General features: G+C 42.5%; 2 protein-coding genes across 3 annotated transcripts; one reads left to right on the plus strand and one right to left on the minus strand.

Moving 5' to 3' along the window:
- Positions 1–8,169: 8,169 nt before the first annotated feature.
- On the minus strand, positions 8,170–8,709 carry LOC126231261 (uncharacterized). The gene has a single exon (XM_049942411.1). It carries the CDS (start codon positions 8,707–8,709, stop codon positions 8,170–8,172), a length of 540 nt encoding a protein of 179 aa, XP_049798368.1.
- A 16,216-nt stretch (positions 8,710–24,925) lies between these two features.
- On the plus strand, positions 24,926–116,110 carry LOC126199125 (inversin-like). Of its 2 annotated transcripts, none has more exons than XM_049935883.1 (3): positions 24,926–25,207; positions 84,587–84,826; positions 114,012–116,110. In XM_049935883.1, exons 2-3 carry the CDS (start codon positions 84,603–84,605, stop codon positions 115,687–115,689), a joined length of 1,902 nt encoding a protein of 633 aa, XP_049791840.1. In that variant the 5' UTR covers positions 24,926–25,207; positions 84,587–84,602; the 3' UTR covers positions 115,690–116,110. The 2 variants fall into 2 exon arrangements, with proteins under 2 accessions (XP_049791840.1, XP_049791847.1); XM_049935890.1 differs by lacking the exon at positions 24,926–25,207 and adding an exon at positions 37,902–37,991.
- The last annotated feature ends 28,069 nt before the right edge of the window (positions 116,111–144,179 follow it).

Raw genomic sequence — 144,179 nt, forward strand, 5'->3', positions numbered from 1 at the left:
GAAGTCGTCTAAACCTAGGTAATTCGATTCGCATCTCTTACTGCGGGTGGATCTCCTTTGAGTCTCTTGATACCAAGTTCGCCGACAGAGACGGTGAAAGTATATGACAACATTAGCAAAAATGTTCCATTAAACATGGGCTCCAATACGAACAGTTCGGGAGATAATCCGGAACATGTGGTTAAGAGTCACCACTAATATCTGTATAACACATTGTCCTACTTAGTACAAATCTATTTGAAATTTAAATGAGGTGTACGAATTTCACATATATTTCATCTCATTTATTTCGTTGACATTGAAAACTAGGGCACACAGCTGTCAAGACTTATTAAAATTGTGATTAAATTAACACCAGAGAAGAAAAAAACAACATAAACTACTCTCTTTGTCTCCCTCACACATCTCCTTAGTTTTAAATGAAACTGTATATAGAAACACATAGACAAAAGATGTCTTAATAGTATACAGTGATGGAAAAAATCGCAACACCAAAAAATAACTAATGTAGAGTTATGAAATTTCTGAATACATTTGTTTAGGTAACATGTTTAAGTGATTAACATTGCAGGTTCACAGATTTATGTTGAAACGTCCAATTTGAAAACTTACGAATGACAGTGCTGGAAAAACTCTTACGTCATTTTATTTTCAAACAGCTGAGCAAAACTGAACGTACTCAGACAGTTCTCTCTTTACTTATTCTGATCATCACTAAACTGACACACACCATTTTTTGCGCAACGCAATCTGACTTTCAATAATCCCTAGAAAAGAATGGCCCTGACTAACAATAACCTATACCTTACTCTAACTAGTGCAATACAGCGAGCACCAATACTGCCAGCTAAATAAAAGATTCTAACTATTGAAGGCACTAACTACTGGTAGGCATAGTTAGCAAATGAAAGATTTTGATAGAGAACAAACAATGTATTTACCTTAATAGCGTTCATATATAATTTTGTGACATACAATTAAACAAATTTCCTTTTTCTGATGGATATACGTCCAGATCGTCCGCTCGAAACTCTCTCTCTCTCTCTCTCAACGTTCAGCACTGCTGGCGGCTCACCTCCAACTGCGCAATGCTACGCGCTGTTCACATCCAACTGTCCAACACTACACAAGCGAATATTCCAACAATGAGTCCAACCTGCCACAGACTGCACACAGCACAGTCAGTGATTTTCATACAGAGCACTACGTGGCGTTACCAACACAAAAACCTGAACAACCTACTTACAATGTAAGCACGAGAAAAGCCATTGCAAATGTGAAACGCTGGTACATTAATAACCGCTGCAACCACCAAATGTTAAATGCAAGCATGCTAATGTCCATGAAAAGTATTATACAGGTACCGGATGGCAGTTTGTGGGATGAAGTTCAATTCCCGTTGCAGTTGATCGGTTAAGGTTGGTTGTGGATGTCACAGGAGATGTCGTCCAGTGATGACCCAAACCTGCTTCATTGGAGACAGATGTGGTGATACAGCAGGCCAAGGCAACATTTCGACACTCGGTAGAGCATGTTAGGTTGCAACAGCGTTATGTGGGCGAGCGTTGTATTATTACAAAATACTCTCTGGAATGCTGTTCATGAATAGCACAACGGGTCGAATCACCGGACCGACGCAAAAATTTGCAGTCAGGATGGGTTTGATAACCACGATAGTGCTCCTGGTGTCATATGAAAGCTCACCCCAGACTATAACTCCGGATGCAGGTCCAGTATGTCTAGCACACAGATAGGTTAGTGGCAGGCCCTCGACTGGCCTCCTTCTAACCAACACACGCCGATCACTGGCACCGAGGAGAACCAGTTTTCATCAACAAACATAACAGACCTCCACCCTGCCCGCCAATGAGCTCTCGCTTGACGCCACTGCAGTCGCAAATGGCGGTGGTTTGGGGTCAGTGGAATGCACGCTACATGGCGTCTGGCTCGGGGCTGTCCTCGAAGTAACCGGTGTGTAATTGGTTGTGTCATTGTGGTGCCAAGTGCTGCTCAAACTGCTGCTGTAGATGCAGTACGATGCGCCAGAGTCGTACACCGAACACGGTGGTCTACTCTCTCGGTGGTGCCACGTGACCGTCCGGAGCCTGCCGACAATCATTTACAGTGGCTGATAAGTCTTTTCAAATATCGCGGTAGGAAACATCAAACATCTCCCACCGCTTTTACAGCCGGTGTGGCCGAGCGGTTCTAGGCGCTACAGTCTGGAGCCGTGAGACCGCTACGGTCCCAGGTTCGAATCCTGCCTCGGGCATGGATGTGTGTGATGTCCTTTGGTTAGTTAGGTTTAAGTAGTTCTAAGTTCTACGGAACTGGTGACCTCAGACGTAAGTCTCATAGTGCTCAGAGCCATTTGTACCATTTTTGAACCCTATTACAAGACCTTGTTGGTTGGTTTGTTTGGAATGAAAGAGACTAAACTGCCAAGTCATCAGTTCCTAAAGACCTCTTTCAGTCTCAATGAGGTGTTGATAATGATGTCTTTGTCGACTTAAAGCCGTCCTTGACTACCATCAACTGAGTACGTCCAATCCCAAAGGTAACTAACCCACACGACCGTTACAGCGTCTGTTTAAAGCTAATCTGATTTACATTGTCATAGCGGCGCTACTAGCATCACTGTTATGCGACTGGCTCGAAATTTGAATAGACATCATTTCTCAGATGTAGAAACACGCCCAACAGGTATCCGTTTGCGTGCACAACTCCTCCTTACAGGGGAACCCTCCATACTGAAAATCACCGATTTTGATGCTCTTCAAATATGTTGAAGAGCTATCCAGTTTTTTAGTGACGGGCCTTGGTTTTAGAGAAAATCAATTTTGAAGTCATTGCTCGCTATGTATACCCGTAAAACTACACTCATTCCGAGGAAGTCAGCGTAGCGCAGCGGTAAAAGTTCACGGCTACCGTGCTGGAAATACCGTGTTCGAATACAAATCGTGTACTTTTGTTTTGTCTTTTTTTTTAAATCGACCGAATTTTTCAATTTTATGTCAAAGAATATATCAGTAAACAGTGTAAGGTGTGCGAAATTATAAAGATATTCTTTTGATTCTTCGTTTGACTCCTGTACTATTGGATCTTCTTCCGGCTGCACTACTGTAGAATCACTTGGTACTTCCAGTTCACAGAATTCTTCTAACACACCGCACTCGAGACGCTTTGCGAGCAACTGACGCTGTAGTTAGATGCGAACGTAAAGGAATGCAACTCGCATCCTCATTGGCCGCAACTAGGAGCCGGGGTTCCCATTACGACTAACGGTATTCACGGGAGAGGGGACGATAATGGGTGGAAATCGATTTCAGATAATACAAGAAGCGGCCGTTTACGAACATTTGTAACTCCATCTACGAACCACAAACGGAAGGAATATTTGAAAAAATTAATAACTAAATATATCTTTATAGCCGTCCACCGTGACCGAGCGGTTCAAGGAACTTCAGTCCTGAACCGCGCTGCTGCTACGGTCGCAGGTTCGAATCCTGCCTCGGACATGGATGTGTGTGATGTCCCTATGGTAGTTAGGTGTAAGTACACTACTGGCCATTAAAATTGCTACACCAAGAAGAAATGCAGATGATAAACGGGTATTCATTGGACAAATATATTATACTAGAACTGAGATGTGATTACATTTTCACGCAATTTGAGTGCATAGATCCTGAGAAAAAAGCACCCAGAACAACCACCTCTGACCGTAATAACGGTCTTGATACGCCTGGGCATTGAGTCAAATAGAGCTTGGATGGAGTGTACAGGTACAGCTGTAGTAATTCCATGCTGCTGCAAACGTCGCCGAACTGTTCGTGCAGATGGTTGTTGTCTTGCAAACGTCCCTATCTGTTGACTCAGAGATCGAGACGTGGCTGCACGATCCGTTACAGCCATGCGGATAAGATGCCTGTCATCTCGACTGCTAGTGATACGAGGCCGTTGGGATCCAGCACGGCGTTCCGTATTACCCTCCTGAACCCACCGATTGCATGTTCTGCTAACACTCATTGGATCTCGACCAACGCGAGCAGCAATGTCACGATACGATAAACCGCAATCGCGATAGTCTACAACCCGATCTTTATCAACGTCGGAAACGTGATGGTACGCATTTCTCCTCCTTACATGAGGCATCACAACAACGTTTCACCAGGCAACGGCGGTCAACTGCTGTTTGTGTATGAGAAATCGGTTGGAAACTTTCCTCATGTCAGCACGTTGTAGGTGTCGCTACCGGCGCCAACCTTGTGTGAATGCTCTGAAAAGCTAATCATTTGCATATCTCAGCATCTTCTTCCTGTCGGTTAAATTTCGCGTCTGTAGCACGTCATCTTCGTGGTGTAGCAATTTTAATGGCCAGTAGTGTATCAATACAGTTGCTGATTCTCAGAAGATGAATACGTCGGCTATAGTGAAACTCCGGGAGTGGGTTTGGTACATGTGGCCGTGGTGCAGCAGGTATCCTAACTCATCTCACACGAGCTGCGTGGGATTTAAGTCTAGGGAAAAGACAGGCCAGTCATTCCCTGAATGTCCTCGGATTCCAAGAGTTGCTCCATCTGGGCAGTTCGATGCGGTCACGCACAGTCATACATCAAAATGAATTCAGGGACGAATACATCCCTGAAAAGATGTACATTGGCGAGAAGTACAGTATTACAGTAACATTGCCCGTTGAGTCTACCGAGTTCGAAGACTTGGAGGTTAGTAGACATACGCAAAATTACGCCCCTCCACACCTAGACCACCAAAACGATCACGCTTGACAAGGCAGGACGTATCCTCATATGGCACCCAGGAACATTGTCGAGCCGGCCGAAGTGGCCGTGCGGTTAAAGGCGCTGCAGTCTGGAACCGCAAGACCCCTACGGTCGCAGGTTCGAATCCTGCCTCGGGCATGGATGTTTGTGATGTCCTTAGGTTAGTTAGGTTTAACTAATTCTAAGTTCTAGGGGACTAATAACCTCAGCAGTTCAGTCCCATAGTGCTCAGAGCCATTTGAACCATTTGTTTTTAACATTGTCGAGCGTTCATTGAAGATAGTATTGGAACATAATACTGAAAACTGAGTTTAATAGCGACCAAAAACAACTACTACGTCATACAAGTTCTCTGGTGTTCCATCTAAACAGTTACTTCCGTCACTCACTCTTGTGTCATATCAGGCTGTAGACGCGGCTAAGTCATGTACAAATAATACTTCCTGTTACACATTAGTTGTCACCGAAATGAAACACAGCATTAAACAGTGACAACTATAGTGTCAGACAAACTGCGGTCGTTGCCACTCGATCGCCAAAGTTGGCATCGAGAAGAATGAACAAATTAAGCTCTAACTCCAGCGACCACTATCGGTTCAGTACTATGGAGGCGAAAACCCAAGGAAATGTGATAGCGATGTTCCCGCATTCGTGATACGAAATACACTGGCACAAAGCCGTAAGCAGAAATAACAATTTCAAATCGCATTTCGCTCCCTTTGTAATACATCTATGACTTAAAAAGTAATTTAGCTTTCAAATAAAATTACAGCTTAATATTTGTAATGCGTCTGCAGACGTTAGAAATTCCTGAAAAATATCTTATTGCTTATGGCATATGAATGGAAAGCTTGTGTTTCAAACCAGTACGGTGACACACGCGACCTTTCGATCAATACGAGCGAATACAGAGATCACTTGGCACGGAAACTTCGAAGGGGGGTAAACAACAACAAAAAAAAGTGTATGAAATATTATGGGACTTACCTGCTAAGGTCATCAGCCCCTAAGCTTACACACTACTTAACCTAAATTATCCTAAGGACAAACACACACACCCATGCCTGAGGGAGGGTCCGGCCATCCTGATTTAGGTTTTCCGTGATTTCCCTAAATCACTCCAGGCAAATGCTGGGATGGTTCCTCTGAAAGGGCACGGCCGACTTCCTTCCCCATCCTTCCCTAATCCGATGAGACCGATGACCACGCTGTCTGGTCTCCTTCCCCAAACCAACCAACCAACCTGAGGGAGGACTCAAACCTCCGTCGGTACCAGCCGCACAGTCCACGAACTGCAGCGCCTTTAGACCGCACGGCTAATCCCGCGCGGCGGGGCTAACAACTTGCAGTATTCCTATTTTCTTGCAGTTATAAGATTTTATAGAATTCATGTTTTCCCAACAGAGAAATCCTTCACAAGCAGCCTGGATGACTGGTTTGCAAAATCGAAATACGCTGAATATAGCTTTAGTGCCGAACATCTCGGGATTACTGAAGAATGAGGTACAACCAGTCGGCGACGTCAGATGTTACCAGAGATGATGTATTGCACAGTTGTAACAACAAAGACGAATGTAGAGAAACAAGTCAATGCAAAACGGAGAAAACAGTTGGTAGACATATATCACATACATTCTTATTTCGAAAGTAATGTTATGTATACTGCTTCTTTGAGTCCTAGTATCCTGTTCTTCAGTTGACATATATAACTCAATTGAAGAATGGGATACTAGTGCGAAAAAAAAAAAAAAACGGACAGAAGTAACATTATCGTGGACCTATGCAGGTCAACCGAAGTAGGGATACAAATTTTGCAGTTGCTGCTTTTTTCGCCTCCGCTGCTACTAGCATCCTAATCTTCAGTTGATACTAGTACTACCGAAGGCGAAAAGACTGACATACGTAAAACTTGTATCCTATACTTAAGTTGACCTATAATAAGATAATAATGTTCCGAAGAAGAAAAGCCGGCCGGTGTGGCCGAGCGGTTCTAGGCGCTTCAGTCTGGAACCGCGCGACCGCTACGGTCGCAGGTTCGAATCCTGCCTCGGGCATGGATGTGTGTGATGTCCTTAGGTTAGTTAGGTTTAAGTAGTTCTGAGTTCTAGGGGACTGATGACCTCAGATGTTAAGTCCCATAATGCTCAGAGCCATTAGATTAGAAGACGAAAAGAAATCGACGTACTTCACTGAACTACGCTAAGGCCGAAAAAAAGCGACTATGCATAAAATTTTTATCCTATACTTCAGTTTACCTATATAGGTCGACTGAAGAATGGGATACAATTTTTTTCACCTTCGATAGTATTGACTGAAAAGTGTCATAGTAGACGGCGAAAAAGCCGACAACAGTAAAATTTGTATCCCGTAGACAGCTAGCGAAGACGAAAAAACGAACATACGCAACATTGGCAACCCGTACCACAGTTGAACTGCGAAGGTTCCTGTTTTCAGACTGATGACCTCAGCAGTTAAGTCCCGTAGTGCTCAGAGCCATTTTTGAGCCTGTTATCAGTTGAGCTATGAAAGTAAACTGAAGAATAGGATGCTGGTGCTAACGAAGTCTAAAAAGAGCGACATACGAAAAATGTGTATCCTATTCTTCAGCTGACCATTATACGAGGGTTGACTGAAAAGTAATGCCTCCACCCTAGTAACTCTTCAATAGCTAGCAGCATTGGTATGCGGCAGGTACTGACTTGTTCCGTAGCCTCTTCTCTACAGCTCCGTTTGGCAGTAAGCCTTTAACGGCGAATACAGACTACTATGACGTAACGTGGAAACACGTGGGCATACGTCATTACGCGCGTGATATAAAAATCCAACACAGAGTTCTCTGCGCTTATGTTTATAATGAACTGACGTGACGTGGGAATGCGTTAGAAGGTTAGATGATGCAATCTGACGCTACACGCCTTATGACGCGTGGGAAGAATATCTAAAGTTGTAGATTTTCGTCAGTCGTGGGAAGGCGTCAGAAGTGTGGTTTCTCCTCTACCGTTTGCAGTTATTATTTGAAGATGGAGGAGATGTTGATTGAATACGTTCGGTCAGATCCGGTGCCGTATGACCCTACAAACCGGGAATATCGTAACCAGCATTCAAGGAAAGAGACTTGGGACGAAATAGGAGAAAAACTCGGCATTACAGGTTAGTGAAAACAGTTACTTTTTCCATTTTTTATTAGTTTTTCTTTTTTACAATTTATAATAGTTCAATAGGCGTTATATTTTATATTGATAGGAAAAAAGTATCAATCCATAACAAGTAAAACCAGATTTGAATATAACAGATAGCTATTATATAAATTGTAATTAAAAATAACACCCAATTGAACTGAAAACGGTCGGTTATAACGAATGCGCGTATTAGGTAAATAATACTGGACGTGTCATGGAGCAACTCTACCCTTTCTAATGGAGTGCCATTGCCAAGGACAACTTGCTGAACCATAATCAGAAACGAAGTACTTTTTGAACTTATCTCTGGTGATGGCCGCTTCTCTCACGAAATTTCTACGAATGGGTTCGAGGTTGGCTACACCATGAATGTGTTCACTTTCCATTCTGATTTGTTCCTCGAAAGGGGAAATATTTGTTGATGTATTCCGAAGCATGTTGTGTAGACAGGTGGAAGCTAGAACTATTAGATCGGCAGTTTCTGGTTTGGTTTCAATAGGCTTCAGAAATATTCTCCAGCGCCCGGCTAGAATTCCGAACGCATTTTCTACAGTCCGTCGAGCTCTTGCATGACGGTAGTTGTATACCTTCTCTTCGTCACTTGTAATGGCTGCTTTGCTGTATGGACGCATCAAATAGGTTTTAAGAGGGAAGGTTTCATCTGCAATAATTACATAAGGAATCTCCATTGCTGGTAGTAGCTCTTTGTCTTTTGGAACGGCGTATTTGTTGCTTTCAAATCTTTTCCCCATCTCAGATCGCTCAAAAGTTCCTCCATCGCTACTTTTGCCGTAAGCTCCAACGTCAACAAGCGTGAATTTGTAATTTGCATCTACCACAGCCAATAAAACAATGGAATATATTCCTTTGTAGTTATAGTACAATGAGCCAGCACCAGCTGGACATCGGATTTGAACGTGCTTGCCGTCCAAAGCTCCTATGCAGTGTGGATAATTCCACTTCTTATCATAATCCTTGGCTATCTGTTCCCATTCAGCCGGCCGAAGTGGCCGTGCGGTTACAGGCGCTGCAGTCTGGAACCGCAAGACCGCTACAGTCGCAGGTTCGAATCCTGCCTCGGGCATGGATGTTTGTGATGTCCTTAGGTTAGTTAGGTTTAACTAGTTCTAAGTTCTAGGGGACTAATGACCTCAGCAGTTGAGTCCCATAGTGCTCAGAGCCATTTGTTCCCATTCATCTTTGTTTGGTTCTGGCATGTAAATCGGTCGTAGAGTTTTCCAAACTACCTCACAACACTCTTTAACTATTTCTCCAATAGTTGAAAATCCAATCCGAAAAGAGAAACCCAATGTTCTGTAAGAATTGCCAGTTGCCAAGTACCTGTGAACAGTGAAAAAAAGGCCAGTTATTGAATTATTAATCTTCACGTTGTCCTTTGGCAACTGAGCGACCTTTGTCTTTGAGCGCCAAAGGAGAATAAATGAATAACTAATAGACAACTATGGTGCGTTTAAAATTCCTTGCGACTTTTGACAGTTCGGTACGGAGCGAGTGGAGGGGAGTGTTGTTGCCAACGCGTGCCAGCAAGCGGCGATAATGTCACGCCTAAAAGGAGCCGGCCGCCAGGTAAACATCCTTTAGCGGTAGAGAAACGACAATAATGAACAGAGACCTTTGACGGCAAAGAAACAATTGTGGTAGTGTTTACCTACGGCCTGGCGACAGGAATGCCTTACAGGCCGACACCGGTGGCGGCTCAGGGGGAAAGCCTGGCTCGCCATTGGTGTTGCCTGGGTAACGAAGTCACGTCACCTCCGGCAAGCCTAACGTCAAAATTCGCAATTAATTTTAAACGTACTATAAAGACTAGCCTAGAATTCTAAACTAATTTCTCTGTTATAGGTAATGAATGTAAAGACAACTGGAATAAACTGCGGAATGCGTACATTCAGGCTAAACACCGTAGAGCCACAAAATCAGGTCAGGAAGCAAAGAGTTTGAGCAAATGGAAATTTGAAGATGAAATGGCTATTTTGAATCCAACTCTCGTAACAAGGAAAACTCGAGGAAATGCGGAAGACAGCCCCAATAATGAAGATTATGATGGAACGCGAGAAGAAACTGGCTTATGTCCGATTGATGAAACAGACTCACAAGTGGCCTCGTCAGAAAGTTCCCAATCCAATCCACCAAGAAACGATCTACTGAAAAGTGCAGCCCCTACAATGGCGGAGGCCATCGACAATCCCACTGCTAATGTATCAGATTCTGCAACAACTTTTACTCAACCTTCAGCGAAGCCCGTAAGGCCTTATGTTGAAAAAAAAAAAAAAAAAAAAAAAACGTATCTATATCTACATCTACATCCATACTCCGCAAGCCACCTGACGGTGTGTGGCGGAGGGTACCTTGAGTACCTCTATCGGTTCTCCCTTCTATTCCAGTCTCTTATTGTTCGTGGAAAGAAGGATTGTCGGTATGCTTCTGTGTGGGCTCTAATCTCTCTGATTTTATCCTCATGGTCTCTTCGCGAGATATATGTAGGAGGGAGCAATATACTGCTTGACTCTTCGGTGAAGGTATGTTCTCGAAACTTTAACAAAAGCCCGTACCGAGCTACTGAGCGTCTCTCCTGCAGAGTCTTCCGCTGGGGTTTATCTATCATCTCCGTAACGCTTTAGCGATTACTAAATGTTCCTGTAACGAAGCGCGCTGCTCTCCGTTGGATCTTCTCTATCTCTTCTATCAACCCTATCTGGTACGGATCCCACACTGCTGAGCAGTATTCAAGCAGCGGGTGAACAAGCGTACTGTAACCTACTTCCTTTGTTTTCGGATTGCATTTCCTTAGGATTCTTCCAATGAATTTCAGTCTGGCATCTGCTTTACCAACGATCAACTTTATATGATCATTCCATTTTAAATCACTCCTAATGCGTATTCCCAGATAATTTATGAATTAACTGCTTCCAGTTGCTGACCAGCTATTTTGAAGCTAAATAATAAGGGATCTATCTTTCTATGTATTCGCAGCACATTACACTTGTCTACATTGGGATTCAATTGCCATTCCCTGCACCATGCGTCAATTCGCTGCAGATCCTCCTGCATTTCAGTACAATTTTCCATTGTTACCACCTCTCGATACACCACAGCATCATATGAAAAAAGCCTCAGTGAACTTCCGATGTCATCCACAAGATCATTTATGTATATTGTGAATAGCAACGGTCCTATGACACTCCCCTGCGGCACACCTGAAATCGCTCTTACTTCGGAAGACTTCTCTCCGTTGAGAATGACATGCTGCATTCTGTTATCTAGGAACTCTTCAATCCAATCAAACAATTGGTCTGATAGTCCATATGCTCTTACTTTGTTCATTAAACGACTGTGGGGAACTGTATCGAACGCCTTGCGGAAGTAAAGAAACACGGCATCTACCTGTGAACCCGTGTCTATGGCCCTTTGAGTCTCGTGGACGAATAGCGCGAGCTGGGTTTCTTTCACACGACCGTCTTTTTTCGAAACCCATGCTGATTCCTACAGAGTAGATTTCTAGTTTCCAGAAAAGTCATTATACTCGAACATCCGTCATCCGTACAACAAATGGTTAAAATAATGAAAGACAACCAAAGTTTGCGCTCCCAAGTACGTCTTCAAAGTGCACACGCTACATCAAGTGACAACGTGGACGATGAATGCGAACTTTTTTTCCTCAGCATGGCGAAAACTGTGAAAAAATTGCGTCCTGATGAGCAAATTAGTGTGAAGATGGAAGTGAGCAACATTGTTTTGGGGGCAGCGTTGCAAGCAGCACGTGGGAGCTCATTTCAGGTGAACCCTGGTTACCACAATACTCTTAATACAAATCCATCATCATTCTATCAATCCTCCTCAACACCATCTCCTCAACGATCTGAACACAGCTTGGACTGCTCAACGGACTCAACGTTGTCCTACACTTGGCAAGAGAAACAGCAAGAAAACTTTTCTAATTTGTAATTATCTTTCTGATGTAAAATAAAACGCACTTTGTGAAAAGAAAATCAATAAAAATTCCAAAATGTCTCTGTGATAATTTTTTCCCCTCCCAGATATATAATACAATAAAGTATTAGCACTTACCTCAAGCAAACTGCAAGTCGTATCTCCGCCGGAATGCTTTCCCTGAGTTGAGTGGAGCGTTTTTCTATTATCGGATCAACCAAGCTCAGGAGATGGTAGAATTCAGTTTTTGTCATTCTGTAATACCACTTAAACCGCTCTTCGCCTTCGATTAGTTGAGGCATTAAATTTTGGAACTCCCCGAATTCGTCTCGCCCCATATTGATAGGATACACCCATTCTCTAGACGAGCAAATGGATGCAATACACAGAGCAGCCATTTCTTCTTCTTCTTCCAGCATGTCAAAAACACACAGTACATTCATGGTTGCAGGTTCAAAACAAACTGTCGGAAAATACAATGCAGACGAAGTAGTTGTTTCATGCTGCTATACGTCTGGCCAATGTGAACACAGCTTCATGTCTGGCGTGGTCCCACGCTGCCTGACGTGACGTGGGAACACGTCACGTCAAAGTAGTCTGTGTTCACCTTAAGTTTAAAGATGTTGAGGCGGGAACATCTGACCTGCGTGACAAACAAAGAGTTGGACGTCCTGTGACAGCAACCACCGAGTTTCACAAGCAAAATGTTGGCAGACTGATTCAGGACGTTAGTCGTATTACTTAGAGAGAAATTGCAAGCACAATCGGCATTTCACGAGAATGTGTGGGTTGCATTATTGCTTTGCTTGGCTATCGGAAGGTCTGTGCACGATGGGTACCCCGGAACTTCAGAGACTGAATCTCACCACCGTACAGCATCCTCCATACAGTCCAGATTTAGCACTGTCTGACTTTCATCTTTTCCCGATAAAGAAAGACGATCTGCGGGGACATCATTATGCTTCTGATGAAGACGTTGAGGGAACTGTGAGACTGTGCTTGTGGAAACAATGTGTCGCCTTCTTCCGTGATGGCTTCAGAAAACGTGTTCATCGTTGGCAGAAATGTATCCAATTGGCTGGTGATTCGGCGGAAAAGAGAATATTGGTAATTAAAGATCACATTCTAAGGATTATTTCTGCGTTTGATGTACTAAAATATTCCCATCCAAGCCCAATAAACGAAGGTGGAGGCAATATTTTTCATTCAACCCTCGTAGGTCAGCTGAAGTACGGGATACAAGTGTTATGTACGTCGCTATTTTTTCCTTCAATAGTGTTAGTACCGACTGAAAGTGCAAGCGAAGACACGAAAAGCGCAACTGTAAAATTTGTTTCCCGTACTGTAGATAAGATAGATAAATCCATACCTACAAACGAAAATCAAAAAGTAAAAACTGTCCAGAATGAAAAACAATTCATCAAAATATCTCAAACCTTCTAAGAATGAAAATAAGTACCGAATGAATTGGAACGAGCAAATGATTAAAATGAATATAAGCGACAAAAATCGTGCACAATGTCTAGCCTTATCTTTTGGTTCAAATGGCTCTGAGCACTATGGGACTTAACATCTATGGTCATCAGTCCCCTAGAACTTAGAACTACTTAAACCTAACTAACCTAAGGACAGCACACAACACCCAGCCATCACGAGGCAGAGAAAATCCCTGACCCCGCCGGGAATCGAACCCGGGAACCCGGGCGTGGGAAGCGAGAACGCTACCGCACGACCACGAGATGCGGGCCCTTATCTTTTAAAAACGCATTCATTTATTTCATTTTACAACGATGACGCCTCGCTACAGAAGATAACTGATTTATTATGTATGGCTCGAAAATAAAGATATCAATATCTATGCGTAAACTATGACGTCATTGGTCAATGCCGACGGGTTGCATCCCGTTCTTAAGTTGACCCAAAATCTCCATACTCGTTAAACATGCAAGCCTCTGAGAATTTGTGTTATGCGTCCGCAGAAAGGTGCTACCGATTTGACGCCTGTGGCTTATGTACCACAGACTGGCGGAACTTAGATGCTTTTTGGTGGCTTACCTTCTGTCTGCTATCTTTGCTCCATGTTCTTCCTGCGTTCAAGGTCTTCTTAAGATTTTGCTCGCTCGGGATGGACGCATTCATGCCGCTCGGCAGCCGTCTCGTCTCAGACTGTTGCTAAGTAACGGCGCGGGCCTCTGCAGAGATCCCTTTATTGTTGAGAACTGCGTCACTCACGTTTACTCTAAAAGAGTATAAGGAAAATAATAACTGCGCTATTAAGGAAGTCATACAACGATAATAGCTGGGGTAACTGGGGCGAAGCTCCTAAAGATAAGGTGCTCTGGAAAGGAAACTTTAAAATGGTAAGGTAAAGTGGAAAAAATATAATAAAATTGGGGAGTCTTAGAAAAGTCTTTCGCTATGTTAAAATTATGAACCATTCTGACGTACAAATGTGCGAAATATCTACGCCCTTTATCCAGATCAAGGACCAGTTCTCGTTAGATATGAACATCATTTAATGGAATGACTAGATCAAAAGAGAATGGCTATGAGTTAGTGTTCCGGCTAAGGCATTGATGTAGCGTCCGTGAGGAGTGGCGCATACAATGGCCTTACAAAAGTCGAGTAATAATTTGAATTTACTCTTTCAAGCTGGTGTGGAGGTTAAGAGACTAACCCAGAAAGGACTCTGTACTTCGAAAAAGTTGATATCATCTACACGTTGTTCGGTCACAGAATGTTACGGTGGTGGCGTTTAAAAACTTATTCGTGGGCACTTTTCAAGGCTCAGAAAACCATAATTCGTAGAAGTAAGAAATATGACGAACGAAGTATAGCAATATGTCTTAAAACCATAACCTTCCTCTTTTCAGCCTCAGTATAAACCGCGCAAAATGATTAATACAATCCCCTGAGGCTTGTGAGTGCAAAGGTCGCAGAGCATATGACTTGTCAGAAACAAAGGTGAAATACCAGAGGGTTCAATGAACCGTTGACGATGAGGTCATTAGAGGCGGTGAACAAACTTGGGTGAAGGAATGATGACTAGAGGAATCGGCGGTATCCTTTTCGAGGTAACTATCCCGACATTTTCCTCAGCCGATCTCGGGAAGGAAGAGGAAGGGGGGCGGAGGTGCATAACGGAAAATGTCAATCTGGATGGGCGGACGAGGATATGAAACCGCTGTCTTCCCGAAAGCAAGTCCTATGTCTTACTGCTGCGACATATCAATCGATTGCTCTCAAAAACAGCGGTCATCGTCAAAGCATCATATGACAAACTAGTTGGCGAAACTTTATAAACATCTACAAACGATGGGTCATTACTGCAAATGGCCTAACAAAAAAAATTAAAGCAGCACAGAATCACTTTGAGGAGCTTGGCGAGGAGAGGGGCTGACAGAACCCCTAACTTAAAGTAACATTTTTAATGTAATGACTGACGACATTTATTGGCATTTAAATATTTGGATTTAAGGAATTACATACGTTGAAGACCGACACGTATGGATACAACGCTTTTTCGTATCTATCGCTCGTGATGTAGGCATTAAAGATAAGGCACTGAAATTCTTCAGTGACATTTTCTCATGGTATTACTTTTCTGTTTCCAATACAGCTAATGTAGACGTGACCTGAACAGATGTCGAGTTACCCTGACGTATTCACCGCCGACCTGATGTATGAAACAAAAGCTAAGCCTGTTGCAAAAACTGAGCGGTCTTTTTCCAAGCTAAAAATATTTTTTTTAAATATTTACGTTTTACAGTGAGTTAGGCATGATTTTTCGGTTTGGCAGTGCTATCCGTAGGAGACGGTTTCCGCTAAAGGTCACACGCTTGTTTGAGTCGTGAGAGAGTGAAATATATACAGTGAAAAATATTGAGGCAGAACTCGAAGCAGGAAGCAGTATATCTCTCAAGGACGTGTTCAAAAAACTGCAAGACCCATTTCCACTGCAGAAACCACGAATGTTCAGCCTCCTACATAACAGTCCCGTAGAAATCATGCAGATAGAATTAGATTCGCACAGAGACGTAGAACAGGGTTGCCTTAAATCCATATTAGAAACTGAATATAGCACAGTGTCGATGAAATAAGTTATAGAGATACGTGGGGAAAGTTTTAATGTGAAATGCTTTAGAATATATTACAGTTTATCTTTTATTAAGCCGATTCTACTTTTATGATGACTACAAACTCAAGATAGCCCAACATTTTGTCACTGGAGAGTAATGTATAGACTTCAGATAACATTTATCGTATTACATTTGATGTCACGAATGCTCCCCCCCCCCCCCCCCCCACGAGCAATCAAAAGATAGCAACAGTTAAGAAAAATGTATCTAAAATTACTGTGACTTCGGGGAAAGGAAACCCTCCCTATTATTTCACCAATTAGCCTATTTGTTACATTTCTTATTTTAAAAAAATAAAAAGAACCTTACTTGCAGCGTTTACAGCCCGCTTCATGATTACTTCGACCTCGTTTCATGTTAAATACCTCACACTCGATAACATTGATCACTTGTCAGAACATCGGGCTGATCTTAATGGATTCCAGCTGATTTTTCTTGTTAAAACAAGATTCTTTCCAGTATTCCAGTTGAAAAGGAAGCGGTAACACCGGAAGTGCACAGAAAGTGGCGATAATTCGATAGTTTACTTACTTCATCGATGAGGTAAAATGCAGTCGATAATGTCTGATTTCAAAAAAACATATTCGTACCATCAGTTGTACAATTGTATGTTTATATGAATAAATTAATAAGTTATCTAACAGCCGTAGACAATCACCGACGAAAACATGTTTCAGTCTCGACCATTCATATTAATCAGTTTGAAGAGATTGGGCTTTGATATATATGTAGATGGATTATTTTTTAAAAATCCAGAACTTTTACTCAGTCGGACGGGACATTACAACAATCAAATACGGGAAAATCCCGGTTTTCCGGGACGTATGGTAACCCTCGATGTAACTGATGAAGTTAATGCATTTCTGAAAATAATTGACTCTGGCAATATTATGAAATCGTGAACTGTACAAATACGTATATATTCGTACAACATTAGAAACTTTTGTTGGTAACTGTCAAAATTCTTACATCCTGAGTGAATTCGCCACGATAGATGAAATGCTGCACCCTTTCATGCGCCGGTTTGGATGGATTCAGTACATGTCCAGTAAACCAACTAAATATGGGAATGGAATGTTTGCACTATGTGATGAAAAAACGTATTACTGCAGTAATCTGACAGTTTGCGGCATGCAATATTCAGTGTCTAATGCTTCCGAGGACATTGTTGTGGTGACTTTAGAAAATTCTAATAGGTTCTAACGACCAGCAATTGTAGCACAAAAGAAACTGTAAGACCTGTGTTTTAATTTCAGAAGGATAATATCTTACTTCCTTGTAAAAACTGTGCTTCCATACTTTTGTCTGTTATGCATGACGAGGCAATAGTTGATGAAACACACAAACCTGAAATAATGATAGACTTCAGCCTGGAGTTGACGTTATGGATGAAATCTGTGCCTGTTACTCCGTTTCAAGAATTACATCAAGGTTTCACTTTTTTTGAACACTGTTGGAACTGATTCAAAAATATTGTTTTCCTTTAGAAACCCAGAGATAACTTCACGAAGACGTATTTATCTCTACGGGCTAAAAGAAGCTCTTATGAAGGACCAACTCGTATCAAGAGCTCAGCTCCAATCGTTGCCAGCCTATCTTACCGTATTTCTTATACACTTTTGTACTGAAGCACCGACTTCTAAAGATCAGAACCTTGAACTTCTGGCGAAGAAATGCGGCCGTGTGTCTTTCGTGGACGTCAAAAAAATGCATTCACTTCAATTAAACGTAATAGATGAAGTAACTTCGCTTCTAACCAGCACACTAAGAAACAAACTTTCTGTGAAAGATGTTTGGAAAGTGAACGTATGTCAGAATAACTGGCTAAACTTTTTTTACCTATAGAAATAAAATACCTAAGTTTTGTTATAATAGCTGATGTTAGTGAATGTGAACTGTTTTCTTCAGTATATTTAATAGTTTATTGAACACAGGGTTGCTCGTCATTAAAAATGTAACACTGTATATTTTACAACACGCTTGCTCATGTGACAACATAAGGCGTGTCTGACGGAAGATTAAGAAACGCTTATACATAAACATGGGCCAAAAAGTAGGCTAAACGCTACTTATTGGCATCCAATAAAAAGCAAATATTGGTACGCCATTAACAGTGACTGTATGGGATAACAGTCTACAGTCAACAATAATGAATTAAGAGCGGCAATAAGATCGAATGTTTCCGCTCAGAAGTAACTGTACAGCGTCGACTGTTACATTCGGTCGCTCCCACACAAGAGGCGCCCGTTGTAGGTAACGAGAAGGAAAAATAGTTTTATTTTATGGCCGAGTTCGGCTAATGACAGGTTTTTAACGTTCAATAGGTACTAAAAGCACACTGTAGCAACTAATAAGAGAAAATGATAAGTAAACGACAATTACCTCAAAATTTGTGAATCATATGTGTGGGAAAATGATTGCCCTTACTGACACGAAGACTTTCGGGCACCCCTGCTCCCACAGACTGATTTCATTCGAAAGATATGAATTAATGATATTCCTGGAGATAGGAAAAACTACAACCGACAGAATCGACTGTTTTCACTGGGTTGCTCCCACAGACAAGTTTCACTCAAAACAACGAATGAGTAACTGAAACGATACGCAAAACTACAATCAGTGATCGACTGTTTTCCAACAACTGGCTGAATCGATTCGGTTGGCCCCGCTCCTTACTAAAACGTTATGTTGACATTCTCTGTCTCCTGCATCAACGTATGGAGACATTAATGCAAGAGTCTTGGAGAAAGGGACTGCGTAGTTGGGGGAAGTGTTTCCCTGTCAAGCTCCTAACGCGCATTCCCTGCCAGCATTGGAATGTTTGAACGGCCGTTAGCAGGAAAGATAACGTAGACCGTCAGCATAGCGGGACCGGTGCGTTTCACCCTCAATATCCGTTCTACACTCCAAGCCTTTCGTCGCAACTGACAGTGCGTAATACTCTGTCAAACAGCAGCAACAGATCTGAGGATTTCCAGACCAGTTGTGCGGTGCATTTTTATTAAACAGAGACTTGCATTTGTAACCATATAAAATGTAAACTTCGTGGGTAACATCCGCAATGGGCTCGCTTGGAATTGCTTCATCGAACAAAAAAATGGTTCAAATGGCTCTGAGCACTATGGGACTCAACTGCTGAGGTCGTAAGTCCCCTAGAACTTAGAACTACTTAAACCTAACTAACCTAAGGACATCACACACATCCATGCCCGAGGCAGGATTCGAACCTGCGACCGTAGCGGTCACGCGGTTCCAGACTGAAGCGCTTAGAACCGCACGGCCACACCGGCCGGCCCCAGACTGTAGCGCCTAGAACCGCTCGGCCACCCCGGCCGGCTTCATCGAACATTCTGAAATGAAAAAGCTCTACAGCGCTACACTGCATTCACAACCTAATGATTGGAGTTAACTTGATCGTTATTGCTTTTCGGCCTCTAGAACCATTTTCCGCGTACACATTAAACAGAAAATATACACTGAGATTAAAAAGGTTTATTAAGGAACTTAAAACGTCACGTAATAGCAATGAGCATTTAAGTCCAAGCTTTGTGATAGCAAGAGAATAGTTATTACAAATATATAAATCATAAACAATAATAGTTTTTGATTAAGTTAGCTGCACTAAATGTACTCGTTGTACGATAAATAACAGCTAAAACAGACATGAGCTACAGTGTCCTGCAGTAGAAACAACTTTCTAGTAAGCTCGGGTCGCCAAATGAGACATTTGCGAGGTAATCGCTAATGTGTGGTAGTACTTTTTTGGAGCTATATGAAGCTATGTCGTCTCATTTGCTGTCTTCGTTTTTCGACCCTCTGAGGACCACGCGTCAATTTAAATTCTTCTTATCCTCTGTGTAGTGGACTGTTAAGGCAGCCAGTCCACAGAGACGGATAGCCGAAAAGGCACGCGTACACACACGCCGACTGGCGCGAAGTCTGGAACAGGATTCGTAATGAATGTGATAAAGAAAAGAACGTAGCTACTAGAACACTTAACTTCTATATTGTCCTTTGGTATACAGCATTCTGGATGATACAAGTGAGACTATCTTGAGATACATGCAATGGTACAAATGGCGCCTTGCTAGGTCGTAGCCATTAACTTAGCTGAAGTCTATTCTAACGGTCTCTCGGCAAATGAGAGAAAGGCTTCGTACGTGTAGTCGCTAGCAATGTCGTCCGTACAACTGGGGCGAGTGCTAGTACGTCTCTCGAGACCTGCCTTGTGGTGGCGCTCGGTCTGCGATCCTGACAGTGGCGACACGCGAGTCCGACATGTACTAATGGACCGCGGCCGATTTAAACTACCACCTAGCAAGTGTGGCGTCTGGCGGTGACACCACACTCTGGTTTTCCTTTTCCCCAATATCCATCAATTCACTGCTTTTCTTTTCTCCCACCTCGGCCCACTTTGAAGCTATTTTTATTTCGTTCCTGTCTTGCAAACCATCCATCTGTTTTATTCAAAAGCTTTCCTTGTTTTCTTTTGTTTCTTGTAATTTTGTGACACCATCGCACAAGCATTTAACAGTGCCGTAATCGGTTTCAATCAGTCAGAGGTTATTTTCAGACTAGACACGTGCAGCAAGCAGTTTCCTTTTTTTTTTTTCTTCAATTTGGTGTGAAGGTGCCTTTGTTTTTTCGCATTCCGGGCTAGATTTAGCGACGACTCAATGCTTTCATAAATAGTGGAATTGTAGAGTTAACTCTCTTTGAACAGGCAGAAAACAGCGAGTGAGCTCCAGAAAATTTTTGGTACTAATTAATGTCCATGGTTCTTGTTAAATGGATGCGGTTTTAAAATGAGTAATTTGTATAAAACGGTGTCAGACTGGATACTTCTGGTGATGTTTATAAATTTTGACATGAAACGCCTAATGCATAATATACATTAAGATATGTCCATCCATAAAATAATCAGGAAAACGGTTTCAAATACATTATAACCGATTCCTTGAATAACTTTAAGGATATGCAGTCCTGTGTTGAGGCCTTCGTGAATTTGTTTTTATTTCGGTATTTCTGAATGAAAATGCTTCCCTTACAAAACCACGTACAGTTATGGAACGGTCAACGCTAATCGTTTTGATCTCCAGTAAGATAACAGACGATTTGCGTCGTTAAATCATAAATACCATTGGTAATCATGGAAGTCATTTCTGGAGAAGTGGTTGTCGCATCGAACTTGTGACTCGCTGGAGATAATCCTTCAGCTAACTAGCAAACGTACTTTACCTTTCTGTAATCTATTGAAATAAATCGCCTCGAACGCAACAAGTTAAAAAAATAAATTAATTAAAACGATTGAAACACCTTGGATGGAGTGATGCCACCCAAATCTCGCATCTCCCCATCTAAACGCCTTTATGAGGCTTGTGTTAATGTTAGAGGGTTGTGAACGACTGTATAACTTCCTGGCAGTTGAATGAAACCGCTTTTTCTGTTTCCTTCAGAGAATCCTCCATTTCATTGCATATTCGGATTCGAAGCCAAACAAATGTTCTGTTTACTCGAACCATTGTTTACCATTCGTGGCAGACGACGCAGTAATCGACAAATACCAAGTGTGTCTAGAATGAGATTTTAACTCTGCAGCGGAGTGTGCGCTGATATGAAACTTCCTGGCAGATTAAAAAAAAAATTGTTCTGTTTACTCGAACCATTGTTTACCATTCGTGGCAGACGACGCAGTAATCGACAAATACCAAGTGTGTCTAGAATGAGATTTTAACTCTGCAACGGAGTGTGCGCTGATATGAAACTTCCTGGCAGATTAAAACTGTGTGCCGGACCGAGTGTCGAACTCGGGACCTTTGCCTTTCGCGAGCAAGTGCTCTACTATCTGAGTTACCGAAGTACGACTCACGCCCCGTCCTCACAGCTTTACTTCTGCCAGTACCTCGTATCCTACCTTCCAAACTTTACAGAAGCTCTCCTGCGAACCTTGCAGAACTAGTACTCCTGAAAGAAAGGATATTGCGGAGACATGGCTTAGCCACATCCTGGGGGATGTTACCAGAATGAGATTTTCACTCTGCAGCGGAGTGTGCGCTGATATGAAACTTCCTGGCAGATTAAAACTGTGTGCCGGACCGAGACTCGAACTCGGGACCTTTGCGTTTCGCGGGCAAGTGCTCTACCATCTGAGCCACCCAAGTACGACTCACGCACTCCGTTGCAGAGTGAAAATCTCATTCTGGAAACATCCCCCAGGCTGTGGCTAAGCCATGTCTCTGCAATATCCTTTCTTTCAAGAGTGCTAGTTCTGCAAGGTTCGCAGGAGAGCTTCTGTAAAGATTGGGAGGTAGGAGACGAGGTACTGGCAGAAGTAAAGCTTTGATTACGGGGCGTGAGTCGTACTTGGGTAACTCAAACGGCAGGGTCACAATGAAATTTTCATACCGGTGTTGACACAAATTTGCCGGCACGGTAGCTCAGCGTGTTCGGTCAGAGGGCTGCGTGCTCTCTGTAATAAATAAAACTGAGTCAAGGAATCATCGATCAACTTGAACGGATGTCTTGTGACGTCCGCCCAGACCAAACGCAACGAACTATACCGAAAAAAAAAAAAAAAGATAGTAGAGCACTTGCCCGCGAAAGGCAAAGGTCCCGAGTTCGAGTCTCGGTCCGACACACAGTTTTAATCTGCGAGGAAGTTTCACCAAGCGTGTCTGTTTTTGCAATTAAGAAGCGATGCATTTCATTTACGATGTATATGTAAACCTTTGTGTTCTAATGATTGATATTTATGTCCAAAATTTACTTTAGTGTTTCACATTTGATTGTACAATACAATACGTTAGCCATTTCAGTGTCTGAATAGAAATTACGTTAAGCGTGATCTATGACAACGACGCGGTGAAATTAGTTTCCTTTTCCCATCGGGATGCGTGATATCGGTGAGTTCCTTGACTCTCACTATTGGGGTAGTACTTGATTTTGGTGAGTATAGCAGCTGCACCTGTGATTATCATTTCATAGATATTTTACCTTGTTACAATAGCTGCGATTCGTGGTCCACCTGTAGCCACGTAGCGGCCAGCGGAGAGACGCAGCGGATGAATGAAAACACACACCGAAATCAGTCACCCTCATGGCGGGGTTCCATGGCAGCCACCAAAATCAGACATGCTGATTGTTTGAGGACTCATCACAATCCACCCAATAATGAACAGAAAACTGCGTTACCATATTAATGTCAGTGTCTAGCCATATTATTTGTACTTTACAATCACATTTCCGACACTCAAGTATCATGTCAACATCAGTGTCAACCATGAGAACACAAAGACTTATATTTACGTATCAAACGTGTCGGTTCTCAACTGCAAAAACGGGCACACTTGATATTTGTCGACTTGAGCGCCATAAACCACGAATAGGAAACAATGGTTTGCGTAAACGCTACGTATTTTTTAGCATAAAATCCGAATATGAAAAAAAAAAATCCCGTTTGAAAATTCAAAGTTGACACCACACACGCGTGATGGGTTCTTAAGAAGTGGCCAGCTGTAGCACAGGTGGATGTCCCTTTATTAACTTTACATCTAGAACATCTTTTTCGTACGATTAGTCGTTTTAGAGACATTTAGTTCTCTCAAGTTAAAACACACACTCTGCATGTGTTTGCTTTTGATTAACTGTGTTAGAGTCTTAGCAGTATTTCACAAATTGCGAAAATCATTTGTGAAATGATATTAAGAAAGGTAATCATCATCCATATTGAATAATAGGACAGAGTAAGCAGGTCGAATGCAGTGTGATTAAGCATGAATCACAGCACAGATAAGCTCTTTCTATACAGAAAATTAAAATCAGCATCTAGTTTCAGGGCATGGTAGGGGCGTGGCTGTAGTTCTGTACCTTCACTTTTAGAGGTAAAACAGTTTTTGCGAAGTAACAATTTGTGGCAGAGAAAGGAGCTTTCTTTGGCAATACCAATATTGTGCACCTTTCTTCGTGCCAAAAACAATATGATCTTATAAGAAAACCTCTTTAAGATATTATCATCCATTCATTTCATACAGACGTATCAACAAGGTTATGAAACTGATATCACATTCGGAAAGAAGCCCATCTCTGCTACAGTAACTGTTTTTAAAATCTACATGATTAAATAACCCGCATCATCAGAAAAGATTAAAAACTGCATCACATTTTTATTCATGCTTCCAGTATAATGTTGTAATTTAATTTTCGTACTGTGGTCTTCAGATGTTTAACATCTGCAACGCATAGATAAACCTCAAGTAGTATATTGAAAAAATGAATTTTCTGGATTGACGTTTCATCTCATTCACCCCAGTATGCGATAAAAACAATCCGAATACGATAATTAAAGCTCCAAGTGAGCATAATTGGCGGCAGAAAATGTAAGATTTTTTAGCACAACGTTGGTATGTGATGAATACAATAATTATAGGTGGACTAAACAGTCTCACGCTCACGCGGAGTGTGAAGCTTAACTGTGAACTAGAAATTAATAAATCGTTTTTCTTTATTTATTTTGACTGAATTACAAAAACGTGTTATACTCACATCGTACAGGCGACTTCGTAGAAGCTGTTGCGTCATAATGGTATTAATTCCTAATAAGAATTAGGCAATAATAACGAGGCAATAAACGGGCAAAAGATATTAAAATATTCATCAGTATATATAGTACGAATAAAACATCACTTTTTGAGTTATTTCTTCGTCAACCAAAAGGACTGAAATATTTTTCTTACGTAATAATGCGTGTGCTTTTCATGGCTACCAACTTTAGAATTGAAGAATCAGTGGCTGTGCCTTCGCGTGGCACGGTACTTGCCTGCGTGCGTTTCAGCGCGACGTAGTTGGTAGCCCTGCTAGCGAGTTGACTGCTGCACGAGGAACTGCCTTATCTGCGCGGAGTGAAGTGAGCAGTAGCCTGAAATTAGTTTGCATTGCTGTGTGATTATTTCGTATCTCTGTTTCACGTTTGGGCGAGTTTATTGTGATGGTTTCACCTGTGTTAATGACGTGTTCAAGAAGAAGTGTGCACAGTTGCGTTTACGTTTAATGTTCGGACATTAGTTAATACATCTGTTGTATATTTTGTGATTCATGACTTCGTTCCGCTGACTGCTTTGCTTTGAGATTACGCCGTGTTGCCAAGAATTGAGACCTAAAGAAGGTAAGCTGTGGAATCTGATTTCTGTAGCTATGTTTTGGACATCGGAGCAAATGATATAAACATCGTAGCTGTTTGTATTTGGTTAAGAAAATGTGCCCGGAAAAGAAGATATGCTGATGTGATGTTTTTATATCTACTGAATTGTTTCCAAGATGATATTTGAAGAAGATTTTACTTTGGTAACTTTATTTATGATGGAAGGACATGCTTAACTAAACCGCCTTGATATGCGGAATTCATCGAGTTTGACGTATTATTTACGACGTGATATCACCAGTTTTTCATACTTTTTGTTGTGTTACGACTGTGCAAATCAAAGCACGACTGAAAACGTATTCAGTATACTACTTCAGTACTTGATTTGTGCTTCATTAAGATGTATGTAGGCCTAGTAATATTTAGGTAAATGGGCAGTTGTTTAGTCACTTTCTAGCTTTGGATGTCCGTACTGGTCTTAGCACAAATAAAACTATACAGGCATGCACAACACTGTAGGGAATGTCATATTTAATGTGCAAACAGCCTTTCGGATCTTTGTCTGCAGGTTTCGTGTAGTTATTGAAATGTCGGATGGGGTCGGAGAGGCATATTTATTAACTGGTGAACTCTGTATCGAACTGCTAGGAAAGTACACTTAAAATAAAGTAGTAATTAGTTACTTCTGATTCGTTTTAAATGTTAGATCAGGATGCTGTTGATATAGTGCAACGTGTATAGCACTCAAAACAGGGCGATTTTACTTTATTTCTGTAGAATTTCTTTTTAAATAATGTTGACGATACAGTGATGATGGGGCGTGTTAAAAGCAATGTGACATGCAGTAGACCTTTTAAATAACCTTGCAGTAGACTGTCATTAGCAGAATGGTAGTTTCCCTTCTGAAACTCCCCAACGATATTAACAAAACAGTCTTTAATGAAGGGAGTATTGTGAAGGCTACGTTATGTATTCTGTTGAAGCATGCAGCAGTAGAAACAAAAAACTGCGATATAACTGGCGATATATTTCTACCTCGATTAAGTTAAGTTTTCCTTTTAATCATTAACTAACATCTGGTACGATATGATGCCGAGGCGGTCTTTTTTCGGACATTTGGTACGCTTACGTTGTTTTGAGGCTGAAATTTAAAGAACTGTGCTACTCATCCTATTACGACAGTTGTCTACAATTACAAATTTTCATGTTTCGCAAACCTAAGATAGATTTATTATGTTGTTTACCAGTTCCAATGCTAGAGCTAAATTTTAACAACTTCAGATAGTAATTACGAGTGAACTATTGTTTGGAAAAGAAAGGGCACGCCATTATTGCAAAGCAGCTGAGTAACATATTTTACGCAATTGTTGTTACATTTTAATATTTTCAAATAAATATTTTGTGTAAATCAGTATTTTTTAAGGTGGTTTGATTTTGTACGGTCACAGAAATCCTCTGGTGAGAAGTTGTTGTTATCTGCAGAATTTGTTAACCGCGACAATAGGAGTTAATAAGTTCGAATGAAATAAAATTAGTTTTCGACAACAGTACTGAAGAGGAGCTTTAAGAGGTAATTCGTATGGAAAGTGATGCAGAAATGGACCAAAAGATAGATACTTTAGCAACAACAGGATGTTTGTAATAGTGTTGCAGCTAGGTTTGACCCAACTATCAGAACTTACTAGTTTCTAATTTTAGAATCTACTGTTTGTTATTTAACACTTATTTATTGGCCGTTTTGATAAGTTTTTGGTATTTTGTGATATATCGGCGCACAAGGGCAACCGAATGAAATGCCATGTAATCAGTCGCAATTAATCATACTTGCAGTGATTGCTTATAGTAGGATAACAGATGTTACACAAAGCTAGGAGAGATTTCCTGGAGCATTCCGTTTCTGGATGGCGCTGTTTTGGGCTGAGGCAGTGACGCCTCAAGACAAGAGAAAAGCTGGGAGGTGCACTGCTTGCGAAGCCGACTGTCTTTTGTTTGCGATGTGGATGGGAGGGGGAGAGGGGAAGTCTGCACTGATGACGCTGTCGCCCGCTGACGAAGTGGGACGCGTGACCTTCAATGCAGCTGCTTACGTTGAAGGTCTGCACCACAGCTTCCCGTCTCTTCTTCGTGCATTGATACTCGCTCGTAATGTGTCGCTCTAAAGGTACGTTTACACTGGGATACATGTATCGCGACATGTATGAGCGACATGTCAATTTGACATGTCGCGATACATCACCTCATACAAAAATTCACGGAACTTGTATGCGGACCCTCGAGCTCATACATGTCGCGTATACATTTTGTATATCGCTTTTTGGCCATATACGCGACATGTATGAGCGACATTTGAAGAACTCGCGCATGCGCAGTACTATCATTTCCTGTCGTCTTGTCGACTGCCGCTTATTTCGACGATTAGCGCATGCGTAGTACCAGGCTCTTTGGCGGCTGTTTGAGTTTTGAAGGTGCCGACTGTCGTTTCGACGTTAATGTAACTGCATAGAATATCAAAAAGTGCCACATGCAACATTATTCTTCGTGTTTGCGAGGCCATTGTGCAAGTTTTATCCCAAGAAGTGAAGGTAAAAGTTTTATATATATATATCAGAGTATGTAATACATTATATAATTTTTAATGCATCTGGCACGTATATCAATGTTTTACTAGTTTTACTATTATTCCGGCGGCCTCGCGTGATAATGTTGACAACGGATGCCGACAATCGTGTGTGAGACGTTGGCATTAGCAATCGCGCGACAATGCAAATGTTTTGTCATGAAATCTTCGTTTTACGAGGAATCCCCAGTGGCTAAAAAACGGAGTGTTACTGCCAACTGATCCTCTGGTGGAATCGCTGCCCGAAAGTTTATGTTGGTTTTGGACACAAGAGGAGCCACAAGTGATAACAAACCGCGGAAATCCTCCATACTCATCCTAACATAATTTCTAAAATATGCGCCTTCCTCTAGCGTTAATTCGCGAGAAACTCTCTGTGCCACCATCTACGCTTCCTCCGCCTTTTCTTCCTATCATCTTCCAAAAGAGCAAGTGTATCAGCACATAAAAATGTGAAATCTTCCAAATCGTCGGAAGCTATCGCACAGTGATACACATCAACCAGTGTAAACGCACGCTCATACATGTATCAGGTTGATACTTGTCAACTCACACAAGTCGCGATACATGTCGCAAAGTCGCATATACATGTATCTCATACATGTGCCGATACAAATCGCAGTGTAAACGCACCTTTAGAGCTGGTGTCCACCACAGCTGGCAACAGCATTTAGTCAACCACAATATCATTGCACATGGGAGAGAATGCGCTCATTTTGAGTCAGCGCGTAATCGATGTCGATAGTATGTGCATAGCTGACTTGAAAGCATTGACAGTACAATGCGTTTTCCTTGGTCACCGCTTTACTTGATGACTGTAACATCACCATGTGTTTTCTGTACCGGCCAAGTGCAATAATGCCGTCGCAGAGCAGTATTACAGTATGAAGAACCCTCGTCTCTAGAACTGCAGAAGCTATTACTTAACGGCTAACCCGAGACGGTATCCAGGTCCCAATTGCAGGCTGCCTATTTAATGGCTTCCAGGGGTAACAGTCATTTGATTTTCAGTACTTGGTATAATTTTTGACTGAAATTATAAATCTTATGTTTAAGGTGTAACAGCAAGAGCAATATTACCGTTAGAAATTTTGTATACGGGGCGTTTCACATTTCATGTTAACACACTTCTCGAGGTTGTAGAGGAGACTTAATAGATAAAATTTTACGGGGGAACCGATGTCCAAAAATATCATTCAAAGACGCTACAGAGCGCCAAAGTTACAGGCGCCGGCGCCTGTAAATAACTATACAGTTTGATTTCGTGGTGATGATAAAAACTTTCTAGGATGACGGAGAAGGTTAAATGTATCAATTTCAGGGAAGAGTCCCCGTAAAGGAAACAGACGAGTCGAAAGTTAAAAGCGAGAACCGTTCTGACACCTTTGGCAGAAGAATAAATGCACTGATACTGTTGTTGCTAAGATTGTAGAGTAGACAGCTTTCAGGGGTGATAATATGGACCGAAACAAGGAAGAAATGTCTGGTAAACATGGGCTCTAAAATGCGTCCCTGAGGAGCTGTGAGCACGTGTTCATCCTTGCTACTGTGAAACACATTTCCTCCCTTGAGTGCTCACAGCTCTGCATTTTAATGCCAATATTTACCAGACTTTGTTTGTTTTGATCTGTATTGTCACTTCTGAAAGTGACCTACCTAACAGTCTTAGGAACACGAGTACCAGTACATGGAATTCCACAGTGAAAGGTATCAGAACTGTTTTTGCTCATAACTTGCGACACGTTTCTGGTACAGGAACACTTACCGCAAATTGATACATTTATTCTTCTCCTTCATCTTAGAAAGTCTGTAACATCACGGAGTCAACGTGCACATACAGACATTTACATACGCCGGCGCCTGGAGCCATAACGCTTTGTAGCATCGCTGGACGTTTCCGGACATGGATTTTTGTGTGTGTGTTGTAAAACACCCTGCATATTTGAGTTAGCGTAATTCACTGTGCGCAAATACCCACATTACAGTCATCCAGTAGTTAAACTTTACGAAGCTCTATTTCGCTCGCTATCCCCCTGCCACCACACACACACACACACACACACACACACACACACACACACACACACACATTAAAGTTCATCGCGTAATTAATTTTCGCAGTTCTTGCAGTAGAACTTATCACGCATGACGTTTTAATTTATTATATCTTTACAACTAACTCAATTCGCATCGTATTTTGCAGGCAGTATCCACACACACTGTATCTGAAAAATTATATCATTGTACGCAAATAATTCAGGGGATACGCCATTGTCATTGAGATGAGTGAAAAACAAGTTTTTGCTTAAAACCGAGCGCGAATGACTCTGACTATCCCCATCCAGTATTTGAGAAACGAGAGCACTTAGGAACTTCCAGTAAGCTGTAAAGGCAATTGCCAACCTTTTGTAAAGTTTTAAGCGTACATGCTTGATGTCAAATACTTAACACACGAACTCACGTGGCCTTAGTGCATATTTCTATGAACTGTAATACATATGTGACGATTAATAGGCTTCACTGTGATTGACGTATTCAAGCCGAAACTACTTCCACAAATCAGTAATACAATGAGCTCATTTCAGACAGTGAAAACTGTAATTGTTAATTTGATAGAAGTGTACCGTCGTGTCGCTTCTGAGTAAGACGTCCTTTGTCAACTGACGCTGTAATTTATATTACACGAAAGTTTTAAGAGTGGCAGCATCCCCCAGTTCAATTTGTAGTCAGGTAAAGCCGTTTATATCTTTATCTGTCATACCTGGAATGTTGGGTCGTTTTTGTAGTCTACAACAAAAGTTTTCACGGCGGTATTGGCGATTCATAGTCTGAGCAGAATTCCTAAAGATCGACTGTCACTGAGGAAGATTCAGATCTCAACAGTCCTATCACTATAAGTAATGGGAATTAATCAGTGATTCCCACAATAATGCAGAGGACTACAGGTGCATGATTAGGCTTTTATTTCATTACTGAATTAAGTACGGCTTTCAGCATAGTTATGAATATCAATGCATATGTTTAAGAAGTATCGTTGACTAGGCTAGATTACTCTTTTAGTGTCCTCGACATTTTATTCAAGTACTTGACACTTGGTTCAAATGGTTCTGAGCACTATGGGACTCAACTGCTGAGGTCATAAGTCCCCTAGAACTTAGAACTACTTAAACCTAACTAACCTAAGGACAATACAAACATCCATGCCCGAGGCAGGATTCGAACCTGCGACCGTAGCGGTCGCGCGGTTCCAGACTAGCGCCAGAACCGCTCGGCCACCAGCGGCCGGCTACTTGACACTAATTTCATCTCAGGTAATATGAAAAATTCCAGGTTGTGTAGAGACATCAACATATTTTTACCAGCCACCCGAATTTGCACCAGAAAATCTGAACCGGTCGGGGCTCAAACATTTTGAAAAGCGTCAAAGTTTTCGTACTGCGGCACTTCCCATTTCTCCGATTTGGAAATCACGTCTGATACCAATTTAAGTCAAATGTACGTCGATCAACGTATTTTCTATTCAAGTGACGTAGATTACGATAGTGATTGTATAGGTCAAGCCCTAGTTATTCATTCTATTTTTTATGGTAACTGCGAATCGATGCAATGTTGTATTCTCGGTTACAAACTGATGCCGATAACAGCCAGAGATAACAGGAAGCGAGTAACAGTGATCGGAACTTTAACGTACTGCACCCTCAGTCCCCTTGGGGCAGCTTAAAAGCCAGGGCGCCGACCGGATGTTGCTGGACGCCCAATGCAGGTATTCGGACGAGCATTGTCCCTGTGGCGCTGCATTGGCGGACGCAGCAGTCTTCTTCGGAGAAATTTGGAAAACCAAGAACAACGCGTGGACCGAAGTGAATACGCAAAAAGGTAGCAGTGGGGACGCGCCTTCCGCTATAAGGGACGTTTTACAATGTGTCCAGTCCGGCACTGCACTTTCTGCAAAAGGCGTTGTGCGTTGACCGGAAATTTTGCGGAAGGAACGAGGGGATAACTTTTGTAGCCCACGGTCGTCAAAGGTACGTGTTTGTTGTTCTGCAAAGACAGCTAAGAAATGACCAGTGACTGCTGTCAAAATTTTTTATGTAGATAAGACAGCGGATTTGCAGGTAAGACATGAGCCTCTGACGTAGGCCCGCTTTCTCGGAATAGCGCGAGCGGGAGAATGAATGATCAGAGGATAATTTTTACGCATTCCATAGTGGGAGAATTGGACACTGGTGGTAGCAGTAGTAGATTTCAGCAAGGCAGGAGAATTCATTGAAGGCACTCTAGTTGCAGACGGCTTTCTGCAGACACCTCTAGTTGTAGATTAGGACGTGGACAGACGGCGTTCACGTGCAAGGCAGAGTGGGGTGCCACATCACTCACTTGTCAGCCTACTTGTCCAAATGCACATAATGATGAGAATAACACTAGTGGCATCGGCTGGCTGGGGCGGAACAGTTAAGTGTTTTGTTACTAATTCAGTAAAATTCGCTTTGGTTTTTCGTGACTAGGTGGAGAGCCACACTTGCATGTAATGTCATGTTCTCTTTCCGGCACAACCACTGGTTTCATTTCGAGGGCTTGTTGTGCTTTAGTAGTATGTCAGGAAATTGATTTGCATGAAACCCTGTTAAATTATCTTCGCCAATTTCACCATTGCCTATTAAACTTAGTTTCATATCTCACTTCAATGTTTTGTTGTGTGCTGCTTTAAAAATCTAGTACAGTCTTTTATCAAAATCGCGCAATAAGGATTTGTAATAAATGTTGGGGGTTTACTTGGGTCAAGCTTTTGATTTGTAATTCGTTAGTCCCTTTGAAGTTACGTAACAGTAAATTATGACAATACTGGTACCTGGTATTCAATGCTAGTGCAACCCTTCCCTCATTAATCGTGTTTATTAGATCCGTTGTGGATCTTTTAATAAGCATTTGAGTTTCGAGGAGTAATGTGCCGCTCAGCGGACTCACTGTAGAGGGTACACACACAAGCATTTCGCAGTTACTTTTGTCTAGTATTGTTCATCATAGGTCTCTTAACTGACATGTTGAAGTTGACAAGGTCTGCTTTCCATGTGAAAATAACACTCTTGTCTTTTCAGCTTCTTGACATCGAAGAAGTACAATTGAGAACAATTGCGCCATCTGACTCAAAATTGTTTTTATCCCCGAATATCAAAAGGAGCTGTATCTCCGACAAGAAACTTAATAAGAATCAGTTACTTCACCGGCTCACATATAACCTTAAAATTATTCATTGGAAAATGTTTGATTTGATGATTAATTGACGGTGGAAATAATCACAAAAGTTATTAAAGGAATTGCGGACCTCCAGCAGTGTGTTTGAAATACACGGGTTGAAGAAAAATTCGCGCACTCGGACTTCGCAGGGCGGTTCCTCACATTTGTACTACTAATACAAAAATGTTTTACAAAATTTCGGCCTGTGCATATATCGGGCAGTAAATTAATGTTAAAGATCCCCTCGACTATACCTCAGCTTCATCTTAGAAGCAATTACCATTTTTGCGCACGTGGATGAGACTACATAATTATATCCTCAGCGAGATCTGTCACCCTTCTATTTTATAATGGTTATATGCACGCATGTTGAGGAACCTAGCCACCACGTGTTTCGTGGAGTGTCTTAAAGCATGGCTACTATGCCCGCTGAAGGCGGTGCAGGCACTTCACTACCGCTGCAGGGTAGTTCTCACTAGGAAGTTCTCCACGATGTGTACTCCGTTGACTGATTTGCGACGTGTGTGAGAGTCACTGCGTCATGATATACCTCTACACTCCATTTAAATTACATGGGAAAGGAAAAGTTTTGTGACTTTATATGTAAGTTTCTTTATGTTTGGTTCAGCGAAATGATGATGTGGTGGTAAAATTGATTGTAAGCTGTGCGAACGGTTGTAAATTTAGTTATGTCATTCGGTGGCCACTAGATACATTCGTTGGAAACTTCGTTTATGCAGTCCTGCTGTTTCAATTTCCTACGCGGTTTTTTACAATATAAACAGTATCCACTGTCGATTAACCCATCTACTGCAGTGATACCCATTTTGGGGATTTGTCTTTGCAACGGACATTTTGTGTTTGTAATTCTGTTGGCAGCAGTTACTACTATATTGCGTCGTTGTCTAGACCTTTTGTCAACCTCTCTTCTTCGCCTTCCACGTGTTTGTGTTGAGTATTCGCATTTGCACACTGCTGTTTCACTTGTGTGTTTGTTTTGTGACACTTATGTGTTTTGTTTTGCTATTGCAGGGTACGTTAGTCTTTTGTTTGTTTTTATAGTGGTGAACGCGTCTGCTACCGCTATGTTAGTATTTATATTTTCCGACGAGGAAGAGAGAGTAAGAATGTTTTTCCTACAAAGCATTTTCGTTTATGTAAATGTTTTGATTTTTTATTTCATTTTTATTCATATATTTTTCCTTCTGTAAAATACTCCTTTTTATTTTCTTTACTTCCTGTTTTATTTCCTTTTTTGTTATAATTCTAGTTTCTCTCTCTCTCTCTCTCTCTCTCTCTCTCTCTCTCTGTGTGTGTGTGTGTGTGTGTGTGTGTGTGTGTGTGTGTGTGTGTGTGTGTGTGTGTGTTAGAGTGGTGGGTGATCCAGAGTTGGGGATATTGCCTAGTTTGATATTATTTAGTGTTATCTATGGGTGTTCTCTTTTTCAACAGTGTGTTTTATTAGTTTAAATAGCGTCAGGTTGCTGTGTGTGTATGCTCATTTAAAGTGTATTTCTTCGCTATTATTGCTTTTTGAACTTTGAAGTTTTCTTGTAGGTGTAAGAGATACTTCTTGTTAATGAAACTATTTTCATGTTCTTTTCTGTTGTGATTGGGTGGTGGTTTTCTCGACACAGGTGTTATGTAAATGTTGAATGGCTGGTGCCAGATTTCCATGCTCTTTTGTATTCCTTATACCTGTCCGCCCTAGGTACAGAGCATCACAGCTGTTACACTGGACTTGGTAAATGGCAGATTTTTTGGTACATGTCCATGTGATCTTGCTTTTTTAGTCATTTCTATGTAGAGTTATTGCTTTGCTATGCTATTTTTATTTCTTGGTTCTTGGGGATGTTCCCACTTCCGTGTGTTAGTTTATATTCATATGACTGTGTGTACCTGTTTGCCTGTTGAGTTTCTATGGTGTTCTCTTGTTGGGGGGGGGGGGGTTGTGGTGGCGATGGCGGTGTGTGTGTTTGTTTTGGGCGATGTGGATCTCTGGATTTGTGTGGTGGTATGTTTCTTATTTTTATGTTTTTCTGTATTTCTTGTTCAGTTTTGTTACTGGGGATTCTTGGTATCTATAATTTTTTGCCATCTTAATAATTGTGTGTAACTCAGGAACAGAGGAATTACATAAACACCATGAACTTAGGCCTAATGAGAAAACTGATACGAAAAGAAATTAAAAACATCACAGATACAAGACATGAACACAATAAGACAAGGCAAATGACCACAGAAACTAAAACTCTGAAAACTCTTAGAGAAATGCTACACAGAGACCACATAATCATAACAAAGACAGACAAGGAATACAGCTGTCCTTACAGATAAACAAGAATCCATTTCACAAAATAAAATCAAAAAACCAAAGTCAGATCCAACAAACAGGTTCCAAAATAAATAAATTAATAAATAAAAAAGTGCTGTAGACAACTGAACTCACTACAAGATAAAAAGCTCATATGAGACACATTAAACCTAATGCCCCAGAACCCGAGAGCAAACCAAAGCTTCATAAGGAAAATACCCCTGTGAGACCCATAGTAAACAACAGAAAAGCACCATCACTACCCTCGCCAGGCATATGCTAAATATACTAGCATAACAGTATAAATTACAAAATTACAGAAAAGTAAAAATCACAGAAGAAATAACAAATCAAATAAAACACAAATCCCAGACACAGCTATGTTGATCTCATTTACAATCAGTTACCACAAGAATGTGTAACAGAGATAAACTCACGCCTGCACCTCATTAGTGGCCAAAATTACTTTGAATTCAACAAAGAATTCTACCTAAAAGGAGCAGGATTGCCAATGGGGTCATAATTTCAGGAAAGTTTGCAAATATATTCCTGAACAAAATAAAAGAATTTTTCAGAATATAGTACCAGGAAAATGTATTGGTGGAGATACATGGCTGGCATACACTGCTTGGTATATGAACCAGAAAATACAACTACTGTATGCAGAGATAAACACATTACACAAAAACATAAAGTTCGCAATAGAGATAGAACAAGGAATCCAAATAAATTTCCTACTTATCACAAAGAAAAAGAAAAAACACTCATTCATCATTTACAGAACTTGTATGTAATGCTGACCAGAAGTCAGGAACACTGTCTTCAGGTTTCAGCAAATACTTGACAACTTAATCAGAGAGCAGTTGAGGTACATCCAACACAAGTAGTCTCTTCATAGTGATTTATATTGCATAATAAGGATTGCACAGATTCACCACATTTGAATGCTTAGTTACTTCTCAGACACACATTTACTTTCTCCCATTACTCTATCTGCAGGTGGAATAGTGAAATAGCAGTGATATCTTGATAAACTCCACACTATCTACCTCTCATTTCGGATGAACTGTAAGGAAGATTGTACAGTGCAGCAGCAGTAGTAGTAGTAGATGATGATTCAATAGATTTAAAGACTAGGCTTCGTGGCGAATTCAGATTGTAATAGGTTCCCAGCTAACTGGAGGTTTCTTAACCAGTTGTACCACAGCGACCCAGACATTCTTTTGATGGGTGTCAGTATAACATTTTAACTGACACCAATTTTCACTATAGGCACACCTTGGTGTGATGGAAAATTGATGTCGATGTAGACAAAACATAGAACTCTAACCCTTCTTCCTACAAACAGAATTTGATCAAATGTGCTAGTCACTTTCTTGGGGTGGTGGTGGTGGTGGTGGTGGTGGTGGTGGTGGTGGTCAACCTCACACTTTGGAGTATGGAGCACAACTGCTGGTTTCACTTCATGACTAGTTGGCCTACGTTGATGATGATTTGGGGGGGGGGGATAATCACAGTTCCACAATATTGGAACAAACATTTTGGATGTCAGATTATGACATCATCAAAGATGTCATGGCTAGTACTTGTATGGTGATGGGATGTTAAACACCAACCTCCTCCTCCTCAAGCACCACTACCGTATTATATGAAAAGCAATACTGCCAACCATCAAGAGAATGTGTGCGTTGCTTTTGTACAACTGACTGAGAATCCTACAGTTAGCTGGGTACCTATTGTAATCTTGAGTTTGCCATGGGGCCTACAGTTTAAATCTATTGAATCATCATTATCTTCTACTACAAATGCTGGAGTGGTACTACACGAACTGAATCAAAGCGACCTCATATGTGTAGGGATTACTGTAGCAGATTTTTTTGCACTAACTCACATCGGAAGTGAGAGATGTGTGTTATGTGTGATGCTAAATACTTCGATGCTGCCTTGCTTCAGTATATTCTAGATGGGCAGTAAGACTGCATACAAAACATTGTGGAGGTTAACTTACTTAACTGCTAGTAGATCTATATCGCTATTCCACATTCAGATGGAGCAATGGGAGAAAGAATATGCGTATCTGAGAAGTAACTTTAAGTGTTCGAGTTTTGTGAACCTGTGCGATCTGTGCTCTGCAATATGCATCACTGCAGAGACTACCTTTGGTGAACATATCTTAACTGCTCTTTGAATTAGTTGTGAAGTATTTGTTGGTACAAAAAGGTCATGTTCCTGACTTCTGATTGGTGCTAAATACATTGTGTGCTGTGGTCTGGTGTCTGACACTTATGACTGTTTTTCATATTGAAATGCCATTGATAACAAGGAAACAGACAATTACTCTCATTCGCTATTCTGTCACGTTTACCATTGCTGACCTATCGCGTAATACCCCATGTAGGTAACGTGCAGTTGTATGATGGCAAATGGCAAACTTGGCTGAACATGTTTGCGATTTTGTTTTTAATCTTTCATTACAATGGAATCTACCTCGTTATGTAATTTCTTAATATCAAATTTTATGCTATTTTCAGATGACTGCTTTCACAGGCCATCCCGGTTAGCCTCTGCTGCTCTCTTGAGACATAACACTCATATTCCTTACCAGATGGATGTAGCGATCTCTGCTGTGTCGTCAGATGATGGTACAGTCATCTGAAAAAGTATATGTCTTAGTCTGTAGTCTCAATTTTTACACAAGAAGTTAGATTCCACTGTAATGAAACATTAAAAACAAAATCGCAGACATGTTCAATCAAGAGTGCAGTTTGCTGTTATACAACTGCAGGTTACGTACATGGGGTATTGCGCGATGTATACATGTGCCAGGAAATTTAATTGGTTGACAATAAGTTCCGTGAATTTTTCATCTCGATGCGTCAGCGTTTATTTATTGCTGATGTGATGTTGATGTGTGCTGACCACAAAATCCAGATTGAAGTGCGGAATTATAGCAGATGTTTGATATTGAAACGTCTCTGCTGTTTGCCATAATTCTTCGACATATTTGGTAAAATGTCACTACAGAGTCCTATGCTTTCCCTTGAAGGTGTCACACCAGGTCTGTGAAGCTTTATAGTCACTATCTTCAGATTGCAATGAAACTGCTGCTACCATCGCTCATTGGTTTAACTTCTCAGATATAACTAGCCAGATTTGTGCTATTTCTGGTTTCTTTGAAGCGATTAAACCCATGAATCGACATTGTGACATCAAATGCATTCCTGTACCCCGTCTGATGGGTTCTGGAGGCTTAGCAGCAGCTCACCCCTTTAGCCAGAAATGTCCATTCGTTTCAGCTACCCCCGCCACGCACCCACAAAGCAGGCAGAATCGTTCTAGGAAACGAACCACATACTTATCTGTGTAATTACAATTAAATATTATGATCGTAATGCCAATCTGGTGACCTTCGCCAGTGAGCAAAGTATCAGAAATACTTTTTCTGATGACTGTGGCTCTGGAAACATCAGTTTTCCATGTAGATCTGTATAATTCTTATGACTGCACATAATTTTCCAGATAAAATCTTTCTTTCTCCTTACCAGGTATCGATATGTTGAAGTTAGAGTTTCCCATGTCAGATCCATACCTCCCTTACGACTGGACATAGTCATTTTCTTTGCACATGTCGGAATGCTGACATTCCTTTGCACATGTCGGAACTCTGTCACTTTGCACTCCAACACATACACATTTCCGTTTATTGTTTATATGTGTATAGTGTCCGAAGAAATTGTGGGAAAACACACACACACACACACACACACACACACACACACACACACACACACACAAGACACACCAGGTGTCTGGGTTCTCCTCACTTCTCGGAAATTACTTGACATTTAATTCTTCCAGCTAATCAGATTTCAGAATAGAGTGCAGGCATTTTCAAGCACTTCTGGAAGCTGCATCCCTCCAAGACTCTCTCAGGTAAAGGACAGGCATCCGGCACTATGCGATGATCAACAGTGCTCCAACGGATGGAAAGGTTGGAAAGACATTACTGATGTGGATTGGTGTTCTGTAATAAACATTTCTGTCGATAGTGCGACAAATAACATGTGTGAGGACCTGTTTACAGGAGCTGATGAGAGGACATTCTTGGTATCTTCTGGATACAGCCGTATTGCCCGTCCCGTGTGTCCAGTTGAACCCTTGCATTGGTGTAGTGTGCAGGTGTTTATGAAATGAATCTAGCGCCCCTTACGGTCGAATGTATTTCTCAGTGTGTTGAAATCACTATTCCCCACATCAGACCTATGCTCCCGTGATGACTAAACATACGTAATTTTTTACATGAATACTAATCTCATCACTTCCTACATGCGTCTGGTGAGACGTCAGAGCAGTAACCACTGTAACTTTACATTCCAACAATATAACATTCCTGACAAGTAGTGTGATCATCATTTATAGAAGTATAGTATATGAAAAATTGTGGTATGTCTATACTCACACCAGCTGGGTGTTGTTTCACATGACTGATCATAGCTTCCCATCAGCGAAGCCCTCCCACCACTTAGTCGTTATCACATGTGCCAAAAACTAAAGGGCGTAATTATAATTAAAAAGCCCTTGCATCTGTTACTTATGTTACGTGCGATCTTGCATGTTAGCCTACGTTTGCTAGAGTAAGAAGATGCCAGCTAAGTTCCAAGTCACAGACACCTGCTAATTCCCATGAAATCCCTTCACATTCCATAGTTAGAAGACTATCTAGTTGTCCGTCCGTCACTAACCAGGAAGAGATCTATAACAAGGAGAAACATAGCACATGAACTTACATTGCACAACGAAATTCAGAAGCACAACACCTACAATGCATTGATACCGAATGACAGTTTATAAATATCTCCTTTATTGTATTTCTGTAATTAGCATTCTAGAACTAAGATAGTGTAATGGGGTAAGAGGCTTCGTTGACAGCAGTCTCCCTCCCTCCCTCCCTCCCTCCCTCCCTCCCTCCCTCCCTCCCTCCCCCCCTCCCTTCCCTCCCTCCCTCTCCCCCTCCCTTCCCTCCCTCCCTCCCTCACTCCCTTCCTCCCTCCCCCCCTCATTATTTTTGTAACATCTAATGGAGTAAAAGTATGACCTATAAAAACTTTGCTAATGTCACCTTGGGTAAGAATAGTGTTTGGAAACTAGGCAGTTGCGGGATCGAATCTCGGAATTCCCCGCTGCAGCATTTACCGGTCCTAGAATCCACCAATAGTATGCTAGGAAAAACTGTCTCAAACAGAGAGTATTGAGTTAATTACCCAATTTGATAGAGTGGGGGACGTATTTCGAATAGATGCTGGAGGTTTCCCAGGTATTTGCTATTTTGTTCACAACAAGGGAGTTTTCAAGGTGGTTTCTGGAATGCTTTCCTTCCATCCGCTATTGGTTTCCAAAGCAACGGAAGTGTGGGAACAGAGGGATATACCTACTACCAGCACCTGGTCTGCATGATGGGTTGTGAGTGTGGGAGGAACATTGTGGTCTTTGTGATTGCACACACAATTCACAGACAGGAAGTAGCCACTTGAGAGAGAGAGCGGTGGTGGTTTCTTAGGCCTCAAAGATAAAATGGTTGCCACCACCTGTTGCTTTGTTCGACAGGAAGTAGCCACTTCAGAGGGGTTCATGCATGTGCAGACTTCCAGTCCTGTTCCAGCTAGAGGTGATAGCACATGGTACTGTAACAGTGAAGCAACTGTTACATGGACGCACAAAGACGTGATCCTCGTGGCCTCCGTCACGTATACTCTGCGGTCGGTGCGAAGATGCGATCGGAAACGTTTTATCAATGTAATTATGTACCGTTAGTTATGTTGACGACGATTTCATGATGGTATTTCTTTCATGATCGATGTATTTCCCAATACCTGCATCTTTGAAAATTCAAGAAACTGCAGAGAATGATGAGCTTTTTCCATCAGATCAAAGCCCTGCAACTTGAATTTTAGAAATAAACCGTATATCTTTTGCTATGTCATTGGCATTGATTTCAATTTCATGTTGTGAGATCCTTCCTCTCAGCACAGACTGAGTCTTTTTCCTTCCACTTTCCAAGTGGGGGAGAGGAGGAGCCTAGAGGATTTCCCAGAAGGGGAGGGTTAGTTAATTTATTGATTTAATTAATTACTCAATTCGTCGATATTAAATATTTTCTTGTATTGGTGTGGGAGTCAGGGAGAGGTTGGGGATTTCACAGAGGGGTGGGGGAGTGGTGATGGGTTTCTCAGAGTAGTGGATTATCTCCAGGGGGGTCGTAAATAAATCATGTTTGCCCATTAATCTATGCAACCTACACAAACAAAGTGGCAAAGAACCCTCTTTGCCATACTATTCATGGGACACGAGCCATTCACACTGATTTCTCTAATCTGAAAATGAAAATTACCTTTAATGCAATATTAACTTGGGTGTGATTGTAACTGACTTCATAAATCACATACTAAATAGAAACACCAGCTACAGTCCTGCAGAGTGCGCAGCTATAACATATAGTGTTAACGCGCCATACCTCGTCGCAGGCAAACACCAAAGTTCTCACTAACTGGGGACTGGAAGAGGTATTGGTCTCCTTCCACCGTTAGAAATAAGTTTGGTGTGTCAGCTATACCTCGTACACAGCAAACTATTTCTTAAAACCTATCAAATGTAAACTGGTCAACGATTATATACTTCACTGCAAGTTCTTCAGAATGTGCCTGATGGGTTACTTATTTGGGAAGCATCACAATAACTGTGGGGAACAACGAAAATAAAACCAGTTTATCATAAAGCTGTGATATCGGTCTATGCGATAATGAAAGATCGATTTTTTTCCACATGATTTCCTCAAATACAGATCAGAAAGATTGCTTAGTGCAGAACATGCGCAAATCCCAAAACAGTGATTTTTAATTAATTCTTTACGTGAAAAATAAGTTTATATATGAAGATAGTATCTGTCCGAAAGAACAGATACCATCTTCATATATATTAAGGGTCACTGGCCATTTGACCATATTCTTCTGTGCGGATGCACAAACAGTGCCCGAACTCTTACGGGAATCGGCAATAAGCCGAGAGTAATGAGTATGATGGGCAGGGGCACTATGAATGTAGTGCGGGACAATAAGTTGGGAATTTGGGTCTCACGGGAGGCGTGCCAGAGATAAGTGCCTGCAGTCGCTCTATCCTTTGTGCCCTCGGTGGCTCAGATGGATAGAGCGTCTGCCATGTAAGCAAGAGAACCCGGGTTCGAGTCCCGGTCGTGGCACACATTTTCAACTGTCCCCGTTGACTTCTGTATGCAGCTAAGGGTATTCATTTCATTGTAAATAAAAGTTTCGCTGAGAAACTGCCTACTGAGACGTAAGTAGCTTTGCTTCATCTACATAAGTTTTTTCAGGCACATCGGATGACTTCAAATTAATGAAAACGGCAGCGCGCCACTTGGACTTCTTCGCCACGTATCCCTCTAGTGCATCACTCGTGGCAACAAAGAGACGTGACGCAGACAACAAAGTGACACGTCCCCACCACGCCATTTCTGTGTGGACTGCTCAATTTGTTAAGACGGAGACGCTGCGAAACAGAGCCACGTCCGCGACGTGTGGTGAAGGGCTGGAACAAACACTGCCTCCTCTCGCAGGGCTGGGAGCCAACGTCCGTATCTGTGCTCCTGTGGAAGCTCTTACGGATCGCAAATTCCATCTGGTGTTCTGAAGATCGTACTGGAACCCTGTCATGAACCAAGTTTAGTCTCTTAACTCACTTGCAAATAAAAAAACAACGAGCAACGCACGAACAAAGCAAAGCACAGTATACAAAGAATTAGATGATATCTGCAGCGCAGTTATTTCCTGAGGTTGGCAATGTAGTAAACGTGATGGGTGAGACTCGACCTCTACCGTTATCTAGGCAAGCGTGGTTCAAAACATCCCCCACCTCAAAGTGTCACATTATTTGTTTGAATATTAGCATTGGTGTCTGGAGAAATATATCCCAGAAGGGCAAGACTCTAAAATTGCCATTTTCTTTTTTAAATATGTATCAGAGTTCGTGAGTTTTAATGTGTAGGGGACACGGAAAGTAGTGAGAGAGGCAAAAAAACTCAACCCTGTGGGGTTACAGGTTTCGTTCTTTGGTTACCGCGCTGCAGTAGCGCCCAACAAACAGCGGAAAACTGTTCTTTTGTGCTATGCCGTCGTACATTATTGCTCCTTTGACATACTCTTCTCAAATTGTTTGAGTCGTAGCCCGACTGTTTGAGTAATCAAATTCCTCATACTGTACATCACCAATTCATGTTATGGAATATAATGTATGCCCCATTGTCTAAATGCTTTCCTGAAGTGTTGTTTCGTGTGCAAGTTTTATAGGCACCCAAAATGGAAACTCAGGACAAGGTGGTTGGCAGAACTGCTCGAATCTGTGGCATCGACCGATATTTGCCGATTTCTGCCTGCTGCTAACATGAACTAGTAGGCACCATCAAATAGAGCAGAAGTGCGGAGTTAACGATTACTGAAATATTATGAGAAACTTATTTTGGAATCACTTGTAGTGTCCGCTATCTCAAGTTGGTAGCAATATTGACAACTGTAGGGTGTTTACTGCGGAATTGATGGCCATCTATCGGGCTCTCTGCTTTATTGAACGGTCTTCCATCGCCCAAATTTAGTTATGTACGTTCTCAGTGAGTGGCCTTCAGGCTACCACTCGGTGTTTACCCGCCACGCTTGATCTCTGCCATCCACGACTTTCTAGCTGATCTTGGCGCCGCTGCTTATTAGGTAAATTTTTTTTGCCGATCGTTTGGATGGGAGGGGGGGAGCGCCCCCCCCCCCCTTACAGTGACCCCCTCTGGGAGCAGATTTGCAGCTTTACATCCGATCCCTTTCTGCGTATTCGTGGGCCGACTCTATGGGGAGGCTACACTCCTTTCTAATAAACATCGTGCAATCACGGAGACTCCCACCACACACTTTCCCCTCTGCCTCTCGTGGTGTGAATCTGAGGGTCGTTCAATTAGTAATGTCCCATATTTTTTTTCTCAAAACATATCTATTCTTAGGAGTCAGAATTTGGTGACAATACAGATCAACATGTCTTGTCCATGTCCTATTTTTCTATGTAGTCTCCATTACGTTCTATAGCCGTACGCCAACGTTGTGGAAGAGCATGTATTCCCTGATGGTAAAACATCTTGTCCTGTAGGCGTAGGCATGTTTTGATTGCATGACTGACACTCTTGTTATCTTCAAAGTGTTTTGCCTGCAGAGAATCTCTAAGCGGCCTAAAGAGACGAAAGTCCGTGGGTGCCAGGTCTGGACTGTAGGGCGGATGAGGAAAAGATACCCAACCCAATTTGGCGATGCATTCCCGGGTTCTCAGACTTGGGTGTGGGCGTGTTTTATCGTGTTGGAGCAAGTTTTCCGCTGGGTTCTTGTCCGATGGAACACGTCGGAAACGGTTCTCGAGTTCATTCAGAGTCGTCACGTATGCCTCTGAGTTGATGGTTGACTCTGTTGGCATCACATCCATGAGAATGACACAATCCTAGAAGACTGTTGCTTTTGTGTTAGCAGAAGAGCCAACATCGTGTTACGAGTGGGGACCGAAATGCACGCGTTTTAGCTCACGCAGGCTGGCGTGAGGAGGGAAGAACTATACTGACGTGAGGTCTGGAACATGACAAGGAATGAGAATTCAGAAAGCGGACATAATTAGTTTGATAGTTAACTTTAATCCATTAATGATGAACTTCGCTCTTGACGGTACATGAATCACATTATTATCTGTTCAGAATACATTCTTGAAGATATTGCTTATAGTAACTGAATATGGCGCCTTGCTAGGTCGTAGCAAATGACGTAGCTGAAGGCTATGCTAAACTGTCGTCTCTGCAAATGAGAGCGTATGTAGACAGTGAACCATCGCTAGCGAAGTCGGCTGTACAACTGGGGCGAGTGCTAAGGAGTCTCTCTAGACAAGACCTGCCGTGTGGCTGCGCTCGGTCTGCAATCACTGATAGTGGCGACACGCGGGTCCGACGTATACTAACGTACCGCGGCCGATTTAAAGGCTACCACGTAGCAAGTGTGGTGTCTGGCGGTGACACCACAGTTGCCATGACTATTTCGGCAGAAGGGGTTGTCTTGAATTTCTTCTTTGATGGTGGATGAGGATGACGTCACTCCATGGACAGCCGTTTTGTTTCCGGCGCAAAGCGGTGCACCCAGCTTTCGTCCCCCGTAACGATCCGCGAGAGATACGCCTACTCGTCGGTCTCACAACACTCCAACAATTCAGGTGAATTGGCCTTTTTTTGAATCTTGTGATCCATTGTGAGCATTCTTGGAACCCATCGTCAGCATCTCTTTGAATATCCGAGAGTATCGATCATTGTAGACGTACTGAAATAACTGCTGCGACTTTTCTTTCTATTCGAGTATATTCCTCTTGGGGTAACATTTCATAAGTGTCCTGAAAATTCCTGAATTGGACAAAAGATTGAGCCAGGAGCAACGCAGTACGTCTGTCAGCTCAAGCTAGAGGTAATGAGGAGGTACATCAGCAGCAAAAATCGAGAACGGTGTGACAAATGAATCGAAATCATTCTTCACTGTGCAAAGTCTTAAATATATTTGAGAAGTGTTTCAATTATTCAAACATGTTCCGTCATGTTTAGTCCACAAATGACTTCGTTGATTCCCGGGAAACGTTCTGTATGTTAAGCATCCAGCCCGTTTTTTCCATAGGATTAATTTTTGTGTGATAGCATCAATGTTGTCCGCCACATCTGTTAGCAAATGATTCTCCCCGTGCACTGAAATACTTGGTGAAATGAAATAGTTTGCGATTTTGTCTTTGCTACATTTATCCTTCCCTCAGTTTGTTCCCTAATGCCACCATTATTTCAGCCACCATTCACTCTCGTTCGTTAGAAGACAAACGTGGCTATTGCTGTAATTGTGTTCCAGTGAACATTTTTCGAGGTAGTAATAGGGCAGTCATGTATGACATTCAATTTGAAAAGGAAAGCAATTTTAATTGAGCATTGGATGATTTGGGTTCTCCACTTCTATCTATTTTGGGTCAAGTGCGTACACTGATTGGTATTCCAAATGCAGAACGTAAATCTGATTTAATACAATTAGTACTGTTAGCAAACTGTGACAAGTCGGAATTATTATTCGAAGCCCACTAACAGGCTACCTGTAAAGATTAACGAAGGTGCGTACCTGGCTACCACTGAAACTTAACAAGTGACGGAATAAAGCACAAAAAACTGATTACGCTACACGCGAAAAAATGTAGGTAATATTGTAGTACACTATTTATAGCAAGTTTTAGACTTCGAGTTTTTCTGACCGTCTGTAAAAATTAAAGCTTTCTTTAAAAAGAGCCAAATGACCCGCATACTGTGGACTAAGAAATACACACATCAAAAAAAGTTTTGCATCACCCCAGTTCCCAGAACTCCTGACGATAGACGTTGACTGTGGATATTGTGTTCCCTTTCTGTTCAGAGATATCACTAAACCCGCACAAAGATGTAAACAACCATGCATGAGCAGAGCCTATTAGACGGATGGGGTCAGACAGCTGATCAGTTCGTCATTCCACCAGGAAGGAGGTACACGGCTCGTGTCTGTACTCGTAGTTCACCATGCCTATACGGGCAATACCGCGGTTCGATCGCGTCGGCATTGTTACTTTGTGAGGGAAAGGGCTCTCAACAAGGGAAGTGTCCAGGCGTGTCAAAGTGAACGAAAGCGATGTTCGGACATGGAGGAGATACAGAGAGACAGGAACTGTCGATGTCATGCCTCGCTCAAGCCGCCCAAGGGCTACTACTGCAGTGGATGACCGCTACCAACGGATTATGGCTTCGAGGAGATCTGACAGCAACGCCACCATGTTGAATAATGCTTTTCGTGCAGTCACAGGACGTCGTGTTTCGACTGTGCGCAACTTCACTCCCGACGTCCATGGCGAGTACAGCAATCTGGACCACCACCTCTGAAATCCTAGCTGTATAGTGGTACAATATGCAATGTGTGTTTCCATGAGCAATAAAAAGGTCGGAAATGATGTTTATGTAGATCTCTATTCCAATTTTCTGTACAGGTTCCGGAACTCTCGGAACCGAGGTGGTACAAAACTTGTGTTGATGTGTGTAGATAAGATATGCCTTACTTTTCAGGCGGTGACGATTTTGCACGGAGGCTTTGCCGAGAGTGAAACAAGAAAATCTATTGTAAAGAGCATGTTAAACATGACTTTATACAAGTTTTTAATGATACTGAAATTTATGAAGATAACTTAAACAATCGGTTGTTGTGCCATTTTGTTGCGACAACCTCAAAAAAATTTGATTCACATAGTGCATCAGTACCGCATTTCGCCACGAACATTGCAACGGTGTTCGGCCACCAGCAAGACCTTGCACTACCTCATTTTTCCACGGAAGTTCGAGGTTTCCTCGATAATCGCTTCCGAGGTCGGTGGACTAGCTGTGAAGAGCCATGGCCACCTCGTTCTCCGGACTTAACGCATCTGGACCTCTTTCTCTGGGGTTTTATTAAAGACCGTGTGTATCCCCTACAAAACAATTTAACCGACCTGAAAAATCGAACCTACTCTGTCTTTGCAAAAGTTATGTCGAATTTGCTGTAATGAGTGTGGGATGTTTGTCGCTTCACGTATGGTATTCGCACCGAACCAATATGACACTTGACACTTATGTGTAATTTTAGGTTGTTTGCTACAAAATGATAGAGCTACCAATCCTGTGTTTCTTCATTAAATTTCTGTATGATTCGAAAGTTGTAAAGTCCTCTTTGACTCATCCTGTGGAACACGACCGGATTTTTCGGGTAACATACCTTTACGTCTGCCACGAGTTAAGCTGAGGGCAAAAAGGCAGCTGCGCTGAAGGAAACGGTTAAGTGTGACGCGCAAAGAAAAATCGTTCATGAAGCGATTGCTGAAGACATAGTTCGAAAATCGTGGCCGTCCACACTACACTAAAATTAACTAAGATGCGGCTTAGCGGCATAATCGACAGTAATTTCTTCACTTCTAGTTGTGTATTAATTTTTTTTTGCAGTGATTAAGACGCCTGTTCTCGAGGCTCATGGAAATGTGGGGAGGGGAGGGAGGGAGGGTTGTATCAGCGAGTAGCCCTCTTGCGGGCGCCCATAGGTACATAAGTAGTGTAAAGGATATATAGGTCTTTTAAATTATCATCGCAATCACATCTGGAGATAATGGCGCCATAAAACATTTTAAATGCAGGATGTCCTGTCTGTGCTGTTGAAATAGCAGCTTGGCAAGTTTCTTTTTAACTAGTGATCGTGCTACCTGGAGAGCGGTGCTGAGATGCTGGACTCATATCATGGAGGACGGTGGTTCATGTGGCCATCCACATTGAGGTAGTCCATCGTATCCTTAAAACGATTAAGGATATACCTGCTTTCCTTTCTCTCCTCAATCCATCTGATGCTGAGCTGAATCTCCAATGACCACGTCGTCTCCGGGACGTTAAAGTCTCCTCTTCTCTCTTTCGTAAATGTAAACACCAGTCACGGATTACGCCTTAAGACTGTACCGACTGACCGACTGCCGACCGGAGTGGCCGTGCGGTTCTAGGCGCTACAGTCTAGAGCCGAGCGACCGCTACGGTCGCAGGTTCGAATCGTGCCTCGGACATGGATGTGTGTGATGTCGTTAGGTTTAATTAGTTCTAAGTTCTAGGCGACTGATGACCTCAGAAGTTAAGTCGCATAGTGCTCAGAGCCATTTGAACCAAGCCATTTGACTGACTGACTGCTGCCCGAAAGGCAGTACGACGAGCGAACTGTTATAATGGGACATTCGATCAACATGTCGCCAGTTCCTCCAGTCTTTATTGCCACTCGATGAATCCCCTTGATGCCGTTGCTGTTTTATTCAAGCTCCTCATTTAGCCTCACAGCATCTGAGTGGACCCCGCACCAAACCTCTCTGTCTCACAAAAAGTCCGAGGACATACCGGGAATACAACCCGGGTGGTTCCACACCGAAGGCAGAGACGCCAACCATTTCTTTTTAGTGTCCCGTACCTCAGGGACCACTTAGTTGTTCGTTTGTCTCCCTGTCTGCTATCCGACGATTAAAAATTATTTTTCTCAGGATCGGATGGACGTATAAAGTTGACGTCTTTTATGTGCTAAGGTCTAAAGTCCCTTGGCGGTGTAATAAATGTAAGCTTCCAAGCAAATGCAAACATAACGGCCATTTATGTCTGACACAGACTGCTCAGACATTCCCGTTCCAAACTTCTAGGACTTCTTCATTTCCGGTATAGATGAACTCTCCGTATATATAATAAAATTTGTTCGGAACCCACGGTGTGCGAGTCGTACTCGCACTTGTCCTGATTTTTTTGTCATGTTTCGTTTGATCTGTTTCTTCGTCATTTTTCGTCAGTGGCTCGATGCTTCAAATCCCATCCATGAGAACATCAGTCAGTTTTTGTTTGTTATCCTTACAAGGGACGGTCACTCCCCTGGCAGTACACTCTGAGCTACCGTGCTGGCTACCGTTAGGGTATGGCTGCGGTCTCTTCTCACCTTCCTTTTGTGATAATGCTACGCCAACGTTGAACAAAATAACAGACAAGCGCTGGCCGTATCTTATACATTTTGTCGGCGCGTTCTCATCGGCTGAAAGGGAATATCGTGCAGCTATCTACGTATCACTCGCATGGATATCTCGAAGGTAAGATTAGATTGCATGATACACACTTAAAATCGGCCAATTCCGAATGGTGCTGGAAGGAAACTTAAATGTACCGATACTACAAGACCTGTATAATTGCAGGATTAGTATTGACATAAGTTCTGACAAGCGTCTGCAGTGCGATGTGACCGGATTTGAACTGCAGTCTCTCCGCCGTTGTTCGGTGCTATACAGAAGTGACGTTATTTGTACACAGTGGTAAAAAAAAAAACAGTTGTCACGTGTGAGACTCGCAGCGAACAATTCGTCAAACGTTACTGCAGCAGGAGTCTGTCGAAATCAGATTTGAACGATAGAGCCAATCATTTTGAAGAACCGTAGTAACTCTTGAAATCAAAGCTGATTAGTATTAAAACTATTATGTTTATATAGTTTTCGTATTACCATGATTAAATTGTTTCTTCTTGACACATTTTAGTGTGTCTTTAACATAGTTTAGTAGTTAATGTTTTATGGAAAATCATACTTCGCAAGATTCAGAACTACGTACGTAGTTGTTGCTTCTGCGAGATGCTTTCAATTAATTAACGAGAAAACTTAGGATACTAGAATACTTCGATGCAATGAAACTATTTCGCATTGCATTCCAAGTGCCCGTGATCGGAAATCTATGTAGATACGTTTGTTGCCGATTTCGGTGTTTACATGGATGCAAATCAATTATCATGACATACATTTCCAACTGCCCCCAATTGTGATAATGAATGCACCAATTTCGAAATGTTATTTGAAGTAAAACATACTAAGCATGGCTACAGCTTTTGCTAGGTAATATTGTTTTCACTGGTAGTCCAAGCGAGAAATTAAGCAAAACAAAGAATGCTGCAAAGGAAAACGAGACTAGCGGCGGAAGACTATATAAAGAAAACGAGCAGATAAGTTACGTGGGATGAAGAAAAGACAGTATCAAAGGACGAAGATAAAGCAGTTGGACGAAATGAATGATAATAATGACAGATCTAGAAATGACAGATCTAGAGAAGTTAAGAGAGGATTCGTATGAATAAATACGGAAACCTAAATGGCGATAAAAGCAAAAGTTTCGGGAAGATAGAGTATTTTGGCGAGTTACTTGGTGGAAATTGGGGAGGGAATAGAGAGAAAATCTTCAGTGAGGAAGAGAAGGAACTGAATTTGGAAGTGGAATTAGATAAAGAAGTGAACGAGTCGGAATTGGAACCATCAGACTTGGAGGAATTGAAGAACTCAATTGAAAACATAGAGAATGATAAAGCAGTAGGAGAGGATGACATAGAGGCCGAATTCATGAAATTATTGAATTACTAAAATTTGGGGGAAGAAGATGCAGATCACTGTTAATGAATTAACAGAGGAAATACGGATAAAGAACAAACGCCTAAGCATCGGAACATGGAATAATCTGTCCATTCCATAAGAAAGGTGATAGGATAGAATGCAGCAATTACTGCGGGATCGCTCTCTTAGAGGAAACATACGTGTAAGGGGTTTATTAAGTCTTAGGCTCTCAGATAGAATAGCGACTGCAAACAATACTGTGGTATTAACAGACTAGGTTTAGGAGAAATAGATCCACAGTGGACCAGATAGTTTTATTGTGACAAGTGCTAGAGAAATTTTACGAATACGACAAGCAATTGTATCAGTTGTAAGTTGATTTTGTACAAGCACACGAATGTCTAGAGAAGAATAAGATGTCCGAAGTATGAAAGATTTTAGATTTCCGCTAAAATTACAGCGGTTGACCGAAATGACAATGAAAGCGCTTGTTTGTCAGGTCAGAATAGAGTTGTTAGGCAGGGTGGTATGGTATCTGCACTTCTCGTGAGGATAGAGGGGAGATCTCAAAAATAAATGGGAAAGAGTACCAAATAGTGGAAAAGCTTTAACTATCTAGGTTCGATAATAACATAAGGCAACAGGAAAGCAGCAGAAATTCAGGAAAGGATGGCTAGTGGAAACCGAAGCTATTAATTCCTTGCAGGTGTTTGTCTATATTAAGACCTATAGTAATACATTGATCGGAAGGCCAGGTGAGGATTACAGAGGTAGAGGGTTTCTTATTGAGATGGGAAAGGAAGATTTTGAGAAAGATATTTGGGACAATGGGAGAGGAAGAAAGCTGGAGAATAAGGACAAACGCAGAACTACAGACACTTTTTGTATAGATGAATGTTGTAGTGAAAGTAAAGCCAAAAAGAATGTGGACTGGCCATGTACAGAGAATACCAGAAACTCGGAAGTGTTGAGAATATGTTTATAGTGTGTACTTCAATGGTACTTAGCTTTTTTTATTACTAAAATAAAAGGACAGTGATATGTCTCTGTGCCATCATCATGGTCGTCTTAATGTCCTTCGTAAGCCATAGGACTAATACATTCTTTATCCAAACATATGATGGTATTTGATCTTCTCCGACCGGCTCCAGTACAGATTTTTTTCGTTCTGTCGCTGAAGTTTTGTAACCTCACGCTTGTGGCATGGTTAGTGGCGATCTGCATGACGGGATTTCAGATGCAGTTTGTTGTGTAAGCTACCATCTTCTTTCTTTGTAACTGACACAGCTAGCAAGAGATCAGAGTTCGTTCGCGGTGCGCGAGATGGGAGGGTGTCGCACGTATGTCCTCTTCCCTCACACCTCCCTCCTCCAAGTATAATTTGTTGACACTTCCACCTTTAACGTACCCCAGTTGCCCAGGTTTTAATGATAATAAACACAACGGTGATAAAATGTTTTAATATGATGATAACGGCATATGTTAATGATTGGTAACTCTGCTGAGCATACCCTGTTCCACTCGCGAATAGTGCGTGGGAAGAATGATTGTGGGTAAGCCTCTGTATTGGCTCTAAATTTCTAGAATTTTCTCCTCGTGGTCAATACGCGAGATGTATGTGGGGGAAAGCAATATGTTTACTGACTCCTGAAACGTTCTGCCCCGAAATTCCAATAGTAAATCTCACCTTGATGCACAACGTCTCTCTTGTAACGTCTGCCAGTGGAGTTTAGCACCTCCGTAACGCTCTCTCGCCAGCTAAACGATCCCGTGACGAAACGCGCCGCTCTTCGTTGGATCTTCCCTATCTCCTCTTACCAGCCCGACCTGATAGGGATCCCAGATAGATGAAAAATACTCATGAATCGGGCGAACAAGTGGATGAGTTACATTTCCTTAAGATTCTTCCGATTAATCTGAGTCTGGTGTCTGCTTTTCCCACTATCTGTTTTATGTGGTCATTCCATTTAAGGTCGCTCTGGGCAGTTACGCCTAGATATTTTACAGCAGACTCTGTCTCGAGCTGTTTGTCGTCAATAGTGCAGCTGTACAGTAGTGGATTTCTTTTCCTATGTAGGCGCAGTGTATTACATTTATTTACGATCATTGTCACCTGCCAGAGTCTGCACCGTTCATCAAGTCTCTGCAGGTCGTTCTACAAATTCTCACTATCTTCTGGCGTTGATACTTGGATGTAGACAAATGCATCATCTGCGGATAGCCTTAAAGAGCATCCGGCGCATTCTACTAGACATTTGTATGTACTGTAAACAGCAACGGTCCTATCACACTTCCCTGTGTTACTCCGGATGTTACCTTTACATCTGTCGATTTAGTTTCGTTAAGAGCGCCTGTTTAGTTCTATCTGCAAGAAACTCTTAAATCCAATCGCAAGTCTTCTCCGATACTCCTAAGCTCGTATCTTTTTCATTAAATGGCATTGCGGGACGGTGTCAAATACCTTACTGAAATCAAGGAACACGGCATCAAACTGAACGCGCCGTTGTCCACTGCGCTGTGGATCTCATGGAGGAACGGATCGAGCTGAGTTTCGCAGGATCTCTGTTTGCGGAATCCATGTTGGTTTTTATAGAGGAGATGTTCATTTTCCAAAAACGTGATAATTCTTGAGCATAAAACATGTTCCAGAATTCTACAACAGATTGACGTCAACAATATAGGTCTATAATTATGTGGATCTTCCTTACGGAGTTTCTTAAAAACGGGAATGACCTGTGCTTTTTTCCAGTTTTAGGTACCTTTCGTTGCTGAAGCGATCTACGATAAATTACTGCTACAAGGGAAACAAGTTCATACGCATAATCTTTATAGAATCTTATTTCATCTGGCCCTGACGCCTTTCCACTACTAAGCGATTGTAGCTGTCTTTCAATTCCGCGTTCGGTTATCTCAACATCTACCATTTCGACGTACGTACGACGATTGAAAGAACGGACAGTGTTACGATCTTTCGCGGTGAAACAACTTCGGAAGACCGAATTCATGAATTCAGTAATTTGACCTCTTCTGTTATCTTCCGTTTCGGTTCCGGTGTGGTGGCTGAGAGAATGAATAGATGATTTTGAGCCACTTACTGATTCTGCATATGATCAAAATCTCTTAAGGTTTTTACTCAGGTGGGTTGACAACGTCTTACTTTCAAAATCATTGAACGCTTGTCTCATTGCTCACTATCAATATATCAATTACCAGTACGATTGTGAACACACATCTACCACGCTCTGTGCTAACGTATAAATAAGGAGGATTCTGTTTCTTTCAGTCACTCCCAACTATTCTGGTTAGGAAAATCAGTGTTCTTTATACATTTTCCTTTGTGGTGAGCGTTTCATTTTCTGTCCTGCCGTACTCAGCTTCTTGTGCTTCGCCAGTTCCACCCTGTATTCTCGGATTGCGTCCGATGTGTGGACGGCTGCAGGAGTAACCAGCCTATGAATGTCCATGTGCGCCAGCATGTATCAGAAACGGAGAAAGCGTGAGTCATGTGTTCGGATTGTATACTACACACATCGTGGTGCCGCTTTTACATCAGTGCTAACGGGCTTCCTGTAGGAGTATGACGAGTCTGAGAACCTTGGCACTGCGGTCGCTTCATACTCGTCGACGCGTACCCTCGTACTGAAGCATGCGGGAGTGAGAGACTAGTCGTGACTTATTATGTGTACGGAAGATGAGTACATGGTCTTGGTGTTTTTTTTTTTTTTTTTTTTTTTTTTTTTTTTACTGTGGAACGTGAAAGAAGAAAATTACTTCGATGTAAAGTATAGAAAATGTATTCCTTTAGAGGGGGAATGCTATTGTCCACACTTTAGACCCAAAACATACCAATTTCGTCCTGTGCAAACAAAATGGTTGTAATCCTGTTTACCTCCACCACATCAAAACATCTGCGTCAAACGAAACCTGGGCACAGACAAACGTCACTTCTATAGCATTATAACTAAAAAGTCGGGGTTTCTGTATTAATTTGGTGACGACAACTTGCGTTTGTGGACTAACAGCGAGTTGTATAGCTTATGATTCATTTCTGTAATTTATTTGAATAAGTAACACATCCTTGTGTTATTTTTTGGTATTGTCCTTACAGACTAGGCAACATCTCCAAAGTGTATATATGTCAGCGTAATATTTTTGGACAATCTCTGAGTAGTTATTAAAGATTAAAATAAATTTACAGCAGTCTCCGAAAAAGTTTCATGTATATAAATGTATGCATAAACAGAATGATATTCACTGCTAACCAGTCAGTTATTATATTCGTGTATAATAGTCGTCATACCTAATGGCGTTTGTCATTTAGGCAGGTCGGACGTTTTGTGAAATTTCAACTTGCACTTGAGAATGGCTATAAAGCCGAAATCATGATTGTATGTAATAAATGAACAGTAATTTCCTGTTTAATGACGGAAATTTCCCTTAAAACTGTTGCGAGTCAGCGGTTATATTTGCGAACTCGTGTACTCGCACACCTTTCTGAATGAGTTACCAGACTCTGGTGACGGGTAGGCTGCGGCGAAGACTCAAAAGGGTCTCAAGGAGACGGCTACATCGGAGATACAACACAGGACTCGCTGGCGAGTTTAAAGCGAGTAGACGCAATTGTTTTATGATATCAATAGGCCAGTCGTCAAAAGTGGTAACTGAAATGTGTCCGGTGCCGAACATAGTTTGTAATGTTGTATAATTTGTTGCCATATTAGACCGTTTTCGCGCTGCCTTTTTTCCGAAAATTCAGAATTTTCTCACTCAGATGTTTGCGAAACACCTGTAATTTACCTTTTCTCGTCGCGTGTGTGCAGTGCGAATGAATAGTGTAGGTAACGGAATTAGATACGTGATGTTGTAGTGGCTGTTACGAGCGTGTCCCCAAATTTTTCTATAAAGTAGTTGGCAACCACGAGGTTTTCCGGGCTTTACATTGCCAATCCATCCTTTTTGTAAAATGCATCTTTCAGTTTGAAATGCCTGATTTTGGGTCAGTATTGATACAATTCTGCAATATAGGAACGGATATTTGGAATCAGCTGTTCCATAGAGGAGATAGTACTTTGAACATTAGAACATTCACTAAACTAGCATGAATAATGTTTAATATTTTAGACTTAATACAACTCTCTTCCAAATAAAACGCTAGCGACAATTTCCAATGTTGGTCCCACATCCGTATCTTACACTGAAGAGCCAAAGAAACTGGTACACATGCTTTTTTTGTTTTGGTTTGTGGGGCGCTCAACTGCGTGGTCATCAGCGGGTATACCTGTCTAATATCGTGTAGCGCCCCCGCAAGCACGCAGAAGTGCCACAACACGATGTGGCATGAACTCGACAAATATCTGAAGAAGTGCTGGAGGGAATTAACAGCATGAATCCTGCGGAGGGAATTGACACCATGAATCCTGCAGAGCTGGCCATAAATCCGTAAGAGTATGAGAGGGTGGAGATCTCTTCTGAACAGGACGTTGCAAGGCATTAATGCTCATGTCTGGGGAGTCACGTGGTCAGCGGAAGTGTTTAAACTCAGAAGTGTGTTCCTGGAGCCACTCAGTAGCGATTATGGACGTCTGGGGTGTCGCATTGTCCCATGAATGGATGCAGGTGATCATACAGGATGCTTACATACATGTCACCTGTCAGTCTTACCTAGAAGCATCAGGGGTCCCATATCACTCCAGCTGCACACACCGTACACCATTACAGAGCCTCCACCAACTTGAACAGTCACCTGCTGACATGCAGCGTCCATGGATTCGTGAGGTTGTCTCCATACCAGTTCACGTCCATCCACTCGGTACAACTTGAAACGAGACTCGTCCGACCAGGCAACATGTTTTCAGTGATCAATAGTCCAATGTCGGTGTTGACGGGCCCTGGCGAGGCGTAAAGTTGTGTGTCGTGCAGTCATCAAGGGTACACCCGAGCGGTCTAAGGCGCTGCAGTCATGTACTGTGTGGCTGGTCCTGGCGGAGGTTCGAGTCCTCCCTTGGGCGTGGGTGTGTGTTTTGTCCTTAGGATAATTTAGGTTAAGTAGTGTGTAAGCTTAGGGACTGATGACCTTAGCAGTTAAGTCCCATAAGATTTCACACACATTTGAACATCAAGGGTACACGAGTGGGCCTTCGGCACCGAAAGCCCATATCGATTATGTATCGTTGAATGGTAGCACGCTGAAAATGGTTGCTGGCCAGTATTGAAATCTGCAGTAATTTGCGGAAGGGTTGCACTTCTGTCACGTTGAACGATTCTCTTCACTCGTCGTTGGTTCCGTTCTTACAGGATCTTTCTCCGGCAGCAGCGATGTCGGTGATTTGATGTTTTACTGGATTCCTGGTATCCATGGTACACACATGAAATGGTCGTACGGGAAAATCCCCACTTCATCGCTACTTCGGATATGCTGTTTGTCATCGTTCGTGCCCCGACTAAAACACCAGGATCAAACTCACTTAAATCTTGCTAACCTGCCATTGTAGCAGCAGTAACCGATCTAACAACTGCGCCAGACCGTTTCTGTCATGTGTTCCAGAGCGCAGCGCCGTATTCTGCGTGTTTAGATATTTCTGTACTTCAATACGCATGCCTGTGTAGTTTCTTTGGCGCTTCAGTGTACATTGGAACTGCTGGGTCACGCCTGTGTTAATGAGGTCGATTATTTCGTGCTGTTGCATTCTTTTCATTTATATTTTTTATCAAAAGATGTGAAATGTAAATCTAAATTACGGCGGCAGCAGCGGTAGTTCGAAGGAGAGATTGAGGGAGATGGTATAATTGGCTGTTCGCATGAAATTGAAGCAAACCTTGCACAGTAAGTAACCTGGTAAAGTTATTGCGCTTTCGAACACCATCAATATCGCATAAGAGAGAAAAATTCTCAGAAGATGCACCTGTTCAGATATCTTACGTGAATTCACTAAATGTATATGAGACGTCCTTGTTGCAAAGTGACTGAAGTCTTTTGACAGATCCGCAGCAACGGTGAGCGTCAATTAATTGCTAACGAGGAATACACAGGCCACTTACAGTATTATTCTTGGCAGCCAAAGAAGGTAAGACGCGAACGGTTGCGATGTTGCCATTCTGCGTGCGTGTCAGCGCACTCTCATGTTGCGGTGTTTGTCAGCGCCTCATCGACACGCGTCACTTGCCGAAGGCAGGAAGCGCGGCGTGATGGACTCGGATTGCCGAGTTGTTCACTGGCCGCGGTTCGTTTGCAGCTGCAGGAATGTTGTGCCTACCCGACTACGGTCCTGTACACAAGTGTCGCGCAAATGTGATACACTATTGGAAAGTGAAGTACAGAAATGTCAAAAAGTGTGGACGTTCGCTGTGTATTAAGTTAACGGCACCTCACGATGAATTTTTTGTCGAGTAATACACTTTGTTTTACATGTGATAGCTAAGATTACATTTCACACAATAAGTTTTAGGCCGGCCGCGGTGGCCGAGCGGTTGTAGGCGCTTCAGTCCGGAACCGCGCGATTGCTATGGTCGCAGGTTCGAATCCTGCCTCGGGCATGGAAGTGTGTGATGTCCTTAGGTTAGTTAGGTTTACGTAGTTCTAAGTCTAGGGGACTAATGACCTTAGAAGTGCCATAGCGCTTAGGGCCATTTGAACCATTTTTCGTTTGCAACGTGAGTTGAAAATACACGGATGCTGACCTGCAAGAACCTCATTATCTATCGAGATCTCTGTGGAAGATTTTCGTTGTAACACTGTTGGCGCGCGCGCGCGCGGGTGTGTGTGTGTGTGTGTGTGTGTGTGTGTGTGTGTGTGTGTGTGTGCACGCGCAATCCATTTAGTTTCTAGTCCTCGTCGACCGTGGCGCAACGCTGATCGTGGCGGCGAGTTGGTCTAAAAATGCAAGTGTTCGTCCAAAAATACAACCAGCAGCTTATTATGATGGTAAGTATGAGTGTATTATAAACTGAAGAGCGAGCGGCTTTTGTGGTGGGGCATGCAGGAAGTGGTCTTTTCCGGAAGAACGGTACTAAAGCCGCACTGGATGGCTAAAAATGAATTTCCTGCATTGCACAACAGCACGCGATATTTTTAGTGTTTTTTTTATCAGTTAAGTACACTAGCTACTGATTTATGTTTTCCGTACAGTGGTAACGTATTTAATTCAAAATCCACTCTCAACGTCGCGTCTGCACACTATGTCCAGACGGATTCAAAAGGCGTGCTGCTAAAGGATCGGTTTAAGTTTGTGGAATGCCCTGCAAGAGGTCCTCTGACGTCGCCGGGTAGGTAGTGGCCAGTTAACTTGCGCGCTTTATGTGCCCGATGCAATGGGGGTAGTGTGCGGCCGTTGGCAAAGTTGTGCTCGCTCAGCGTCGAAAATCTGCAAGAGCGGCTCACGATCTCTTCTGAACCACTTGGCACGAGCCACTTACTGTATGTTTTTCTCGCTCACGTGTAGGGGCACTCAGGCTAAAAAGGGAAACGTACAAGCAACGGGTAACGAATTTTTCACCCCTTTCACGTGGTTGTAGCAAATATTTAGACGTAACGAATGCTACACTAGTACAGTACGTTACTATAGCGTTTGCAAGAACTCTAGTTGCAAATTTTAGTAAAAATATTTTCTTCTTTTGGCCTACTCCTCGTGGCATACATTCTTAATAAACACTAACTTTCGGGGACGGCGAGCAAGGATGAAATGCACAAGTTGAAGGAACAGCCGTCGAATTAAGCTGATGCAGTCTGAAGAGTTGAATACCACACACCCCGACTGCCGAGCAGTGTCGTCGGCGTAACCGGCCATGCTGACAGGCCGTACTGCGTACGAGTCACATTACTTTTTTCCTTATCTTACGCCAAAAACTTCTATTGTAGAAATCACTATTTCTCATCAGTGCGCTGGTGTGCGTTTCACATTGAACAACGTACGCTGCTTTTGCCCGAGTGCCGATAGATAAATGATCATTACATCGCGATTCTTTGTTATACTTTGCCACATATGAGTTACAACTATTATTATTATAGTTTGGCGAACTCGTGACAAAGTAAAATAGCTGCAATTAGAAGGAAGGTCAGCGTTGGCCGTAATATTGATGGTTTATTGACAGCAAAATCGATTTTCCATCACATAGTGATAATCTTCAGTGCTGTAGTGTACAATGGTCCCAGCGGAGGTTACAATGGTCCCGGCGGAAGTTTGAGTCCTCCCTTGGGCATGGGTGTGTGTGTTTGTCGTTAAGATAATTTAGGTTAAGTAGTGAGTAAGCTTAGGGACTGATGACCTTCGCAGTTCAGTCCCATACGATTTCACACACACTTTTTTTGTTGTGTACGAATTAAACTCGTAGGCACTGGTGCCAAGTTATTATCAGTAACCGAAGCTATGAAACGATCACAATAACTGAAGCCCAGGCACCAGTGCCTATAAGTTTAATTTGTACACTACAGCACTGAAGATTATCACTATGCGATGGAAAATCGATTTTGCTGTCAATAAACCATCAATATTACGGCCAACGCTGACCTTCCTTCTAATTTCACGTATATGGTCGTTGTGCATACAGCACTCTATGGAGTAGCCAATCAATAAAGTAGCTGCTTTATTGAAACTTCCTGGCAGATTAAAACTGTGTGCCCGACCGAGACTCTAACTCGGGACCTTTGCCTTTCGCGGGCAAGTGCTCTACCATCTGAGCTACCGAAGCACGACTCACGCCCGGTCCTCACAGCTTTAATTCTGCCAGTATCTCGTCTCCTACCTTCCAAACTTTACAGAAGCTCTCCTGCGAACCTTGCAGAAATAGCACTCCTGAAAGAAAGGATACAGCGGAGACATGGCTTAGCCACAGCCTGGGGGATGTTTGGAAGGTAGGAGACGAGATACTGGCAGACTTAAAGCTGTGAGGACCGGGCGTGAGTCGTGCTTTGGTAGCTCAGATGGTAGAGCACTTGCCCGCGAAAGGCAAAGGTCCCGAGTTCGAGTCTCGGTCGGGCACACAGTTTTAATCTGCCAGGAAGTTTCATCTCAGCGCACACTCCGCTGCAGAGTGAAAATCTCATTCTAGCTGCTTTATTACATTATATATTCCTTTTTCTTGGCTTCCGAATGCTCATTCATTCTTGTTCTGTTTTCCTCTTCTTTGTGTTGTCGGTTTCCCCTTCTCTCTTGTTTCCTTCTGGAAAATATTTTTTTTTTGTGCACTTTGCCTTGAATAATTCACGTCTGTTTTCTGCGTCTTTTTTGTCTGTTATCCCAGTTCCGGTAGATCTTCCTTAATTTCTTCAAACTCTGAAATTTGTTTTTCGTGAGAAGCGGAATGTTTTTGTCCGCCTCTTGTTATCCATTATGTTGAATGGCCATAAACTTTAGACCTGCTCTTTCTTATTAGCCAAGTGAACGAAGGAAAATTATGGGGGAAAATCATATAGCCGCTAATTTCTGTACAGTGGTGGCAGGGACTGTCATGAACACGACACAAAAAAATCCCAACAATTAATGTTTTTCCTGAATAACTGGGAAACTATGCCTTTTGACGAAAACGTTTCCTAGTATAAAATTAAACTACATTAAATTTCCTACAGAAAGGTCCTATTCATGTTTCTTTGGAACTTGTACTTCCCGCGTTTTAACGTACTATAAAATAGTATTATCGCTACCATTTTCTGAAAAATTCTTACCTTCTGTGTTGTGTACCAGCTTGGCATTTATTAGATCAGTAGATGTTTGTAGAATCCTGTACCCCGCGGCTTAGGGGTAGCGTCTTTGCTTAGTAATAAACACACCCTCAGTCTCAGGTTCGAAATCCGCCATGTCTTAAATTTTGAGTAAGAGTCAGTATTGGCAGCCGAAAATTTCCGACATAAGTTGTCACCCTCATTCTGCCAACGGCTTTGTCAAAAAGGGCGGAGGAGCGGATGCAGGTTCAGGGCACTCTCTTGTCCTTGTGGAGGAAAACTGCTCCTGAAGGCGGAATAAACAGCAGTGACCAATGGAATGAGGATGGAGAAAGCAATGGAAACCTCTGCATTAAAGAGACGTAACGTGGATCCACAGGGCATGTGGCCTGTAACTGAAAATGTGTCGTGATGATCTCTCAATTGGTAAAAGATTCCGGGATGACCCCCCCCCCCCCCATTCGGATCTCCGTAAGGAGACTGCCAATGGGGAGGTGACGATGAGAAAAAGATTGAATAACCAAAGCAAGGACAATGTTCTAAGAGTCGAGGCTGGAATGTCTGAAGTTGCAACGTGGTAGAAAAGCGAGAAAATCTGAAAATGGAAATGCAAATTCTCAATCTAGACGTGGTAGAGTTCAGTGAAATAAAATGAAAAGAAGACAAGGATTTCGGGTTAGATGAGTATAGGGTAATATCATCATCAGCAGCAGATAATAATGGTATAACGGGAGTGGGATTCGTTACGAATAGGAAGGCAGGCACAGAGTTGGTGGCGGTGAACAGTTGAATGATAAGGTTGTTCTTACCAGAATGGACGACAAACCAATACCGACAACAGTAGTTCAGGTATACATGCCGACGTGGCAAGACGAAGATAAAGAGATAGAGAAAATACGTGGGATGTTGGAAGGGTAATGCAGTACGTAAAAGTAGATGATAGGGGAGGGAGCAGAAGAAGAGGTTGCAGGAGTATATCGGTTTGGGACAATGAATGAGAGAGTAGAAAGACTAATCGAGTTCTGTAATAAATTTCGGCTGGTAATAGCGAATAATCCGATCAAAAACCACAAAAGGAAGAGGTATACTTGAAAAAGGCCGGGTAATACGGGAAGATTTCAGTTAGACTACATCGCGATCATGCAGAGATTCCGAAGTTAGACACTGGACTGCGAGGCCTACCCAGGAGCAGGTATAGACCCTGATCACAATTTAGTAGTGATGAATAGTAGGCTGAAGTTTAATAGATTAGTCAGGAAGAATCAATACGCAAAGAAATGGGATACGGAAGTACCAAGGAATGACGAGATACGCTTGAAGTTCTCTAAGGCTACAAGTCGCTGAAGAATGAAATAAATAGAAAGTGCTGGGAAACTAAGACGAAATGGATGTATGAAAAATGTGAAGAAATCGAAAAAGAAACGATTGTGGGAAGACTGAGTCAGCATATGGGAAAGTCAAAACAACCTCCGATGAAATTAAAAGCAAGGGTGGTAACATTGACTGCAACGGGAATTCCACTGTTCAATGCAGAGGAAAAAGCGGATAGGTGGAAAGAGTACATTGAAGGCCTCTATGAGGGGAAGATTTGTCTGATGTGATAGAAGAAGAAACAGGAGTTGATTTAGAAAAGATGAGTGATCTTGTATTAGAATCAGAATTTAAGAGAGCTTTGGAGGACTTAAGATCAAATAGGGCAGAAGGGATAGGTAACATTCCATCAGAATTACTAAAATCGTTGGGGGAAGCGGCAGCGAAACGCTTATTCGCGTTAGTGTGTAGAATGTGTGAGTCTGGCGACGTACTACCTGACTTTCGGAAAAATATGATCCACGCAATTCTGAAGATTGCAAGAGCTGAAAAGTGCGAGAATTATCGCACAATCAGCTTAACAGCTCGTGCATTGAAGTTGCTTACAAGGATAATGTAGAAGAATGGAAAAGAAAAATGAGAATGTGTTAGATGACGATCAGTTGGGCTTTAGGAAAGGTGAAGGCACGAGAGAATTCTGACATTGCGGTTGATAAGGGAAGCAAGACTAAAGAGAAATCAAGAAATAGATTTTTCGACCTGGAAAAGCCTCCGACAATGTAAAGTGGTGCAAGATGGTCGAAATTCTGAGATAAACAGGGTAAGTTATAGGAAGAGACGGGTAATACACAATATGTATAAGAGCCAAGAGGGAATAATAAGAGAGGACGGCCAAGAACGAAGTGTTTGGATTAATAAGGGTGTAATATAGCGATGTAATCTTTGATTTCGTACTGTTCGAGCAATGATGTAAATAAAAGAAAGGTTCAGGAGTGGAATCAAAATTCAATGTGAAAGGATATCAATGATAACGATTCGCTGATGACATTGCTATCCTAAGCGAAAGTGAAGAAGAATTACGGTACATGATCTGGTGAATGGAATGAATAGTCCAATGAGTACAGGATATGGGATGAGGGTGCATCGAAGAAAGATGAAAGTAATGAGAGTAGCATAAACGACAACAGCGATAAACTCAACAGGATTGGTGATCACGAAGTAGATGTTCAGGAATTCTGCTACCTAGTCGGCAAAATAACCAGTGACGGACGGAGCAAGGGGGACATCAAAACCAGACTCACACTGGGAAAAAGGGCATTCCTGTCCAAGAGAAGTCTACTAGTATCAAACATAGGCCGTGACTTGAGGAAGAAATTTCTGAGAATGTACGTCTGGAGTACAGCATTGCATGGTAATGAAACATGGTCTGTTGGAAAAGCAGAAGAGAATTGTAGCATTTGAGATGTGGTGCTACAGACGAATGTTGAAAATTAGTTGGATTGATGAGGTAAGGAATGAGGTGACTCTGTGCAGAATCGGAGAGGAAAGGAATATGTGGAAAACACTGACAAGGAGAAGGGACAGGATGGTGGGACGTCTGTTAAGACATGGGAATAACTTCAGTGGTACTAGAGGGAGCTGCAGATGGCAAGAACGATAGAGGAAGACAGAAATTGGAATACATTCAGCAAATAATTCAGACGTATTTTGCGATTGCTGCTCTGATATGAAGAGGTTGCCACAGGAGAAGAAAACGTGGCAGGCCGCATCAAACCAGTCAGAAGACTGATGACTCAAAAAATGTTTGTGAACCAAAGCAAGAAAACAATACATCGAGTGAACAGAACACATTGAAATTTGAAGTTCGACCGCTAATGATTCATTGCACAGGCAGCTTTACAAAATGGTTCAAATGACTCTGAGTACTATGGGACTTAACATCTGAGGTCATAAGTCCCCTAGACTTAAAACTACTTAAACCTAACTAATCTAAGGACAGCACCCACATCCATGCCCGAGGCAGGATTCGAACCTGCGACCGTAGCAGCAGCGCGGTCCGGACTGAAGCTCCTAGAACCGCTCGGCCGCAACGGCCGGCGGCAGCTTTACAGGACATCAGAATGATCATAAGTCTTGACTGTCCAGAGAGTAACCAGGTTATACATTATGCGTGCCATGGATGTGTATGTGACACCAGACGTCTACACACAAGCCAAGCAACTTTCATAAATTAGATTTGTGGGTGCAGAGCCAGTGTCCGGTAGCATCCTAGAAATGTTCATATCAGACGAATTTAGTGACACAGACACTCCGTCTTCAGGCCACGAGTGGCCTGCCGGGACTATCCGACCGCCGTGTCATCCTCGGTGGAGGATGCGGATAGGAGGGGCGTGGGGTCAGCACACCGCTCTCCCGCTCGTAAGATGGTATTGTTGACCGAAGCCGCTACTACTCGGTCGACTAGCTCCTCAGTTGGCATCACTAGACTGAGTGCACCCCGAAAAATGGCAACAGCGCATGGCGGCCTGGAAGGTAACCCATCCAAGTGCCGACCACGCCCGACGGCGCTTAACTTCGGTGAACTCACGGGAACCGGTGTAGCCACTGTGGCAAGGCCGTTGACTAAGGACTCAGACAGCAACGTAAATTTCATTATCATGACTCAGACATCGATATGAGTTCGTTATCATGCTCATCAGGAGCCGTATAATTGTTCGCCTGCCTGCGTTATCCCTTCGAGTGGACTCTCCCAACATACCACTGTTTTGTTGATCTCAGTAAAAATGAATAGTCAGTAAATTAATGATTTGTATTTCACTGAGTTTCATTTCGGTATATTCACTGCGACATACGGCACGCGCGGCTAACAATCATACGCCACTGCGGAGAGACTTTTTGAACACTCCGTATTATGAAGGATATAGAAGAAAGGATGAGTGATAGCAACATCTCGCAGGACATGTTGCATGAGTTTTGTTTCTGTCTATGGCGAGAGTGTCAATATATTAAAACCCTTGGAAAATAATGAAAGGCTTCCTTGTGCTGCTCATTATGTAAACAAAGCATTTCGACACACTTTCGATGAAGACAGCGCCTCGTTCAATCATGCCCCTATTATCAGAGCAACAATAAATACTGCAGAATGCCTTGTAAGTTACATTACGAAAACTGGCCTCTGCTTATCTTTGAAGTCGTCTTTGAAATGAAGTGAGCCAGCTTGTACAGTATGCTTAAATCCTTAGCTACTTAGTACAACGAAGTTGCTGCTTTGCTGAAGGAAAAGAAGTGCTTTTACAGATAACAGTGCAGAGTGATGAGCTTGCAGGAAGAATTGTGGATTTCGTGAAATCATTTAAAAGCGGCCACAGGTGAATTAGACGACGAAAACCAACGTACAAACCAATTCGTTAGTTCATTGGTTTCAGGAACGTGAACATATTTGTAGTTTCATTGAAAACGATTGTGAGGCGAATTTAGTGCAGTTTTTTGTTTCTTTATGATACGAGCAAAGAATTGATTTGTAATGAAACAGTGTTACATATGTATAGTAACGTGTGTGTTTTTAAAATGAGTTACAAGGGATTAAAGATAGAGCTCTGACTCTCATGTTTGAGAATATTGTAATTACTTCCAAGCGTAAAATTGCTATGTTCCCTTAGCCATGTATATGTGATCCGAATATGCTTAATATAAAAGACATAAATTAAAAGAAGAACATTCTTGACAGTGTGCGGTAAATGTGTACATGTTACGGAGGTAGAACATGCAATGATTAATGTAATCGTTTTTGCATAGTTGATGTACTGTATCTTATAGCGAAGCGGAAGTATTATAATTCGTATAATATTTCATCAAAGTAAAACACGTATTTTTCAGGTATGTCTTCATGAATTCCACATCAGTCATCAGTTCTCTCTCTCTCTCTCTCTCTCTCTCTCTCTCTCTCTCTCTCACCACACACACACACACACACACACACACACACATTAACAGAGAGCCGAGAGCCTGCAAGTGTTGTTTTTATCGCCACATAGAAACGGAGATTATTTCAAGGACTGCACGGACAAATCCTCCGCAGCAGATGAAGTTGACGAGTGCAGTCGCAAGACGCATTTCATGCATCCCAGAAAGAGAACATAAAGTGAACTATGCTTTAGTAAACCTGGCATATTATTAACAAACGTCCGCAGCCAGTTAAATCCAGAACACGTCAGTAACCTAATGCTCAAATGGTTCAAATGGCTCTGAGCACTATGGGACTTAACATCTCAGGTCATCAGTCCCCTAGAACTTAGAACACCTTAAACCTAAGGACGTCACACACATTCATGCCCGAGGCAGGATTCGAACCTGCGACCGTAGCGGTCGCGCAGTTCCAGACTGAAGCGCCTAGAACCGCTCGGCCACCAGCGACCGGCACCTACTGCTGATCAACAGAACTGTAAATTTTCTTGTCTTGCAAACAAGTGAAAATTATGAAGCGTTACAACTGTAAATATATATATGTTCTTCGCATGTGTTCTCTACGGAGACAGTCGATGCCTAGATTTCAGGAAAGGTATTTATTTAATGTGTACATAGTTTTCTATTAACGACAGACAGAATAAAATCTTGTGTTTGGAAATGAGACGTATCATTTGTCTATGACCATCAGGAGGCTGGAAACCTGGGCCAAGACTGGTTTTCGGTTATCACCAGAGAAGAATACATGTGTCCATTTTAACCGCACTCTTCGAAGTTTTAACCAACCAGTGCTCGCAGTGGGGAACAATATTTTACGTTTTAAAGAATCTGTGTGCTTTTTGCATTCTTTATTTGACTCGAAATTAACTTTGATCCCACACCTAAATACCTATGAACAAAGGACTTCATTGAAAATTTTGAAATCCCTTAGCGGAAAAGCATGGGGTGCTGACAGATCCTGCCTCCTGCTGTTTTATAGGGCGTTTGTTCGATCACGTTTAGATTATAGGAACGTGGCCTGTGGATCTGTCCGGATTTCCTACTTAAAGACGCTGTCCACCATGAGGGCGGTCAGATATCGACTGCAGCCTTTCGGACCAGCCAAGTTCAGTCTCTGTCTGCAGCAGCAGGCGAACCATCACTCTGGATTCTGCAATGCATCCTTTCGGCATGACAGGCACTAAAAATCTCAGCGTCACCTCACTCATTGGCATTTAGTGTAGTATTGCAACCTAACTTTGAGCAACTGTTGAGGAATCGGCCCCATGTGACCAAACCATTCGGGATACGTGCTACTGACTGTCTCAAGGATCTGGATCTATAAGAGCTTCGAATACACAGCCAGGGATGGAACGCGTTAGTACCTTCGTGTCTTCAGAGGTCCGAGGTGATTTTAAAGCTTGGCACACAAGAAAACTTGTACTCCAGATTACGATTTTACAACTTTGTTTTCTTCCATTTTATGTACGTGCCACAGTTTTATCGCTATTTATACGGATGGGTGCCAGCAAGAGAAAGACCTCAATTGTTCCGCTGTTTCATATAATAGGGTTTTCTGCGTCTTGTGGAACAATTTACAAATTAAAAGTATAATGCGGTGTTATCTGTCAATATGATGGCGCTCGAGAGGATTAAGGTTACTGGTCCCGACTCGTTTAGTGCACTACAAACACTGTATCAAATGTGTTCAGTAGACTAATTGATTCATTTCATCCATGACTCCTAATAGCGGCTCCAACATTATGGCAAGGTGGTGATCTTTTGCTGGGTACCTGGGCACGTCGGGATAGAGGGAAACGACATGACAAAGTGGCCAAGGAAGCATGTCGGGATGGTGGTTTTTGTCAGTGACCCACGCCGTCATTTCGTTTTCTGACAGATGCATCACGCGGTAGTGGGAGACTGAATGGTTGAAAATGACAGAGAAAAAAGACTGCAGTCAATGAAATTGACTACACAGGCATGGCGGACTTAATGTTGGCCTGACTGCTTGAAGGAGGTTCTGCTTTACAGGTTGCGCATCCGAATAGCCGTTAAACATGTGGTTTCTTTCTGTGGTGGGAAGATCCACCACTCTGTGAGGTTTGTGTGTGCCACTTACAGTTCAGCATATTTTGCCACCGCGTGTTTTGTATATTGGTATCAGGGCAGCTCTCCGTCTCGTTGGAGATCTGCTCTCCAACCTCGGTGATACTGATTGCAGTGTTAGAAAAGCGGTGAAATTTTTTGAACTTTCAGGCCTCATCCCTAAATCGATGGGGAAGGGAGGCAGACTTTAATGCATTATAAACTGTTTCACATGTGGGGTACATCCTTTCTCCCCACTCAATAGAATGTCATGCTGAGTTTTCGTCACAGCCCCTGATGACCATGATGTTGAGCGCCTCTCACCTAAATTCATGGTGGTGGTGGTGGTGGTGGTGGTGGTGATTACGATCATCATCATTATTATCGTCAATGAAAAGTACTCAAGAACAGGTCGAACAAGCGCCTTTTAAGCCACTTCCTTCGGGGTTGAGTTAGATTTCCTTAAAGTTCTTCCTATGAATCTGTCTGTCACCTATTTGTTTTATGTTGTCATTCGACTTACGGGCGCTGTGGGTAGTTAGTCCTAGGGATGCTTTATGGTAGATACTGTTTCCAGCAATTAGTAATTAATAGGGTAGTTGTATAGTAGTGGATTTCCTTTCCTGTGTACGGGCATCTATTAAATTCATTTACGTTTAGGGTCGACTACCAGACCCTGCACCATTCATCAGTCCTCTGCAGATCGTTCTTCAAATCGATTTTGTCTTCTTGCGTCAGTGCTTTCTTATAGACAACCAAATCGTCTGCGAATAGTCTTTGAAGCTTCCGACGCTTTCTACTAGATCATTTGTAGATACTGTAAACAGTAACGTCGCTACCACACTTTTATCCAAAGGCCCCCTATTTTCCTAGTTTACTCTATTTAGCAAGTGCTTCAAATGTAGCGTTGTGGATGCGACTGCCGCTGCTTTCCCATTATTTTTCAATATTTTCACTAGTAATTTGACTTAATAGTATTTTAATATTTGACTTACTAGTGTTATGGTGTAGCGGCCCGGGGGTGAGAGGTCACTGAAATGCACAGGCCGAGATGCGGTCAGGGCTGGAGACGGTAGTTGTAAGGAAAACATAGCTTGGAAGGTAAACACTTTCATTCAACTTGTGCCACAACATTCGTAGTGCGGTGACGCCGCGGTTATGCCCCTATGGCCGTGCGGCGTGGAGGCCCCGTTGACTCCTGTGGAAGCCAGCTGCCGTCCGCGTTTCTAGCTGTGACATCTGCACCCATTTTTGCTGGCACTAGTTCAATGGTTCAAATGGCTCTGAGCACTATGGGACTTAACATCTGACGTCATCAGTCCCCTAGACTTAGAACTACTTAAACCTAACTAATCTAATGACTCGACGCACATCCATGCCCGAGGCAGGATTGGAACCTGCGACCGTAGCAGCCGCGTGGTTCCGGACTGAAGCGCCTAGAACCGCTCGATCACAGCGGCCGGCGCTGACACTAGTTTTGCCCGCTCAGCGACGTCTGTCCCAGTCTGCACAGTGTGGCATGTGGCAAGTTACACCGTCTACCAGAATTCTCATGGAGAAGTCAGAACGCGGAAGAAGAGATCACCCGCAGGGGCGACGATGGCCGGTACTGAACGCTCGGCCAGATGGCGGAGATTGAAGGGCTGCACCGCCCTGGACATGAGTCGCTGCCCCCCCCCCCCCCAAGGCATAAGTTAGGCTGCTGCTGTGGAGAGCCTAGGAGCAGCGCATCCGTTGCGCTGCAATAAATCCACAGGTGGCGGCGGACTTAGCATACGGAGTGGGTCTGGCGGAGTTGGGAGGGGGAGGGGGGTTGGTTTGGGGAAAGGAACCAAGCAGCGAGGTCGTCGGTCACATCGGGTTAGAGAAGGATGGGGAAGGAAATCGGCTGGGCCATTTCAAAGGGACCATCCCGGCATCTGCCTGAAGCGATTTAGAGAAATCACGAAAAACCTAAATCATTATGGCCGGACACGGGTTTGAACCGTCATCCTCCAGAATGCGAGTCCAGTGGCGGAGATGGCGGTGCCGTCTGACGTCCAGTGCTTGTTGGGCCCTAACCTGGTGGTGACTGGTGGCGTGGCATCGCGTCGTGCTGGGCGTTCTCACATTGCACATACATCCTGTTAAACTCAACCAGTATTTACACTGATTAGTGACAGATGCGTTACACCGATGCTGGGCACGTATTCATGTATGACTCAGCACCCCTGTGGCTCACCGATGTGGAAACCACCTGGCCCATCCCGTAGTTGCGCTACACTTAAGCTACGTGGCCAGGATTGTGAGGAGCGGCTCGATCCGCTTCGTGGTGGGTAAACAGGTATGTTGATGAAACTTAACAAGGACTTTAGGACTTCACAGTGCCGTATATTGGACAGTGTTCCATACAAATGCTAGTAACATCGGGTGTGCGCCAAGGAAATGTAGTGGTATATCTAATGTTCTCAAAATACTTAAACGGTTTATTGGATAGATTCAGCAGCACTAGGAGAATAGGAAAATATCGATGGACGAAATGCCGAAAGATTTGGACAAGATTTCCACTAAGGTGGTAAGAATGACTGCGCGCTATAAATTTCGATACATGTCAGTCAATGCCCTTAAGAACCCATTAGGGATAATACAAATCGTGTTCCAAGGAAAACAAGTGCTGACAGGTGTGAATATTTCTGAACCATCAGTTTAATGAGTCATGGTGGCAAGATACAGACACAAATTATTTACAGAAGAATGGAGGGTGTTATAGCCCTTTCAGACCCCCACCCAAACTTGAAATGAAAATTTTGAAATAAATGCATTTTTGTAACAAAAAAATATGGAATCGTGGACCGATTGCTTAGAAAATTTTATTTTTTAATTTTGATACAAATTTTAAACCCACACAATTGTGTGGGTCGGGATTATCTTACATATTTATGTCATTTCTTGCAGTGATATTCACGAAAGCAATTACTGTCTTTAGACAAACGTAAATAAATATTACACTTCAGACATCTTGTTCTCGTCCTCTTCTTGCAATTTTTTTGCCTGCAGCAACGAGGTGAAGGCAAATCATCAACAGTTGGCCAGTGATTATATCCGTCTAGCCACTTCTCATCACATGGTGTGTTTGCTGGTTTGTACATTTTATTTGGTGGCTCTTCATCAGATTCACTTTCATGTTCCTGTCCTGAAGAAGAAGAAATTAGCGCTTCCCCAATAACTGGTCGGAATCCAAGAAGATCTAAAGTGTTTTTTCTTTTGTACTTTATTGGCTTCGCATTCAGCTTTGTATTGTAACCAGGAATTGACGCAAGCCAAATCAAGTAAATGAATCAAAACTTTTAAAGACCACTTTTTTTGTCTTCAAGAAAGTCCTGTAGGTCTCCATCATTAGATCGCAGATGTCCACTCCTCCCATACACAGGTTCTACTTCACTACGACTGCAGGACATTGCACTAAGGTGTATTGGCATCATCACTACTGAAGACTTCCACTTCAGAGTCATCTAATATGGCTAGAATTTCCTCGTCAGTAAGCCCTAAAACGAAACAAACAAACGAACTGTGAAAATAATGCGCAAATACAATAGTAAAATGACTTATCTATTCCGTAGTCCGCAGCTCGTGGTCGTGCGGTAGCGTTCTCGTTTCCCGCGCCCGGGTTCCCGGGTTCGATTCCCGGCGGGGTCAGGGATTTTCTCTGCCTCGTGATGACTGGGTGTTGTGTGCTGTCCTTAGGTTAGTTAGGTTTAAGTAGTTCTAAGTTCTAGGGGACTGATTACCATAGATGTTAAGTCCCATAGTGCTCAGAGCCATTTGAACCATCTATTCCGTAATCTGTCCCGAATCGTAACCACAAACATCGACCGAAAACGGAAATATGCCGGTAAAATAGTCCCCAACACGCACAATTGTGCGTGAGGATGTTAGTCATTATAGCTATGAAAGTATGCAAATAATTGTGGCGGGCATATTTTTATTTACTTCTGTACACCTTTCGGAATCTCAAACACATTTTTCCAAATGTCAAAACGCAATAAATAAAGCACAATAAACATTTACAACGACAGACATGCTTCCGACCCGCCATCTTGAAAATTACCAAAGATTAAGACACAATATCTCGCGTCTGTGACGAGATATCGATATAAATCGAGTTGTATACGAAACAGCGATTCCAGCACACTCGTGTGACTTGAGACTCAACTGCATAGCGAAATAATATGATGCTGCAACGCAAATAAACCGCACCCACACAACTGTGCGTATCGGGTCTGAAAGGGCTAGAAGCCTACCTCGGGAAGATCTGTTAGGCTTCCAGAGAAATGTAGGAACACTTCGACATACCTTAGAAAAAAGATTCAAAAAAAAATGCAAAACTGCTTTATAGCATTTGGAAATACAGACAAAGCTTTCAGTAATGTTACTTGGAATACATTGTCCGAATTCTGAAGGTATAGGGCAAGAGTCGAAGGACGTGAAAGGAAATAAGGCAGGATTGTAGCCTACCAAGCCATGCTATTCAGTCTGTACATTGACCAGTAAAGGAAACCAATGAGGGGTTTGAAAAAAGGATTACAGTTCAGGGAAAAAGTATAAGAACTTCGCGGTTTGCAGAAAATATAAGTTTCTCTGTCAGAGACATTAAAGGATTCGGAAGAGCAGTTGAACAGTAAGGACACTGTCTTGATAGGAGGATATAAGACGAACATGAACAAAACCAAAACATGAGTTGTGGCATTTGGACACCCATTTTTCCCTCGCTTAATAGGTGAATGGAATGATAAAGAAAATCGACGATCTTGGTACGATGTACCCTCCAGCATCCACTGTATAGTTGCATGTGGAGTATATATGTCGATGTTAATGTAATGCCGATACATAACAGCATGACGCACTTCTCGAGTTACACGTAACAGAAAAAAATCTGAGTGGGCTGACGAAGGTGTTGTTGACGTGCAGCATATTATGAAATGAGTCGATGGGGACGTAGTCAAATCAGACTCGTTTATTCTCACATTCAGTTGCCCGAGACTCCCAGAGCATGTTAAAGCGGGTTTCTTAGTTTTGCCAGTACGGCCAATTTCCCCAACATAGCCACTTGTGGTAAATGTGGTCAGCCTGCCCATGAAGGAGCCGATTGTTCATCGCCTGTGAAGTGTGTGAATTGCTTTGAGAGTCACCCTGTCCGGAGCCGGGTCTGCCCCATCTATCTCAAGGAACAGAAGATACAGGAGATCAAAACATCTAAGCGCATCCCCTATGGTGAGGCCAAGAAGCTCTTTAAGGCCATGCAGCCTCCTGTGTTTACAACATCTTTCGCTTCCGCTCTACAGAAACTGGTACAGTTGGCCACTGTTGCTACACAAACGGAGGTTGCTAGTGTCAGCACTAATACCTGCGTTTGCCAGTGCACTTGTGCTGCTGCGGTTGTTTTGCAAACTGCAGCTCTCCCCACAACGTCGGACAAGGCCGTGGTTGCTGACATTAGGGTACTTCCTGCCCCTCCCCATATGGCGCCTTCTGCCCAGGCGAGTAAACTGTTTACAAGGTTCTGCATTCTAAGCCCGCCAAGACAAAGATGTCGAAGGTGAAGATTTTGCCACCTGAGGAGACTAGTCAGCGTCAGTCCGATGACGAGGCCATCGTACTGTCTGACATCTCCCTTGGGTCGCAATTGGATCTGATGGACATTGATGTCGACCGGGGGCGATCTTCTCGCCCCGGGAATAAATCTCCGGCCAGTACGGGCTCTCCTCCAAAGCACAGACGCAGGGTGAAAATTCAGCCACCCTGATCACTGGCTCCCATATTACAGTGGAACCTGAATGGGTTCAGGACGCATGTGGCCGAATTACAACTCCTTGCACGAGAGCGAACCATGTGCTTATGTCTCCAAGAGACACATTTTCGGGCCACTGATGCTCCTTCTTTACAGGGCTATACCGTGTATCGGAAAGATGATCTGATGGGGGAAAGGGCAAAGGTTGGTGTTGCGGTTTTTTCCATAGCATGCACCACTCATCTGAGCTCCCTCTCGTTACGGACTTGCAAGCAGTTGCAGTTGACCTTCTTGTGGGGGCAGAGTCTCACAATCTGTTCCGTAGGCTCAATCCTTTGGATTCGCCTCCTGGATGAGGCTGTGGCATTACCAGTGCCGCCCAGGTGGTACCTCTGCAGAGCTGACTGGACACTTTGCTGAATTGTCGATCCCACGGTCCTCAGGTCATCCCAAGAGGCGTCCTGTCCCTTGGTGAACCACTGAGTGCTGCTCAGCCATCCGAGCCCGCCGTGCAGCTCTGCGCCGCTTCAAGTGCCGTCCCTCAGTTGACAATCTTGCGGCCTTTCGGGTGGCAAGGGCCAAGGCGCGGCGAGTGATTAAAGAGAGCAAACGACGGTCATGACAATCGTTCTTGAACTCCATCTCCCGCTTCACTAGTTCCAAGAAAGTATGGGAAGCCATCAGGATTTCCGGGAAACGCAGCCAAATACCTGTCACGGCATTGCTGCATCAGGGATGTCTCCTCAGGGCGCCGAGAGACATTGCCCAGACATTTTGCGGAATCTACCGCCACTATTAACTGTGATCCAGATTTCTGCCGCTACCACACTGCCATCGAGAGGGGTCATTTGTACTTCCGGTCTCCAAATTCTGAACCCTACAACTGCCCCTTCACAATGTGGGAACTGGATTCGGCGCTGTCTGTGGCTCATGACACTGCGTCCGGTCATGATCAAATCCGGTGCAGCATGCTGCAGCACTTATTGCTGCCATTCAAGGAAGTTCTCCTGAATTGTTTTAACATGATATGGTTATCCGGCACGTTCCCTGACTCGTGGAGGGAGGCGATTTTGATTCCCCTCCTCAAACCGGGGAAGGACCGAACGCATCATAGTAGTTATCGGAGTATTGCTTTGACGAGCTGTGTCGGGAAAACGTTGGAACGCATGGTCAACCGTCGTCTGGTTTGGCTGCTCGAGACCATGCAGCTCCTTAGCCACTCTGTGTGGCTTTCGGAGATGTCGTTCAACTATAGACAACTTGATACTGCTTGAGGCGGCCATCCAGCAGGCCTTCCTACGTAACCAGCATTGTCTAGGTGTATTCTTTGATATTAATAAGGCGTATGACACTACTTGGCGCCGACTTATCCTCAATCAACTCCATCAGTGGGGCTTTCGTGGCCGTCTCCCCATCTTCATTCGGTCCTTTCTTTCCCACCGCCTCTTTCGATATCGGGTTGGTAATGTGCTATATGATTTGTACGTGCAGGAGAATGGTGTTCCTCAGGGAAGCGTTTTAAGTGTCACCCTCTTTGTCGTCGCCATTAACAGTATCACGTCCACTACTATCCGGAGTCCTGCCCAGTGCTCCTTGTTTGTGGATGATTTTGCTGTTTTCTGTTATTCCTCCGGTCTTTTCACTGCTAGTCGGCAATTGCTGCTTACGATAAAGCGATTAGAGGCATGGACTGCGAAGACGTGTTTTACCTTTTCTGCAGACAAATGTGTGTGTGTTCATTTTAATCGTTCTCTACGTCTTTTTACCTCCCCGGAATTGCGTGTGAGTGACACCATTCTTCCTTTTAGCGACACTGTGAGGTTCCTGGGCCTCACTTGATTCAAAGTTGTCGTGGTTGCCGCACCTTAAAGACCTCAAGGTGCGGGCCCTGAAGGCACTGAATATTTTGAAGTGTCTGATCCATCGGTTCTGGGGAGCAGATCGGGCGCGTCTGCTGCAGTTTTATAGGGCTTTCGTCCGGTCGCGTCTTGACTATGGATGCACCGGGTATGGGTCAGCGAGGCCTTCGTATCTGAAGATTCTTGACGCAGTACACCATGAGGGTATCAGGCTGGCGACTGGTGCCTTCCGTAACAGTCCCATCCCCAGCCTGTGTGCTGAGGCAGGGGAACCGCCGCTCTCCATCCGGCGGAAACTCCTCATGGTGCGACGGGTGTGTCAATTCCTTGCCTATCCTACCTCCCCTGCGCACCCTACCGTTGCCCGACCGCCTATGGAATGTCTCTTTTCCAGTCCTCCGAGGGCAACGAGACCATTTGGGATTCGTGCCAAACATTTGCTTGAGTCCCTTGGTGTGGAGCGTGTGGCACCCCAACTCCAGGGTTTTACCCGCTTGCCTCCCTGGTTGCTTCAGAGGCCCAGCGTCCTTTTAGACTTGTGAGAGTACCGGAGGAGCTGCACTCCTGCGTTTGTTTTTACCTCCTTATTTTACGATATTTTAAACCAGCATCCCGACCATGTACCAGTATTTACGGATGGCTCTAAACAGGGGGACTCTGTTGGTTGTGCTGTTGTTTTCCCTGATCGAGTCGTCAAGTTAAGGCTTCGTGCGGCGTTTACCATCTTGGATGCCGAATTGTTTGCGATCTTGCGGGCATTGGAGCAGATGAGATGTGTTCCCAGTCTTAAGTTTCTCATCTGTTCTGACTCCCTGAGTGCCCTTCAGACCATGCAACACTTGTATACCCAGCGGATACGGTCGTCCAGAACATCCATGATGATGACCTACTCCACCTGCAACGGCAGGGGAAGGAGGTTTCTTTCTGCTGCGTGCCGGGGCTCGTGGGTACTAGGGGAAACCAACTGGCGGATGTGGCTGCCAAAGATGCATGTTCCCTCCCGCACGTTGTTGAATGTGCCGTCCCCCTCCATGCTGTTACCTCCCTTTTGCGCTTTCGTGTTATGCGTCAATTGGAAGAGGAGTGGCTGGCAGTCGGTGAAAATAACCTGCGTCTGGTCAAGGCCACCACGCGGCCATGACGTACGTCCTACCAGTCATGCAGGCGGGATGAGGTTCTCCTCACTCGCCTCCGCATCGGGAACAGTCCCTTAACGCATGGTTTTTTTTACTCGGGCGGGAGGACCCCCAATCTGCAGTGCTTGTGGCTTCCAGATTACTGTCCGCCACATTTTACTTGACTGTCTTTTATTCTCTGACCAGAGGGCGGTGGTTTCCTTGCCACCGGATTTGCCCTCTATTTTGCAAGACGCAACGACTGTGGTTAAGGTCTTACGGTTTTGTGTCCTGTCCAATTTGTTGCCTCGGATTTTAGGGAGAGGATTTTAATGTGCTGCTGGGTGACTGGCTCAACCAGGTTTTAGGTAAGAGGTCCACCAGTCACGATTACCTACTTGTTTCACTTCGATTTCTGTTCTCTTTTCCTTGTGTTTGACTTCGATTTCTGTTCTCTTTTCCTTGTGTTTCCTTTCCCTTTTTAGTGCGTTTCTTCTCCTCTTGTTTTGCCTCTGTATGTGAGGATTTGGAACTGCGTCAGGTCTGTGTCTCTTAGCCGTTTTCCTTGTTCGCTGTCCGTCTTCGTCCCTTCACCGCATGTGTTCCTGTTTCTATGCGTTTGGGCGCTGATGACCATGCTGTTTAGCGCCCGAAAACCTCAAACCACGCACACACGTAGCTGTTTTTAGGGGACATTTTCTACCGCTTGAGTAATGCATCAGTGGTCAAATGATCAATACGTGTAGTATAAACTGGAAGCAAGTTTTGGAGGCCAGTGTAAACTCGAGTCCAATTTTGGAGGGTACTCAATCAAAAATTTTATTTATATAGCATTTAGTCAGTGTGCATATGTCAGATATACAGCTTTGCACCTGGAGTTGGAATATTGGTGCGAGATTCATAATCCATTGTGTGCACTCGCGTAAATGTCATATTATTCATTTATTCCTGTTTAGTTCTACAGGGAGGATCGAAAGATACATCATTAGTACGCTAAAAGGTTAGATGGAAAAAAGAATGCAGAAATAAGCGCAAGTACTCATTTACAAGGTGTGGAGGTTATACAAGATATCACACACGTGTATGAGGTAATGCACATGCGAGGGTAAGTCAATTATTATCCTCAATTTAGTTATATTTTTGTTTATTTTTGGTACTGCTGTCGTTTTACGTTGATGGCACATACTTTGTTTATTTGTTGTTACATCTTTGCAATTTTCAAGCTGCTAGGTTAGTTTCGTTATCGCTGTCGTGCTGTTAATCATGGCTGCCCCGCTGTCTATTTGCACCAAAGAAGAGCGACATTCAGTGATCCGTTTTTTGTGGTCGGAAGGCGTATCACGTGCCGAAATTCATCGAAGGCTTTCGTTACAGTACGGGAACAGTGTTTTGCCACAACAGTGTCTACGAATGGATTGAAAAATTCCGAAATGGTCGCACAAGTGTTACCCACAGTGAAGGAGCCAGACGACCGTTTACCGCCACAACTGTAGAAACCATTGAGCGTTCACGTGAAATGATTCTCTTAGATAGACGATTAAATATTGACGTAGTGGCACATAGTCTGCAAATTAGTCACGGTTCTACCTACATAATCATCCACAACAGACTTGGGTTTCATAAAGTTTATGCAAGATGGGTCCCAAAACAACTCACGCAGTTGCATAAACAAACACGCTTGGACATCTGCAAAGAACATTTGGTAACGAAGGGGACAACTTCTTAGACAGGATCATTACTGGCGACGAAACGTGGATCCATCATTACGATCCGGAGAGTAAACGGCAGAGTATGGAATGGAAACGTCTCAATTCGCGTTGCAAGTAGTGGTTCAAGACTCAACCGTCCGCAGGAAAACTGATGCTTACGGTTTTTTGAGCTGCACAAGGTCTAGTAGTGGAACATTATGGGGAAAGGGGCACAACAATAAACAGTGTACGCTACAGTGAGATGCTTACTGCCAGGCTAAAGCGTGCAACTCGGAGCAAATGCCGAGGACTGCTGTCAGAAGATGCTGAAACATTCCAGAAACTCAAATCTGAAGTACTGGATCATCCTCCATATACGAGGGTAGCCCGATCTTGCCTTTCTGACTATCGTTTGTTTGGTCCACGGCAAACAGACATTAAGGAGCCATAGATTTGCCTCGTACGAAGCAGTGAAAGAAGCGATGCATTCCTGGCTCGCAGCTCAACCGAGAACCCTCTTTTATGAGGCCAAGCTTTTACAACGATGGACCAAGTGCGCTGAAACGCAAGGAGACTGTCCAAAAATGTTTCCTATTTGATTACAATAAAATTTTATAACTACTTTTCCGGATAAAAATTAATTTATTCTCATAGTTTGTGTCAGTAGTCAGGACTATAGAGCTAACACTAAAACACGTCTACTCAAACGTGTTAAGTTTTCAGTTATTAATAAATGCCACCATTACGGTTCCATAACCTGTCAGAAAATGTTGAGAAGGGAAATTCGTTCACACAAATCTAACTTTTCGTCATTCCCTTTCTCTCGTGAAACGTACGTACACAACAAAGTAAGTGCTTGTCTTGTTTTTAAACTCCGTCTATCGTTGTATGTGAACAATTGAATGCTGTTCGTTAGTGCCACGACCATGCCTTCTTCTATCCAAAACAATTCTTGCCTGAATACAAGAGCACTGACCACATCATGTTTCATATTCTCTGTAAACCATCCAGTCCTAAATTAAATTACACGAAACAATCAGTACGAAATTTCAGGGGCGTATGTGAGTAAATCCCTTAAAGCTAAAATAATTTATACTTCATTTCCATCATGGAGGAAAGGATTCCTTCATGTTCCTGACTTACAAGTGCCAATAGCAATTTCTTTGTTTCAGTCCAGCAAAAGAACGCACGTTGTTACACTGTATGGGCCAGTTTACAGATCGAAAAAAAAAAAATCGTGCCTGTTTCTTTTCTGCATCTGGGGGTCACTTGCACAATATCATCAGTGAATCCCGAATTCGGTGCTCCGTAGTAAACTTGTAATTTTTCGTTTCTGCTGTTATGGCTTTTCTTATCAAGAATCCATGGACCCGTTAAATACTTTTTCCGTGGCCTCTGGCGAGGCTACTGACCATACCAATCTCATCTGAATAGATGGTTCTTCATCTACCGTTAGTCACACTGAACGAAAATTATGTTGACAAACAGGGTTTTGTAACCAAAAAAGTGGGACTTACATGGTGCTTTAGAAGCCTGACTAAAACTAAACTGCTTCATGAAAAACAGTGTTGGATTACTAATTGTACTACATAACCTCTTTGAGAGAGGTCTAGAAAAGTCGCGCTATACTTAGTACTTAGGAACAGTTCCGAGCAAAGCCGTTCCGCATATTTCTCTCGCTGTGTGCCTATCTAATATAACTTCATGCTTCTTGGTGATAATTTGTTACTATTAATTGTAACGGTGTGAGACTTTAGAATTTAGAGTTCCTATGTACAGCGTGTACATAAAGCTTGGGAACACTTTCAATTATTTATTGCACAAGGACTAAACATTGTACAGATGTCATACATATTGCATTTTGAAGACAAACTCTGAAAGGGTGTTTTTTTTCCAAACATTCGATATGCGAACCACGAGTGATCCGGTAGACGTCAGTACAGTAATCGAATTCTTGCCATACCTGTCCCAGCGTAGCATCGTGGACTGTGGCAGTCACCGTATTCTCTCCCGGAGCTCTGCTACATCACGTTGTAGAGGCGGTTAATACACCAGATGTTTAATGTGTCCCCAGAGAAAAGAGGTACATGGCGTGAGATCTGGTAATCGGGGAGGCCATTTCATGAAACAGCTCGCACCGCAGCTGAACTCGCCATGTTTGCAACTAGCACTGACTATCGGCAAATTACCAAACCACGCTGTGGCGGTATACATGAGGGGGGTAAAAAGATCAGGGTTTCTCTTCTAAATGATAAATGTATATTATCTGTACAATATTTGATTCTTGTGCAATAAATAACTGAAATTGTTCCCGGACTTTATGTATACCCTGTATGTGTTTGTGTAAGCTGTATGAACTCTCTGTGAAGTCTTCCGTTCTGACCTTTCAGGTGGAATTGCTGTACTCGTGTAAGTATGTAAACTTCCGTGTATTCTTTCTCCCAGGACTTCTAATGCAAATCATTTCTGCAATCTTTTAAGTGTTCATCATCATCATCATCTCTCTCTCTCTCTCTCTCTCTCTCTCTGTGTGTGTGTGTGTGTGTGTGTGTGTGTGTGTGTGTGTGTGTGTGTGTGTGTGTTTTTAAACAAGCCAACATTTACATATGTAACCCTATGATTCTTACATTATGTTTGAACAAATCACTGAAAATAGTGTGACTATCCACTGCGATGAATATAGAACAACATAGTATTTCTTAACACGTTGCTCTGAGTACGATAGTGCTCAACAACAGTAATTAATACGCTTACAGAATGAACAAGTACAATAGCTAGAGGTATTCAGAAAGTGAGCAAAATCAATACACACTGACAATCCCTTAAATGCCTTAGGGCAATGTGTGAACCTGGCCTTAGTAATGTTAACGGCTTACCTGTTGAAACGTAGGTTTACTATGCAAAGCACATATAGTGATCTGCAAAAGATTAGCTACAAAAAATCACGTTGCATTTGATATTACTTAAACAAATTTTGTTAAATGCTGTGCCAGGAAGCCAAGCGCCAGCAAATCACATGATCAAACGAGCTGCAATACTTGTCGGAGGTAACCGTATATCACAAAATTTTTGAATGGTCGAGTGGGATCTGAAGGTTTAGTAACGAATAACTTGGGAACTACTGTGGTTTAGTTTTGTATTAATTATCGGAATATGCACCACATTCTTTTTCGCCAACAGTTACATATTGAACACAATGAAACGTAAACGTAAGAAAGAATGATTTTTTTTTTCTGCATCACATATTTTTCCACGTAATCTCATTCCCATTCTATGGCCAACGATACGCAAGGGCGTGTTTGTTCTCCTGGTCACGAATCACGGTTGACTGCATTCACACTTCTTTGCTGACTGACTGCTTTAGCGCCAACTCCAGAGTCGTTATACATTGGTCCCCGCGAATGACCATACCAGCAAGCTCCATCTCGTCGAGTAAGACAGCCGTGGATTGCTTCCCAAAACGCTGAAAATCTTGGAGATATCTCCCGAACCTCCTCCACATAACTGCTTCACCCACTTTGCCCTGCGACTAATTCTGTCGACTACAGATGCTCCATGAACTGCCCACAAACGTTTCGAGAGATTTATAAGGATGCGTGACTTAGAGACGCCATGTTGAAATATTGCTGCAGGTACGCTATCTGTCGAAGGAAACTGAAAATTTGCGCTGACACTCGGGAAAATTGAAGTGATGCGTATCTAACGTTTTACGCTCATACCGTTGTTCGCGGCCCAGGAAAAAAGTGTTGCATTGCTTTCTGTGCGATCCTCGTATACATTGCTGGTCGTAGTTGCTAACAATTATTGTAATTTCGCATATAGAACAGAAAGCTCTTGAAATGAGCTCTGTAGATGTAACTTCGTCTTACCTGCTCCGTACATTGAAAAGAAAAGGGTAAAAAGTGATTTGATCCTTCCCTGTGTTCGTGCGAATTATGAAGTGCTTAAATTCAAAGCTGCAGCAACTGCATCCCGAAATCGAGCCTCCTCATCACCAAGGCCAAAGTCAAAGCATGCGATTCTACCAACGCTCAAGAAAGAAGTGGGCGCCAGTGCTTTCAGTTACTCAAAGACGATAAAAACTTTGGAATCTAATGACACTCTTTCTGTACATGCATTCAGGAAATAAACTTTCTGTGCCAAATATTAAAAACAAAAGTGCCGTCTCTCGCAATATAGAAGCTTTACATTTTAAGTAAGTGCAAATAAAAGTAAAAAAACAAAAGATTCTGACTTTCGTCTTGCTTATTACAATGCTTGTTAGTGTTAGAGTTGAAGTTTTAACAAAAAAATTGAAACGTACATTTATTTTCATTATAATTTCAAAATAGGTGTATCCAGCGGACCACAGCTAAGGAAGCACTTTCGCTGTTCGCAATTGATAGTTTCTGCTGCCACCGTAATTATTGCGCTGACGTCGCTTGTACGCCAGGAATAAAATCAGTCTCGTAACTGTCTGGATGGGTTATTGGACACATTTATTGTAGTGTACATGTATTTCCTGTGCAGCATATTCACGAAGGTATCGAACTTTATAATTTAATGAGTTAAGGACTCCTTGGAGACTATAGGTGGTTCACAATAAATCACTCACGAAATAGTTTCGATATACTTGTAAAGGGTTTTAACCCTATAAAAATACTTAGCTTGAAAATATTCCTCGCCTTTTAATAGTGTAAACAAACTAGACGGTAATTTGCAGAACGTTGTCCTACCAAAACATACGTGAATGTTGACTTGCAAATTTCTTGCCCTACAATTCATTCGAGTTCCGATTTATATTGTTACAGGTTTCACCGTTTACAAATGGCACCATCGAAGGGCGCAGGATATAAAGCAAATGTGATACTAAGCTGGACGACTCTACACTTTGCCGAGGAAACAGAGTCGTGGGAAAGCGTAGAGATATTGCTCAATGGAGGATCTTCAACTCGTGACCTGTTCACAACGAAAAGGAAGCTCAAAGATCCATTGCGGGCGCCTTCCGTTGTGAAAGAGATATGTCGCCGCGGGTGTTTGCAACTGCTCAGGTCAGTGCAATTTTTATTCAATTATTTCTTACAGTAAGCCAATTACTTGACACGATTTAAGCCAAATGACAGTCACGTAAAGTATATATCATTATCAGCCATTTAGCATAGAGTGCTGCCTTGAGACTTCACCATGCATTATGATTTTCAGCCACATGTACCCATTTTACTGCTGCTGCATATTTGTGTTATCTAACCACTTCCAAGTAGGTCGCCATTCTGATCTCTGTTGTTTCTTGGAATCTCCCTGTAATTCATTTTCGTGCTTGTATGTCCCAGACATCTGAATTTTATTTTAGCTATAGTCATAACTACGTTCTTCAATCCAGTTTTGTTCCCCATTTAATTTGTTCGGTTTTCGATGTCTCATGGCAGTTCCTGGTATGGATTGTTTAACTACATGCAGAACGTTATCTTTTCTTCTTCTTCTTCTTCTTCTTCTTTTCAGCACTCACAACCCCTGTAGATGACACGCTGCATCAACAATCTGCTTACATCACCTTCTATCTCTCGCAGTCTCTCTCCACCCTGCGAACATTCCTAATGCTGTGATTTCCGTCTCTGTCATCTTTCCACCTTGTATGAGGTTGGCCCAGTGGTCTTGTTGCCACGTAGAGTTCCTTCAAATGCTTTCTTGGTGATTCTTTTGTTTCCCATTCTAGCCACAGGTCCAGCCCATTGCAGTCTCCTGCTTTTTAATTTCTGGATGATAGTGGGTTGCTTATTAACTGATAAATTTCATTGTTCCTTCGAATGCTCCATACACCATTCTCCAACACAGGTCCCCAGATTTTTGTCATACTTTCCTTTCGAAAACATTCAGTTTTTCTCTTTCATTTTTTGTAAGTGTCCAGCTTTCTGAACTGTACAGTACTGCAGGGTAGATGATAGTGTTGTATATCTTCAGCCTTGTGGGTACTGACAAAGCTTTATTTTTTAATGGGTTGCTTAGTGAGTACAGACATCTTGACCCAGAGGCTATTCTTTCGTTTGTATACACTGTTATGATATTTTTACTGTTGAAACATGATCCAAGGTATTTAAACTGAAGAACGTTCTTTGAATTTATAATGTTGGTCAATTTCAAAATAAGAATTTGGGTTTATGACTTGACCTATTTCCATATATTCTTTCTCTTGGTCAGTCAAAAGCCCCATTTTGCTGGCACTGTGCCTGAGAGATCTGTACATGTCTTTTAGGTGTTTTTCAGTTTCACTCAGCAACACTACATCATCTGCATATGCCAGGATTTTTACTGCACTGTGTTCGAATCTGAGACCATTGTATAGATGTACATTACTCTCCTGAACCACTTCCTCTAATGCAAGGTTGAATGGGGCACATGAGTGTCTCCTTGTCGCAAGCCTGTTTCAATTGGAAAGGTGGCGGGTATGGATCCTCTGAAATTCACTTCTGCCTGGGAGCCAACCACACACAGTTGTATCATCCTAATGATTTTCTGGGTATACTAAATTATTGTAATGTGTTGTGGAGAGTACTTCTGTGGATGCTGTCATACACTCGCTGGAAGTCAATGAAGAGACAGCGGATGTTTTTGTTAAATTCCCGGTATTTCTCAAAGGTCTGCCGTATAGTAACAAATTATCAGTTGTGGAACGGTTTGTTCGAAATCCAGCCTGGTAATCTTGAATAATGTTTTCTGCGTAAGGTTTAAGTTTTTCCAGAATTATCATTGACAGAATTTTGTATGTTATGTTCAGCAAACTGATTCCTCTGTAATTTCCACATTCAATTCTGTTTCCTTTCTTGTGTATGGGACAAATTATTGCAGTTTTCCAATCTTCAGGCAGTGTTTTTGTTTTCCATAGCATTGTGATAAGATTATAAATATCATTGTGTAGTTTGCTTCCGCCCTCTTTTAACATCTCTGCTGATATCTGGTCCTTGCCTGCTGACTTGTTGTTTTTCAGCTTTTGAATCACGTGGATTAGTTCTTATCATGTGATTCTGCATTCGTCATTATTAATGCTGTCACTCTCAGACTTTGCATAATTGAAGGTTATGTGCGGATCAGGGCAATTTAACATTTCTGTGGAATATTTCCATCTTTCTAGGATATCGTCCAGCTGTGTTAGCGTATTTTGATTTTTATCTTTTATGAATAGGTTTCCACTTTGATAACTTCCCTTACTTTTCTTTGTATACTGAAACAACTTCTTTGAGTTTACATTCCTGCTTTCCACTTCTACAGATTCTAGGACTACCGTTAGATATTTCCTTTTCTCTGTTCATAGAACTGTTGCAGTTTCTCTTTTAACCGCCTTGAAGGCTTCTCTCCTGTCCTCAATTTCTGTTTCTTCATTTTCTTTTTCCTGCCCAGTGTTTTTTCTGCTGCATCTGTTACTACAGTCTTTATTCTTTCCCAAGCCTTCTCAACACTATTTTTCTCCTCAGCTTCTTGCAATGCTGTCAATCGGTTATTTATTTCAATCACATAGGTTTAGTTAACAGACAGGTCCTTCAGTCGTTCGATGTCTAAATTAGGTTTTGGTGTGGCTTTTGGTTGTTGATTCCAAATCATCCTGATTTTCATCTTTCGTACCACTAGAAAATGATCTGAGCCAATTTCAGCTTGTCTGTGTGTTCTGATATCTCTTTTAAATGAAGTGCAATGTTGATCGCTCATAACATGGTCAATCTGATTTACTGTTTTGCCATCTGTAGAGTACCATGTACCTTTGTGTATTTCTTTGTGAGGGAACATCGTCGAGCAAATTCTCATAGTCTTTGACAGTGCAAAGTTGATAATTTCTAAACCATTTTCGTTTGTGGTCGAGTGTTTGCTATGTTTAATTTCTATTGTGGGGATGAACATATCCTCTGTACCTTTTTTTCCACGTTAAAGTCCCTTAGGATATTTCTTATATTTCTTGTTGGAATACTTTCGAATGCTCTCTTGTATTCTTCGTAGTACTCGTCTTTCTCATCCTCAGTTGAATTTTCAGTGGGTGCATGGACATTTACGAATGTTACATTGCACCACTTGTGTTTGATTGTTATGCAAGGCATTTTTTTGTTAACACGATGGAATTCCTTAACCGGATTAACAATCCAGTTCGTAACAGCAAAACCAGTACTACATTCATGATGTTTTTCATCTCCCCCATAAAAAAATGACAGTTATCCTCAATGTGTATCCCTTCTTGAAGCCACCAAACTTCCTGTAGAGCTACAATGTCTGTCTTGTATGTTTTTAATGCAGATATCAAAGTTGCTGCTGCAGCTGGTTTATTAAGACTACAAATGTTCACTGTCCCAAATGTGAAACAGTGTTTCTTGTTTCCACCTTGCGAATTCCTGTTCCATAGCCTATGTCCGCTTCCTCTGAATCCATTATACTAGGATAATCGTTGATGTGAGCCAGTAGGTATAGAATCCTCTGGCCGTGTCGAGAGTGCTGTGCAAGTTATGTTGGTGATGGGGCTGCCACCTTACAGCTTCCAAGCTCGCTGAGTAATATTTTGGATTACCGTTTCCTAGGCAGATTGCCTTTCCCAGGCTCTGAGCTCGGCCTGCCCCATAGAGATGCCTTCCGCCTGCTAAACACTCCACAGGTTCTAAATTGTTTTTGCATTAAAAGTCTAATCCTCACTGGTGCAAATTGTAATGCATTTCTCCCCCTTTTTAAATGGAAAGAGTGCTCGGCTAATCGTAGTAGTAGTAGTTTAAGTTCAAGAAATAATAACTGTCTCCTAGTTACTCCTTTTGGAACTTTGGCCCTTCTTGTGATTCTTGCATTTTGAGTAAGGTTATTCTTAATTTAGAAATACGTAAGCGTTACCAGTAACAGTGGTAGTTATTGACTGTATGCAACCCAACGGATATTCAAAAGTATTGGATTTGGTTGCATTACTGAGATGCACACTGACCAGTTGACACTCTTATAGAAATTGTGTGTTAATGGTCAACATTGACAAAACAAGTACAGAATGCTTCTTTCAGAACAATACCTGCAAGGCATTAATATGATCAACAAACATGCAAGTACCCATTTTTTTATACTGGCTTGTCATAGGTCATGTACATTTTGCTGGTTAACAAGCTCCAGTCAGTCATTAAAGCTGAAAATATGGTTCACAACTCTGCCTAATCCTCGGCACATGTAAATGTCGTAGCACACTTAATGTAGCAAAACAACTGTGTGACAATCTGTAAAATGAATATTTGTAGTGTAACTATTATTCAGCAGTGCAGTCGGTAAAGTTCAAGTTAGCGAGAAGCTTTGTGTTTGAATACTGATAGGTTTGCGTCCTCATTTACTTTTAACATTCTTCATACAGTAATTCAAAATGAGTGTCACAGTACCTGTATTTGTGGTGAAGCACATTATGGTCTCTTTTTACCTCGTCAGTTGCCTCAAGGCATAAATGGTAGCCATGTAACATATACAGACAAGCTGAAGATGCTTCTAGTTATTTTGTTGCAGATAAACTATTGGATTCTGGTCCTTGTTTGACAAGTAGTTACTACTTCTGAGTTTATCTAACACAAGAGAGAGATCACAAATGTATAGGCATGTTAATCATAGTAAAAGAAAAACATGTTTAGCAACCTAGTGCACTATAAATTAATTTTGTTTGTATGAATTAATGTACCAAACATACCACTGTATTTTCAAAATTTACTGTGATCTTCAAGTGGTTGTTTCATGGAGTATTGGTGCGATTCTTCTTATATTAAATTATGTCTGTTGTTTCTTTTTACCAAGACATTGACTTTGTTATCTTTTAACCACTTATTTACTTCTCGCGATCACTGATAAATCCATATGATGATCTGTTTCTCCGTGTATCTTTCGTCTGTTCGTAGATTGCAAGCACATCATGGAATCTCTGTGTTCTTTTATAGATATTCATGTTACCAACATTCACTAGTAGAATCACGCACTGGGCAATTACCCTATCCAGTTCTACAGGATGGTTAGAAACAGTCGAAAAGCTTGTAAGGGCATTGTAAGGTAGCTTGTGCTGAGAAATAATTGTTAAGAAAAAATTGACATGTTGTACTATTTCAGAATTAATTAGTATTGAAGTTAGTCAATCAGGCCATTGTGCACCCAAATTAAAGTGCCCTGTCAGAATTAATGTCAGTTTTTCTCATAGCACAGATGGTAGCACATGAGACTGCTCATGTAGCTTGGGTTCGATTCTGACTACTGCCCCAGGGCCAATTTTTGTATCACTCTGTTTTTGGTTTTAGGAAACCGCATGAAGAGCACATTTGGTGACACTGTCTATTGTGGGCTGCTTGAATTTACACTCAGAATGGTCTGATTGGCTAACTTAAGTGGTAATTAACTTGGCAAAGGTAAACAGAATTAAGACATTAACATTTGTAGAGTGACGTTTACAATGTACTATCGAAATTATTTTGACACTGGGTTATATAAAAATCACCTCTGGAAGCCGATAACGAACTATTGGTAACGACTACCCCTGGTTTTGCCTGGCGGATGAAGGAGTTACTTCACTACGTGTTGCTGTAAACTAGGGTGACAAAATGATTTTCAGAGAAAACTAGGACACAACCAGCCAAGCTCCAATGGATCCCCCCCAATCAAAGTACACAGATGTTTTTTGGTTTACATTGTAAGGTCTTCATTGCAGATTTTCAGTACCTCCCACTCACGTGAGAGTTCTCATCCCTCTGTTTTGTCATTCCCATTTATTTTTAAGTGTTTGTGAGGATAGATCATTAGACTGCCTCTTTTTGTGCAAATGTCCTGCATACCATGAACAAATAATGAAGAGTAAAAAGCACTGACACAAGTATTTTGCCAAACAGAAGAAAATGCCCCACTGCTGTATTCAATGAAGTGTCACTTTGTACTAGTACTTCTGAGTGGGATGAAGCAAAGCCAAGTTAAAAGCTGAGTCTTTGGTCTGCCTGTGGTCCGCACATCCTGCAAAAGTGTACTTCGTCATTCTGTGGCCAGCTCTACATTAGAAAAGGGGATAGGATTGAAGTATAGAAACCATTAATTAATTCTCAGGGCATGGACTGAATGATTTGTGTAATGATTTGGTTGAATGTGGATCAAGTACAGGCAAAACAATCATATTCACAAAATAATAGATTGCTGTAATCCTGTATTTTATACGAAGGTTCTATCAAATTCAAGAGTGCACCAAATTGGAACAATGATATGATGGTTGGGATAAGCACCAGAGTAAATATCAGTAGCTGATGATGAGTTGTTTACAGTTTTTATAACTTCTGTTATGTGATCATCATTCTCTCTGTCACCAAAGATTCTAATGCCACCTCCAAAGATTAACTTGGTAGAAAAAGCAAAGAAAATTACCAGAATGGTAAAACGTTGATACTAGTTTCCTCTCCACATAAAAAATATTTGAGAACTGAAGAAAAAGCAGGAAATAGAAAGAGGAAAAGAATAAATTAAAATGAAAAATTTTTATGCGGAAAAACCAAAAATGTGAAGATCCGGAAAATGACATTTGGGAAAACTAGACCCATTTAAAAAGTTAAAGAAAATGGAGAAAAACATGAGTCTTAGACTTCATCAGGCAAAGGGGATGAAGCATGCATGTTGTGCAATAGGCTACATTCAGACCCAGTGTCTATCTTGTTGTGGCTGTGGCATGAAGAACATTCCAGTGCTCAGGAAAAAGACAAATACTTAACCTGCAATATTGGTTCTTAATAACATGTTTTTGTTTTTTGTTACAACCATTTATTGAGAACTTTGCGTATATTAATGTAGTATTTTGAAAATTTAAAATGATTTGTCAAAATCAGTACTTAAAATAATTTATGGTATCCATTGGTAGTACTCTCAAGAATTTCTCAATGTTTTCATATAGCTATTGTACTAGAATAAAACTACTACCTCATTTTTGAGTTTTTTTCCATTCATTTAAATGAGTGCCCCATTTTGTAGAGATGGGGCAAAAATGGGTATTTCGCACCTAACAAGGTTATTGTTTTTTTTTTTTTTTTTTTTTTTTTTTTTTTTTTTTTTTTTTTTTTTTTTTTTTTTTGGGTAGAGGTGGTATATTTTAAGCTGAAACTGGAATAGCTTCATCTTGTGGAATAGTTGAGGCACCTGAATAACCTTAATTTACTAATCTACTGATTGTGAAAGTAATTTATGTGAATTAAAAATTATTGTCCTACTTTTTCCCTATAGTATACAGCTCTGCAGTTCATAGGCATATGGAAAATTTGTTTCTTGTTTTACTTAAGGTGTGTTTACACTGCAGCCTCACTGCTAGCACCTCGTTGCTTGCTGATGGCACATAACATCTTGCAGCTGGTTGGAAGCCTGTTATATTATTTACTCTGCAGGTATATCTTGATCATCTTGCTTTGTGCCAGAAACCTTTACCTTGCAGCTGTTAGATAGCTATTTAAGTGCATTATTTGCAGCTGTGTGAAGCAAAAATGATATTCTCTGCATCAACAGTAATAGGAGTTCGTTCATGCCACAAATGTGGTTAAAGAAAAAGAGATATGGATACAGCCTTTGAATGTGGACTGTCCATACTCTGATAATTTCACCAGTTCTATCAACAGCTCAGAAATTACCCAGAACATTTCCTCCGTTACCAGTGTCACACCAGATTTTCCAATCAGTTGTAAGTATTATTGAGCTGGAAGTACTTCAAGAAGTGAAGTATTGTGCTACAATACTATTAATGGAAGAGAGGAGTGATTAATAGAACTACTCATTCTACTTCATGTACTACATCCGGATTGTAGTGAGCAGCTTGACATGCAGTGATGATTCAGATTAACCCTAGAACACCCATCCTATTTTATGACAGTAGACACGTGACCTGACTCAGTGAGACTTGTATTTTTTTCTTCATAATGTTACATTTTCACTAAGATAAAAATGAAAATTTGAGTTAGCACTACTTTAGCAAGATTTTATTAACATGAATTTAAATATTTAATACAGATAAGCAAACAAATTTTTATTTATTTATTTTTTTTTTTTCTAAAATTCACAGATTGATAAATCCTGGGAAAATACTGTATATCTGTTGTATTTTTATATTATGTTGATGGTATTCTTGAAAAAGTTTTGTTTTTGTGTGTTGTTTTCACAGACAGCCATCATTGCACTTCATTGCAGAGGTTAAATACTCACCACATATGTTTCTTCTGTTGTTGATACAAACAATTTTCTGCATTCTTTGTTTTAAAGATTGCACTTATAACAATACTACTACTTTGCTGGAATTTTTTTCTTCTACAGTTTGACTGGTGTCTTGAGGTTCATGCACTTTCCATACAGTGAAGAACAGGTTTCTGAAGCTCTAGTTCTAGCCTTATTTTTATATGTGTTTGAACCATATCTTCAGTGAGTTCATCAAGAAAGATTTGAAGCTTAGATTTAATTTCTTTACATCATGTGTCAATTTTTTATTCAAAAATACCACATACAGTGCAACCTAACAAACAGCTGAATTTATGAACAATGAACCATCAGATCCAGTGAATACACCCCACTTTTCATCTCACTACGGTACTTTTTTCCATCATACTTGAAAGCATCTCGATATATGGAATGTGTGATGTATTGTGAAAAGTAGCACTACACTTTCCCCCCACTTTTTTAGTGTGTGACAGTAGAGTGTGATCGTGTGTAGAAACAAATTCTTTAGTTCATTCCTCCCAGCTTTTCTTTGGCAAATATTCTCTAGGTACAAATGCTTTATTTTGTTGAGAAGCCCCTACAAGTATCAGCCCATGTTCTAGTAGGAAATCTGAGAGACCCATATATGTGAAGAAATACCTGTTGTCGTATTTCAGCAACTAGTGCAACAGTCTGTTGTAAGATAGGTGACAACATTGAAACCAACATTTTCACCGCTTTCATTTCCTTCTTTTCCAAGGTATGCCCATTGAGTGTGTGGAAATTCTTAGAGTCACATATACAGGGTGTTACAAAAAGGTACGGCCAAACTTTCAGGAAACATTCCTCACACACAAATAAAGAAAAGATGTTATATGGACATGTGTCCGGAAATGCTTAATTTCCATGTTAGAGCTCATTTTAGTTTCTTCCACTTACGCTCAATGGAGCATGTTGTCATGATTTCATACGGGATACTCTACCTGTGCTGCTAGAACATGTGCATTTACAAGTACGACACAACATGTGGTTCATGTACGATGGAGCTCCTGCACACTTGAGTCTAAGTGTTCGTACGCTTCTCAACAACAGATTCGGTGACCGATGGATTGGTTGAGGCGGACCAATTCCATGGCATCCACGCTCTCAGGACCTCAACCCTCTTGACTTTCATTGATGGGGGCATTTGAAAGCTCTTGTCTACGCAGCTCCAGTACCAAATGTAGAGACCCTTTGTGCTCGTATTGTGGACGGCTGTGATGCAGCCCTGGAGAATGGCGTACTGTATCAGAGCATCAGGGATTCCATGCGACGGAGGGTGGATGCATGTGTCCTCGCTAACGAAGGACATTTTGAACATTTCCTGTAACAAAGTGTTTGAAGTCAAACTGGTACATTCTGTTGCTGTGTTTTTCCATTCCATGATTAATGTGATTTGAAGAGAAGTAATAAAATGAGCTCTAACATGGAAAGTAAGCGTTTTCGGACACATGTCCACATAACATATTTTCTTTCTTTGTGTGTGAGGAATGTTTCCTGAAAGTTTGGCCGTACCTTTTTGTAACACCCTGTATACAAAATTTTTATTCTGTACTTACAAAGTTTTGAACTCGTATACTACCTAAATGCACACTGTCCACAGAATGGAACTAACTTTTCATGTATCATAAAATTTTTGTTTGGTATGTAATATTTCCCAAGACTATGATTTATGGTTTGCCAAAAGTTCCTGATTGCAGCAAATTCATCCTGCTCTCTTTGAACACTTATTGTAGCTTTATCATCAAGCTACAAAAACAGTAAAAATGCTTCAAATCTCTGACATCCGTTGTAGCTCTAAAAATTGATGGACCATACTTCTTGCTAATGGTTCTCTTACATTGGACAAATTGCCTTTTAGATGATCAGCAATTGACAAAGGACCAAACAGAGCCGTTATTTCTGTACTAGTAAATTTTCAGTTGGCAGTTGGCAGCCATGGCAGATGAATGCAATGAACTGTGTGGATGTGAACAACAGCAGTGGTGGAGTGTTGAAGAGTTGTGTTGAATACAGTACAGTGTTCTCCATAATTTCCAGGTTGCATCTGTGTAATACTGTTGTAATAAATATCATGCCTGTTAGAGTTTCCATTCAGTTTGTGTTTTCTGTGATTTAAAATCAATGTTAAGGGAAAATCAGTGGTGTGTTTACAACTAGCATTAACTTCTGTTCACTGTATAATCGTTAAGTGTTGGTTTTGATCCATTAAATGGCACTACATAGTTTCCTGATAGTGAGGATAGCTTTAGGGGATGTTTTTGAAAAGGATTCAATTTTCCCGAACTAAATTTTCGAGAACTATTGATTTTCCTCTACCCCCCCCCCCCCCCCCTCCACCACACTAATTAGTAAAATGCGGGCAGCTATCATCCGAAACTGAGTATCACATTGCGTCTGAGATATTAAGCAATGGAAAACATGTTTTTAATTTTGTCAGTATGGGGTAATGCTGCACCCGGCATCTGTGGTATTTTCTGTAAGTCACACATGCCTCCCCTCTCTCCCTCCCCTGTTTTGTTCTAAATGGCAAGCATTTCAGGGATCTCATGGTTTGTTTGGTGTGTACAGCCCTTGCGAACCTGCATTTCCTGATCTGAGAAATGGCCTCTTTAAAGCAGTCCACAGGCTTATGGCATCAGGAATTGTGCTGCAGCCGGTGCACCATGCGTGCCCCCCATCCATACATATGACGTATACTGGTGCTGCCCACATTGAGGCAGCTGAATACCTCACAGTGCCGTTGCAGTTTCACAACAGTGCTTGTGTTCTTGATGCACACAAAAGAACTACATATTTTAGAAACGATTTTGCAGAAACTTCAATTAAAAAAAATTGATAATATCACATGTTACTCTGACTCACTACACAACTGTCAACGAGCACCATTTTCATTATTGGTCATAATTATTATAATGATTCAAATTTAACTAACCCATTTGTCAAACATGATCTGAAAAAGCCTATTCTGGTGCACTTCAGGTTATATGTTGTTGTGTAGGATACGTAGCTAACATACAGAAGTAACTTTTGCAGCAGAAATCAGTGACATAACTATTTCCAGTCTAAACTAAATACATTTTAAATAGTAGATTTCTAAACTAAATACATTTTAAATAGTAGATTTTTGGGTGCTAATGACCATTGTAGTTGTGCGCCCTAAAACCACAAAAATAAATAAATAAATAAATAGTAGAGGCATGATGCCCTGCACTGTAGTCGTGGTGTAGACACACACATCATGTGGCATATTTGTCTGTATGACAAGCATTTCAGTTTATTGCCTGCAATGTGAAAGCTTTATTCACAAAACAATGTGTGGTAATGCTTACTGGCAATAAAGTATTATTAGCAGTTTAAAGTTTAATAGTATTCAGAACGTGTGCTCTCTTATCTTAAAGGGTGAAGTAACATTACAAGATAAGAATATGTAGGGTCATTTCTTCCTTCTATTGATTACATTTACAAAGGATCAATTCAAATTTCGACTAAGAGATTGAATAGAAAGTTTAGATGATGTAATGTAAATGGCTGTCTTTAGAGGCTATTGATCCACACTAATTCGTGTTCTATTTACAATTTTTCTAACAAAATTCCAAGTTGAAGTAAAATAATCACAGGTGGTTCTGAAGTTAATGTAAAACCATTTCTCACCCTGATAATGTGTTCCCCACTTCGACACCACGGAGAAAGGGCCCCAGTAACCACAGCATACCTGAGATTTCTGCCCTGCCTGACGCGTTTGTCCGCCAGGTGGTTTTGCTGTTGTACTGCACTGTTCTCTGCGATGATGCCGCCCGTTAGCTGCAATCTGCGTTTACTGCCGCACCACCTCAATATCACACTAGGTAAAGTGCTTGTCCTGACAGCCTCGTGATATTTTCCTGTTCTGGCTCATATGTCACACAGTAACTACACTGATGGAAAGAAAGTCGCAACACCGAGGAGGAATTGTGAGACATAAACAGAAGTTGCTAGGCGTGTTTCTACATTTGAACATGAAGCCTACTCAGATTTCGCGCCAATATGAGGATGCAAATCAGGTTTTCTTTAAATACGTGCCGTAACATTGTGAGCATTAGTTAACTTTGAGGGACTCGCATTCGGGAGGACGACGGTTCAATCCCGCGTCCGGCCATCCCGATTTAGGTTTTCCGCGATTTCCCTAAATCGCTCCAGGCAAATGCCGGGATGGTTCCTTTCAAAGGGCACGGCCGACTTCCTTCCCCGTCCTTCCCTAATCCGATGAGACCGATGACCTCGCTGTCTGGTCTCCTCCCCCAAAACAACCCCAGTTACCTTTGAGAATGGACAACATGAGTTGATGTTGGTCAAGAATGCCTTTAAGGTGACATGATTTCATCAACACTTCACTGAGTTTGAATGAGCTAGTGCAGTAGAACTACGACAAGCTGGATGTTTCTGCTACAGTATTGCAGAACGACTTGACAGGAATGTAGCCACTGTACGTGATCGCTGACAGCAGTGGTCACGAGAATGCAATACCCAGCATTACATTGAATTTTCCTTTTGGAGGGTCACTTTTAGGTTGACACTGTGGAAGAGGCACATAAAGTGTGTCTTAAGAGTGAAACCATCGCCATCAGTCAGCACCTGAGGATAAGGTGTATTCTGTCCTGGAATGTTTTCAGGAGCTGGAACATTCGTAGAGTTTTCTTCAAGTCTCTAACCTATGTTAGATGCCTCAAAAATCCATCGATCATTATTTTTTCTGTAATCAGCTATTTGTGAAGTATAATGAATTTACTGTGGATAAAGGTGTAAAAGGTTCGTTCGAGAAATTGACCCCTTTCTACATCTACAAAGTTTTAGAATACTTACAGTTCAATGTAAATCTATCAAGTGGCTGTGCAGTAGTACAGTCTTGATAGTAATTGTAAACTAGCAAGTTAAGCAAGTTATTAACTGCCAGACTAATAGAAGAGTATGTTAGCAAGCCTATTACCCACAAACCTGCTATTCAATTTACTGCTTCAGTCATGAGTGTCAGTTGCTCCTGTCCAGTTTATAGGAAAAAAGTCCTGTATTCACAGAAGAGAGGAAAATTCTGGAGACTAATATCGTCGAACACATGTTGTACTCTGATGTAAAGATGACATCAGAGTTCAAACAGCCACCCACCATTATGTAGTTCGCCTCAGCATCGAAGAAGCATGTACAGAAAACTAGTTTTGGCACCCAGACTCGGATAGCTAAAAAGAGCACATGAACCTACACCTGTAAATGCAACTGAAAGCCTGCAGCACTAGTCCCGCAACCAAGCATTCCTACCGCAAAAATATTGGTGGCAGCAGAACCTAATTTTGGGAAGAATAACACATCCCCAAGACAGGACAAGAGCATCAGCATAATGTTTCTGTTAAAACAGCCTTAAAAATATCCCCAAAATACAGGTTATGGACCAAAAACGACAATCCAAAATAATTGTGTCATAAGCGTTCAAACCATACAACCTTGGTCCTCTCTGAAGAATCACATGATGTCACCACCATCAGTGCTATGGAACTTCAGCAGGAGGGAGACTGGGGTTTTCTGGCGTTGAGTTGGTCACCTAGGACATCATCAATGATGTCATTGACAGATTTTCCCACCCCTCTCCTCTCCATGCCTCTGACTGGGCAATTACCCTGTGTGTAAAATGGCAGACATTTTTTTTAAAAAGTTGTTTTCATCCACTACTATGATGTTGCTGTGGAAGTAGGGGTGTTGTATTAAGCATCAATTAATAGGAAATTTAGAAATCCAAAATGGAGCATTGTCATGCTGGTGGTAAAAGATCACTTTTGATAAATATAGAATTCAAAATGGCTGACCTGAAATACTTATACAGCTCAGTGGTGTCAGAATCCAGGATGCTAGGACAAAGAGAAGTGAACAGTATGCTGATCAACTTAACATGTTTTTCCTCCAGCTATTATTCAAGCTGTCGCCAACGCTTGTCATACAGCAACATGTTATTCAAATTCAAAAATCAAGAACCCCGCTTTTCCCCTTAGTTTAAACAACTGCCTTTTTGACACCACAGTTCAAACAGGTTGTTTTTGGATCTTACATTAAAATGTATGGTTGTAGCTATTGTGCTGTATAGTAGGAATAGTTGAGTGTTGGACACCACACTGAGGGGAAAGGATCTTCTGCAGTCTCGGGACCTGCTGCCACTGCCATCTTATGAATAATTGCCAATACTCCATAAGAACAATAAAGTCAGATGAGGGACACAAATTTCCACACAGTTTACATGCAAATAGCTAAAGCTATTGCAGATTATTTTGAAGATGTGCTTCTACCCGCCGGCTTTGGTGGTTTCTTATAACCACAGTAGACAAATGGCAGAATGATGATAGTTCTACATGTATGTTTTATACTCAAAAGCAACCAATCCAGACTTCATAATAACCATATTTTTGACAGTATTGCGGGGAACAACATTCTGGATCGAGAAAATGTTTTTCTCTGGTTTAATAACATGACCTGTAGAATACTTGCGCAGTCTGAGGCAGTAGACCTCTTAACGAAGCTGTTACAGTAGTCCAGGCCATTGATCCATTAGAAGATTTTTCTTTTAAAAGCAGGTCAGTTCCACTTTGTAACAAGAGTGTGCGTTTTTGTGTAAATAATGCACTGCAGGAATTAATGCTGACAGAGATTCGCTGGCTGTTAGATATTGCTGACATGGGTGACAGACACATGATTGGTGTGGCTCTGGCAGCAGTCCTGACTCGTAGCACACCTAATGTGATAAGGTAGGCACTGTAAAGATTCATGTTCTTGACTATTGCTGAGAAACTGACGTTGCAGTATGTGAGTATCTGTGATGCACGGTAAACTGTGTAGAATATCGAAACACGAACTTGCATTCTCTGTACCAAGGAATAGTATTATTTGCTAATCGAAGTTGTGAAAATGAACATAGGCAAAATGTATGCAGTTATTATTCTCTAGCCATTTTAGAGGAATGCTAAATTTTTCTTATTAATTAATTTGAATGTTTTACCATCAGTTGTAGTATTGTAATTGAGAGAATCGATGTTTTTCTCCGTTATCTACCAACTTACCAGCTGAGCGTAACTTCTTCACATCTGTATAACCCATATTGTTGCACTGTAGTTGAACAGTTCAGTAGAGACTTAAAGGGAAAGCAGTTATAATGTAATTATCATCGTCAGCTTTCATTGTTCACTCATCATCCATATTTTCACTTTTTCCCAAATACGTCGTATGTTTAATCGCAATTTTCATGTTTTCAGTATTACATGTGTAAATCACGGCCGGCCACGGTGTGCCAAACTTCACGTGTGCTCAGTCTGCTCGCCAAGGCTCTGCCTGTTTGGGCCCGTATCAGAAGTATCTGTTACAGCATGACATTTCGTTTAGTACTCCAGTGTGGCATCTTTCGATTGGCTATATTCTTTGGCAGATTCGTGGTGTTAGCACTGTTAACCATTTGCTATTTGTTCGGGTATGGACATTCCAGGGCCAGTGGATGCTCACACAAAAAAGTGAGTGTAGCTATCTATCATCACAAGCCTTTTAAAAAGAATGAGAACGATGGAAGCGAGTGATGAGAATTCTCATTATATATTAAGCAGTCGCATAAGCGACGGGTGGTGTATGAATTTGCAGTTAACTGACATTACTCTAGCATGCAGAAAGAATTTAAAGATTCGGTTGGCGATATTAACACTGATCGACAGGTTGGATTCGTTGTTCTGTACAACAAGAAGCACTTTGCGCTAAATTTTCAGGCAAAGAGACCATAAAGAAACTGGTGGTACGTATAGTAAAAGTTTTGAAGTCGCACATATTAGACCACTGTCACTTAAAACAGTTGTCAATGTAACTCAATGAAGAGCATGGGGACAAATATTTCTGCTAAGTACATTGTTTAGGTCAAGGGGAATGTCTGGAACGATTATCATTTTAAAACTCGATATTTATGAAGGAAAGAGTGCATTAACAAAAATTAGAACATCCGGAATAGATTGCGGGCCTCGTATTTTAAGTAGACTTCATGCACACTGCCCACAGTAAGACACTGCAAAGTTAGATACAACTTCTTTCTGACTTGATGGGGATGAATTTAGAAAGAAAATTGGGCCACAGAAATGGTACATTCTGACAATAACAGTCTAGTTTCCCTAAACGTTTTCAGGACACTGCCAATCGCACATCTGTTATCGAGACCGTTCGCTGTTCCAGTTGAAAGTGCTCCTGTGCACATGCAAACGTAACCGATTAATTCGCAATGTAATTCACATTTCAAAGACAAATCTTTTTACATTAAAACTAAAGGACGTGTACATCGCTTTCTGTAGGTACAGTTTCCATGTCTCCATAACGTGGTTGCAAAAGTGCATCAACATTACAGTCGACATATTTGTGTGAAGACCTATGATGATGATGATGATGATGATGATGATGATGATGATGATGATGATGATGATGATGTAGATGTAGTCCCATGCTTCTTGACAGAGCATAGGGAACGATGCGGGAGACCCGCACCGCCGCACGAGACAAGGTCCTAATGGAGGTGGTTTGTCGTTGCCTCCGTCCGACCGTAATGGGGATGAATGACGACGATGATGACGATGACGATGACGATGACGATGACAATGACGACGACGACGACACAACACCACCCAGTCATCCTGGGGCAGGTGCGTCTCCCTACGTCTCTCTACGAATTGGTGTGAAGTCAGTTTGGCCAGACGGATGTGGCAGCAAATGAAAACTCGGAAGTTTAGATACGCACGAAATGGCGTTTTGGTGTCATTGTTGAAAAATAAGAAATAAAAGAACTCATTAACAGCGAACAGACGGTTTCGAGAAATACGTTTCATTCTACACAGTTCCCTGTTTTTTTCTTACTATCGAGATTTTTTCGTGGTTACTAAACAAGACAGTGAATGACAACAATGATTTCTTTGTTGGGTTGGTGCTCCTTCAGCATTATTAGAATCATACACGCGTTTTGTTTTGTTATTAAGAAAGCATAATTATGTAAAAATCCAAGAAAAGCGTGCGAAGGGCAGTTCAGCAGCCACCGAAGCTTTTATTTGTTGACCAGTGACGTTAGCTGGTCAGATGTAATAAGTAAGCAAAACTCGGCCCTTAGAAATGTCAGTATAAATAATCGTGTGTGTTAGTAAATATTAGGTCCCAATATGCTATCGTATCCAGAATGAGATTTTCACTCTGCAGCGGAGTGTGCGCTGATATGAAACTTCCTGGCAGATTAAAACTGTGTGCCGGACCGAGACTCGAACTCAGGACCTTTGCCTTTCGCGGGCAAGTGCTCTACCAACTGAGCTACCCAAGTACGATTCACGCCCCATCCACACAGCTTACTGGCAGAAGTAAAGCTGTGAGGACGGGGCGTGAGTCGTGCGTTGGTAGCTCAGTTGGTAGAGCACTTGCCCGCGAAAGGCAAAGGTCCTGAGTTCGAGTCTCGGTCCGGCACACAGTTTTAATCTGCCAGGAAGTTTCATGCTATCGTATGAGTGTCATTATTTTCATAAAATGCCGACTTTTTATCAGTTAGCTGCGTTTGTAACGACTCATATTCGATTGTCAACATACTTAGTTGTGGGTCTAATCTATGGGAATGGCAGACGAGTAATGATCTAAGATTGCCACTCTCATTTGAGAACGTAGAAAATTTGTTTCCCTGTAACATGCACGGACTAGACGCGCTGTTAATACGACTAATAAGCACAGTTACAGTGGTGTAGCCGGCCGAAGTGGCCGTGCGGTTAAAGGCGCTGCAGTCTGGAACCGCAAGACCGCTACGGTCGCAGGTTCGAATCCTGCCTCGGGCATGGATGTTTGTGATGTCCTTAGGTTAGTTACGTTTAACTAGTTCTAAGTTCTAGGGGACTAATGACCTCAGAAGTTGAGTCCCATAGTGCTCAGAGCCATTTGAACCATTTTGAACAGTGGTGTAAAATTGCAACACTAAAAAATAATTAATGTAGATTAATGAAATTTCGGCAATCATTTTTATAGTTAACATATTGAAGTGATGAACATTGCAAAATCACGCGTTAATGTAAGCGTGAGATAACCCATTGCAAATGTGAAATGCTGGTATGTTAATAACCGGTGAGACCGACAAAATGTTGAATCCAAGCATACAAACGTGAATACAATTTGCTGTACGGGTGCTGGATGTCAGATTGTGGGATGACGTTCCATGCCTGTTGCACATTGTCGGTAAGCACAGGGACTGTTAATGCTGTTTGTGGATGAGGCTGAAGTTGCCCGAGGATGTCCCATAAATGCTTGATTGGAGACATATCGGGTGATCGAGCAGACCAAAGCAGCAACAATTGGACCGTGTGTAAGAGAATGTTGGCTTACGACAGCAGTATGGGGGCAAGCGTTATCCTGTTGGAAAACATCCCCTGGAATGCTGTTCATGAATGGCAGCAGAACAGGTCGAACCACGAGACTGACGTACAGATTTTCAATTAGGATGCGTGGGATAACCACGAAAGCTGTGACCTCCCCGGGTATTGCCTGCACTGAGTTTGACCCCTCACCCATGGTCGAGTGGGAGATCATTCCAAAGTCTGGCAGGCAGCGAAAAACTTTCGTGGGGCCGATAAGTAGGGCCTCCCCGGTTCCTTTGCCGAACAGGTTTCGGGCGTTATCTGTGGCTGACGATGTCTCTGATCCGGATGCAGTCGTCCATCCTGTTCCAGAGGAAGCTTCTCGACCCGCAAGGTCTGGGCATTCACAGAGGGTGGGTTTGATGGTAGTTGGGAGCTCCAACGTCAGGCGCATAATGGGGCCCCTTAGGAGCATGGCTGCCAAGGAGGGGAAGGAAGCCAGTGTGCACTCTGTGTGCATCCCGGGGGGAGTCATTCTGGATGTGGAAATGGTGCTTCCGGATGCCGTGAAGAGTACAGGGTGCAGCCAACTGCAGGTGGTGGCTCATTTCGGTACCAATTACGTGTGTCGCTTTGGATCGGAGCAGATTCTGTCTGGTTTTGGCCGGGTAGCGGAAATGGTAAAGACTGCCAGTCTTGCTTCCGAGATTAAGGTGGAGCTAACCATCCGCAGCATTGTCGTTAGAACCGACTGTGGTCCTTTGGTGCAGAGCCGAGTGGAGGGTCTGAATCAGAGGCTCAGGCGGTTCTGTGACCGTGTAGGCTGCAGATTCCTTGACTTGCGCCATCGGGTGATGGGTTTCCGGGTTCCGCTTTATAGGTCAGGAGACCACTACACACAGGAGGCTGCTACACGGGTAACGGGGGCTGTGTGGAAGGGACTGGGCGGTTTTTTAGGTTAGAGGGTCTCAGGGAACCACAGAAGGGGCGTCCGTCAGAAAGTGGGCAGGTAAAAGACAGTAAGGTAGTTGTAGAAACGATTGGTATTGTAGTTGTAAATTGTCGTAGCTGTGTTCGGAAAGAACCAGAGCTCCAAGCCCTAATAGAAAGCACTGAAGCTCAAATAGTTGTAGGTACAGAGAGCTGGCTAAAGCCGGAAATAAGTTCAGCCGAAATTTTTTCAAACGATCTAACAGTGTTCAGAAAGGATAGATTAAATACTGTTGGTGGTGGAGTATTTATTGCTGTCACAGGTAGTTTGCCTTGTAGCGAAATTAAAGTAGATAGATAGTTCATGTGAAATAGTATGGGTGGAGGTTATACCTGACAATCGGACTAAACTATTAATTGGGTCGTTTTACGACACCCCCGCCCCCCGACTCAGAAGACATAGTTGCTGAACAGTTCAAAGAAAGCTTGAGTCTCATTTCAAATAAGTACCCTGCTCATACAATTATAGTCGGTGGTGACCTCAATCTACCCTCGATATGCTGGAAAAATTATACGTTTTAAGGCCGGCGGCAGGCATAAATCATCATCCGAAATTGTACTGAATGCTTTCTCAGAAAATTATTTCTAACAACTAGTTCATGAGACCACTCGAAGCGTAAATGGTCGCGAAAGCATACTTGACCTTTTAGCAACAAATAATCCTGGACAAATAGTGAGTGTTGTGATGAATACCGTAACACCTACAACCATAAAAAAAGAAGCGCAAAGTATATCTATTTAAAAAAGCTGATAAAAATGCTCTTAACGCCTTTTTAAGAGAGAGTCTTCACTCCTTCCGATCTGATCATGTAAGTGTAGAAAAGTTGTGGAATGTTTTCAAAGAGATAGTATCAACAGCAGTTGAGAGATATATACCACATAAATTAATAAGTGATGGTACTGATCCCTCATGGTACACAAAACAGGTCAGATCGTTGTTGCAGAAGCAACGAAAAAAACATGCCAAATTTAAAAGAACGCAAAATCCCCAAGATTGGCAAAGTTTTACAGAAGTTCGAAATATGGCGCGTACTACAATGCGAGATGCTTGTAATAATTTCCACAACGAAATTCTGTATCGAAATCTGGCAGAAAACCCAAAGAGATTCTGGTCATACATTAAAGCACACCAGTGGCAAGACACAATCAATACCCTCACTGCGCGATAACAACGGTGAAGTCACTGATGACAGTGCCACTAAAGCAGAGTTATTAAATACGGTTTTCCGAAACTCCTTCACCAAAGCAGTCGAAGTAAATATACCTGAATTCCAGTCAAGAACAACTGCCAAGATGGGAAACATAGAAGTAGATATCCTCGGTGTAAGAAAGCAGCTTAAATCACTTAATAAAGTATGCTGATAAAATAGCTCCATATTTAGCAGTTATATACAACCACTCGTTCACAGAAAGATACGTACCTAAAGACTGGAAAATTGCTCAAATCACAACAATACTCTAAAAGGGAAGTAGGAGTAATCCGCTGAATTACAGGTCTATATCACTAAGGTCGATTTGCAGTAGGGTTTTAGAACATATACTGTATTCGAACATTATGAAGTACCTCGAAGAAAACGATTTATTGACATATAGTCAGCACGGATTCAGAAAATATCGTTCTTGTGAAACACAACTAGCTCTTTATACTCATGAAGTAATAAGTGCTACCGATAGGGGATGTCAAATTGATTCCATATTTTTAGATTTCCGGAAGGCTTTCGACAACGTTCCTCACAAGCAGTCTTCTAATCAAACTGCGTGCCTACGGAGTATCGCCTCAGTTGTGCGACTGGATTCTTGATTTCCTGTCAGAAAGGTCACAGTTCGTAGTAATAGACGGAAAGTCATCGAGTAAAACAGAAGTAATATCCGGCGTTCCCCAAGGAAGTGCTATAGGCCCTCTATTGTTCCCGATCTATATTAACAACATAGGAGACAATCTGAGTAGCCGTCTTAGATTGTTTGCAGATGATGCTGTCATTTACCGTCTTGTAAAGTCATCAGATGATCAAAACGATTTGCAAAATGATTTAGATAAGATATCTGTATGGTGCGAAAAGTGGCAATTGACCCTGAATAAAGAAAAGTGCGAAGTTATTCACATGAGTACTAAAAGAAATCAGCTAAATTTCTATTACGCGGTAAGTGTCACAAATCTGAGGGCTGTAAATTCAACTAAATGCTTAGGGATTACAATTAAAAATAACCTAAATTGGAACGATCACATAGATATTGTGGGTAGAGCAAACCAAAGACTGCGATTCATTGGCAGAACACTTAGAAGGTGCAACAGGTCTACCAAAGAGACTGTTTACACTACGCTTGTCCGCTCTATTCTGTACGGTGTGGGATCCGCATCAGGTGGGACTGACGGATGACATCGAAGAAGTGCAAAGAAGGGCAGCTCGTTTTCTATTATCGCGAAATAGGCTGGTTCAAATGGCTCTGAGCACTATGGGACTTAACTTCTAAGGTCATCAGTCCCCTAGAACGTAGAACTACTTAAACCTAACTAACCTAAGCACATCACACACATCCATGCCCGAGGCAGGAATCGAACCTGCGACCGCAGCGGTCACGCGGTTCCAGACTGCAGCGCCTAGAACCCCACAGCTACCCCGGCCGGCCGCGAAATAGGGGAGATAGTGTTACAGACATGATATGTGAATTGGAGTGGCAATCATTAAAACAAAGGCGTTTTTCGTTGCCACGGGATCTTCTCATGAAATTTTAATCACCAGTTTTCTCAAAAATGGTTCAAATGGCTCTGAGCACTATGGGACTCAACTGCTGAGGTCATTAGTCCCCTAGAACTTAGAACTAGTTAAACCTAACTAACCTAAGGACATCACAAACATCCATGCCCGAGGCAGGATTCGAACCTGCGACCGTAGCGGTCTTGCGGTTCCAGACTGCAGCGCCTTTAACCGCACGGCCACTTCGGCCGGCTCCAGTTTTCTCCTCCGGTTCTGTTGGCACCCACCTACATAGGGAAAAATGATAATCACGATAAAATAAGAGAAATCAAGGCTCGCACAGAAAAATTTTAAGTGCTCGTTTTTACCGCGTGCCGTCCGAGAATGGAACGGTAGAGAGAGAGCATGAAGGTGGTTCATTGAACCCTCTGCCAGGCACTTTATTGTGAATAGCAGAGTAATGACGTAGATGTAGATGAAAGCTCGTGCTTTCTTACGAAGTAGCACCTTTGACCATAACTCCAGGTTTAGCTCATCGGGTAGGTTGTGAGCCGCGGAGCGCTCCCTGCTCCAGGGAGCCGTGTCGCTCGCTGTGACCATTCATGGGCCGGCACGTGGCACGGCTGGCTGAGGCAGGCGGCAAGGAAAGCGTTTTGATGTGCCAGCTGCGTCTTACAAGATCGACATCCTCATACTCTTAGCTGCTAAGACGTGGTGACATACTACACCAGGAAATACGATGTTCAGGAAATAAATAAGAAACAACTGTTTTTCAAGAAATTGCATACTAAATTTATTGGGCCTCTGTAGCTTGACATTTTCTTCTCATTACAAGATCGGAAATATCAGGCGTCAAAGTGTTCGCAGCGTTAATGCGGAGGATGGCCTTCATTGTTGCATATTGAAGAAACGATCGTTGCTTACTTTTTACTCTTTTCATTGCTGAGAAAAGCTGCTCACAACAATACGTAGATCCAAACATGCACGTGATCTGAGCGGCATTGTTGTGCAGCTCGGGAAATGTTTTTTGCTGTAATGAACGATACCATCGTGACAAATCCAACGTGTTGTAGTACCGCTCTTTCAACAAAGTTAATTTTGCAAATCAATAATCTCCAATTGAAGTGACGATTACAAGTCTTTTGGGGGAAACTGAAAAAGGAGTGCTGAACACCTGAAGTTCCATTTCCAAACTAGTGAGGTCTCGGAATCGTGTTTCAAACGACGTGATGATCTGCTTTAACTTTGCTTGGTAATCGCCGAAAGTAGTACCTTCAGGTAGTTTTTAAGAAGCAAGACGATTGAAGAACGTTAAATGTCCATTACTCATCTGCCCCTCAAATAAACGTAACTTTTCCATGAACGCTTTGATCTGGTCGTGCATGTCAACGATTAGCTGCCCTTTGCCCTGCAATTACAGATTTAAATTATTCAGATGCGTAGTGGTGTCAGCTAGGAACGGCAGGTCTGATATCCATTTTATATCTTTCAGTCAACGCATTTCTTCCCCTTTCATTTCGAGAAAAAGGGATATTTTCTCACGAATGCAAAGAAAACATCAAGAACTTTTCCCCGACTCAGCCAACGAACTGTACTGTGGTAAGGTATATCCCCATACTCTGATTCCATATCTTTCAGGAATCCTTTGAATTGGCGATGATTCATACCGTGACGCCGCACAAAATTCATTCACTTCACGACATCTTTCATTACGCCACCTAGCTCTACTTTTTCAGCACACAGTGCCTCTTGGTGAATAAAACAATGAAGAGTCAAAATGTCTTTCCCGAATTCGTCCCTGTGTTTATTTTTCAAACGAGAAGCAAAACCTTGGTGGCGGATCATTTGTGGTGCACCGTCCGTCGCTACAGAATGGAGCTTATCCCACGGCAAATTCATATTGTCTACTGATTCACAAACAGCTTCAAAAATATCACGTCCTGTTGCGGTGTAATCGAGTGGTACCACATCCAACAGTTCTTCAGTTACTTACAGCTCCATGTCGACACCACGCACAAACACTGCAAGCTGAGCAGTCAGATATGTCGGTGCTTTCGTCAAGCGCTAGTGAAAATGCAACAAAGCTCTCCGCCTTTTTCCTGAGCTGTGTCTCTAAATCCGCTGGCATGCCCAGGATTCGACGAGACATTGTTTGCTTCGACAGGCAAATCCCTTCAATTGCCTGCACTTCCATTGGAAACAAACATTCTGCAACTGCTGCCATGCACGATTTTACGAGTGGTCCCACCGAAAATGGCTTGCCACTCGCCGCAATGATGTGAGCGACACTGTAGCTTTCTCGAATTGCAGATTCAGTAGTGTTTTCTCCGCTCTCATTCACCTGAAAATTATAAACGCATTACAGAACACGAACTATGTTGCATGTTTTGATACCCTCCGTATTACGAAACCGTTATTAAACTTACGTCTCCTGGTATGTCGTTCGTAAGCAACGCCTTCTACCTGATCGTAGTGCGCTGCGTGAGGACGTGTATAATGTCGTTGTATATTGTACCTCTTCGCAGAATTAAATACTTTATGACATCCAAGACATTGCGGACGACCATCCCTCTCAATGAATAGAAAGGTATCCTCCAATAGAGGCACAAGGCTCCCGCGGCCAGTCATAGCTGTCACTGGATTATTGCGTCAGTTGCGGCTGCATGCGGCCAGGGGGCAGTGAGTTCGCTTTCCCCCTACACGCGGGCTGCGAGCTGCCGCAGTCAGCGCTCCGGCTCCCTGGAGCTCGGTTGGAACAGCCTGGTGTAGCACGTAGACAGCTGGCCACGTCCTAACTAACAGCCATCACTGCCACTGAGGCAGAATCAGCTTTCATTGGAAAACGCAATAGACTGCAATGAGCTCTCGCGTGCAGCATTCAAGTCGCAAATGGCAGTTGTTTCGGGTTGGTGTACTGCACGCTACAAAGCGTGTGGCTCGAAGCTGTCCTTGAAGTGACCGATTTCTAACAGTTCATTGTGTCACTGTGGTGCCAACGACTGCTCAAATTACTGCTGCAGATGCCGTACGATGCACCGGAACCATAAGCCAAGCACGAACGTCTTCCCTCTCGGTCATGCCCCATGGCTGTCTGGAACCCGGTCGTCTTGTGACCATACATTCTCGTGAACTCCGCAGCCAGCAGTCATGTACAGTGGTTACATTCCTGCCAAGTCTGTCCGCACTATCGGAGAAGGATCATCCAGCTTCTCGGAGCCCTATTACACGACCTTGTTCAAATTCAGTGACGTGTTGATAATGGCGTGTTTGACGCTGTAAAGGTGTTCTTGACTAACACCAACTCACCAAGTTTATCTCCTACATAACTAACACTCACACCCGTTACGGTGTGTATTTAAAGCAAACATGATGTGCATCCTCATAGTGGCGCTACTAGTCCCACGCTTCTGTGTCTAGAAATTTGAGTAGACACCACCTTTCAGAGAAATTTTCCATTATTTTGTTGATCTTAAAACATCTAAGTAAAACAGAAGCTTTTAATACAGGTGGATCAATACTAACAGCACTTATTCGTTGGCGGGACAGACACGAGGGAGCCTACTTTACTCTTTGCTACATGTCGCTAGGGCCCACAGTGCCCCCATTTTCGGACTGGCCGTGAGACAGTTTATACCTGAGCTTCGCTAGGTGCTAGGAAAGCAACAACCGCAGCAGGTCGCTGTTGCTTTCATTTACAGCAGACATACCAGTTAAAACCTTAGTTAAATTTTGAGAGGATTATGAGCTACGTGTGATGTGACTGATAACCACATATGTTCACTGAGGAAGCATTTGTTTTACTTAAACGATGTACGATCAAGAAAATCATGAAAAATTGCTTTGGATCTTGGTACAAGTAAGAATGACATATAGCCATACAATCAGCGTAAATCGATAAAGAAACATGCTTAAAAGTTTTGATTAATAATTCTCTGACGTCGTTATTATAGGCCCCTTAGCGGCCGACCTGAAGCCCACATCCTCGATCTGGTGTGATCAAAGTGACAGAAGATGCCCATTATCTAATTCACTGAATTCCATATAATATAAGCACCTATTCGTTCTAATGTGTCAGAATGTTTGACTAATATATCCAAACTCCGGCATTACTGACCTTGTTGCTGTGTCCTGTCTGAAACTACGATGCTAGGAATGCAGGAAAACCATGTGTCGGTCTTGAAAAACTTAGAATGCTGTGGGGAAAAATGAAAATGCAAAACAAGTAGTTCCTGTAGAATGAAATTTTCGCTACACAGCGGAGTGTGCGCTGATGTGAAACTTCCTGGCAGATTAAAACTCCGGGCGGTCTGTGGCGCTGCAGTCATGGACTGTGCAGCTGATCCCGGCGGAGGTTCGAGTCCTCCCTCGGGCGTGTGTGTGTGTGTGTGTGTGTGTGTGTGTGTGTGTGTGTGTGTGTGTGTGTGTGTGTGTCCTTAGGATAATTTAGGTAAAGAAGTGTGTAAGCTTAGGTTCTGATGACCTTAGCAGTTAAGTCCCATAAGATAAAAAAAAATAATTAAAACTGTGTGCCGGACCGAGACTCGAACTCGGGACCTTTGCCTTTCGCGGGCAAGTGCTCTACCAACTGAGCTACCCAAGCACGACTCACGCCCCGTCCTCACAGCTTTAATTCCGCCAGTGCCTCGTCTCCGAGTTTAATTAGTTCCTCTGTTTACAAGTTCTACAACATGTCATACAAAAAAACCGCATATCATGAAGCATATTATCATGGTCTGTGAAGCTCGTAGATGAGTGCTTTCTTTCTCCTCCGTGTTCAATGGTAGAAGAAAGTGGACGTGTTTGCTAAACCGCTTCTGTATAACATTTGTCTTTTGTTGACTCCTAATGTTAATATAGTTCGTATCTCATCTTTCGTTTCCTGTACAGTACAGTAGGGGCACATGTTAGCTGTCAGTCCGTTTCCTTGCCGGTTATGCTGTGTAAAGCTTTGCATTTCAGTATAACGAACAGGCGAATGGTTTCACGAATCTGTCCCGAACTGTGTACTGATAGTTTGGTATAATCTTCTTTGTTAAGGTGATACACCACAAGTTACCATACTGTCCCGCTGTGTTAGAGGAAGATTGGAAAGTAACGCACAGTAATCTTATTACCGAAAAGATTAAAAAGTAACAACAAAAAATCGCAATGAACATTTCTTCCTATTTTTCTACATAGCCACCAACGTTGTAAACACATTTCTCGCATCGTGGCACCAGTTTCAATATGTCCTGTTCGCAGGAGACCATTTGGCTGGACTACAGCTATCCGTGGACCACTGATGTCGCAAAGCATTGGCCAGCCAGGAATTTCTACATGAGACCAAAGAGATGAAAGTCCGACGGTGTAAGGTCCGGACTGTGTGGTGGATGTTGGAGCACCTCCCACCCAAATTTAAACAGGAGGAGCAACGGGGAGGGGGGGGGGGAGCATTTTCATGAAGGCCCTTGACGCCGTCAGCATTAATGTTGTGGTATTTGTCATGAAGGGAACGACGTAACTTAACCAAAGTATTAATGTAGGTTGCAGCATTCATAGTGGTCCAGTGTTCAGAGAAGTCCACCAGTAACACACCTTGCTTATCCCAGAACACCGCCGCAAGCATTTTCCTAACAGATTGAGTCACTTCGATTTTTTTTTCATACTAGGGAACCAGCATGTTTCTACTCCATAGAGACCGGCTTGGTTTCGGACATGTAGTGGTACTCCCACGACTCACCACCAGTGACGATTCCTTTCTGAAAGTCATGTCCTTCTGCGGCGTAACGCGCTTAAGTGATCCAAGGTTGTCGTCATGCGCTGGCCCATGTAGTTGCCTGTCAGGTTCCTAGGCATCCATCGAGCACTAACTTAACGAAACATCAACATGTCATGAACAGTATTCTGCATCGCACCATGAAACATGTTGAACTGCTGCAATAACTTTCACAGTTGCACAGACCGGGCCTTCAAAATTTCTGCCTCAGTGGCTCTGACATCCTCTGGAGTTACAGCTGTTTCCTGCCTCACGGTTCGCAGTGAATCACTAAGGTTGACACGACACTCTTGGTAGTATGCACGCCACCTAGAAACATTGCTACGCTCCATGCAGTAGTCTCCTTACACGCCACATCTGCCTCTATGCATTTCACTTGGTTTATGTCGTTTAGCCCACTGCTCTTTCGAAGTTGACGACAGTAACATGCGCTTCATGTTTGTTTCGTAGATCAGGCGTTTCTCACTAGAGCTGCACATGAATACAAAATATCCTCTTTAGCTTAAAATCCAACCTAGATCGTCGTGAAATTCAACATACCTGCTGCAATGCCAGGGGTGAAAAAAAATGTTGTGCGTTACTTTCCAATCCTGCTCCGTAATTGCAAATGATTTCGATTCTGAGTGATGTAGGCTGCACAACTGTGATAGAAAATTGCACATAATTGCCGTTTCTATCAGTTGTAAATACGAGGACGCTCTACAAGACAGCCGCAGAACAAGAGAGAGCATATTGACTTCTTATTTATTATTTTTTGAATGACAGATGCATCGTTAGCAAGAGATTTATTTTACTCAAGTGAACGCCTGATCTACTAAAAAATATACGAATCGAAGAAATTAAACCTATGGCGCCACTTTTAAAGACGAAACTAAGCTGCCTGCTTTGTCGTAGCTGGGGGAGGTATGTGATATGACAGTACTGCCTTGTTGTCCATTGGGGACTAAGTTTTCTCAAACAAGAGCTGGTGGTGCCTCTCTGCTGCTTTCACCTGTATGTTCTATGTATGAAGAAAGATCGAAGGGGAAAAAAAATTCTTGCTTTTGCTTTCTAATAGTATTCCAGTTTCAAGCGATTCGCAGATAGCTTTCTCAAAAACACAGTGCAGATGAAAGCCCACCCGCCTTGTCACATCTCTTTCGTAATTTGAAATGTGTCTCCTAAATTTCAGTTCTCAAGTTGTTCAACATGGTCTGATGAACTATTGTTTTGTTTTATGCTTCAGGTTCGCGCTATCAGAGAACCCAGATTTGGTTCACACAAAGCTGGAGATGAGCCGCACCCTCCTTCACGTGGCAGCACAGTCTGGATCGTCAGTGGCTGTGCGGTGCCTCCTAGACTACCCGGTCGATGTGAATGCCAGTGATGGTCGGGGTGTGACCCCCTTGCATGAAGCAGCTGCCCACTGCGATGCCCACGTGCTGATGCTGCTGCTCAAGGCGGGGGCCAACGCCCAGGCCAGGGATATTGACGGCAGAACCGCTCTTCACTATGCAGCCAGTGGCGGCTCAGCCTCCGGTATCCGGATCCTCTTGGCGGAGGGCCTGACTCCAGACGTTGAGAGCGCCAACGGTTGCTCGCCACTGCACGAGGCTGCCTCTAGCTCTAACCACCACTGTGTCCAGCTGCTACTGAATGCTGGCGCCGACTTGCACATGACGACAAATGCAGGCTGGACAGCGCTGCACTGGGCTGCCAACAAGGGAACCGTCCGCTCTCTAAGGATGCTACTCGAAGCTGGTATCCAACCAGGAGTCAGAACGCATCAGGATGAAACTCCGCTCCATCTAGCAGCAGAGCGCGGGCACTCAGATATGGTGACACATCTGGTGAATTACGGAGCAGATGTAGAAGCTTTGGACAGCGCTGGTAGGACACCAGCTAAACGAGCCTCAGACCACGTTCAGAAGCAGCAGCAGGAGGAGGCTGCGGCTGCTGCATCCGTTAAAGCTGCTGCAGCTAAAAAGGTGGAAGAAACTAAGCAACACAGACGTCAGAGGGAAACTGGCCAGAATTTGGCCGCACCAGCTTCTGAGGAAACCAACACTGAGCTGCATTCTAATGTGCCTCACTCTGATGTTGTACAAGTAGATGATTCCCAGTTATATTACGATGAAGTGGAGGGCAGTGAATACAGTTTCCAATCTGAATCGGAAATAAGTGGGCAGGTATATTCTGATAATGGCAGTGACTTCGAGGAGGAAAATTATTCATCAGAAACTGCTTCAGTAGGAGCCCCTGCTTCCAATAAACCACCACCTTTGCTTTCTGTAGAAACAAACATTGGGCAGTATGGTAATCAAAACCGTGGACGTTACCAGAGAGGAAAATATCGTGGAAGAGGGCGTGGCAATTTCAGAGGTCACAAATCAGGTTCGAGGGGTGGTGGACCTGTACAGTCCCAGGAAGGAAAATCAGAGCACACACCAGAATATAAGCTGTCCTCAGGTAAAGCACAAAATGCTGGGTATGTACAGCAGGGGGAACATCGCCACCGTCAGCGCCATCGTCATCACCATGCAAAGGAAGGGGAGGTCAAAAGGGAATATAATAACCAAAGTAGCTCCAGTGATAATAGGAGAAAGGAACACTTCACATACACAGCAGGTGAGGACACCAAAATGAAGCATCCTGTCAGCAAAGATAGACAGAAACAGCCAAGTGACGAAAGATATGTGCCCCAGAATACGGTTCCAAATACTGGAACAAGAAACTCACAAAGGCGTGAGGCCTATGGTTCCACCGACCAGATAAATCGTCAGGGAAATAGAAGTGGCGGCACTTTCTTGGATGAATTAAGGTATTTGCAAGAAAAACTCGCTTCTGTCGACGCTGGAACTACCCAATCGCCGAAGCCTGTACCACCTCCAAAACCTAAACCACCTCCAAGGCCACAACTATAAATACTAGTAGCACAGTGGCCTTATTTGTTAAGTGTTACGACCTTCTTGTCGATCATTTTCTCATCGAAAAGCTGCAGAGTTTATCAGATTCTGTTTTTGGCTGTATGATGTAATGTTTTGCTGAGAATTTGAACATAAAATAGTTTGTATTTAGTACAAACACTTAAGTTGTCAGGTTGTACATGTCAGGTAACCTTTTAATGGCCGTCTCTTTACCTCCTGTTCAATTGCTCATCCAGTATTGTTGAATCTTGCTCTGTTTCCTACTGCCCTGTTGCACAGATTAGGTGGACGATGCCATCAAGATCGCAACATTATTGCTTCAATGTGTGCCTTCAGTAAGAGTTTCAAGACTGTCGTTTTTTACTGTTGTAAATGTTAAATATATTTGTGTGATAATAAATTAAATTGTTTACCATTATCTTATTATTGCGTTAATAAAAGACTACCTGCTTTACCCTAACACTACAGCTTCAGTGCCAATAACCATTAACAATAAAGCTAATAACGTAAGTTAGAAAACAGACATTTGGAGAGCTCTATCTAACCAGTCTTTGGAATGAACATCACAGTAAACTTCCAATCATTCATTCACTTCATATTTCTTGTTTGGTCTGTTACAGTAATGTACATGTTTTCAAATGTATGTTTATCGATTTGTATGTATCTGTCGTCTCTGGAACGAGTGAACAATATCTTTTGCAATGATTTATGTATGAATTCTTTCAGTGGATTCTATCTTGGGTTTGGCATTTCGTGCTTGTATTAATATGAGATTATTTCTTAATGTCTGATTTCGCATGTTTTGAGAGTTGGTAACTTTTTTTTCAGATGCTTGCTACATTGTACTCATAGCTATGTCGTGTTGCAAATAAATTATTGGTGCAGATGTGTAAAATTAAAACATAATCCTTGGCTGATGCAAGAAGCCAAAGAAGCAGTTCAAGACAGACGGACAGAAGCTACACCAGAGATAACTGCTGATGTAGGAGCATGGCTGTCAAAGTGTTAGGATGGTAACGCCATGTTTGTCACCAAGTAGAGGGGTGAGGAGTGTAAATAATATCGACACAGCAAAAATGCAAATACAACACAATCTAGGCAGCTCGATTATTTCACATGCTGATTTGCGGCCTATTTGAGCAGACCCCAGTGCAGTAGCAAAATCAATGTGCACTGAGCCATTATACAGGGTGTTACAAAAAGGTACTGCCAAATTCAGGAAACATTTCTCACACAAATAAAGAAAAGATGTTATGTGGACATGTGTCTGGAAACCCTTAATTTCAGTGTTAGAGCTCATTTTAGTTTAGTCAGTATGTACTGCACTTCCTCGATTCACCGCCAGTTGGCTCAATTGAAGGAAGGTAATGTAGACTTAGGTGCTTGTGTTGACATGCGACTCATTGCTCTACAGTACTAGCATCAAGCACATCAGTACGTAGCATCAACAGGTTAGTTTTCATCACGAACGTGTTTTTGCAGTCAGTGCAATGTTTACAAATACGGAGTTGGCAGATGCCCATTTGATGTATGGATTAGTACAGGGCAATAGCCGTGGCGCGGTACGTTTGTATGGAGACAGATTTCCAGAACGAAGGTGTCCCGACAGGAAGACGTTCGAAGCAATTGATCGGCGTCTTAGGGAGCACGGAACTTCCAGCCTATGACTTGCGACTGGGGAAGACGAACGACGAGGACACCTGCAATGGATGAGGCAGTTCTTCGTGCATTTGACGATAACCCTAATGTCAGCGTCAGAGAAGTTGCTGCTGTACAAGGTAACGTTGACCACGTCACTGTATGGAGAGTGCTACGGGAGAACCAGTTGATTCCGTACCATGTACAGCGTGTGCAGGCACTATCAGCAGCTGATTGGTCTCCACGGGTACACTTCTGCGAATGGTTCATCCAACAATGTGTCAATCCTCATTTCATTGCAAATGTTCTCTTTACGGATGATTCTTCATTCCAGCGTTATCAAATTGTAAATTTTCACAATCAACATGTGTGGGCTGACGAGAATCCGCAATCACATCATCAACACAGATTTTCTGTGAACGTTTGGGCAGGCATTGTTGGTGATGTCTTGATGGGGCCCCATGTTCTTCCACCTACGCTCAATGGAACACGTTATCATGATTTCATACGGGATACTCTACCTGTGCTGCTAGAACATGTGCCTTTACAAGTACGACACAACATGTGGTTCATGCACGATGGAGCTCCCACACATTTCAGTCGAAGTGTTGGGGTGTACGTTTCTCAACAACAGATTCGGTGACCAATGGATTGGTAGAGATGGACCATTCCATGGCCTCCACGCTCTCCTGACCTCAACCCTCTTGACTCTCCTTTATGGGGGCGTTTGAAAGCTCTTGTCTACGCAACCCCGAGACTCTTAGTGCTCGTATTGTGGGCGGCTGCCATTCTCCAGGGCTGCATCAGCACATCATGGATTCCATGCGACGGAGGGTGGATGCATGTACCCTCGCTAACGGAGGGCATTTTGAACATTTCCTGTAACAAAGTGTTTGAAGTCACGCTGGTACGTTCTGTTGCTGTGTGTTTCCATTCCATGATTAATGTGATTTGAAGAGAAGAGTTGGGTTGGGGTTGTTTGCGGGAGGAGACCAAACAGCGAAGTCATCGGTCTCATCTGAGTAGGGAAGGATTGGAAAGGTAGTCGGCCGTGCCCTTTCAAAGGAACCATACCGGCATTTGGCTGGAGGGATTTAGGAAAATCACGGAAAACCTAAATCAGGACGACCGGACATGGGATTGAACCGTCGTCCTCCCGAATGCAGATTTGAAGAGAAGTAATAAAATGAGTTCTAACATGGAAAGTAAGTGTTTCCGGACACCTGTCCACATAACATATTTTTTTTCTTTGTGCGTGAGGAATGTTTCCTGAAAGTTTGGCCGTACCTTTTTGTAACACCCTGTATAACGTTCATTTTTAGTCAAAGGAATAGCAGTCTGGCAGCCACCACCTACAAGGAGAGCTCTACGCTAGTCCAAGTGGACACTTGATTCTACAAGCAGTCACTAAAAGACTTGGCTTTCACCAACTGCGGGCATACCGCTGGCTCGTGAAGTAGTGCCTTCAAGCCAGCTATCCACCTAGGCGTCTGATTCCACTTGCTGCCAGGCTTCTGCTCTGGAGGGCAGTTGATGGTGATGAGGGCGAACCCGCTGCGTGACCACATATTGTTGCTCTATGCCTCTACTCACAAGGTTGGACTCTGTTGCTGAGAACTCACTGCATGGATGTTCCTGCTGTGCTGCTAGTATCACACCAGGTCGCAGGCCACTTGCTGCATCGGCATTTTATCACCCACAGCCTTCTGCACACGCCCAGGAGAGTGTTTCCATGGCAGAACGTCTTGGCAAGTGTTGTAATTTGTTCGTCTGTGACAGACTCATCCAAGAAATGCACCCAGCGAGCTCGGCCGCGCTCCTCGGGCGCAAGGCAGTGTAGTTCAGCGCGCCGTTCAAAAATGGTTCAGATGGCTCTGAGCACTATAGGACTTAACATCTGAGGTCTTCAGTCCCCTAGAACTTGGAACTACTGAAAGCTAACCAACCTAAGGACATCACACACATCCATGCCCGAGGCAGGATTCGAACCTGCGACCGTAGCGGTCGCTCAGTTCCGGACTGAAGCGCCTAGAACCGCACGGCCACCTCGGCCGGCTCAGCGCACCGTCCGCGACCGTATGTCGCTAGTGTCTGCATAGGAGCGAGAGAAATAGCTGCGGAGCGAGTGACAAATATTATAGTTCAATTCTTTTATCTTGGCGGCTCGCGCATGCCCGCCTAGACGCGGGAGATTGCTGCGTTGCCAGTTGCACACGACGCACGCGCCAAGAGAAGCAGCGCCATAGTATAGCATAGTTCGCAAGCTTACGTTTAGGGGGGAGCGCGCAGTTCATGAAGTAAAGCCACCACGGCCGCATTAACCCTTTCGCTGCTACAAAGCCGTGCTCCCTGCATTCCGCGCTGTGGGCGATTTTGTCACTGCACTGCTCGCCTGTGCAGGCACATTGTGTTCCGACTGCTTTGACACTCTTATCATTCGATTCCACAAAAACTATTTGGCTCAAAAATTAGATTTTTACCTATCTTCTTGACTGATACCTTCCCCCCATAAATGACTTAATTTTGTTTCGATGTTCAACGCAGTTATTATGCAGCATTAAATATAGTAAACCATTGCACGAAATTTTGAAGAGTTTGCAGAGGTAAAGTCCATAGAGTATACTTTCCGGACGGTCGATTTTAGTTGCCACAATGTTGAGAATGAAATGTGGACAAGATACCTATATATTTAATTTAAGTACCACATAAGTGTCGTATGTAATATTCAGAAATATTCCACCTTTCGCGACTGTAACAAAAGTTTTACTTACACTGGGCACGTTTGGCTTTATTTTAAAGCACTTCAATCAATCAAAAGGAAGTAGACAAAATACATTAAACAAAAGTGTGGACTTACAAAAACATTAGGACTTGAATATACAGTCTGTCAGTGAAGTGCTCAGAGCTATGTCAAAGATAATTTTGTGTGTGGCACACACAAATAGAATTTATTTGCTAAAACACTGATGAGGCAACACAAACATTGAATATTGTGCTACCGCAGCACAAAACTACGAAAGGTGACTTGGCAATGGAGGACACAAAATACAGTCCTCTTATGATGCTTCAAAAGAGAGAAACGCATCTGGTCTAAATAAGTCGCTTATTACAGTTGCAGAAGAGGGATATATTTCAATACCATTGGTAAAACTGCGACTGTGGAACAAAAACAAGAAATAGAACATGAATACCATTGTGTATGTGCCATACCTTTTCACCTTTCACTTTAAAATAAAGCCAAACGCGCCCTGTGTAAATAAAACTTTTATTACAGTCGCGAAAGACGGAATATTTCTCAATATTACGTACGACACGTATGTGGTACTTAAATTAAATGAGATATTGTTATACAGTAAATATTATATGAAATTTAGGTATCTTGTCCACATTTCATTCTCAACATTGTGGCAACTAAAATCGACCATATGGAAAGTATACGCTATGGACTTTTACCTCTGCAAACTCTTCAAAATTTCGTGCAATGGTCTACTACATTTAATGCTACACATCAAAACAACAACAATGGGGGGAAGGTATCAGTCAAGAAGACGTGTAAAAATCAAATTTTTTGGCCAAATAGTTTTTGTGAAATCGAATGATAAGTGTGTCAAAGCAGTGGGAACACCATGTGTCTCCACAGGCGAGAAGTGCAGTGATGACAAAATCGCGCGGAATGCGGGAAGCACGTGTCTGCAGCAGCGAAAAAGTTAATGAAGAGGCAAAGCACTAGAAATTTCATTCAAACGAATAAAAATCGTGAAGTATGGCACTCCAATATTGTTTTTAAATAAAGAAAATATTAAGCACCGCACAAGGTTTGAACTCGTAACCTTTCTCTAGGCAGCCCAACACCTTAACCACTCTGCTACATCGGCTCATCGAACAGTGTAACTCCATAAGGACTCTTAACATCTCACGCAACTACTTATAAACACTGTTGGTATGACTATGAATTACTCACGCTTCGTCGAAGTGCAATAGGAAATAAACAATTACCGCTGTTCTTTATTGCGAAAACACAGTTCGTGAGATTCAAACAAACACCTTTCCTTGCTATCGCCTGAATTAGGAGTCTTATTGTTTGTTTGGTTTCATTAATTAATAGAATATGAAGCAATTGGTATAAAGAATGCTTTTTCCAAACTTTCTATAAAAGAAAGTCTGCTATCAAGACATTGCTTTTGTTCTATTACTGTATTTATGACTGAACGTTTCTAAAACTGAAGACACTCGTCCGTGCTCTGCACTGCAGTCGAGATCTGGCAACGTCGTTCTCTGTTCATTGGCTGACTGTGTTTTCTGACGTCAGATGCGCAGAACGAACCTAAACTCGGCCGCCAAGATATATGACGCGCACTTTAGTAATGCACACGCACACTCGTCATATGTACAGTAGGCGTCTTCTGAAAGATACATCAATTTCTAAAATGAACTAGTGTCATAAATATATTTTAAAAATAATTTTATGTAAGGCATATAGAGTCTCATTCTTACTGTTAGTAGTTACAAGTAAATATTTTCTGTTGTACTTTGTGCTACAGCTTTTTGTATCCCTTTTCAGAGTTTAGACATCGGATCCTTAATTTGCTGTTTTGTAAGCAAAATTTTTAATTGGACAAGTTTGAAAACTTAAATAAACAGGATTAAGGTTAAAAAGACCATTAATCCTTATAGTCGACATTGTTAAAGAAGCCAATTAACATTCTACACTTTTTTTTTTTCGAGAAAATGATTTGGTCTAGGTTTGGTACAATATGCTGGGAGACTGCTAACCTGAAAGAATAAGTCAAATTTTTATCGCTAAGCAGTGAAGGGTACTTAGTTTTAGCAAGCTTCAAAAGGTAGAAAAAGTGCTCACATATATTAGTGAAACCAAACATAGAGACAACTGTGGCCACGTTTTTGTGCAAAAGAGGATACGTCGCTCGTGGAAAACAGCAGTAAAAGTCATCCAAAGTTGTACACGTAATAAAGTGGTCCTTCAGGCGGATATCGTGCGAGGTGCCGGGGCTAGCAGTGTATTTAACACTAAATTCTTCTAGAATCTACATATGTAAATGATGCTCTAAGCCCCCCCCCCCTATTCTAACTCCAACATTTGCTGTTGCACATGGATTAAAAAAAAATACGCGAACTGACTGTAATCAACCCTGCAAGTGGAGTAGAAAAGAGTTTGGCACCTGCAATAATTTAATTTGATAAATAAGTTAAATAAAGGAAGGTTTCATTAACGTAGTGAGAAATGATAGGGTTGCTCTACCGATTAACAGAATGAAAGTTCTGTCCAAAATAACAATATGATTTATTAAGACTAAACACAAAATAATAAACAAAACCACATGAAACATTTACAATACATCAAATTGGCTCAAATTGGATACTCAAACGCTGTGAAGGAGAAGTTGTCCCTAAACTAGATTGTGAGGTTTATGACGAAGTGGTATGTGGAGCCAATTCCCTGCCACTCAAATCTTAAGAGAGACACACAGCTAACCCAACATTAATTGCTGCTACATTAGTGAGAACTTAGACGATGAACACCCAAGATAGAACAAAGTTAGAAAAGACAAACAGGCGCGCTCTGCTGAGCTCTGATTATCGCCTAGCAAAAATGCTTGCTTTGCCAGTGCTGCGGACGTACATTACCCAGCTGTCTTCCTAGCTGCAAGGACACGTTCTGGCGTACTGGAACCGATGCCTGGTTGCTTCGACGTCCCGTCGTGGTGATGATAATGTCGCGAGTATAGCCTGAAACAAATTATCCTGGCCTGGTTGTTCCAGACTAAAGACTTCCTAGCAATACAAATGCGCCTCTGAGGGAGACGAAGAAGGCTCGCCACACAATCACTGACGGTACAGTGATTGATTTTAACAAGCGAAGTCACCCAGTAACTCCGATACAGTCAACATTAGCCAAAACTGCTCAAGACAGACAACATAGGCCTCTTGTACACAGAACGCTCAATTGCCAACTGTACTCGGAAAGTTATATTGAAGTCGAAACTTCAGCAACATTGTCAAACAGTTACAATTAAATAAAAGTATATTAGACAGCCAACGGAAGGCAGGCTGACCCGAGCAGCGAGAGCTCAGTCTTGTAACCTACTTTGACCGAAAGGCGAGAGCCAACTCCTCACAAGAGCACCCGTACAAACCGAACACAGAACATTGCCGCCCCCACGACCGTGGCCGTGGTTAACCGTTCCAGTAAGCAACTCGAAAACCGGCGGAAAATTCCACTCTATTGCCGGAGTACTACCATTCCACCAATGGAGATTCTTGGCGCCAATTTCTGCGCCGATTTTGCTACGTCACGGATCTATGCCCTGAGCAAGCCAATCACAATTACTATACGGCAGAAAACGCGGGAATTTGCGCGCCAAGGCTGGTTGGGAACACAAGTCATTCCCACGCCTCGCTGGTAGCCCGCCAGAAAGTGTTTTCGCTAAGTTTCTGCGAAGTAACGGAACCTCTAGCCCAGCCGCTACTTCAGGCCCCTCCGGGTGTGTCTTTTGACAATGTCGGCGTCTGGAAAGCATTCACTCGATTCCCTCACACCCGTCGGCTTACCCTTTCAAGATCAGCAGTGCCCGCCTGTCACCGGACCACCTGGGTGACGATAGACGCTGCGTGGGAAGTCCGCGTGTGAAGGAATAGCAACTTTTCACCGCATGCAATTAGAGAGGAAAATCGTAAGATAGAAATATGAGAGGGGGCTCATGCCACCTCTCAATCGCACTGCAGATCAATCAGTTCTAGCTGAAAACACTCGTGAGAAGTCCTTTGCCCGAAGGGAAAACGAGCGAACAAATATATCTAACACCGGTTGAAGCACTCTTATCTCCAAAAATCTGCTTTCAAACTCTTCTTGTAATTCCCAAATGATTTGAACATAATCTGAAAAATCCACATCTTCATTAATGCTGTCTAATGCAGGGAAGTGCCCACAATTCTCCTCGCGCAACTGTTTTTCCACAAAACAAGTTGTTTTTTGAAATGCTTCAATCGTCTGCACTGGATCAACAACAGAGTGATTTTCGCCATGGAGTGAAATGTTAAAGTATTTAAATAACCAGTTAGGTCATTCAAAAAAGCCAAATTCACTGTCCACTTATGATCACGAAGTAATTGTTGTGGACGTCTTTTCATTTCCAAAAATGTATTGATTTAGTCACTCAAGAAGAAAAACCGATGAAGCACCTTCCCTCTGTTCAACCATCTTATTTCTGTGTGGTAGGGGATGTCTGGGTATTCCGCTTCGATATCATCCAGAAATTCTTTAAATTGGCGATGTGTGAGTGCATGCGAACGAAGACAACCGTTCGAACTACTGCGTCCATAACATTTTTTATGTTGACAATTTGCACAAAGTGCTTCGTGGTGTATCAGGTAATCGATTGCCGCGAATAGGGAACAGCTGACTTCAGCCATTTTTGACCTGATGTAACTCAGGAATCCATGCGTAGCCCTCGTAGTGCAGGGGCTCCATCCGTTGTTACACTGGTCAGGCGTTCCCATTTTAAACCCATTGACTCGAACACGTTTTTCGTACCGAGAAAAATTCTTCGGTGACACGCAGATTTTCGTCGACACCTCGAATGAATATGACTAGCTATGTCCGCAACGTCCGTGGACTCTTCAAGAGCGATGGAAAATGAAACGAAGTTTGCCGCTGTCTCCATTAATTGCTGCTTCATATCTGAGGCCATGTCTTCGACTCGGCGATCAACAGTTTGAGGCGAAAGAGTTTTTTTTTTCCCCTCCGTGAGGTCTGTTGGACAAATACAAGCCGCCGAGTCGAACAGGCAGTCCTTGATAAGATTCCCAGACGCAAAGGATTTTCCTGCTTTTTTGCAATTCTCAGCGAGCATTTGTAGCTTGCGGGCAAACTTTGCCCAACTGTTTCCTGCACACATCACACCAAAAAACCTAACAATTAATTTTGCACAATCCTGTTTTTGAAACACTTTTATCATTTTAACAATTGTTTCATTCATTAAAACACGAATAAAGAACTAACAAAAAACGATTGGTTTTAAGTGCGTTTTGTCCCAGTTCCTCTGAAAACCGGTCATAGACGCTAGCAAGGACAGCGAAATGTGGTAGCAAAATAAATTTTTATCTATTGGAATGTTTGCGTTTTAATTAATTGAAAACATAGATCAAACTACTAGATACGTTTTCCCATCCATCAAAACACAAATACACGAAAAAAAGAATGACTCTTAATGACTCTTTTCTGTCCGAGAGAACGTTTATGACGGCTTTTCAGAAAGTGGCAAAGAATAACGCACCTGAAACTTCCCCTTACGTATGAGCGACGCGTTTTAATGCAACTCAATTATAAACATTAACCGAAAAGAAATGTTCCTTGTTGCTGACAGTCTGATATTCTATAACTGGCACATTGCTAAGTGACATATCCGCTTATAAATTACAGTTCTATTTATCATCTTTATAAATACAGAGTCATAAAGATAGGAAACACTTCACTGTAACGCTGCTTGAACTTTTCTTTCAGTTCATGCTTTGACTGGTGTTCCTCTCGAGACAAATTTTCAAATTGATGTTTGTGACAGGTATTAAAGTGCCGTTCAGTCGAGTACTTTTTTTTAAATACGTGAGGTTCCGACGACGTACTAAACATTTGGCATGATTTTCGACAGCAGTACAAAAGAAATTAATTTCTCTCGGGTTTAACTAGTACGGACGCGCCGCGCCTCCTTTTTTTGTCTGCTGCTGTTGACGATCCATCTCGATCCGCTGTAGCCTTACGTCTGTTGACTAACGGCTTTCTGTCGGATCAATGCTTTCGACCGGTGCTGGCGCGGCGGTCTGTCTTCTGTACGAAGCTCCCATACAGAGACGTGGCGAGGCGCGACGGGCGGACCGCACGGTCAGCTAAACGACACGGCTCGGCCACTGCAGCAACGCACGAAAACGCCTGGGGCGCTGGCCTCGGGCGATTGCAGGCGCTAGCGCCCCTGGGGCACAGTTTGGACGAGTCTGGTCTGTGGCATGTGTCACTGCTAATGATCTTACTTGAGCATCTACCGATCATCATCCAGACTACAACCAACTGCCTTAACTCAGTCCTGCCACTGCAGAGGTGATGCACCCTGGACCTCTACATTTTGGTGTAGTGTAATCAACTGGACCCAGTATCGTTTCACAGCCTTACTTATTAGCATTGGGAGTTACAGTGGGGTTTGTTTACTAAATTTTTTGTTTGTGTTCTCCTACTTCCATGTGCAATGGAGATGGGTTCAAGGTGGAACTATCACGGGAGTGAAGTCAGAGGAACCGGCTGATTTGTCAAAATTGTCCAGCATTACTAGAGAATTATCTGTGTAGCTAGTTAGGTGCACACAGTGCGACCCATTAGGTCTAAATGCACCACTTACTAAGTCAATACCAGTGAAGTATTTTACATGCCATTGTAATGGCCATATTGCTGGGCAGTGAAAGAGAGGCAGTCAAATGAAAATGGAACACACACCAGGAGGGGACCATGGGAATCATTCCATTCAAAAGTAATTACCACAAACTGTAAGACATTTGAAGAGCTGACATGGAAAATGATGTAACTGCCAAGAAGTAAATTTTTCAGGAGTTAAGGAACTGTAACTGGAACTTCGGAAATGCTTTATTTCTTCTAATTTTTAGGTACAGTCAGTTTAGTTATGTGTTTTGAATAATAATGACTAAAGATATCAACAAAAGTTATTGAAAGCATTGCTATACACAACAATAAAAAGTTAGGAAGAGCAGATGTCCTTGTAGAACTGATGATATTTTGAATCTTAGGTAATCAAACATAGCCAATAAATGTTTTTTCTTGGCGTCACTGATATATATATTACATGTATCTCATTGTTGAGGGCGTGCATGTTGTCGAATTCTTCATATTTTCCCTTCTTGAAAATAGTATGATGCTTCCATTTCATTGAAGGTTTTCTTTGTTTTAATTTGTGGTAAATCTGTCACACACACGTTAATTCGCCATTTGTTAGTAAGCTGTAATGATGTGTTCATAAACTCATCACAGGCACGGAGGACATAAAAGAAATCAGATTTTGCCGTTGTCACCACCTGGAATGGATTGTGTAACTGCGAAGATCTCACTACTCTGTGAAGTTCTTCTGGCTCCAAGGCTCTGCAAATGCGTTTTAGTTTCTCAATAACACCAAACATCTGGATCACAAGGTGTATAAGGTTGCCCAGAGATCAGAAACTTCAGTTCAATAGAATAATAGTAGCTTCTCACTACTAGATACATTAGAACGTGCAGCACCATCTTGTTCTTATTCTGACCAGCGCAGTTTACACATATTTCCAGCTGGCGCTTAGGTGTCAATCGATTTGACACAACCTTTAAAAGACATGATGCAATAGCGTTACCTCCACGGCCTCCAATTCCTTCGCCCGACATGCATTTGACTTCAGAATTTCCCGTATCAATACACAAGTTGTAATTTGACAGCTGGCGCATATAAAACATGTTACTATGTGTCAAAGATGGCGTGATCATAGCCTGTCGCATATCGATAGCTACAGTCGCTATAGTGCTCGAAGGATATTGACTAGATACAATGGAATAAGAAAGAATTCTTAGAGCTTTCTCAGCTTTCTTGACTTGAGGCTCTTTTGCAGCAATTGTAGCGAATCTGGACGCCCCACCACTATCGTTTATTTCGCAAGTCACCTCATCGCAGGTAAGGTAGGTATCTATTCTTGGCCGTCTAAAATGCAGATTGGGAAATGCTCTCTTGAAGACTCTGCGATAAAATCGACCATCGATATGTGCCTCAGGAAAGTTTTCCTTGAATGCATGATAAAGCCGATTAATGGTTAAGTCAGGACTGTGGTTCTGCTTTGCTGACTTCTGCCTCGAATAATAGCTTTCTTCTTTGGGGAATGATCTTTTATGTTATGTATGTCAGTGACATTATATTTTCGCTTGCGTGATGCCGCAGAAGTGACTCGGGCATCCCTGAACACTATGTCTCCCTTCTTTAAATATTGGAAGAGAAGTTTGTTTTTTCTTTTTCGATTACAGACCTGTACGGTACCTTGCCATGTTGGAATAGTGTTCACAGCTGACACTTGTCTTCTGCTGTCTGCTGGTTCTTCATAGCTCCCATGGCGTCTTCTTGTAATGTTCGTCAAATTAATATGACTCATTAAATACGTGCCTTGGACATCTTTCGATAAATGTGAGAAATCCTCAGACACCTTCTGGATGTCACTTTTGCTCAATGATTGGCATGCATATCGGCATTTGCAGGAAGCATGGATAGGATGAACAAAGCGGAATCAGCAATATTAATGAAGGGATTTAGTGCAAACAATGAGTTCGTTATGTTGTTATAATTAACGAAGAACTGATTGAAACATACCTCGTCTTGAGGTTTATACACTTCCTTCACTTTTGGAATGTTCCTTGACATCTTAGCTCTAAACAGTTCTTCATAAAACGTCAAAACACACTTAAATGAGTAGTGAATATAAATCAACTCGCAGACTTCATTAAGCGTAGCATCGACTCTCACTGAACACTGAATGGCACATGCATCCTTTTCCACGCAGACAACCGTGGAGTTACATCAGATGCCATCTGGCAACGTCAGTGGGATCCACAAGCAGTCTCTCTTCACTTAGATCTCTGTCCAGGCCATTGAAAATGGTACGTAGGACATTTTCCATGCAAATTTGGAACACTGACCAATTTGGCACTTACACTCTTTTCCATGTCAGCTCTTCATTTATCCCACTGGAAGACGAAACGGCTAATTCCTGTTTCATAGAACACTATCAGTGTCTGATGGATCCCTGACTGGACTCACCCTTGCATTTCCTCGTCAGATTGAAACTGAATCTGTGCTTGTCTTTCTTCAGGTCGCCAAAGATGTGAAAATGACGCAGTGAAAGATCTGGGCTGTACAGAGGGTGCTGCAGTGTTTCCAACCAGATGGTTAAAGCATAGTTTCAGTCTGATCAGCAGTGAGGATTATCATGTAACTGGATAACTCCGACAGCATTCCTGGGCGCATCACAGTTTCTGCAAGTGTCTTCATAACACTGTGTATTGATTATAGTTCCACACTTGGGAAATGCAACGAGAAGAGGGCCCCGGAATCAGAGGTGAGCTTACGTGGTGCCATCATTTAGAGCTCGAGGGCAAATAGCAAAGGCAGCAATGGAAACATCCCACAGCTCTCGTGCCAGAGAAATCCAAAGCTGTTCCACAAAGCTGGTAACGTTGCACAATAGCGCCAGTCACCACAGTGCCAAACGGGTGGAGGTTACGCTTCAGCCATTTGGTTGAGAAACGTTCCAAAATCCTCCATACAGCCTGGATCTTTCACTGTGCAATTTTCACATCTTTGGCAACCTTAATGAAGACGAGTGGACGTCGGTTTGAGCTGATTGAGGAAGCGGAATAGTGTGTATGGTTGTCGATCAATCAGCAGCTGACCGCGTTCTACAAAACAGGAATTGATCATACTGTCTCCCAGTGGGATAAATTTCTTACAATGTGTGGTGATTACTTTTGAATGGAACTGCTCCATAGTCCCACTGAACGTGACTCAGGACTAGGCATAAGATTTCAGTTAGTGTTCTATGCTGGCAAATGATTGAGGTATTATTGCTGTCCTGGTATTGTTGTTAATTGTACTGTTTTGTGTGTTGCGTGTTGTTGGATAAGGGTTCCGCAATGGTAGAGTGTTTCCAGGCAGTAACTCATTAGGGAGAGCGATTATCGGCAGATAATGCAGTGATACATAGGTAAATAGTTGGTATGAGGGAGGATAGGGCGTCGTTTAGTTTAGCCACTCCATTGTTTGATGCAGCTGCCACTAGTTTGGTTACCACCTGCTATGGTAAGTCAATTGAGGGTGTGTTCTCTCTCCTGGTCGCTGTGGTAGCAGTGACAAGGCTTGGGTTTTATGTGGATGACAAACTGTTGCAAGTGGCCAAGTTAACGGTTGATAGGGGAAGTGAAAGCATTTGTTAGATAATGATGAGGGTTTGATGAGTACAATTAAATTTGAGCGACTAAAGGAGGGTCTCCTGAGACGCTGTAAGAAGCAGAATATTATGTGTGTTGTCAGAGAAACAGATTGCGTCAGTAGAAAGTTTTACCGATTGCATAAGGAAAGTAAGCGTATAAGGTGCAGCCAAATGAAAAGGAGACAGATGAGAAAAAGTAGTAAACTTTATTATTTCAAAAGCAATCGTCACAACCGTTAATACATTTATCTTACTGTGAGGCAAGACAATTAATACGCTCATGAGGAAAATATTGTCAGTTGCATACAGGCGTGCACCTCTTCACCCAAAGCAAATTGACAGCGCAAGATGTCTTTGTTCAGGGCGTCATAAATATGGAAATCACATGGGAGGAACTGGGGACTGTATGGAAGATGCATAAGGGCAGGCCTACATTTTACAGAGGTTGTTTCAACTATGCTACAGAAGTCTGGCTGGGAAACCCATACTACACAATGTCCATACAGTCACAATTTCTCCCCATCCGATTTCCATATTTTTGGAGCTCTTACAATCTTGGTGGCTGTCGATCTGCTTTGGATGAAGAAGTGAATGCCTGGGTACAATCATGGTTCCATAGGCAATCCAGTCACCTCATCTTCCATAAGACAAATAAACTTCTTGTTCTGTGGAAAAATATTGTAATGGTTGTCAGCTATGTATGAGGATATGTCTAATTCATTACTGTGGTACCTCATTACTTCATATGGGTAACTGTTCTTCACCCAGCGGATGAAGCTATCTATATCCGTATAAAGTAATTTAAGATCTGTGAAATGATGTTTCACAAACTCATAATGGAAGTAGTACATGTTGAGTTTCGATAGGTCTAGCTAGTATGCATATCACCACATAGACAGATTTCATAAATTCTAGTGCAAACTTTGCCATCTCCACAGCAACAATGTTCTTATTGAATATTGTGACTCGTTTAAAATTCTGTCTGACCATGCATTGTTATGGCATAAAGTCCATCTCATACGGTTCTAATAAAAATTTCATGGCATTCCCTCAACATTCTCAATTGTTTCACCAAAAATTGAATTATTCATTAATTTAAAAATTCTTTCTCAAAGTCACATGTCGCAGAAGCAGTCAGTGTCGCATTCAAATCAATATACTCCTTCAACCAAGGGGTTGATTTGAAGGAGATACCCCAGGCGTTCCCAGTGTTGTCATCAGTTTTGGGGTGGAGGCTCCTTGCGGAAGTAGTTGCTCGGGACTCAGCGTACACATCATGCAAAACTAATAGGTGAGTGAGTTCTGCCTCCACCACATACATAATCAGCCACCCTGCTCCCAATTTTTCCACCTAATCCCTTGCTTTCTTCTTTGGGCACCCATCAAAAGTCACCATTCGCCAGTGATATTTGCGTGGTGTGCCTTTATACGTTATTGATATCCATGTACATGATGTAATTCGAATCAAGGGCTGCACTGAACCTCTCATCCATACCTGGGTTATTGGCGATGGCATGCAGGTGGACACATTGACAAAGTCCCACATGAATCACTCGCCCAAAGAAAAGAAGCATGTCAGCATTCTTCAGCAATTCGATGCTGCTTTTCATTTTCTTGAGCACAACGTTCTAAGACAACTCAGGTGCTGTCTAATAAAAGGCATAATCCAGAGAATATGTGGTCATACATAGTCTCTGGAATTTCTCAAAAACATCTGCAAGCAAGTGCATGCCTATGCCCATGTAAAGCTGTGCATACTCTCCTAAAGCAGAGATGTTGAATTCCCGCCAGACATTCTCCATTATGGCATCGACTGTAAGACTGCTGGAGAATGCAGTTATGTCAGGTACCCTGGTGTCGTTGGGTTTTGCCGTACTATCCAAATAATCCTCTGGAAAAACCTCCTTCCTAGTCATGAGTTGAAAGTTTTCCTCATCTGTGAATGCAGCTTGAGTGATACGCATATCCTTCCTAGGTAGAGTTTCGACAAGTTTCTGGAGTGGTGCCTGCATGAAGTGTAGCGAGTGAAGGAAGTAGATCGTAATTTTCGGCGTAATTCGTTTGAAGAATGAAATATACTTCTCAATAGTCTCAGGTAGGATGCTGACCAGATTTTTCTCCCAGCTGAAATCAGCCAAGTGCTACCCGCTTAAATTACGAAAGAGAACGGGAATGTGCCATGGTAACTGGAAGTTCAAATTGCATGTATTGTGAGCTGTAGCATGGAACTTCCCCATAAGATGACAATGATCTCAACGAGGAGTTTCCACTTTTCTATCTAATGGCAGGCACAAATATGACAGTTAACCATGTTATTGTAGAAATCTTCATTCTCCTTCGATTTGGTCATGGGATCCTTGTTGCTGTAGAGATTATCAACCTCCCATGAAAGTTTATCAAGCTCACTGAGAAGGCATTAGACATAAAATCTGTAACAGTTAAGACTTGAATCATAAGATGATACAATTTGGAACACAACTGCATGTAGTATATGTTTTTTGTGAATGTAGTGTATGAGGCTGTGGGATCATCTTCACAGTGGGCCACAGGAGCGAGGAGGCATTCAAAGTCGGCGTACACCACAAATGGGCATCGCTCCTGATGGTGAGCATTCTTAAACTTTATGGATTTCCTTTCCTCAGTAGGCATAACAACAGCTACCGGGTCATTCAAAGTGATCTCTTCTAGATGCGTTGCTAAAAACTTGCTTATCGAAAAGCCATTGATGCGCCTTAAGCAAATAAGCTGTTTATGCCTGTGGTTACTCAGTTGGGAGGGAAGGAGTCATGACATGCCTTTTATCCAAATAAAACGATAAATGCCTTTCTCTTTATGTTTCTCATCTGAGAATAACAGCATGTTTACATGCATCCTGTGATTACCACCAAATTTTAGGAAATGGAGGGGTAAAACATCTACTTGCTCGTTATGCTCATCTGAGTTGGGTGAGCCATTAATCCAGTATTTTGCACCTCAAATTCCGTTATGTCCCGGATTTTGATGGGGAACTCAATATCATCAGAGCTATAACACTTGTGAACGTCAGTACATATGCTGCATTGAGATGTGCATTGCAAATTTTTCATGCAGTTTCCCTCACAAGCCATGATTTACCATGCAAAACCAGCATGGTAGGTTTTATATTCGACATTAATACATGTCTTCTTATCGGTTATATCTGTATGAAGCTTGATATAGCTGGACCTTCCATTTACTGGCTAATGGACATGCATATGGATGCCAAGGTTTAGTATTCAGATGAGTGCTTTAGCTGACTCCCTGACTTCCTTCTTGAAAAACTGGTCCAGTGCATCACTCAAAGTGGACTCATGAAACCACTCAGTGATAGATGTGCTCCAAGCTATCATGTTATTTTCCCCCCAAAGATAGGAAATACTTGTCTCTTCAATGCTAGAGACCTATTTAAGGGGGGGGGGGAGTGTATGTGGTGTCACCGCCAGACACCACACTTGCTAGGTGGTAGCTTAAATCGGCCGCGGTCCATTAGTACAGGTCGGACCCGCGTGTCGCCACTGTCAGGCTCGCAGACCGAGCGCCACCACAAGGCAGGTCTCGAGAGACGTACTAGCATTCGCCCAGTTGTACGACGACGTTGCTAGCGACTACACTGACGAAGCCTTTCTCTCATTTGCCGAGAGACAGTTAGAATAGCCTTCAGCTAAGTTAATGGCTACGACCCAGCAAGGCGCCATTTGTACCATTGCATGTATCTCAAGATAGTCTCACTTGTATCATCAAGAATGCTGTATACCAAAGGACGATATAAAAGTTAAGTGTTCTAGTAGCTACGTTCTTTTCTTTATCACATTCATTACGAATCCTGTTCCAGACTTCGCGCCAATCGGCGTGTGTGTACGTGTGCCCTCTCGGCTACCCGTCACTGTGGACTGGCTGCCTTGTCAGTCCACTACAGTGTAATACACAGCACAGCACTGCATTTAATGATGGGATACGAAGTGTAATTAACAAAACTGAGGAGATCGTTTCCAGAACAAGAAGGCACACTTTCCGAAACCCTAAGGGTCTTGATATCCTATTGCCTGATTCTCTATCCTAGTGTAGGGGATTCGTTCCTCAAAAGCATCTGCAATCACTGAGTATTCTAACTGCAGTGTGGTGTTACTGAACCGATGTCCTGTACTAAAAGGATGCAAGAGGGAATTGCCACTAGCCTGAGGATTACTGCTATTATTACTGTAGCTACAACTAGTTGACATCAGTGCTCCTGCTGATGACAGTTGCATGGAGGAGCAGGGAAGTGGACACACCTCATCTTTTGGGAAAGAATGTGGGGGAGAAGGAGACGGTTTGCTACCTCAATGTGAGCAGCATGGCTGCAGCTGCAGCTGTGTAAATGGTTGTTGCCACATCCTTGAACCAGTTGCCAGAGGGAGGGTGGCCCATGGTCACTAGAGCAGTGCTGAGGTAGCACAGGGGCAGGTGCTGTGGCCACAGGAACAGCTGCTTGTGCAGTGTGGCAGCTTCCTATATGGGATAAAGTCCATGTTACACAGCAGAGCATGCCGCACCAGACCTCATCTACATGGTTGTTTCTTCACTGCCCCCAGTACCCTCACTACTGCATACTGTGCGGATGGTGCTGCTGTAGAGAAAGAATTATGAGAAATAAGCACATTACTCCAATGAGAAATAAGCACATTACTCCAGACATCACGTGTTACTGCAAGGAAAGAAAGAGCACTTATTATTTGTAAGCAGTATCTTGATGTAATGTAAAAAACTGTACATACACAAAATGAAGAAAAAATTTGTTGACCAAATGTATACTTACATGATAGCTGTGATGCAGATAGCATCACAACCTCATCCCCCCTGCTCCTGCTCCTCGAAATACTCATCAATTGTCTGCTGGAGATATACTGAAACAATTCAATACTACGGAATTATTAGTGAAAAAGTTACAGTTATCAATTTTGATCCTCAAAATCATGTACAATAGCAAAGACTTACTGACCACTAAATAACTGCAGCATATTACGTATATGAAGAAGAATATATAAACTACTTACAATGCTCTTGCTGCTGCAGCTGCTGCTGAAATGTTTCTGTCTCCAACACATCCACGATTTAGTGGATGTGTGCTGAAACAACAAGAGAATAAATTATCGCCAAATTCTGAACGCATGCTACAATACTTTTTTGATGTCGAAATCTGAACACACAAGGATCTGATACCAGGCAACTCTTCTTACAAAATTGTAGTTCAAAATCTGAGCACTCAGTGATTTGATACTGGGAAACCTTTTTACGAAAATATACACAAAAAAATCCGACCACATGCTGCGAAATTAAACATGTGCTTACCCGGTAATTCCAATGTCTCCAATGGTCTTATGAATTTGCCACCACTGGCACTGGTGCAGCAAGTGCTTGAAAATCACTCTGCTTTGCAAGCAAGTTAACAATTAGCACACACATGAGCAAGAATAAGACAGCCAAACTGACCCCACTGCAGACAATAGCAGAGTGAGGATAAGGTTGGAGGGGTATGGTTTGTATACCTTCACTGACTCAACATTAGCCAATAGGAACACTGTGTTCTTAGGACGGATGAAAACCTGTCTGCTTATTTGGGCATGTTGGTTCATGCACAAACAGGAAGTAGCCATTTGCGAGGGAGCAGATGTGGTTTCCCAGGTATCAGATATCAAAAGGACGCCAACTTCTGCTTTGGGATCGCTGAACTATGCAAGTGGCGACGCTAACGGTGCCCATCTGAGTGGATGTATAGTGAACTATTGCTCAGTATGCATTTGTCTGCCTTCACTACCACATGGGTTATGGGCTATGCATGGAGGAGTGTGCTTGTGTTCTCAAGTATCTCTACATACAAGTGTCTGTATATACAAGTGTTCTTGAAATTTAATTACTTGATTTGCTTTCATCTGTCTATATGGGATGGACCATATCACTCTTGTGATCACAGTCTGTAATTCCCACCATTGTCGCTTACAGGGTCTGGGATCACGTGCTAAATGGCTGTGGGCCTGGGCACAAAGTTTCCAGACACCATGGGAAGGAGAAGAGTTGTTGCTACAGTCCCAGGAAAGTGCTGTAAGGAAGTTATTTTTCTAGCACTGTGCATTTGCTCAGAGCTGTTAGTGGGTGTGGGTTTTATAGAATCTATTTGTCGTATATGTCTTAAGTGGTGTTTTTGTGATCTTTTTGTAATCTTTTAGGTCTTAATTAGCGATTTATTTTTTATTATATGTTACTCCCACCAGCAGTCTGTAGCACTGCAGCCAGAACAGGACATCAGATCTGATGTTAGTGGCAGCAGAAAGCTAGTGCTTCCTACAATTTCTTACTTGTCACAAAGGCTGCCATCACCTGATGCTCTGTTTGGGGTTAGTGCAGCTTCTTATCCGCATGTCCTGTGTTTGATGATGATGACGATGATGTTTGGTTTGTAGGTCACTCAACTGCCCAGTCATCAGTGCGCGTACCTAGCCCCAATTTTTACACAGTCCAATTTTTTTCACAGTCCTATCTAGCCACTCTTACGAATGATGATGGTGATGATGAAATGATGAGGACAACACAAACACCCAGTCCCCGGGCAGAGAAATTCTCCAACCTGGCAGGGAATCTATCCCGGGACCCTGTGATCCAGACGCAGCAACACTAGCCATTAGATCACGAGCTGTCGACCTGGCCCTGTGTGCAGGCCTCTCTCTTGTCCTGTGTGTGTGTGAATATGCGGAGTAGCTGCCAAGTGGTTGGTGTGGAGATATGATTGGAAGATCTGTAACAGTGTAATTACGTAGGGTGAGTCAAGTTGATGTTGACTTCATAATGGTATTTTTGTGCAATAGGAAAAAAGTGATGTATTTAAGTATTTGTTTTTGATGTATTTTTCAAGACCTCCATCTTACAAAATTAAATAAACAGCAGAGAATGATGAGTTTTTCCCAGCAAATAAAACGGAGATGCAACCCATGCAAACTGAACTTTATGAAAAAGCAGTATATTCTTTGCTGTGTAATTGACACTGATTTTAATTGTGCGTCATGAGATCCTTCCTCTCCAGCACAGACTGAGCCTTTTCCCTCCAATTTCCAGATGGGGGAGGGGATGGCTATTTCCCAAGTGGGAGGAATTAATTAATTGATCGATTTAATTAATTAGTCAAGTAATTTGATATCAAAAGTGAGTTTGTATCAGAGAGTGGGGATGGAGATTCCGCAGAGGGGTGGTGGAGGTGGAGGGGAAGGGTTTCTGAGAAGGACAGATTATCCCCAGGCAGTCATAAATTAACCCTCAGGGGCCATAAACCACTTCACAGAACAACAGGGTAAGGTCATAAATCAACAGCTGTCCAAATTTGCATATCAATTTGATATCAAAAGTGTGCCAAAATGGCTTTGTCCTACTACTAACAGTCATTGAGGAGACACTGCTGGTAGCACCTTGCTTCATCTGGGCAGTCAGTTGCTCAATAGTTGCACTTCTATTCGCCAGTACTCATCTCTGGATCTATCATTCACCCCAGTCATCTGTGACCCATGGTTCACCACAGTTACCTCATCACCAGTTGTAGATACCAGCATTTTCCCATGCAAGTTGTACTTTAACCATGATGGTACCCAAAAAGGTTAGAAACTCAGCCGATTCTTAAATGCTTTCACCCTTGGCCTGAAAGCTGATGATACTGTCCTTTCAGACATCATATAACGCACTTTGTTGGTGCATTGTGGCAGTGACTGCTCTTGTTTCTATGACCTCCCGACATGCTTAACGTATCGTCCACTGCTACTGCCGCCACCTGCAGTTTGTGAGTGGTTATTTCACGTTTACATCGAACATAGGTGGCTATCACGTTATTATGATTGGACTGTGTATGTTAACCAGTGCACTATAGACAGGGTGGGCAGAGAAATAATGTAGGTAGACGAAGCAGATAAAATTTCAGAGGTCTAATAGATGTAATATTATTCTCAGGACAATGAGGAAAAGTGCAACAGCAAACAATTTTTTCTCGAAATGGTTAGGCAATGGTTGTATTGATTTGACAAAGACATATTAGAATGCCTTGGGATTCGAGAGGCTGTAACACAGCGAGGGCTAAAAGGCTGCCTAACTGGGAAGGATAGATCGCTCTGATCTGATTACTACACTCAAGCTCATAAATTAAGGATAATGCTGATACATGGTGAAACAACGCTCACCTTGGGATATGACCATGCACTGCATTTGACCTGCGGTCGTCGCACGGTGGCGCTGGCAGCACTCCACATACGTAGAGGTGTGTTGGTGCATGTCAGAGTACGATGCAGCGAGTAAGTGTGCAGACGTTTTCAGATGTGCAAATGGTGACTGTGTGATGAAAATGGCTCAAAGAAAACATATTGATGACGTTTTGAGGGGTAGAATAAAAGGGCGACTGGAGGCTGGTCGAACACAGCAGGTCATAGCACGGGCCCTCCGTGTACCACTGATCTCAAGATTATGGCAACGATTCCAGCAGACAGGAAATGTGTCCAGGCACTACAGTACGAGGCGTCCACAGTGTACAACACCACAAGAAAACAGTTATCTCACCATCAGTGTCGGCAGACAGCCATGGAGTACTGCAGGTAGCCTTGATCGGAACCTTACTGCAGCCACTGGAACAGTTGTTTCCAGACACACAGTCGACAGACGACTGAACAGACAGGATTTATTCGCCCAGAGAGCTGCAAGATGCATTCCACTGACCCCTGGTCACAGGAGAGCCAGTAAAGCCTGGTGTCAAGAAGACAGTACATGGTCACTGGAACAGTGGTCCCAGGTTATGTTCACAGACGAGTCCAGGTATAGTCTGAACAGTCATTCTAGCCGGGTTTTCATCAGGCGTGAACCAGGAACTAGATATCAACCTCTTAATGTTCTTGAAAGGGACCTGCATGGAGATCGTGCTTTGATGGTGTGGGGTGGGATTATGATTGGTGCACGTACACCCCTGCATGTCTTTGACAGAGTAACAGTAACAGGTCTGTTGTATCGGGACGTCATTTTGCACCAGTATGTCCGCCTTTTCAGGGTCCTCCTGATGGATGATAACGTATGGCTCCACCGAGCTGCCATCATGGAGGAGTTCCTTGAAACACAAGATATCAGGCGAATGGAGTGGCCTGCCTGTTCTCCAGACCGAAACCCCATCGAGCACGTCTGGGATGCTCTTGGCTGACGTATCGCTGCACGTCTTCAAACCCCTAGAACACTTCAGGAGCTCCGACAGGCACTGGTGCAAGAATGGGAGGGTATATCCCAGCAGCTGCTCGACTACCTGATCCAGAGTATGCCAACCCGTTGTTCGGCCTGTGTACGTGTGCATGGTGATCATATCCCACATTGATGTCGGGGTACATGCTCAGGAAATAGTGGCGTTTTGTAGCACATGTGTTTGGGGGCGATTTTCCCAACTTATCACCAATATCGTGGACTTGCAGATCTGTGTCATGTGTGTTCCCTACGCGCCTATGCTATTAGCACCAGTTTTGTGTAGTGCCACGTTGTGTGGCACCACATTCTGCAATTACCCTTAATTTATGAGCATGAGTGTATTTAACGTCTGCCCAGCATAAGGGTCATTCTAAAAGTAAAGTACGTTTGTTTTCCCAGATACTTTTATTCAAGGTAATGGAAGAAAATTTATTTTACATGTTATTTTGACTTCTCAGATGTTTTTCTGTGTAGCAACGTTTCAAATTTAAACATTTGGCGTAGCACTGCCCCCCCCCCTCCCCCCTAGCTTTGCTTTGCTTTCCGCATAGGCAGTTGTCGCCAAATTATTGAACGAGTTACTAACGTCGACTTTCAATTCGTTGTCATTTCTACACAACTTCCCGTTCATTATTGGAAAAAGATACTAACCACTCGGGACCGCGACCGGTCAACAAGGCGGATGTTCATAACTTCTCTCTTAAACTGCCGAAGCAAATCCTTCGTCAACGCAACAAAGTGCGAGAAAGGAGCACAATGCTGCTGCGCAACAAACCACGCCGTTTGTTTCGAACGGCGCTGGGTTTTTAGTGAAGGATGTGGGAGCAGTCCGCTGCATTTACGGTCTGTCCTCTAGGGATAAAGTCGTTGAACAAAATGCTTTTTCGATCCCAAAACACTGGACGTTTTTTGGTTTTACTGGGGGGTCGCGAGTGATGCCATTCCGTTGAATGGCGCTTGTTTATTGTAATCATGAGTCGATAGTCGAGGAACCCTCATGGTATGCATTTTCCTATAGCCCAAATCAACACTAACAATTTAATAAGGAACTGATCTTGAAATTTCTTCAAATTCCATCAATAAAGACACGTTGCTGAATTTTTTTCCTCAGTCCTTGATTTGAGTTCATCAGTGACAAAAGGAGATCGGCCCACACGTTTTTCATTGTGAATATTCGTTCATCTTTTTTTGCGTTCCTCTTTTTTTTGCGTTCAAAAACTGCGTTATACTACGAAACTCACACTCGGAGGGAACGTAAACTTTGTCACACGTTTTAAAACAGCAGAGATAATCGGTAAACGGCAGTTCCTAATAGCTGATAGCGTCAAAGTAGCGGCAGCCATTACAAATATATATGACAGGGCCGCAGATATGAAGGAAAATTTGTACAGCTCTTCAGGTCAAAACGTTCTTTACTTCTAGAAAGACCCTCGCATTTATCAACATTACGCGAAGAGCCAGTTGAAGAGTAGTTGGCAGCACTTATGTTTAGCTAGAATGTATCCGTAGTGGAGCTTCGGTTAAACTAGTGGCCTCTAAACCGCTGCTCGAGAGCCGCATACGTCTCGTTTCCCTCTCGAATGTGGCTCTTCCGCAAAATACCACGCGCGGGCTTGTGCGTGGCTCAAGTGCAGAGTCGTTTTTCCGCCTGGGCGAGTCTATTTTAAAGAAGTGGCGCTAAACGTGAGTGTACCTGAGACTCCCATTTTTTTCTTGGAGCACGGACAGCGTGCACTTGCTGCGACACGGACCGCTTTTCCTGCTTGTGGCAATGTCTTCGAAAATGGGTGTAGGGGTGGAATGATGCTTCAGAGACAAGCACAACAAATAATTTTAATGGGCTGAAGTTCATGCAAAACGAAGGACTGAAAGGAACAATCATTGAAGAGTATGGAACCACTTCTCGTAAAGTGTGAAAAAAGCTTGCAGTTGGGCAAAGGAAGATAATTTCATTGATAACAAACTAACAAGAGCTCATTTGGAAAGTGAGTTTATTATAAATTTGAGTTCTGAGTCGGCGATAAGTGAAGCAAGCGACGATAATGACCAAGAGCTGTAAGCCTCCATAATGGGAACCAATACTTGCAGATTCGGCTGGTTTTCTTATTTCTGTTTTTACGTTCTTAGCCGGTGTTTATTTTCGTATCTTTAGACGAGTGCTCTGAAGTGCCTCGTTGAGAAAACCTTTCCAGAATGGTGAAATGTCAGCGCATATCACCAGACCTTATCTTTGCATCTTTATCTATCTTGTATTACTTCCGAGTCTATGTCCCGCCAGGAATTCCACCTGCCTCTGTCCGAAGCGCCTTGCTCCCGTCGAAGGTTCCCACACCAACAGAGCTTTCCCCTTAGAAGCCATGAAATTTCAGTCGGCTTGTACACGAGGGGAAGCAATCGCGATTATACAGAAACCGTGTGAACCAGTTAGCCGACACTCTCATCGTGCAATGCTTAATGCCAGTCGCTCCGCATATCACTCTCCTACCCGAAGCATAGATACCTATATTTCTTCAACCAAGCGCATCCTATAGATTTTTTTGTCATCAGTTTAAGAATTATAATTATTTTGTGTTGGTAGCTTTAATACAGGTATTCTGAAAGGAAATACTTTTTTTAGTTGTCCTGTTTATCATGGCTACAAAGAAACAGCAGGGAAAAACGGAAGACGTAAATTGTGAAATTAAAGTTAAACGGACCGAGGCTTTCACGTTTATTCAAAATTTAAATGGCATCCCTGTCAATATTAGTTGTCATGTAAAAACTGGCCAGGTGCGAGAAAGACTCGCGCACTGTCTTCAGAACAAACTCAATTATGTATATAAATAGTTCATTCATTATGGTAATCGAGAATCTCGACCATTTTTGCCTGCTATCGACACTGTCACTGGCATCATATCGGTCGCAGGGATTCCAAAATTTTCGAGAATGTTTAATCGCAACATAAAAGTGACATGCAGGACGCAGGCAACCATTATTATAATAATGACTAAGTCGCAAGTCTGAGGAACAATGTGCAACAGAGTTCCCAGAGTGCAGACAACATATTAACTGGATCCGTTAACAGCATAGCCACGAACCAGGTGCCATGTTTACCTGATTGGGCGCAGTTCATAATCCAACCAGGTGGCATGTTTACCTGATTGGGCGCAGTTCATAACCCGATTTGAGGCGCTAGTGATCGTGAACAATGCACATATGGTTGAAAATTTACGGGCACAGATGACTGCGAATACACACAGTATAGAAGCAGGCAAAAAGGAATACAAACGTCTCAAAAATGAGATCGACAGGAAGTGCAAAATGGCTAAGCAGGGATGGCTAGAGGACAAATGTAAGGATGTAGAGGCTTGTCTCACTAGGGGTAAGATAGATACTGCCTACAGGAAAATTAAAGAGACCTTTGGAGAGAAGAGAACCACTTGTATGAATATCAAGAGCTCAGATGGCAACCCAGATCTAAGCAAAGAAGGGAAGGCAGAAAGGTGGAAGGAGTATATAGAGGGTTTATACAAGGGCGATGTACTTGAGGACAATATTATGGAAATGGAAGAGGATGTAGATGAAGATGAAATGGGAGATAAGATACTGCGTGAAGAGTTTGACAGAGCACTGAAAGACCTGAGTCGAAACAAGGCCTCGGGAGTAGGACAACATTCCATTAGAACTACTGACGGCCTTGGGAGAGCCAGTCATGACAAAACTCTACCATCTGGTGAGCAAGATGTATGAGACAGGCGAAATACCCACAGACTTCAAGAAGAATATAATAATTCCAATCCCAAAGAAAGCAGGTGTTGACAGATGTGAAAATTACCGAACTATCAGTTTAATAAGCGACAGCTGCAAAATACTAACGCGAATTCTTTACAGACGAATGGAAAAACTAGTAGAAGCGGACCTCGGGGAAGATCAGTTTGGATTCCGTAGAAATGTTGGAACACGTGAGGCAATACTAACCTTACGACTTATCTTAGGAGAAAGATTAAGAAAAGGAAAACCTACGTTTCTAGCATTTGTAGACTTAGAGAAAGCTCTTGACAACGTTAACTGGAATACTCTCTTTCAAATTCTGAAGGTGGCAGGGGTAAAATACAGGGAGCGAAAGGCTATTTAAAATTTGTACAGAAAGCAGATGGCAGTTATAAAAGTCGAAGGGCATGAAAGGAAAGCAGGGGTTGGGAAAGGAGTGAGACAGGGTTGTAGCCTCTCCCCCATGTTATTCAATCTGTATATTGAGCAAGCAGTAAAGGAAACAAAAGAAAAATTCGGAGTAGGTATTAAAATTCATGGAGAAGAAGTAAAAACTTTGAGGTTCGCCGATGACATTGTAATTCTGTCAGAGACAGCAAAGGACTTGGAAGAGCAGTTGAACGGAATGGACAGTGTCTTGAAAGGAGGATATAAGATGAACATCAACAAAAGCAAAACGAGGATAGTGGAATGTAGTCAAATTAAATCGGGTGATGCTGAGGGGATTAGATTAGGAAATGAGACACTTAAAGTAGTAAAGGAGTTTTGCTATTTAGGGAGTAAAATAACTGATGATGGTCGAAGTAGAGAGGATATAAAATGTAGACTGGCAATGGCAA

The sequence above is a fragment of the Schistocerca nitens genome, chromosome 1, assembly GCF_023898315.1.
Source record: "Schistocerca nitens isolate TAMUIC-IGC-003100 chromosome 1, iqSchNite1.1, whole genome shotgun sequence".
Classification (NCBI taxonomy): domain Eukaryota; kingdom Metazoa; phylum Arthropoda; class Insecta; order Orthoptera; family Acrididae; genus Schistocerca; species Schistocerca nitens.

Bases quoted from the DNA above. Each gene is read 5' to 3' on its own strand.
- LOC126231261 (XM_049942411.1), bottom strand. From the start codon at position 8,709: ATGGGGAAAAGATTTGAAAGCAACAAATACGCCGTTCCAAAAGACAAA.
- LOC126199125 (XM_049935883.1), top strand. From the start codon at position 84,603: ATGGCACCATCGAAGGGCGCAGGATATAAAGCAAATGTGATACTAAGC. The intron at 84,827-114,011 runs GTCAGTGCAATT...TTTATGCTTCAG, and splicing joins GGGTGTTTGCAACTGCTCAG to GTTCGCGCTATCAGAGAACC.